Here is a 114,377-nt window from a genome sequence, read left to right on the forward strand (position 1 = left end):
TAACTGAGGGACTGGATGGGTTTTCCCACCATTAAACCACTCTTCTCCTAATTAGGACTTTGAGCAACTACAATGCAAATGAGGGTTACAGAATTTAATGACCTGAAATCAAAGAAAGATAACAAACAAAAATTTAATAGTTGAGAGGGTGATTGACACAAGAACTATCTACCTTGTCACCAGAGCAGTGATTCCTTGGGTCTATGTATCGATGAAGATAAAAACCTACTCATCAGAAAACTGCACATGCGAGCAAAAGTTTACATCCAATTTCAGGAGATTTACAAATACTCCCAAATCTAAGGACCCTAAGTTAACAACTCTGTAGGAAATTAACTTAATAAGAAGCCTGGCAAGCTTAGTGCCCAGACAGCCACAATTCCTGCTGCTTATCTAAATAAAATCCTAGAATTCCATTTCAATCCAGGGGAGGTATCAAAAGGAATCTCTTTAATATGTCGTCAGCGTGTTCATTAGGACTCTTGGACTACCTTATCTTACACCATGAGATAATTCAATCTTGTTGGGCTTAGTTTCTATGTAAGGATGAGAAACCCAAATAAATTATGTACTAACTACCACATATTCTTAGTTTCTCATAAACGTTAACGTCATAAAGAGAAATGCATTTTTTAAGAGATTACAACAATAAAGCCTTTATTAACAGGCTAAGGAAAATTTCAGTGTTTCCTTCAAAAAGCTGCTTTATTGACTTCAGTGACAAATTTTTTAAAAAGTTAACACGTCTTGATCTTCAAAATTATGATTTCCGTTAACATAATGACAATGGCATGTGTATAGTTAATATTGCACTCATACTGTACACCAATAAAAGTTATTAGTCTAAGTTCTTCTAAGTTCTAAGATTAAAAACCACAATGCCTTGAACTGAATAGCATGATTACAAACAGGTATTACTTAAAAACAGCAAATGTATATGCTTTGTAACACCTCCCCTTCTCTCTCCATTCCAAACCTCATTTACTTCATTAACAATTTATTTATACTTTTAAAAATACATTTATAATTTTTACAGTTAATTGATTTAAAATGAATGCTTAGATTTTAAAAAAATTTTTAGCAGTGAATTAAAGATCAATATAAGTGTATTTAATACTGATCAATGTTTGAAATGTCAAAAAGCAAAACAAAACAATCCTCTTAAATATGTGTATAAATATTTAAATATAGAAAACCTCCATTAATAGTTGAAACAAAGTATATTTAATGGCTGTACTGGAAAGGAGAAAAGGGCGATTCATGCAAGGGGAAGATTTAAAAATGAGACTTTTTAAGCAAACACTGCCTACGGGAAAGCCTCATATTTTGATAATTTAAACCTAATTTTACTTAGATATATAAAGAACTATTTTTAAAAAAACACACCCACAAGTAAAAAAATTGGTAATTTGTTTACAAAGTGCAATACTTCAATACAGCAAATTCATCTCAAAGAAACAGAGCACGTGTGGCTCCTTAGCCTTTAAAATTCCCCTGGTTTCCATTTAGGTGTCTGAACGTTTAGTCGTGATGCATAACACAAGGAGCTTGTGTAATGAAGCCTGGGCTCCGTAACACCTGCTATTAATTAATTCCAACATAAGCGAATATGAGACCTGGAAAGTAAATTGTTAACATCTGATTGATGAGGTACAGATTATCTGAATAAAATTTATGACTTGGTATCAGTTAGTAATCCCAACACAAATTACTGCTTTGTAATGAACTCTGTATGGTTTGCATGTCCTTCAGTAACTGAAGATTTTTCCTGCTTTTTTCTCCAGGTCTTGGTTTGGCACAGTCCTTCTTATTTGTGGTCCCTGTGAATCCTGAAGAACGGCTGCTACTGTTTCCTTCTTCATGAAGAGTCTTTTTGGTGGTTCTTAATTCTCTCTTCTGCTTTTCTATCTTCTGTTTCTCCAGCTATACCAAATAACCAAGGCAGGGAAGAAAGGAGAATTTAATGAAAACACTCTCTTCTGACAACCAGTACTTTTAACTCTCCTACTAACTAAAATGTAAATGATATATTCTGGGTTTACTTTTTTTAAAGTCTTCATAAACCTACTGTACTAGTGATTAAAATATATAGCACCATACAAACAAGGATACAAGAGGAAACACATCAAGTGTGGTGCTGTATCAGAATAAGGCAGTGTTGCCAAAGTGCAGAATAGGGTGAGTGAGAAGAAATGAGGTTTGGGGGAAGGTCTCATGAAGGAGGCAAAACATCTGACACAGAAAATGAAAGAAAGGAGGATTTTAATAGATGGAGGAGAAAGGCACTCTAGAAACTAGTCCAAGCAGGCAAAGCAGGAGGTTCCAGAGGGATGAAGAGAGAGAGTGATAACGTATAAATACTATGAAAAAGATTTTTAATTTTTTTAATTTTATTCATTATTAGAATAATATCTATTAGAATAGATATTATTCACTATTAGAATAATGTAATTTAAAATAGGGGAACTTTATTTTTTAGCTGCTGGCTAAAATAAATTGCTGCTGGCACATTAATGTTCCATTAGAATAAAGTTAGTATAATGTACAAGAAACAAATTAGACCATTACTCCCACAGGAATCACTTGCTTGTATTTCTTCTTTTTTTAAACGTGAACTTTAGAAAAAGTGGTTAAAAGCCCAGTTTTGGAATTGAAAAGACCCAAGTTTGCACTCAGCTCTGCCATTTACCATTAAGCTATATGTCTTTGGACAAGTTTCTTAATTTCACTTGAGGATATGCTTACCTCCCAGGAAACTTAGTCCGAGTTTCCTCATCTATAAAATATACCCAATTCATAAGCCTTCCATGAAAATTAAAGAAGATGACATACTCAAAGCACCAAGTACCTATTACTAGCAACCAATTAACAAATGTCAGCCAAATCTGTTCTGCTCCCAGTCCTCTCCATTTCATCAGTGGCACCACTATCCCCCCATCCAAGTGATAGCCAGCAGCAAGCAGCCCTGATATTTCTACTTCCAAAACATGTCACAAATCCGTCTACTTCTCAGCTACAATCATGATGACCTCTGATAGAGATAAGCGTAAATGGCCTGGCTGGTCTCTCAGCCTCTCTGCCCCGTCACACGCCCCTGTCAGCAGTCACGGTAATCTCTTAAATATATGAATCACATTATTTCTCTCCAGATGAAAACCCTGGAGTGTGACTTCCCACTGTACTTAGTAGATATTAAATAAATGGTTGTTTTATTAATTTAATATAATTAGTAATACAAATAAAACAAATTTTTTTCACATATTTGTATCTGACATTCTTTTACAAACTAAGAATTTCTGGGTGCTTTTAAAAAGACCTGGGTAAACTCAGAACCATTTAAATTCATCACGGAAGTTAAAGTTTGTTCATATGAAGATAAGAATATTAAATATATTCAGTATCTGACAGATGTATCTTAGATGACAAAATCCAAGAGACTACAAGACAGTGTCTTTTTTCCTAGCCCACTTAACTCCAATTCTTCATAATCAAGGAACTCAATTAGTAACTGTCTAGAGTAAAGAGATACTTCCTGTAGCTCCATATCTATGATACATTTACATTGTCATTAATTAATGTATTTGAAGAAAAGGGTTTTGTTCCTGTTTTTTAATAATTAGAACCAAGTAAAGGAAACTTGAGTTACCTGGGCTTGATATTTTCGAACTTTAGTTATTTGATTGGCTTTTGCCTCCATCCTTCCCACTAACGCCTCCAGTTCGCACTCTAAGTTGTCTTTCAGTTCAGCAGTTGGTGATTCTTGGATAAGTTTTGCAAGCTGCTGGTGATCACTATATATACAAAGTAAAAGCAGGGCCTGGTTAAGTTTCCTATGTTTCACGGTTAGGTACACTACATCTCACTCACCATGGGACTGCTGCTCTGTGCATTAAAAAATGACTCAACTTATTAAACAGAGCAACAAATTTCCAAATTATCAGTGATAGTTTAAAAGTTCAAAAAAGGCACTGGAAACAAATGCAAAAGAGTTCTTAATTTCAAAGAGCTAATTATTTATATGTCTACCTGCCCCACAAGAGTATTTTACACATGTAGAAGGAAAGTCTAGAGAAGGATGCTGTTCTTCACTCACACCCTAACTATGAGGTAAGTTTACCTAAATTCAATGTACATCAAGCTCCCAAACAGGGAAATAAAACTTAAAATGTAAACCTTGGTCTTTAAAACACTGAACACTATTACCAAAGTGAGAGATTTCACCCAGAGCAGCTGTATTTGTTAAAGTTCTAGGAACTTGCTCAGTGATTGGTGCAAGGATTGTGCTCAACAAATACTTGTTGAGCGAATGAAAGACAGGATTAATAAAATCACCAAGAAGTTAAAATGAGGTTTTAGAACTAGTTGTAATTAAAAAAACAAAAATTAAAACTCACAAGCTCATTTGCCCAAATTCATCTTGTAAAGTCTGTAAGACTTCTGACAACTCTTCATTAATGCTGCTAGAGGAGGGAGGCGTTACCGACAACTTCTTACTTTTACTACTTCGTGGAGATACTTGCTTTGCCAAAGGAACGCTGTTGACTACTCGATCATTGCACAAGGCCTTACTGTGTTGCTTCATCAGATGCAAGACATGCTGAACATTGGCTACCACGGCATGGCTGGGACTGGTGGACTAAAGAAAAACGAAGAGAAGTAATTGAAGCCATATTCTCTAAATCTGTTTTCTTTTTACTCCCTAACATGGGAAAAAGACTCCCCCCAAAAGCCCATGATATAAATCTTATAGCCTAGAGTAAGTCAATTACTAAGTCCTATGGATTTAACCTCTGAAGTATCTCCAATCCACCTCTTACTCTCCACCCTGTTGTCATTCACTTGGTTTATGCACCCATCTCTATTAGCTAACATAAGGCCCTACATCACTGAGCTGCAATTTATACTCCCTGGCTGCATGCCCCACCATATCTCCTTATTTTTCTCCACTATTTGAATAAAACCTATTTGTACATGGCATTTCTTTTGTATGGCAACTTTTATACCATTCTTTAAAACCCAGTTCAAATATATAATTTTTAAAGACTTCCTTAAACCCTTCAGGTAATTAATTGGTCCATTCTCAGATCACCTATAGCATTTTTCTCTACCAGAGCATTTATCGCAATATATTGTAATTGTGTTTGCATATCTATTTCACTTATTAAATAGTGTATGTACTTCCAGGTGACAGGGACTGTTATTGTATTCATTTCTCTACCCAAATAGCAGAAAGCACGAAGTTCATTTCTGTCACATAAACAACAGGAAAAATCTAGTAGCTTTCTCAAATCTTTATTTTTGTTTTGAACTAAACATTAATCTCAACGAGCTATTTCAATTTACAAACAGATGGCTGGGCTAACTTGGCTCCATAAGCAACATCTAGACAGCTTGTTTAAAATGCAGATTCCTAGGCAGCACTCCAAACTCAATCAGTGTGGGGTCAGGGCTTGGAAATGTGTACTGTTAAGTCTGCCAGTTGATTCTGATCAGCCAGGTTTGGAAACCACTGGGCTAACCTAAACAGATGCTCTTTTTATCCTAGTTTCTATTCTTAGGTAGCAAACTGAATCCAGCAATATATACAAAGAAGTATACATTACATCCAAGTGGGGTTTATTCCAGGAATAAAGGCTTGTTCAATATTTGAAAACCAATCAATGTAATCCAGCATATCAACAGGGTAGAAAAGAAAAATCACATAACCATATCACTTGATGAAGAAAAGCACTTGAAAAAAATCCAATATTCATTCAGGGTATAAACTCTCAGGAAAGTAGGAAGAGTGAAATTTCTTCAAGCTGATGAAGAGTTTTGACAAAAAACCTATAGCTAATTTCATACTCATTGGTGAAAGACTGAATGCTTTCCCCTTAAGAGCAGAAAAAAAGCAAGGATGTCCACTCTTACCACTCTTACTTAACATAATACTGGAAATCCTAGCCAGTGCAGTAAGGCAAGAAAGGAAATGAAAGGCATACAAATTAAAAAGGAAGAAATAAAACTGTCCCTATTTACAGATGACATGACTCTCTACATAGAAAATCTTAATCAAAAAAATAATTCCTAGGACTAATAAGTGAATTCAGCAAGGTCACAGGATCAAGATCAACATACAAAAACCAAATATACCAGCAATATCATGTAGAAACCGAAATTAAAACTAAATATAGGGGTCGGCCTGGTGGCACAGCAGTTAAGTTCGCACGTTCTGCTTCTCGGTGGCCCGGGGTTCACCAGTTCAGATCCCGGGTGCAGACACGGCACTGCTTGGCATGCCATGCTGTGGTAGGCGGCCCACATATAAAGGAGAGGAAGATGTGCATGTATGTTAGCTCAGGGCCAGTCTTCCTCAGTGAAAAGAGGAGGATTGGCGGCAGTTAGTTCAGGGCTAATCTTCCCCAAAAAGAAAAAAAAAAACAACAAAACTAAATACAACTTAATTGTTGAAAAAAATATTTGGGTATAAGTCTAATAAAACAGGTATGGGACCAATATGCTGAAAACCACAAAACACTGATGAAGGATCTAAATAAATAAGAGCTACACCATACTCATGAGCAGGAAGATGCAACATAACAAGGATATCAATTCTCTCCAAATTGATCTATAGGTTTAATACAATTCCTATCAAAATTCCAGCAAGACTTTCTTTTTTCTACAGAGACAAATTTATTCTAAAATTCATATGAAAAAGGAACAAGAAGAGCTAAAACAAGTTTGGAAAGGAAGAATAAAAAGTAGGCGAAATCACTCTCCCTGACGTTAAGACTCACCATATAAAGCTACAGGAATAAAGGCGGTGTGGTATTTGCAAAGAGGTCAGCACATGTATCAATGGAACAGAACCAAAAATGCACTTTGACCTAATAAGCTTCATGTTGTATCCAAAAATTATTTCAAGTGGACCATAGATTTAAATATAAAGTATACAACTATAAAACATGGATGAAAACATAAGTGAAAATCTACAGGACGTAGGTCTAGGCAGAGTTCTTAGACACGATACCATAAGCATGATCCATAAAAGCAAATAAATCAATAACTGGATTTCCTCAAAATGAAAAGCTTCTGCTCTGTGAAGGAGTTTGTTAAGAGGATGAAAAGAGAAGCTACAGAGTGGACAAACATATTTGCAAGCCACTTATCTGATACATGACTTGTATCTAAAATATATACACTTGCAAAACCCAACAGTAAAACAAAAAAAATCCCATTAAAAAAAGGGCAAGAAATATAAATAGACATTTCAGTAGAGGATATATGGATGGCAAATAAACACATGAAAAGAAGTTCAAATAGGATTAGTCATTAGGGTAATATAAATTAAAACCACAGTGAGATATCACAATATACCCATCAGAATAGTTAAAATAAAAAGAAACAATATTAAATGCTGGTGAGGATGTGGAAAAACTGCATCTCTCATACACTGCTATGGGGAATGTAAAACAGTACAGGCACTTGAAAATAGTTGGGCAGTTTCTTTAAAAAACTAAACCTACATTTACCATACAACCCAGCAATCCACACTTCCGGACATTTATCCCAGAGAAAAGCAAATTTATGTCCACACAAGAACCTGTACACGAATGTTCATACTGGTTTTATCTATAAATGCCAAAAAGTGGAAACAATCTAAAGGTCCCTCAATGGGTGAATGGTTAAATAAACTGCTGTACATTCACACCATGTAGTGCTACTCAGCAATAGAAAGGAAAGAACTATGGATACACACAACAATTTGATGGATATCAAGGGAATTATGCTGACTGAAAAATCCAATCTCAAAAAGGTCACATACAGCAATGATTCCATTTATGTAACAGTCTTGAAATGGCAAAATTATATATATAGTGTGTTGGTGGTTACACAAATATACATGTGATATAATTGCACTGACCTATACAAATGTGCAAGCACATGCATGCATGCATACAGACACACAGGAGTACATGTAAAACTAGAGAAATCTGAATACGGTCTGTGGAATGTACCAATGTGAATCTCCTTGTTTTGCTACAGTACTATAGTTACGTAATATGTGACTACTGGGGTAAACTGGCGGAAGAGTACATGGGGCCTTTCTGTACTATTTTTGTAATTCCTATGAATCTATAATCATTTCAAAATAAAAAAGTTAATCTTAACATGTTTTTATGAAGACAATTTAAATTCAACCATAATCAAACAGTTCAGATATACACTCTCCTTTCCAAGTATGCTGTCATCAATACAACCTTGGTTACCAAGACACAAATTAATTTGTCTCATTAACAACCTTAAATGCAAATATACATATTTAAGTGTAAAAATGTGTTGAATATGGGGAATCACTATTTTGCTCATAACTTGTAATATGTATTCACTGTACTAATTACCTATAAACATACTTTCAATAAGCATACAGTTTTCTGAAATTCTTTTTCTTGTTATTTTTCCGATTATATTTATTAATATAGTTTTATGTCTGTTGAATCTAATAATAAAAAAACTGGAACTTGTATGTCTTTTAAATTTCATTTTTCTAGTAATTCATTTTTATTATATTTTAAAAATATTTTATCTACGACAATGTATAATTAAAAATAAAAACTGGCCCTTCACAATATATAGTTTGCGAAACCCTCAGCTAGGTGACAGCACGTTCTTAGATGTTTGAATAATATTTCACAAAGAGTACAAATAACTTCAAAAGGAGAGCTCAGGTTGAAAAGCCCTGTCTTTGAACCTGTCCTGTTCAACCTTTGTATTAATGACTTTAGTAAGAATTACCAAAGACAGGCAACTAATTTGGGGATTAATAGGCAGTTAATTTAGGGATAACATGACTATAATGGAAGACTAAACTAGATACTAAACTAACATGGGCCAGGGTGAATCTACTCCTATAGAATTTCATGTGATTAAAAATTCTGTTAAAAAAATCAACTCCACAAGTAAAGGACCCACGGAGGCTGCTGCAAAGACTCCAGAAAAGACCTGTTACTTCAGTTGACTCTAGAATTAATGATTGAAAGGGATGATGTAGCTTCTCCTGTAACATTAATGTGACGCTAGGCTGAGTTAACAGACTATCTAGAACATGACAAAGACTCTTATTTTCTGCTAGTCATAGCACACTTGGAGGGCTGTATTCAATTCAGGAAGGAAGAGAGTGATGAGATGTTAAAGAAACTCATAAAGCACATCCTATGATTAATAGCTGAAGAACAAAGGCAAGTATTTATCTATAACCTAGAATAGAGTAAGGAGATGAGAATAAAGATAAAGCTATCTTCAGAAGTTTTAAAATTTTCCAATAATCAAGGGTTCATTTGTTCTACGTGGATCCCTGAGAGCAGAAAAATACCAATGAGTAGAATTTATACAGTAACAGATTTCAATTCACTTAAGAATTTTCAAATAAAGCTGTCTAGAAACGTAATGGGCTGTTTGAGGTATAATGAGGTCTCATCAATAGATGTATTTGAACAGAGTACACACCATTATTGTGGAGTTTATATAATGAACACACTGGACAGGGAACTGTACTAAGTGGGTCCCGAATCTAACTAAACATTAGACTGGTACTAGGGAACAGTTAAAAATACTTTCTAGAATCCATACCCAGAAAATTCTGATTTAACAGGATTCTGGTGGGGCTTTGTAATCTGCTTTTCTAAATGCAGAGTCAGTGATTCTGATGCAGTTGGTCATCCCCTGAGAATCTCTGTTTCCAACCCAATTCAAAGATTCTATGGTGAAGCCAAAAAAGCTTGGTAGGAGTAAGAGATAAAGGAAGTAACACAGGTCAAAAGACGGTCTGCAATCCAACACGACATTAAATTTAGGTTTAAGGACAGCAAAGAGCCAATGGCAATACTTTTTTTAAAAAGTGATTTGTGCTTCATACATTTACAAAGGGCAAGTGGAAAAGCTAGGATCACTGAGGATTTACTATGGGGTTAAAATAAATAAATAAACAAATAAGCCTCTCGAACTCACAATCCAGTTGGATATTTAAGGCATCTATACATGAAACAACCAGCAACAAAAACAGTTAATGAAAAAGTGGTATAAACTAACACAGTGTTAAGCATTTATTAGAAATCACTCAGTACTTGCTGGTACTTGAGAGAATTATCATCTCTCCATTTAAGCACTAAAGGAAGATGAGATTCAAGTCTATGTATCACTGCTGCTTGGATAACGAGTCCTGTAAGTATTATGGATCTACGGACAAATAGGATGTGATTTCTGTTTATTTAAATATCTTATCTATATCTAAATATAAATCAACAAGGTTGATACTGAAAAATCTAATACTACAAATATACTATTTCCTATTTCCTTGCCCCCTATCTGCAACCATACCTTCTCCAAATGAGAGTCTCTGCTTTTGTCCATAACTTCCCTTCCACATCTACTTTATATCTGCTTTAAAGCATCCCCTGGTCTCCTCCCTGCTCCCCCAATCCCATGAACCCTTCTTCCATTTAATTCTCATACCACTATGATCCACACTGGTTAAGGGAGCAGAAAAACGTTTCCACCATTTATAGGCATACAGGCAAACATGTAAATTTAATTCAAAGATCTAAGATGTACAAAAAAATCCAGAGCTTGACCTACTCACCTTTCCAGCTACAAATGGCATATCACCCAAGCATAATCTATAATGTGGTTGTGCAGCAAAATAGTTCCTAGAACCTTTCTGAATGCAAAGGAAAGAAAAACAGTTTTACTCACATGACAATAAAAGCTGACCATACATCAGGAACCTCAAACTCCAGCTTACTGCTGGGCTACTCCTTGCCTTATCTATATTAGCATTAGGGTCTTGAGCTCCTAATAATACTTGTCAACATGCATTCTAGCCTAGGAAAGGCTAGGAAGAAAAACTGGTACCTGACAAGACAGCAATTACAGCCTAAGTAGAGAAATAGTTTGTGTGTGTGTATACACATAAAAACATTTTAAGAGCAAAAGGTGATTAATGTAATACTGAATAACAACAACTAATATTTGTGCAGTGTTTTGTAGTTCTAAAATGCTTTCATATATATTATCTCACTGTCAGGGTAAAAAGTTAGAAGTAAATATTACTTTTCCCCATCTTCCCAATAAAGAAACTGAGAGCAAGAGATTCACTCCTCCAAGGTCAGTACCACAGGGTTTACAAGTGTTTTTGCATAAATTACACCAAGTAATAATCAGCACTTTGGCTTACTGGTTTTGCTTTCATACCTTTTCTGGTGGTTTTGACTTCTTTTTTTTAATTCTTCTTGCACTGGGAGCACATGGAGTTGCCTTATCTTCAAAGATAAGTCTATTTGCTTCTAGACCAGTCTGCAACTGGGAAAAATATGAGTCTAAAGTTATGCTGTAGAAATAAAAGCTATGATTCAAATGTGAGATGTGCCACGTAAAGGCCTGTAAAAGTCTGCAGTAGTAGCTGACTGAAAAACACATCACAGCTGTGTAACTGTCTTCAACTAATCTGTCAACACTTGTCAAATATTTTAGATCAAAACCAGTCTCTTGTTTTATCTTGAAGTGCCGTGTTATAATTTCTCCTTTCTTTAGCCTGGAACCCGAAAGAGCTCCATTATTTGTAGTTCCTCCATAAATTACATCTAATGAGTTAAATGCATTATATCTAACTCCAAACTGATGCTTCAATATTTCCTTCTTTTCACATGTGGCCATCTACAACAGTGCCAGACACAAAGCAGCTGGAGAGCAAAATACATTTCTTTCTCTTTTATAAACTCATACACTTATGATGTTGAGAAAAAGGATTTGGAAATTTATTTCCAAAAGAACTGGAAGGTATGTGAGCAAATGTTATTAAGCCCTTTTCTCTAGAAGCTTAGTAAATCCATTAACTTAAAAATAATTTCCTATCCACATGGCAGAAATTCCACAAGCAATTACTAAGGATTTCAAAAAAGGACTACTGTTTTCCCTAAACCAACTTACAACTTTGCTTAAAACACACACACACACACACACACACACACGTTTATGTGTATTTGTCTAGAAGAGTAGCTTTCAAACCTGCCTATGTATCAAAATTGTCTGGAGTTTAAGAGAAAAACTCAGATTGTCAGGCTCCTCTCCACACCTCATGATTTTGAAACTTACAGGTTGGGGAAATTTGTATTTTAAAAGTATTTTAAAGTTCCCCAGTAAATTATGATGGAGCTGAATAAACACTCAGAACCAATGGATTAGTTAAAAGAAAAATGGAGATCATTACCAATACTTCCCACAATGACCGCATTCTTTGGGGACAGAATCTCTTCAGGGACAAAGGAATATAGGGGTCTCTACCCTCAGGAACATTTACACTCCCACACATCTATCAATGCTTTATCCACACTAAACTGAACAGATATAATTCAGTGAACAGGAAATTACTAATCTGGAAGACTTATAAAGCCAATGAGTATCAACAGTATACAGAAGAACAATTTCTTGAATATTTTAACTTACAGCTTATTTAGTTCTTCCCAGTACTTGTGATATATTTGTGTAGCAGAGTTTTAACATTTTAAAGTACTTTCATTATCCTTCCCTTGTTTGATCCCTCCAACACTAAGAAGATATGAAATGAAGACCACTTTATCACTGGTAAATCCAAGCTCTAACTGGTTAAACATCTTGCCCAAGGCTACACAAATTAGGGCTAGCTAGACTTGGAACCACATATCATCCATAGCCATCGTTCTTCCACTAAAATAGTCTTCAGTATCAGAACCCAAAACCTTTCCTGATACTATATTATCAGTAATAATTGATTTGGGTCCTATTTTTTACCTGCTAAATAAAAAAGCAAAAACAATAAAAAATAATTTTTTAAATTCATAAAATAATGAACTTGTTTAATTTTGTATTTCATGTATAATAGAACTCACTTCTACAATGTGTATAAAGCACAACCCATAGTTTGCATGTTACCAGTGAGTGAATGGAGACATGGTTAAGTGGCCTACCCTAAAGTGGAATGAGAAGCCAAGTAATTTCAAAATTTGTTGGTGGTCAAAAATAAAGCCATATAACTATATAACTCAGAAAGTACACTGAGGAAAAAAATATACAAATTAATAATAAGGTAAATATTTGAGAAAGAAAATATATCAGGTTTAAAAGAGAAATGTTAAGTCACTGAATTCCGGGAAGCAGTGGAAGAAACAGACAAGATAACAAAGATGGGATACTAGAATTTTATAGTCTTGCGAGCACCCGTATGATGTGATACTGTGGGCATCTGGCCACAGCCTGAACTGCAGTGCCTCCACGCCTAATTATTTTGGAATCAGGACCTGCTTATGTTAATATTATAATGAAAAATGATACATGCAAATGTTATAAAACTTAAAGACTTTGGAAGGGGGAGGGCAACATATGGGAGGTATTTGAATAAATAAGCTCATAAAGGGAGAGTCTTCAGTTCTAAACAGAAGTATTTTACTGAGCCTATATGTAAGACTTATTGGGTACATGTGTAGCTACATCTTCCACAAATGCAGTTCTGGTTGGTACACATAAACTCAATGTTTGTATGAATTCAGAGTGCCTCATCTATTCTACCTGGTGGCCAGTGCAAGGAATAAAATCCAAGACTAGGATAGAAGTGAATAGAGCTTCTGTGAATTAGTATCAGCTATTGGGGCAGCCCACTACACTACCTCAACTTCAGTCCTGGTAGCTTGAGGCCACCAAGGATAAGGAAGCACCTATAAGGAGGATATTGAATGATAGCTTTCAAACATCTCTGACAGTAACCCTGTGAGAATCTTTACATGATTATGCATTAGCTTATTTTGTATAGTCAATTTTTTAGTTTACTGATTTTTTTTATACGCTGATTAAAACCCCACAAATTGAAAAACTCTAAAGTACTCAGCTTTTACTCTCTGCCTATAAAAATACATGTTTATAATTTTCCATATTAAGGTACATCTAAGAATTTATATATTGGACCTTCCAAAATATAAGTAGTCTAAGAAGCTCACATTTAATCATCTATTCATATATAAAGAGTAATATGAGGGGACAGCCCTGTGGTTTAGTGGTTAAGTTCAGCGCACTCCAACTAGGTGGCCCAGGTTTGGTTCCCGGGCGTGGACTTACACCACTTGTCGGTGGCCATGCTGTAGTGGCTGCTCACATACAAAACAGAGGAAGATTGGCACAGATGTTAGCTCAGGACAAATATTTCTCACCAAAAAAAATAAAGAGTAATATGAAATATGAAGAGTCTACCTGCTCACATTCAACTTACCTCGGCTGCCTTAGCTTGCATACGTTTCCTTTCCTGTTCTTCTTCACGGAGTTTTGCTTCCAACTCTTGCATTTTTTTCTAGTGAAAAGAATATTAAAAGTGGTAACAGTGAAAAAAGTCTTAGGGTCCACTTGTAAAATTTTAATATAGCAACATAGGAACGTGTTGTAAAATTTTAACATAGTAAATATAAGCCTCTTAGTTTACTCTAGTAATGGCTCTGGGCTTGTCAGTATCCATGACATTCTCCTTTGTGAATCAGTATCAGTCATTTGTGAGGTAGCTTTAAGGTAGTTGAACAGAATTATAGGTAAAATCTATGGCCAAAGAACACAGTTCTGTATGAAGGCATATACATGCCGCATGGAAGCTGAATCTGGAACTTAAGTCTCAGCGGTATTAAACACTTCCCAAGTGAATCAATTAAAACTAAATTTAGTACAGAGAACAACTTAAGTTAACCAAGTGATACAAGCCTTAGGAATACTCAAAACCATACGCTCCTTCAATATTTCCAAAAAGAACTTCTTCCTCATGTCCATCAAGATTGTAAACTGAACATCCTCTCCAAATTTACATTTCTTCCTTTTAAAAATTCCTATATATTTCTTTGCTATAAGATCACTTTTCTTCCTATAAATATCCAACATTATAAAATCATTTTACAAGCAAAACAGTATTATGTATTGATCAGTAAAAGAGACATTCACTGACTTCTGCAAGGGCCTGCATCGTGGTCAGTTTGTTATACTCCTGTTCAAGTAGATCCAATTTCTCAAGTTGGCTCTGAACGTGTGTTTGATCATGTTGTCGTTCTCTTTCTAGGGAAACCTGGGAAACAATATTAAATACACCATAACAATTTGACAAAAAACCAAAAACAACTGAGTGTAATTTATGAATACACTGTACGCTATTTATCTGACCTTTCACAAAACTACTTAGATACTGCAGAGGTAGTCTAGGAAAACAATATTAAGATGAAACCACAGGAACATCAATCAATACACACAGAATCCTATTCTTACTATATACTATTGTAACATGTGGTTCTATATAGTGCAACTATCATTATACTCCGGGATTACAGGGATTTACTAGATATATAGGCTACACACACACATACACACAAATACTTTCAATTGGTCTTATTCTCTTAACCAGTTAATCTCTTAATTAAGGTAATAATTATGCTTTTAGTATCCATCATTTACACTTCCTCTGAATTCTACGCAGAACATCCATTATTATTACTTTTTTAGCGTTAGGGTCAAGGATTTAAAAAGACTGCCTCCTATTAGCTGTAAGTAATGATAGTCACATGGGAAACCATTAAACCAGAATAAGAAGTGGAAATATGCTAAAATGTGGTCTACTGGTAAAAAACCAAAACAGTAAGTACTTGAACTTGTAAACAGTATATCTTTATACACAAGTCTTTAGCAATAGGTATCATTGTTGTTAGTGCCACTGAGTTGATCCCAAACCCTAACGACTCTGTGTACAGCAGAGTGGAACCCTGCCCAGTCTTTTTGCACCATCCTCTCACCTTCCAGTGCTGTATCAGATAATGCTCCCTTGCTATTCATCGTGTTTTCATGGTCAATTTTTTCAGAAGTGGGCAGCCAGTTCCTTCTTTCTAGTCTGTCTTAGTCTGGAAGTTCCACTGAAACCTATCCACCACGGGTGACCCTGGTGGTATTTGAAATACCAGTGGCATAGCTTTCAGCATCAGAGCAACACACAGCCATAACAGTATGACAACTGACACATACTGGTGTGGTTCCCTGACTGGGAAATGACCCCAGGCCACCTCAGTGAGAGCGCTGAATCTTAACCACTAGACCATCAGGGCTGGTAACAGATATCATACTAATAGAAATTTGAATAGGAAAAAGTAATAGAAAACAATTTTCTCAGAAATTTGCGTGAACTACTAACTCCCTCCTATTCACTGTAGTGGACAGTTATTGCTCTTAAAGAATACAGTAAGTTAAAAATTGGTACAAATCATATTTTATTTCCAGTTACTGAAACTATTCTTATTAAACAGGCTATTTAAAATTTCCCAATGAAACAGGGCTGTAATTCAAAGACATTTAGTATATATGTCTAATAGATATATTAGTCAAGACATCTTACTATTGTCTTACAGATGCTTTCTAACCTGAGAAGTGGGATATCCCAATGAAGAGAATTACTTTATTACTGTATATAATGTTTGCCATTTCCAATCATGTGGCAAATTGAACTGATCACCCCCCTTCCCCACCCCATCTATCACATAACAGTGTTAGACAATACAGCAATAATAATAAATTATTACATAGCAAGTTTCAAAGCAAGAAAGGGAAATCTGTAGATGCAAAAAAGATAAAGGAACTCAAAAGCAAGTGAAGGGACACTGAAGCCAAATATCACAAGAGGCAGTTTTGGAGGCTTGGTGAATAAGATATACTGGGAAGATGACATAAAATCTCAGGCTATATACCATCTGCATGATGCAAGAATCTTAACCTATTAACATAAATCTGGATCAGAAACAGTGAAACCCATCAAGCCTCAGGAAAGGCAAATCCACAACTGCCTCATAAGGCTACACACACAACTTAGGAAGTATGGAATTCCCAGGGCAAACAACTCTAAAGAGTATGTGTTCACCATAAAATATATATAGTTCTCATAAGGGAAAAAAAACCCAACCATAAAGGAGAATCAGCAGACGTAACAAATGAGAAGACTGATACTCTGAAAACATCAGATAATTTAAAAGAAATTGAGAATTGTTTATAGTGTTCAAAGAGATAAAGGGAAGGAATAAAAACCAAAGTAATAGCACATTCAAATAAAAAAAGTAGGTGGACTGAAGAAGACTCAATTAGAAACAAAAAGATATGGCCACTGAAATAAACTCAATAGCATAGTAAAGGGACACATGGGAATTAATTACTGAAATATTTTCTCAAGTATTGTCATGCATTTATTCAAATATTTCTTTTAAGTCTAATATCTCCAAGTTTGACCAAAAGCAGACTGAATACAGAAAGTACATAATTTCCCTTTCACACTGCTGAGCATCTAACAAAACGTTAAGCATACAGACCTCCAAATTTTGCATAATAAAGTCACGATGCCCTGAAATTGTGGTCCTCATGGTGAATTCAAATTCCAGATTCATAACAGGAAAAAGAGGTATGTTTTAAAAAATCTATTTGAGACTGATGTTGCAGATGTCCTCTCACAAACAGGGCAGTTACTTCAGTAAAAATACCTCTAGTGTGACACAGTAAAATATTTTTGTTATGCAATTCTAAAGAGTTGTTCAATGTATAAAGAACTGTGAATCTGCTACCTCACTTGAGCCTTTAAACAAATTCAAGAGGTAGAGTGGTACATATGATTATTTCTATTTTTTATAATGTAGACTCAAAGAAGTTAACAGGACTTGGAAAAAGACCACACAATTAACTGTATAGTATTTTTCCAATTTAAGTAAAACTACCAAATACAGCAATAACAAGAAGGCCAATCAAACTTTCAGACACCATAAATGACGCTGAGTAATTTCAGTCCTACACTGTTATACGTTCAAAAGCAGAAGCTACCAAAGCTGTGTGCAGAGGACGGGGCAGTATGTGTGTGACGGTTACCCAAAAAGGAAACCTCTCTTGAAAGCTATGCTGAAAACAAAAATCACATTTTTCTCAAAGCTTACCCTGGTAGTTATTCAAAGTGAACTGCTGGTACTATTACCAGTGGTTACTTTAAGATAAAAGGAGAAATGATTATTATAACAGCACCATTAGTCCTCACTAAGCAAAAAGGTCTTTTTATCAGTTTAATTTTCCCCATAACTAACTGTTCTCGAGAATGAATCTGTGAGGTACTATACCTGTTTCTCTAAGACAGACGTCCTTTCCATTTCTGCATGCTTTATCATAGTACGCATGTATTCCAATTGCTTTTCTAAAATATTACATTTATTTTCTGCAGCTAACAACTGAGATGTCAATTCTAAAAAGAATACATAAGAAAAGCAGAAATTAGATCACTCATAGAACAGTTTTAACAAGCTGTTTAACAGGAATTGAATCTACTGTGAAGACAATAAATACTTTCCAGTAGCCCTATAACAGCTGACCTAAGTCATTCTCTTTCTATTTGCTAGTACAATCTGCCTCGAATTCAGTCAGTAAATAGAACACGACATCAGTACTTGCTCCTCAAAATGCACCAAATATATGCAATTTTGTAGTGCCTGAAGACAGTGACCACTAGAAAACATTAACATGGAATTTCTTTTACAGTAATTTTACAATATTTAGTTTGACAGTGTTTTGTTTCTTCCATAATTAGACAAACCTCGATTGTGCTTTGATTCCTCATTCTTTGAATTCTCCCTTTCTTGTATCTGTTCATCCAATACTTTCTTATACTCAATTGTTTCTCTTGACAAGGTTTTCACACTTTCTTCTGCTTGAATCCTTTCAAGTTCTAAGCGTCGAATTTTATCTTGAAGATTCTTCAGAGCAGAAAATATGGCTGCCGAACACAAACATGGATAAAGTAAGATAACAATAAATATGGAGAAAGTTCACTGAAAAATAAACTCATCTAAATAAAATTTAAATAGATGGGTGGGTCCAGTGGAGGATCACGCTTCGGGAACAATAAAATGCCAATTATTATGTCATTAATTGTTTTTTAAAAAAATCTATTTAAAGACATCTTTTGAGTCTCTGAAATATGCTAGGTTCTCAAGTAAAGAACAAATTACCATGGTAAAAATATTTAGCTAATTATACAAAATTTATATAGCTGACCCAAAGTACATTATTAACTATCAATCTTTTTCTGTTTTATTAATAGAATCATATGTAGAATCCAATTGTAGAGTTAAAAATAGTCAAGCACAAAAAGCACTAGCACTCTTTAAACTGTCCCCCCAAATTTCTGATTATAAAAGTAAGACATATTCCCTGTAGAAAGCACAGGAAAATACAACGAAGAGAACAACAACTGATAATCCTACAACCTACCAAGAGATATTGATTCTCATTTTTGGTTATTGCTTTCAATCATTTTCTATATGTGTAAAATAAATTGAGATCAAAATTAATTTTTGTTTTTCACGTTAGCATTATGAAACTATGAGCATTCCCTCATGCAATGAGGTAGTCTTAAAAGATTTCCTTATGATCAATAATTAAAAACTGAAAAATTAAGTTACTAGGTCAAAGAATATTCATATTTTAAAGGCTCTTGAACCAGAGTAAAGTACCTCCAAAAAGAGTTACATCAATTTACACTTTCATCAGAAGTATACGGCTTTGCCAACACAGACCAATATTAATCACAGTATCTCCACCATTCAATTCAAGAAACACATGCTACTTCTGGTTATTTTATTTTGCATTTCTATTAAAGTATTTTTATATATATAATTGATGAATTTTTCTATCTTTTATGAATTTCTTTGCCCATTTTTCTCTAAGAAAAAGTTTCCTCCTTCCACTCTACTTGTCTTTAATTTCAGTCTTGATGTTGTTAATTTGATGTACAGATGTTCTGACTTTTCATTTAGTTATATCTAACAATTTTTCCCACCAAGCTCTTTGTTTATATATGGAGAACATTATTCTGTAACCTCAAGATTAGATAAACTTTGTATTTTTCTTTATTATACATACAGTTTCATACATTTTTACATTTAATTGTTTAAGTCAAATAAAAGGTAATTATGTATCGAAGGAAGAACTTTAAACGGCAACTTTATCATATACCAAATTCACACATGCACCTATATATATATATATATACAGATATAATTATTACTTACACATATATACCTAAGACAGCTTCAGGACTTACTTTTATTCTGGTTTCATTAATATTATGCCAGTATTTTAATTATTAAAATTATCAATACTGCCAGTTCCCCATATTATATAAATCTTTAAAACATTTCAAAATTATTCTTACTCAGTATTCAGAACCATTTTGTCTAAACAATGATTTAAATGAAACTTCATGTAAACCATACAATAGGTAGGAGGAACTGCTTTTAAGTCAAGCCTCTCACTCAAAACAAGGTGCACTTTTCCTTTATTAACGCAATTCATTCACTCACCGATTTTTCAACGCCTAGGATGTGACAGACCTAAAATAGGAATTGATACATTTTATAACATAATCAGCTTTGTTTTTCTTTTTTAATTCAGGTATAATTGACATACAACATTATATTACCCTCAGGTGTACAACACGACTTGATATTTGCATATATTGTGAAATGATCACCATAATAAGTCTAGCTAACATCCATCACCATACAGTTACAGAATATTTTTTTCTTGTGATGAGAACTTTTAAGATTTATTCTCTTAACAAGTTTAAAACATGAACACACTATTACTAACTATAGTTGCCATGCTACACATTAGATCCCCATAACTTATTTATTTTATAACTGGAAGTTTGTACCTTTTTGACTCCCTTTACTCATGGTGCCCATCCCCCACCCCCACCTCCTATTCTCTGTATCTATGAGCTTCTTTTTCTTAGAAACCATATATAAGTGAGATTATATGGTATCTGTCTTTCTCTGTCTGAATTATTTCACTCAGCATTATGCCCTTAAGGTCCATCCATGTTGTCACAAATGGCAAGATTTCACTCTTTTTTTTATAGCTGAATAATATTCCATTGTGTCATATATACACCACGATTTCTTTTTCCATTTATCCATCAATGGATACTTAGGTTGTTTCCATATCTTGGCTACCGTAAATGCTGCAATGAACACGAGGAGGGGGTATGTATCTTTTCAACTTAGTATTTTCATTTCCTTTGAATAAATAGTCAGATATGGAATTGATGGATCACATGGTAGTTCTATTTTTAACTTTTTGAGGAACCTCCATTCCATTTTTCTTGTGGCTGGACCAATTTACATTCCCACCAACAGTACACAATGGTTCTCTTTTCTCCACGTCCTCAACAATACTTGTTATTTCTTGTCTTTTTCATAACTGCCATTCTAATAGGTGTGAGGTGATATCTCATTGTGGTTTTGATTTGCATTTCCATAATGATTAGTGATGTTGAGCATTTTTCATACATCTGTTGGCCATCTGATGTTTTCTTTGGAAAAATGTCTATTCAGATCTTCTGCCCATTTTTCAATCAGATTGTTTACTTTTTGTTATTGAGCTATGAGTTCTTTACATATTTTGGATAACAACCCTTTATCAGATATATGAATTGCAAATATTTTCTCCCATTCAGAAGGCTGCCTTTTCATTTTGTTGATGATTTCCTTCTCTCTGCAGAAGCTTTTTAGTTTGATGCAGTTCCAGTTGTTGATCTTTGCTCTTGTTGCTTTTGCTTTTGATGTCAAATCTAGAAAATCATTACCAAGACTGGTGTCAAGAAGCTTCACTGCCTAAGTTTTCTTTTAAGAGTTTTATGGTTTCAGGTTTTACATTCAAGTCTTTAATCCATTTTGAGTTAATTTTTGTGTATGGTATAAGATAGCGGTCCAGTTTCATTCTTTTGCAAGCAGCTGTCCAGTTTTCCCAACACAATTTACTAAAGAGACTGTCCTTTCCTCATTGTATATTCTTGGCTCCTTTGTTCTAAGTTAACTGACCCTATAAGTGTGGGTTTATTTCTGGGTTCTTTACTCTTTTCCATTGATCTATGTGTCTGTTTTCAGCCAGCTTATTCTTGTTAGTATGCAACAAGACTAAAATAGAAAGACTTCATACATGAAACACATCTAGAAACCTAAAAAAAATCAACTGAAATGACAGGTAATAAAAGTAATAGGAAGAGAAAATTAATAAATGCCTTTTAATATCACTTGAGTGTTTTTTTAATCTCTTTAAACCACTGAAGAGTATTTATTAAAATAAAACTTTGTAACAGCAAACATTTCTTGCATTCATTATCATAGGTGATAGTGTATGATTTTGCTAGTATTTTATTTTTACATTAGCAGTTATTATTGCAATTGGCTGGAACACTCCATTTTTGTTCTACATGTCAGCAACTCTGTATCACAGGGATTAACAAAAAGACTCAGGGTGGGATATACACTTTCCTTTTGTGTATTCTAGAATGGCTTGTATACCTTGGAGATTATTTATTTAATCATTTCTCAAAACGGATTCCCTAAAAGTATTTGGGACTAGAGCCTTACTGCAGCCTTGACAACTTAAAAAAAAATCTCTTTTCCAGTCATTTCCCCCACCTTTTCTATGTTTAAAAAAATTTATTAGGAGACCCAAATTTATTAATAGAGAACTGAAAAGTCTCTATGATCATCTACTGTATTCTCCTTATTTCTAATTTTTTGAATAACAGATTCATGTTCTTTCCTTAAAATCTTAGTATTTTGTTAAAATCTTTCTAATAAGTTTCTTAGAATATTTAGCATTTGTATTCAAAACAGAAGCCAAACATTACTTTCTCCCATTTTCCTCAGTCCTACTGGTTGTTTAACAAACGTGAATTAATGCTTAAGTATTTTCATTTTTTTCTTGCTGAATAATAAAAGTATTTAAGATTATATTACATTAATTTCCTTCCAAGTACTGTAATCCATAAGTTTAAATATGTAATGTTTCACTGTTTTCCTCTGCAAAAAATCACTGAATAAATGCAAATTAAGCAGAATTTAGAAAAAACAGGAATGAAAAGGAAAAACATGACACTCATAATCCTACCATCTTGCTACAATAATTATAAACATTTTGTTGAAATCCTTTTGGATTTTTGTATACTTTTATATGTTAATAGGATTACCTTTACTATTTCATATCACACTTATTCATATACAATCATGTACCACATAGCAACATTTTGGTCAATGACGGACTACATATACAATGGTGGTTCCACAAGATTAGTACCATACAGCATATAGTACCCAGGAAAACGAGTAACTTGCCAAAATGTTCAAAGTCACACCTTAAATACCATCCTCAGCTAAAGAGAAAAGAAGATGTTGGGGGTGGGGAGAGTAAGGGACTTGAAAGGGAAAGAAGGGAATTGACAGGTGAAAAGGAGCAAACATTTGGAAAACAAGTGTTTGGCCACACAGAAACAGAAGAACACAGAGGGGAGTCCAACAAACAGGCTTTTCTAGGTTCCTCCCTAGAGGAGGAGTAGGTCCACAGTAGGACCACGTTATACTAGTTCCTGTTATGCTAAGATGACAGCTCACTTCCTGAGACAGGTTTATTTACCTGAATTCTTTTAGGCAGTTAAAGGGGAAGGTAACAAGGAAAACTTCTGAGTTTTTTGTTTCTTAAAAATAATCAGCCCCAAATGATCCTCATGTTAAAGAGACACATTTTAGGGTGGCAAATTTTGTTCCGCTTCAGTATACTCTGATGTTCACATGACAACAAAATTGCCTAAGAACGTATTTCTCAGAATGTATCTCCATCGTTAAGAGACGCATGACCATATGAGTATTTCTCCACGCCAAGAGAGACATTTCCAGAATTTCATCCTTATAGTGGATTCTTATATATACCTGCATCTCCAAACTTTCTGTTATGCTAAAGTCTAGTTCTGTACCAGTTCTACTTCCTATTTTTATAGCTCTATGATCTGTTATTAGCTGACAGGATGTGGCCATCCTTTATATAAGTGAACCCTTCTAGTAAAAGAAAAAATGCAGTTCTCACATATCACTCTTTAAACGCAATTCACAGCAGTAAGAGTTTCCACTGAGTAACACTATAGAGCTCTCTCATTTAAGACTTGGTATACACACCTCAGTGAGCACACAGAACAGGCCCTAGGTTGATCAGAGGTGAATTTTCTATTAACAGCCTCTTGCCCAGGCCAGGGGTCTGAGTTGTTCCAGTTCCCTTTCTTCAATTAGTGTCATCATTCAGTTTTCCAAAGGAAGCATTATTCCAGAAGCTACCTCACATAGGCCAAAACTTTGTTCTCCAGTCGGTACCTAGATTTAAAATCCCAGCTTCTCCCCTACTGTACCCCAATACCTAAGGCTTATATCTAATACCAAGACTCCTAATAGTGCCCCTGAGGCTTCTGGCTTTAGTCCCCTCCTTAGTGCTTTGGCTTTAAATTAATTTTATTTCTGGCACTGGGTATTTCCCTTTCTAGCTTTTAAGCTATGTATTATTTGTTGCTATTATTATATGAAATTGATATTTGTTTCTGATACTATTGTGTCTGATAGAAACATTGCCATCCATCCTTTATACACTACGTTCCTAATGTCTTTGCCAACCTTTTACTTTTAACCTGTCATTCTGTTTTAGGTCTGGCTTAAAAAGCATTTATTGATTTCTCTTTTGAGTTAACACGATTACATTTGTCATCATACCTGATAAATGTCATCCTACTTTTCTCATTGTATTTCGTTTCCTTTTTGCTTTTTCATATTATACTACACGAAGTATAGCACATATCTTTGAAGCTGTTTGCCTGCCTTATACACCTCCTTTCCCAGGCATTCCCCCTTATCTCAACATGGCTACACTATACTTAATGTGTCACTTTAGTGCCCTCTCACAAATCTGGCCACAGCTGGCTGACCCAAGGAACACTCAGCTAAAGCACAGACAACAGCTCTCTTCTTGGGATTTTTGGACTTCTGTCCAAAAAGTTGAAGCCAGAATTAGTTCAACTTAAAACTCAAGCTATCAGTAGTCAGGGTTCCTGATATGTGGAAAAAATTTGACTGTGGCTAGAGAAAATGAGCTAGCTAGGAGGAGGAAAAAAAGAGATGGGGAGAAAGTGCTGGTCATGTTCAAATTCCTGGTTCCTAATGCTCTTGAAGTGCATCTGTATAACTGCCTTCCTGTTCTTGGTCGTTCAATCCTCCCTTGCATGTCTGTGGACCAAAAAGATTCCTCTTTGCCAAAGCTAGTTCAGATTGGAAGTTTCTATCACTTAAGTTTTTATTAACTGCATGTTGTTTTTTAAGTTTTATCATAAAGATATGATTTTATTCTACCAATGGCTAACTATTCAAACATATATGAACACATAATGTACACATGCACACATACATTTCTATGTCAAAAATGAAATTTTATATAAAAGTTCATAAAAGAAATATGGCAAACTTCATTTTATTTTCTAGTTTTGTAATTGAAGATTTTTGGATCCAGATGATTAAATAATTTATATTATATATCTTCATTTCAAGTTATATTTGGCATAGTTTTTCAGTTTTATAAATATTCAGTTTTCATACAAACATGTCTGCTTTCTTGAGTTAAAAAACATTCTAGGTGACCAAGTGATGGATCTTAACCTTTTTTTCCCTTTGGTAAAGTACGTGAGTGAGCCCCTGCTTTTTCTCTTCTTTTCTATTGCCCTTACATCTATGAGGTCATGCATCAGTGCCATTTATGTTCAAGTTACCACATTACTTAGAAAGACCCTTGAGTGTAAATCACTATGTGGAAATGAACAATGGAAGATTTGGAGATTTTTAACTTCATATATTGGAGAAAGATACAGTGGGAAATATGAAGCAAACTAAAATTTGAAAGAAAAAAGTGCCATATTGAAACACAATACTGTATGTATTCATTTTTCAAAGCATAGACGAGATTTTTTTTATTTTTTTTTGGTGAGGAGGATTGGCCCTGCGCTAACATCTGTACCAATCTTCCTCTATTTTCTATGTGGGACACTGCCACAGCATGGCTTGATGAGTAGTGTGTAGGTCCATGCCCGGGATCCAGACACGTGAAATGAGGGTCACCAAGCAGAGCGCGTGAACTTAACCACTACACCACTAAGCCAGCCCCTAGATTTAAAAATTTTTTTTTTTAAAGATTTTACTTTTTTCCTTTTTCCTTTTTCTCCCCAAAGCCCCCCAGTACACAGTTGTATATTCTTCGTTGTGGGTCCTTCTAGTTGTGGTATGTGGGATGCCGCCTCAGCGTGGTTTGATGAGCAGTGCCATGACCGCGCCCAGGATTCGAACCAACGAAACACTGGGCCACCAGCAGCAGAGTGCGCAAACCCAACCACTCGGCCATGGGGCCAGCCCCCTAGATTTAAAATTTTTAATCCTTCATATTACCCACAATGTTCCTGAGCATACACAATCAAAATTAAATACATTTTGGTTAGTTGATTATCGGAGTGTAAAATGTCTCTGGTAAACGTAGAGTCAAAAGGAGACAATGAGTCTTCCTTAAACTTTACTTTCATCCCTGAAATATGAGCTCCTGGTGGGGAAGAGACAACCTATTACTCATAATTGAAACTCCAATGCTAAGCACTACGTGTGGCACATAGTTGGCACTCAGATGTCTGACTAAACATATACCTAAGAAAGTCTCCATGAGTATTAAGTTAAAACATCAATTAGAAGACAACTGGCAGACAATTCTCTTTTCCTAGCAAAATTAAACTTCATCTTACTAATTAATCCTCTGCGTAACAGTCAGTGGTTCCCTAACTTTACCGCGTTTCTGTACTACATGGGGAGATTTCAAAAGTCCCAATGCCCAGGGAACATCCCATGCCAAAAAAGTAAAAATCAAAAAATCAAAAACAATATTTGGAATGAAAGGCAGGGAAAAAAAATCCAAGAAGATCCTGAGGTGATTCTAATCTGCAAAGTTTGGAAACTTTCTAGTGACATCGAGAAGCACTACAAGAATGGAAGACTCCCCATGTAGTTCTCAAACCCAGTCTGTCATTCATTCAAAAGATGTACTTGGGATAAAGTAAGCCTAGGAGATCTCCATACTAACTCATTAATAACAAAGTTGGGTCTATTTGTTGTTTGGAATATTTCTGTCATTAAAATATCAGCACAGGCTTGTGGCAGATTAAGGAAGAAAAAAAACAGATCACTAGTAAACATCTTCAATTTTGCGAGTATTGTTTTATCTTGGTCATTCCTTACCCTTCTGAATAACCATTCATACTTTTTTAGCTCAGTGGTATTTTCCAGAACTCTTTTCTCCCTCTATTGTCTCTGGAGAAGCCCCTCCACACTCATAGAGCATCACCCACTACTGCATCCCTGATGATCCTGAGTTCACTATTGCAGAGTTCTCTTTTACATTTCACTTTTATCTTCATTTGCTTACAATTAATCTCTACTTAACTCATCATCTCAAATACAATATAGTCAAAATTACATTAATCATCTTTCCTGGAAATGCCCTATTTTCCCTGTAATCTATCTTAATCACACCATCATTCATCCACACTAGAAACCCTGGATTCAAAGATTTCTCCATCTTCTTCTTTGCTCACATCAAAATATGAATAAATCTCTCTTTAACCAGTCTACTGTTCTCTGTTCCATCCGGCACTGCTTCAGTTTAGACTAATTTCTGACCTAAACTTCAGTCCAACAAACATTTATAGAACACATACGATTTGTAAGGCACTCTGCAAGGTGAAGGTGGGAATATAAAGATAATTAAGACAGTCCTTGGCCTCAAGGAGCTATCATCTAGATTCTAAAACAGAAGCTACTATCCACTCTCTTCCTACACTTGGTGAAAAATATTTACATGAACAAGACACTACTCTAGATGTATTCATATCCTTTATTACACTGGTTCTCAAAGTGTGGGGCATGAGCCCATGGGAAGACAGGGTTCATGAGACCTTTCCCAGGGTCTGAGATCAATACTATTTTCATACTACTATGAAGACTTTATTTGCTCTTTTCACTCCATTGATATGTGCGATGACAATGTAAAAGAAATGTTGGGTAAAACTGCTAATTTTAGCACAAATCAAGGCAGTGGTGCTAAACTATAACTTTCGGCATTGTACTCTTCACTGCCATAACACTCCCAGTAAGGAAACACAAAGCCACTTGATTGTTGTCCTTGATGAAGCCGTAAAAATCATTAAATCTCAAACCTTGAGTTCACATCTATTTAACATCGTGTGACATAATGGGAAGGACACATCCATAAAGTACATACCAAAAGGCAATGGTCTTGATGAAAAGCACTTCTACAAATGTTTAAATTGTGAGCTGAACTATTTCCTTCAAAGAAACATCATCTTTTTGGAAAGAATTTTTGATAATCCGTGGCCACTGAGACCGAGGTATTTAGCAGTCATTTTCTTGAAAATGAATGATGTAAGTCGGTCACTTCAAAGATATGATGGTAGTTGTTGCCAATGATAATATTCAAGTGAAGACCAGAATTCTAAAAAAATGTTAATCTGTGCTGTGAGCTTTATAGCTTTTCTTCTACTGAGATCAGTGATAACAAATGGAATTTTTAAATATTGTATTATGAAATATGTCAAATTTTGAAAGCATGTATAAGTCAATACAATAAAAATCATGCATGGGTAAAAGCCATTCAAAGTTCAAACAGACAAGTGGATTTCAATGTAACAGTATGCAAAAGAAAAGTTTACACAGCAGGCCTGAACCTTGGCTAACCCCTGAAAACTTGGCTTTTGGGATATTCCCTTTGTTGTTACTAATTGATAAGGTTGTTTTGTATGCCTAGGGCACAGAATCCTGCTACACAAGTCTGCCTAGATTGTTTGTGTAAAAAATGTGTTTTATGGTGAATACTGTGACTTGTTCTGCAGGCACAAAGTGTTTGTGTGGGCAGCTATGAATAAAATCCCTAGACTCTGAGTTTTAACTGGGCTTTCCTGGACAGAAACACTGCATATATGGAGGAAGCAGTGTGTTTCTGTGTGACCTCTATGAGGGAGAACTTTGGAAGCCTGTATCTGGATTTCTCCATATTCCACTGTAATAAACTATAGGGGTAACTGCAACTGCTTCTGAATCTTGAGAGTCCTAGTTAATCTCCAACCATGTAGGTGGTCTTGAGGTCTCTGGGTATGAAAAATTCACTGATGTTTGCAGATTCCACGTTGTGACTAAATTTTAAGAAATTACCATTTGCCAGGTTTTAGTGTAGTATCTAAGAAGAATATCCACAAATTGTTGAAAAGGCTATTAAAATACTTCTTTTCCAATTACCTATCTGTGTAGGCCCAGATTTTTTTCACAAACTTCAGTCAAAACAACTTATCACCACAAACAGAATGCAAAAGTAGATATGAGAATCATGCTATCTTCTATTAAGCCAGATATAACATATTTACAAAGCGTAAAACAATGTCAGTCTCTGTAGTATCTTTTTTTAGTTTGGAAAAGAATTATTCTTCATTAAAATATTTATGTAAACATGTAATGGGGTTTTTATGATTTCCTCGACCAAAACATTTCAGAACCAATGCTTCAGAAGACCAGATGGGCAGTAAATTGTTATCAATACCTAACACAATAGCAATAACTTGACTCCTTCTCCCACTAGTCACAATAATGCTGAGCTTCCCAACAGGTGTGCCACAAATTTGTAAAAGATATGCCAAGACGTTTTCTCTCTCAGCTCTTAGGAGGGCCAAGAGCGGCCTGGGACAGTAAAAGACCATAGACGAGTAGCTACCAATCCCATCAGTTTATCTCAGTGTGCTGTACATATACCATTTCATTTTCCATACATATATGATATGGGAAAGGTTAGAAAGCACTGGCCCAGTAGAACCGCCTTATTGTTAGTTATTTTTCTTCAAATGTCCAAGCCATTCTTGACATTACCATCACTTGAAATGTACTGAACAATGACATGAGCAATGGGTTATACTGAAGGTCTTTCAAACAATATTAGTTATCATTTTTTTAAAGCGTTCTAAAGACAATACATTTTTTGAAGGAAGCAATAATTTCAAATTTCTTGCTCACTTTTCTAACTAAAGTTCAAAATGAATATGAAAATGAGAATTAAAGAGATACAGTTTAATTATCTCTTTCTTTGGAATTAATTAAACTATATTTTCAAGGTGATTATCAGATAGCAAAGTGCAACGGTAATCTCTCAATGAAAATATATTAAACTATAACTGAACTAAAGAAGAATAGCAAGACTTTTTTCCCCCTAAAGTAATTGTGAGAAGAAAGCATTTACTATGTGTAAAAAGAAAAAAAATCATATCATATCATAGGGAGCAACTATTCAAAATAAGACTTCATTCATCCAATAAATATTTGAGGGTCCACTGAACAAATAAGGGGAAAAGTGGAAAGAGAAAACATTTTGATATTGAATATGTTAAAGCAATCATCTTTGAGATGTTTATTCATCTGTAAATTTTGAATATACCTACCTTATACAATTTTTCTGTGAAGACTAAATTAAATGTATCTGCTTTATCTGGAATGCTACTGCACTTCATTCTTCTTTTTAGCTGTAGATACTAGTATCTACTACTAATCACTACTATTACGGTAATTATATTTACTAACAATACTCTAGATAAAAGAAGTCATATTTTAGCCACATTTAGGTTAAACATACATTTGTAAATGAGGTTAGGAATCTTTTTGTTTCAACTTGGAAATGCACTGCAAAAATCTTAAAAATTAATCTCAGAATGACACTGTTTTATAAATTGTGGACTGATTATACAGTAAAATACTAAATAGATAATAATATCCTATTGTAAGTTACCAATGTAAATGCTAGCCAAGGGGGCTTCAAAGTGTTTGCTGAAATAAATATAACCAAAAGTCTGGTTACTCAACTTGCTAACTAGAAACCTCTTATTTATAAGACACTGTGTCTCAAGGATGATTATGGTAAAGAAAATGCTAATTAATTTAATAGTTAATAAAAATAAGTAATAAAGTGCTACTCATCAGAATCAGTAGTTAAAGACTTCAGCAATTTAGAAAAATAAAAGTTGCATAACATTCAAATAACATACGTTAAAAAAAGCACAAAATAACTGAAGCCCCCAGTGGAGTAAAAATCAGTTAAGTTTCAGTAATAATTCCTTTGTATTAAAAAAGTAAGCACAAAATAAAATAATCATGCAACAGAGTTCTAGTAGGAACCAATGTCTAAGAATTAGATACCAATCCTTCCACTACAATATTATGTCTTGTTCTAATGTTTACATCTACATAAAGAAACTGAAAAGCAAATTATTAAAGAAGAAAAATTAAATGGAGCAGATTTATTCACAAAGCAGAGAGTCAGCAAATGTTTAGCCCAGCGTGTTAGCAATAAAGCTAAATTCTGCATGTGTGTCACTAGTGGCTTTAAGGAATATGAGAGAAGGGAAATAAAAAGACAGAGGAAAAGTCAACAAGAGAAAAAATAATATGTAAGACAGTAAATAAACTTATTTTATCCCTTCAGAGCATGGTGTTGTGAACTGTATAAGCAATGCCTCAGCATAACCATTATGATCCATTATACTTTTCAAGTGTTTTTTGGTCTCAATCCAGTGATATTCACCTTCAGTATGGTATAGATAGACACAGAAACCAGCCCCCCCCCACCTTTCTCTGACAAAAAAATTGAAGGCTATGAGGTACGAATAAAGGATCAAGAGATTTCAGAGATGACATCTGAGGGGATAAGGGAGGGGTATGCCTTGGGGAAGCCGCTAGAGAGAAAGACTTCTCAGAAGAAATAATATGTAACCTGGGCTTTAAAAAAAGGAGTACAATTCTACAACAGAAAAATTTCAACAAGAGGGCACAGCATGAGGAAACCTTGTAAAGGACATGTCTGGTATAGAAAGCAGAATGGATGCCTCAAGATGCCTAATGTCCCAATCCCAGACCTCTGAATACCTATGTTATGTGGTAAAAAGGACTTTCAGAGATGTGATTAAAGTTATGGACCTTAAGATAAGGAGATTACTCCTGATTATCTGAGTGGGCCCAATCTAAGTAATCCCCTGAGTCCTTAAAAGCAGATAATTTTCTCCAGCTGTGGTTAGAAAGATGCAGCAGGAGAAGTCAGAGGGATGTGAAGCATAAGAGAGACCTGACCCACCATGGCTGTAAGGGACTAGGGAATGCAGCCAGAGACTAAAGAGGAGAAGGAATGCAGACAGACAGCCTTTAAGAAAAAAGACTGGACCTGACTGACAATCAGCAAGACAATGGAACCTCAGTTCTACAACCACAAGGAACTAATCTGGTGGAGAATGGGAACAAGTTCTCAGCAGATACTTTCCCAGACTCTCCAGTAAGGAACACAGCCCACTCAATACCTTGATTTCAGCCTTGTAGGACCCTAAATCGAGGACCCTGCTGAACCAACCCAGATTTCTGACCTACAGAAATTGTGAGATAACGTATTTGTGTTACTTAAAGCTGCTAAGTTTGTGGTGCGAGCCTGTAGTTTAGTGGTCAAGACTCGGCGCTCTCACCACCGTGGCCCAGGTTTGTTTCCAGACAGGGAACCACATCCCCTGTCTGTCAGTTGTCATATCTCGGCAGCTGCGTATTGCTGTGATGCTAAAAGCTATGCCATCGGTACTTCAAATACCAGCAGGGTCACCCACAGTGGACAGGTTTCAGCAGAACTTCCAACTAAGACACATTAGGAAGAAGAACCCAGCCACCCACTTCTGAAAAACTGGCCATGAAAATCCTAAGAACAGCAGTGGAGCAGTCTGATAGAGCACTGAAAGATGAGACAATGGTGCAAAAAGACTGGGCAGGGTTCCGCTCTACACAGGGTCACTAGGAGTTGGAATCGACTCGATGACACTAACAACAAAAGTTTGTGGTAGTTTATTAAGGCAGCAAGAAAACTAATATAGATGGCAAGTTCCAGGAACAAATTTATTTCAAAGTATAAAAAGTAAAGAATGTGTGCATAAGAAAGAATCGGAGAGAGGTTAGGGATGAAGCTGGAGGGGAGGGAGAGTGCAGGTTATGAAAAATCTGAGACTTTTGTTATGTAAGCCATGGAGAGGTACTGAAACTTTTTTAAAGCAGGAAAGATGACTGATAACAGCAAATGGGAAAAATGTTGTTAAATGGGGATGAGAGGGAAACCAGAGGCAGGGAGGTTGGTTAGCAGTGTATTACAATTATCTGTGTAATAGATGACAAGAGCCTGAATGAAAGCAATGAGAATGAAGAGACAGAAAAAGTAACTTTTTGGGATATTTCAGAAGCAAAAACACAAGTCTTGGTTCCTGACTGATACTGGAGATGAGAGAACAGATGACTCCAAGTATTATAGCCATTATAATTTGGTGGATGATGATGTTTAACAATCAAAGAACACAAGAAAGGCATTATATTTTGACGAAGTTAAAAAAAAGGAAGGGGGAAGTACTCTCCTGCTCTAATTTTAAAATAAATGGAAGACACAATTAAGAGTTTTTAGGCAGTGAGTAAACACAAAGAGCACCTATTTTGTTAGGCTCTGTTACCTCTGCTGTTGCTTTCCGGATAGGCAAGTGTCGGCTTATTTGGGGAGCGTCGTAGATCACTATTAAGGAAAGGCTTGTCAGGTGGATATACTACATATGAAGATGAGGAATGGCGAACCATACTTCCATTAGACCTTGATGGGTCAGCTAAGATGTTCTGAAAAACAATAATACAGAAATTACCTTTCAAAAGTTAAACTGCAAATAGCATGGAAATAGATACATGAATGTTCACGATCAAGGACTAGACTGTCCACAAGTTGCACTGATAAGAGACAACAGAAAAAATAGACTCCACTGACCATACACAACAGAATTCAATCATTACTTTAAAATCATAAAACTTTTAAAGTGCTTCGTATTTGTCCAAACACAGCCATATGCCAGACAATATAAAAAAGAAGTAATGTTCTCACAACATGAATACAAATGTTGCAAAAAATACTCAAATATGGTACTCACAATGAATATACTGTATTTTAAAAATATGTACTGTAAAATATACATTTAGGAAAGTAAATACAGTCTTTTTACAGTATCAGAAACTGCTATAAAATGACTGAATTAATCTATCCCCAATCAACTAAATGCTTCCTGAATATTTATCAAGTCTCCAAAACTCCGTGGTAGACAGAAAAACAGGCACAGTCCTTGCCTCAAAGAATTTACACTTAGGGGGAGAAAAAGGGAAACAGAAAACATTAAAGCTTATTAAACACATAAATATAAAACTTTATTTCCACACATATGCCATTCTGTCATGAATGGGATTTAGTACAATTTGAGATTATGTTCCACACGATAATTTTCAGCGCAGGGGACTATTCATTCTATGAGGCAACTGTGATACCAAAATTGGATAAGAACAATATAAGAAAGAAATATTACAGGCCATTATTTCTTCATAAACAAATTTTAAAAATTCTAAACCAAAAATTTAGCAAACCATACTCAACTATATAGAAAAGAGAAAAGAGTATGATCAAGGTAGGGTCATTCCAGGAATGTAAGACTAGGTGAACACCAGAATAGCTTGTAATGCAATCCATTCCATTAAAGTGAAAATCCTTATGATCATCAACTAATGAAAAACAACCATTCAATAAAATTCAGTATCTAGCCACTATTTTCTGTGGGCTGGCCCCATGGCCGAGTGGTTAAGTTCACGCGCTCTGCTTCAGCGGCCTGGGGTTTTGCTGGTTCAGATCCTGGATGGGGACATGGCACTGCTCATCAGGCCACACTGAGGTGGTGTCACACATGCTACAACTAGAAAGACCCACAACTAAAAAGACCCACAACTAAAATATACAACTATGTACTGGGGGGATTTGGGGAGAAAAAGCAGAAAAAGAAAAAAAGACTTGGCAACAGTTGTTAGCTTAGGTGCCAATCTTTAAAACAAAAAAACAACACAAAACTATTAAGATAATGAAAAGAAATAACAGATGTTAAGCTAGAAAGGAATCCAAACTTCACAGATTATGATCATCTAAGTAGAAAAAAAACAAAGAATCTTCAATTAATTGGAGTTTAGGATGGTTGCTGAGTAACATTAATACGCAAGAATCAATAATAATTCTATATTCCAGTTAGAAAATGCAATTTACAAAAACATAACAAGTAACTAAAAATAAATTTTACAAATAACATACAAGATCTGAAATTATAAAACTTTACTGAAAAATGTTAAAGTTCCAAAACACTGAAGTAACATAAGTTATTCATATAGAAGGCTAAATATCCTAAAGGCATCAGTTATTCCCAAATTGAACTTGAAATTTCAATCAAAATTCCAATAGCAGATTCTAGAATTTCTACTGAAGAACAGCAAAGGACCAAGAATAGCTAACATTTCTCTCGAGGAACAAGGAAGATAGTTGCCCTCTTAGAGAAATAAAAGGGAGAATCATTAAGACAGTGAATATAGACACACGGAGAGATGAATACAACAATGCAACAGAGGCCCACCCATCACATATAGAGATAAACATATGGACAGAGCTAGAATTACAAACCATTAGGGAAAGGGTGAGTTTTAGCATAATGCTGGAACAATTGTGGATCTTAAGTAAAAATATTAAACTGGATCCCTACCTCATAGCACACAAATTAATTCCAAGCAAGATAAGGACTTGCAAGGCCCCAACTTTAAAATTTGTAGAGAAAAATATAGAAGAACACCATTAAAGCCTCAGCTATATGGAAGAATTTCTCTTTTTTTTGGTGAGGAAGATTGGCCCTGAGCTAACATCTGCTATCAATCTTCCTTTTTTTTTCCCTCCCCAAAGCCCCAGTACATATCCTTGTATATCCTAGTTCTAAGTCATTCTAGTTCTTCCATGTGGGATGCTGCCAAAGCACGGCTTGATGAGCAGTGCGTAGGTCCGTGCCCAGGATCCAAACCAGCAAACCCTGGGCTGCCAAAGTGGAGTGTGTGAACTTAACTACTCGGCCATGGGGCTGGCCCCAGGAAGAATTTCTTAACCAAAAAGCACTAATTACAAAAACGCAAGATTAATACATTTTACTACATTAAAATCAAGAACTCCTATTAGTCAAAAGATGATACAGAAAGACAAGCCAGTGAGTATTTAGAATACTCCTAAAAGATGAGGATTAACATCCGGAATACATAAAGACAGACTATATATCAATCGGAAAAGACAAACCAGTTGAAAACAGGCAAAAGACACAAATAGGCATTTCACAGAAGAAGAAAAACACAAAAGGCTAAAGTTTGGGGGGAAAAAAAGCTGCATCTTCACCAATGATCAGGGGACCACAAATGAGAACAAGAGCAGGATAAGGATACCATTTCACACTTGTCTCTAAGCAAAAATTTGAAAGTGAGACAATATCACCTGGTAGAGAGCAAATGGATTAAAGGGGACTGTTGGTGGGAACGCACATTGGTACAATCGCTTTCAAAAACAATTCAGCATTACCAAGTAAAGCCAAAGATGCATGTAACTCGATAACCCAGCAACTTCACTCTCAGGTAGATTCGCCAAACTATTTTCTCTCTCTCCTCTTTTTTGAAAAAATGATGTGTCCCAAGTCACTAAATATAGACCATAACCCACCACTGAGTTGTAACCCACAGCTGAGCCTGCTCTTTGAAACATCACTGCTCAAGAACTGCTCCTCTCAAACTTTTTGGTCTTGGGACCCCTTTACACTCTTAAAAATTATGGAAGCGCCCCAAAGAGTTTCTACTTACATGGATTGTATCTACTGATGTTTATCATATTAAAAATTAAAACTGAGGAAATTTAAAGATATTTACTAATTTGAAAATAATAAACCCAAGATGGTGCTATAAATATCATTTCTGAGTGAAAAAGAACTGTATCATCCAAAAAAATTAGTGAAAAGAGTGACATTCTCTTAGGTTTTTGCAAATCTCTTTAATTCTTGGCTTAAAAAAAGGGTGCTGGATTCTTGTACTTGCTTCTGCACTCACTCTGTTGGACGTGATGTATATGAAGAAAATCCGGTCTCCCACAAAGCAGTTGGGTAAGGAAGGACATTGTGGAGCCCCTGGGAGGGTCTCAGGGACCCCTAAGGTCTTCAGACCACTCTTTGAGAACTGCTGCTCTAGAGGACTTTTTGCAATGTGGAACACATAGGTATGATCCCAACAGGATTGTTTATAAAAGCTGGCAACAAACTAATGAACAAACCCTAAAGCCCATCAAGATACTTACTACACAGAAATACAAGAGGCTCTGCTATTTCCGAGTTGTGCAACCTTGAATCTTTCTGTGCTTCACTTTGTTCATTTGAAAATGGAAATACTGATGCCAATCTCTTAAGATTATTGTGAGGATTAAACAAATTAATATAAGAAAAGTATTTAAAACAATGACTGCCAGATAGTACTATAAGAGTTATCTATTATTATAATCTCAAAATGTATGATGCTGTGTGTCTGTGTGTGTGTGAGAGAAGTAGGAAGATGCAAAAAGGGGCATGAAGGTATCCATTTTTATTATTCCCCAAAATAAATCTCTTCTACATTTAATGTTATAAAATCTATGATATATTCATATATTTTTTTTTTCCTGAGGAAGATTCACCCTGAGCCAACATCTGTTGCCAGTCATCCTCTTTTTTTTGCTTGAGGAAGACCACCCTGAGTAACAACATCTGTGCCACTCTTCCTCTGTTTTGTATGTGGGACACCTCCACAGCATAGCTAGTGAGAGCAGTAGGTCTGCACCCAGGATCCGAACCAGGAACCCCGGGCCACCAAAGCAGAGCATGCAGAACTCTAACCACTCAGCTATGGGGCCGGGCCCCATAAAACATTTTTAAGAGAAATATGGAGCAGGTTGGTTAAAGGGCCTGGCTAAAAAGCAGGGAGAACAATTATGAGATCAGCTTATTAATTAAGTCCAAAGTGACATAAGAGTGTTGACCATGGTTACTGGGAAAATAAAAAAGAACTGACAGGAAAGACATTCTTCTCTTTTAACACTGTGCTGCCTGTACTCCTCTTTGATATCATTATGCCCAATCACTCGTGTTTCCCTGCTGCTTTCCACTGGTGAACCGACACACAGCAATCACTCAATAAATGTTACCTGCTGTTGTTACTCTTCTTGTTGCTGTTTCAGAGAAACAGTTAAAAGAACAACCAAATATATCACCTACTTCCATGTTGTTCACATTTGAGATTTGCATGGTGTTCTTTCCTCAAGACTGTGTTATTTGTGAATCTACCTGTTAAAAAATCCTTGCCTGGTAAAAGCATCTTTATGTACCACAGCTGGCTCCAGGCTGGCTTTATCAATGTTGAAGGCATATTAATTGTTAATGTTCACAACCCTGAAATCTGAATATGATAGCCTCCTGAGCTCATGCTGTAGATTTTAAAGGGTCTTTTTGTCTCGTGTTATTTTACGATCAGCTGTTTGTTAAACTAAGGTGCTTTTTTTAATTCTGCTGGAAATGCCAGCCTAATTCTGACAGGACAGTTAAAGTGTCTAAGCAGGGCCGCTTCTCATACACTGATAAGCAAAACTGAGTCATTTTTTTGTTTTGAGACATAATGACTTCCAAATTAGATATTCTGATGTAGCAGGTCAAGTTAATTAAGGCTGTTATACTTTGATTTGTAAAGGGTCCTAGATATTCTCAGTGTAGCCTTGATACTTAGAATCCACTTAAAGCTGTGTTTAGCATAGAAAAATATATGCTTTCTTATTAAACACTCCACTGAATTTCTGTGCAGGCTACCTCAAGGACTAAGGGTTGACCACATCTCATTACCGCTGCTCAGCTGGAGGGGGGAGAGTGCAACTCATTCAACATCTATGAGCATTCCTTGATCAGTCTCCGAGTGCTACATTTTGAGCACAGTGAAAAGCCCTCTTCTCTCAATTAAGTTAAATTAATGACAACTCCTATGTAGATAATCTCATCCATCTACTTACTGATCCTTCTTCCTAACAGTCTAACAGTGCCTCTTTTATCTTCCCTTTTACTGACCTAATTCCTAAACGAACTCCAATTGCTTCATTCCTTCCCTGTCCTTAATCTTCCCCGACCTCTCTGCAAGCCTGTTACCCTCCTCATTCTGCCCAAACCCTGAAGGTTACTTCTGGCCTCATTATCATAAATCCTGACAAAGTCACCAAAAGCTGAAACTGAGGAAAAGTGTGTCTTCCCCAAGGTGACGCTGCTGGCTTAGTGTTCCCTAAATTTTCTCCCCGTTAGCTTCTATACATAACTTGACCCTGATATTCTCCTCTTCTCTCACTCTCCCTCTTTGTTCATGTTTTTACCTACTTTTACAATTCATCTAGCCCAATGCTACTTCCACGATACCTCTGCTCATTCCAAATTATTTCAAGTTTCCTAAAACCACCTATTATTTAGGCACATACCCCAAAATGGCTGTGGTATCTTTTTCTCCTTCCTTTTCTGTTCTTGCCAGAAGCATTTACAATTCCTATGCCACCCAGCTAGCTCCCTTCTCCCTTCCGGGAAACTGTCTCTAGCCTACCCAAGCACTGCTAATCACTCCCGCCTAGGCTATTCCAGTATGCTACCGTTTATCAAACCATACTGTGTAATAATCTAATTACGTGTAGTTTCTCTTGGGTGCTTTGCTCCTTCCAAGCAGGGATCCTATCCTATTCATCTGAGTAATCTTAGAGCCTAAAAGTATGCCAGCCACTCAGCACCTTCGAAATGAACAGATGATGGCTCTAACTTGAGCCTCTTCACGTTTATTGCCGATCTATTCCTAATACGGCGGTTCCCAAAATGCTAAGCGTTCGATACTCCAATTCGACAACTGTTAGTGACTGAAGTGGCTGGTGGCCCTCGTGGAGGTGACAACAATATTTAAGATCAGCTCCCCCTGTCGTCTCTCGAAAGGGCACTTACACGCTGCAGTTACAGGAATCTGGGGGGGAGGTGGGCAGCGCGCGCTCTGGGTCGGATATGCACCAAACACACTTACTGGGAGGACGGGAGGGGGAGGCGCTGCAGGCAAAGGGATCAGCATAAGCAACGACTAGGATGCACTTGAGACTGCCGACTCTCCCACAGCCACCCAGGAAGCCGACGAGCGCGCCGACCTGGTCTCGGCGACTTTCCAAGACAGGCCGTTACGCCCACGTGACCAAAGGAGCAATGTTTTCGCAAGCTGGCGTGTGGGTACAGTCATCCCAGCGAGCCCAGGCAATGTTCGGCAACCTGGGCTGCCAGGCCGAAAGGTGAAGGTAGTCCCGGGGCTGGAGCCGGACCAGGCCTGTTTCAATGGGAGCCTCGACAGAGGAGCAGTGGACGCCAGGGTAGCACGGGGCGACCTCGGGGAACGGCGTTCCCAGGATGGGGTGAGGTGCCGGACCAAGAGCGCTCCGCAGAGGGAGGAAAAGCAGAGAGGCGCCACGGCCGACCTGGGGCCTATTCGAACGTCAACCGCTTCTTACCGAGAACTGAGAACCAGAAGTCGTAGAGACCGACGCTGTCGCCATCTTCCCGCCTGCCCAGCCGACCTCCGCAGCCCCGGAGCGGTCCGAGTTCTCGGGCTTTTCTTCAAGATTCGAGAGTCGCCCGCCAGGGGCGACCCTAAGCTGAACCCCTGATGGAAGGGGCTAAGGGGCTAGTGCCAGGGCTGGAAACCCCAGCCACACACCCCCACAGGGACACCCACGCTCCGAGCGCACACAGAAAGGGCAACACGTCCTAAAGGACGTCTTGAACAGCCAATCAAAAAAGCGGACGTCTTCCGGGAGTAGGAGAGAACCCGCCTCTTCCCTCGGTGACGTCACAAGGTAGCGCGCAGCCGAGTCTGCGGGGCGGGTCACGCTGCGGGCTACTAGATGGTTCTGAGGGGATTCTACAAAGGGGCGGGCCTTCCCGAGGAGGAAACGGGGGCGAGGGGTTGAGTTGTCTCCGGTGGCAATTGGATCGAATGACTGAAATAGGATAAAAGCGAATGCGAAGTTCAAACACTCCATCGGTTTCCTTGGACTAAACGCCGGAGAGAGCGTGAGCTCGACTCCGGGACGCCTCTCCAGGTGAAGTACTTACCTTTTGACCAATAACAAACAGAATTAGGAGGGGCTTAATGATTTGGTCCAATAGAAGTCAGGGGAAACAGAGTAGAGGCAGAAGGTAAACCTTCGCGAACATTTGCCCAATTAGGTTGGGGCGCTGTCACCCAAACCTGGGACTGGCTGTTAGAAATAGCCGCGACCGGGACCTTTGGGCGGGGCTCGTTTAAAGCGGATTTCGCGCGCTGACAGCGACGGTCTGTTATTGGTCAGCGACTTCCTCCCTTTGTGGGAGCGCCCTGCGTAGCCGGGGTTAGGGGTTGGGAGGAGCGACCGAGTGACGCAGTAGCCCCCCCAGCCAATCAGGGTTAGGGAAGGGAGCCGAGAAGGAAGCGGATCCGCTGCCGCGCAGCTAAACCGCAAAAAGCTATCCGCTTCGTCTCCCTCCGCCGCTATCGGGGCCTAAGCGGGAGCGGCTGGGACGGCGTCACTGGGTGGGCTGGGGCGGAAGTGGAGGCGGAGGGAGACGGCGTCGGTCGCAGAGCCTTGGGATCTCGCGGCGAGGCCCTGGTGGGCGCGAGGCAGGGGGAGGGGGAGGAGGGGGAGGAGGAGGAGCCCGCGGCCCGGGTGGCGGCGGCGGCGGCGGCGGCGCCGGAGTTCTCCGTAGGGCCCCGCCTCGCAGCGGGCGGCGGTGGAGGAGGAGACTGAGGAGCAGGATGGCGGCCTCGGCCCTGTACGCCTGCACCAAGTGTACCCAGCGCTATCCCTTCGAGGAGCTCTCCCAGGGCCAGCAGCTTTGCAAGGTCTGTGGGCGCTGGGCGGCGGGCGGGCGGGGTTTCCTCGGCCGTGGCCCGCGGGAGCTGGGTGCCACTGCGCTGCAGCGCTGATCTCTTCGCCCGCGCCTTGGGGGTTTGGGAGCCCTCGCCTCCCACCCCGGACCCCTTTATCCGAGCACTTGGGCATCAGCTGGGAGGAAGACAGAATCCTGCTTTCTTCCAGGCAGCCCAGGAGGGTCCCGGTCCCCAACAACGTTCAGGGGTCTCAGGGGTGGGGCTGAGTGAGGCAGCCACCTGTCTATGCCGCAGAGACCCTGGGGTGGAGATGTTTTCATCTCGTTTTTCTGCCTGGTCTATCCTGTCCTTCCACCGGGAGGCAGGGGACGGTTTTTGCACTTTCTTGCTAGGAACCTGAAGCCGCAAAGCTGATGGCATCCTTCTTCCCTGTCCAGGAAAGCGAAGCGACTGGCTTGGGAACAGAATGCTCTATGATTTGGAGCTCCTCCCATCCCGTTAAAGCCGGGATGCTGTCTGTGAGCAACGGTGCAAAATAATAAGTAGTTTCACATTTAACCAGTCCTTGAAATCGGGCATGACAGCTTGGTTAATTTATCTGTAGCATATCCCCCCCATCTAATAAAGACAAAGACACCTATGCCTTCCCTAAGGAATTGTGTGTAATTGGCCACTTACGTGATAAGTCACTCAATTATCTACGTTGGGGGACAGATTTATTGATGTTTTAGACGTTTGGCTAGGTTGGATAATAGTTTTCTACCAGAAAAGTGAAATTTGGGACTTTGAGATAGATACTGACTAATATATTCTCTTATTACAGGAATGTCGGATTGCACATCCTATTGTAAAATGTACTTACTGCAGATCAGAGTTTCAACAAGAGAGGTTTGTATACTGTACAGTTTTTGATTGTTAAGAGCAAAGTGTCTGTAAGGAATACTTGGGGGTTGTAATCTCATATTTGTATTAAAGTTTTTTAAAAAAATGATTTAGTTTCTTAAATTTTAAGTTGTAAACCTTTTATACAAGATGGGAGAGAGAATGTGGACAAAAATCTAGTGGTTATTTTACAGCTAGAGTTCAGTTTACACATGAAGAAATAAAGAATGTTATTGCATGAGAAACGTACAGCCTTGCTAATGAAAAATGCAAATATAAACAGTTGCCGTTAAGCTGGGGCTGGCCCAGTGGCGTAGTGGTTAGGTTCACGCACTCTGCTTTGGTGACCTGGGGTTTACATGTTTGGATCTTGGGCGCAGACCTAGCACCACTCATTTAACCACACTGTGGTAGCATCCCACCTAAAATAGAGGAAGATTGGCATAGATGTTAGCTCAGTGACAATCTTCGTCAAACAAAAAGGGAAAGATCGGCAACAGATGTTAGCTCAGGGCCAGTCTTCCTCACAAAGAATTTTTAAAAAGCCAAAACATTAGTACTGACATGGACCTGAGGAGAGATCTTTAGTGTTGCCAACTACCTTCCACGGGTAAAATCTAGTAACTTGTTACCAGTGGAAGAATAGCACATGCTTTTTAACAGGGTGATTCTTGTTAGACAATCAGGGCTCATAGAAGAGAATAGCCTAAGAGAACAACAAATGGTTTCTTCATAAGGAGTATGGGCATCATATAGTGGAGAAGGCCCAGTAGAAGGTTAGGTAGGCACTGGTATGTAATGCTGTATAGAAATAGTGGCAAGTGTGAAGATTTTGGAACTAGATAGGAAACATTAGTATTTTTTGTTTTGTTTCCTTTCCCAAAAAGCATACAATAAAAATGCATAAAGATATTGGTCTTAATGAAATAGGAGTAAATTTGGATAATATACAACCCTGAAAAGATCCTTATATTTGTATTTTTTAAGAAATCCTTGGTCTATATTAGAGTGAGTTTTAAGTACTACTAAAGCAAATAGTCAAAGAGAACTACTTGCTTTAGTTCAACATTGTGCTAATTATCATGAAAGCTACCTCATTTTGATCATCTGTGTACAATTTCTTTTCCAGCAAAACTAATACAATTTGTAAGAAGTGTGCTCAAAATGTGAAGCAATTTGGCACGGTAAGGATGTCTTATATTTTCATTTCATATTGTTACGGTCAGTTAATCTTTTTCACAAAGATGCACCTTTTAAAACATAAGTATTGCTCCGTTCTTAAATATTTCAACATGTCAAGTATTTCAGGAAAGAAATTTTCTATAGGCAGTCTGGGAAAATGACAACTAAAAGCAATCATGTTATGTGCACGTTTTATACCTACTGAATTTTGGTGTAAAATTTATGATTTTATTCTTTAATAACAACAAATGGTTTCTTCATAAGGAGAAACAAATATAGCAAACAAACTGCTGGTGGTGGAGAACCTCCTTATCCACAGAGTTTGCATAATCATACTTTTCCTGCCCTCTTCAGAACCTCCAACAGTTTTTATGTAGCAACACAGTTCAGGCATTTATTCGCAAAAGTAATGACATTATCTTAGTACTGGCGTACCTCGTTTTATTGTGCTTTGCTTAATGTGATTTGCAGGTAGTGCGTTTTTACAAGACCCTCTACCAGCAAAAAGATAATGACTCACTGAAGGCTCAGATGATGGTTAGCATATTTTAGCACTGAAGTATTGTTTTAAGTATGTACGTTTTTTCACACATAATGCTATTACACACTTAATAGACTATAGTATAGTGTATACATAACTTTTATGTACACTGGGAACAAAAAATTCTTGGGACTTGCTTTATTGTGATATTTGCTTTATCGCAGTGGTCTAGAATCAAGCCTGCTCTTACCTCCGAGGTATGCCTGTATGATTATTTTCTTAGATGTATATTACAATCATTATTGGTATATTGTAGTAATGATTATTCAAATTGCTGGCCTTAAGGCTCTATAAAATCCTGAATTGTCTTTTGGATATCAAAGAAAATTAAGGTGTGTTTGTTATAGTTTATGTTGAATATGCTTGTGCCAATTTTTTTTAAGTTGAAAACTCACCTATAGTACATGCTCCTGGAATCATCTGTACCTGTATACGATGAAAAGTTGTTAAAGGTTTTTTGAATAAATTATATAGTTCTTAAGCTAACCAGAATATTAAATTAGTAAATACTGGATACATGAAACTTTTCTGTAAGTGCGTACCTTTATTTTCATTTTTTGAGACTTTTATCACATGTAGCTTTTGTATTGTATAACATGTTATGCAGATCATAAATCATGTTTCTCATCATTATTTAACTATTCAGTAGAATAAGAAAAGTTTCATAACTTTAGAAATAAATGTTAGTAAATGAATAGAAATATGATAAATGTCATTGAATATGATAGGGCAACACACTTGGCAGAAAAATCTTTTACTTACTAGTTTCTGTAATCCAGAAATGTGTTTGTACACTGGGTATATTTTATGAAGCTAATTTTTAATGTTTTTAAATGTCTCAATTAATGGAAATGCTTATCTGTTTTTCAGCCTAAGCCTTGTCAGTACTGTAACATAATTGCAGCATTTATTGGTACAAAGTGTCAGCGTTGCACAAATTCAGAAAAAAAATATGGCCCACCTCAGACCTGTGAACAGTGCAAACAACAGTGTGCTTTTGATCGGAAGGAGGAAGGAAGAAGAAAGGTATGTTTTATTTATCTTATGACATCTTCTGGAAATTAAATAAAACACCAAACAAGTTGGGAGTTGTTATAGTTAATACACTACTAAGACTTGATGGATTCTTTGGGTCCTCAAAAGGAGGTAGGTAGATGAAAATTTAGGAATAGTGCACCATATGTAGATTCATGTTGATCAGTTGAGATTACTGTGCTTCAAAAAATATTCTCTGATGGCTATTTAGTAGTATTTGGTTATCCAACATTTGGTTCAGGAGAATTACTAACTGCTTTTAAATCCTTTCATCTATTTACCCTTTTGCTGGTTACTTGAAGTTGCTGGTGTAAAAAAAATACCTGATGTCACATTAACATGAATAATTCAAAGTTACTCTTAGGCCTTTGATTTGGGGCTCACATTTAAACCATTGTTTGTTTTTCTCTACCTACAGTGACTTAAAAAGTATGTGTATATATATGACGTTCTTCTGATTAGCATTCACACAGGCCTCCTATTGTCTGTCAGTCTCAGTTGATTTGGAGGATGACTGTCTCTTCAAGGGGCTGCCTCGGGTCACCCCACAGCAATATATGTACCCTAGTTGTAAGACATGTCCCTCCAGCGCTTCTTGTGTAAAAAATAAAAACTTAATTTTATTTGTATAGGTTTAGTCTTGATTTTGAAAGGAAGTTTCTTTTCCTCTCCCTTGGCAAATGTACGCTTGATTCTCCTTATTCATGGTAGTTAATTTCTATAAAGTTACTGCAACCACTGAATTGGCGAATACTGAACTATTGCTCCTAAGGGCAATAGAGAATTGGATTCCTTCTTCTGGTCACAGCATGGTGATGAGTTGATCAATACATAATCCTGTTTTGTGTATGTTTCTGTTTAAAAACACTTTAATATATATTGTTGATTGATTAGACTGAACTCATGGCACACAGCACTATGACAATGCCTGAACACAGCTTAGGTTGGGTGTTAGGTTAACACGTGTGTTCTTTACATAAGGTACGTCGCAGCCTTCTTGCATTTAGGAACACTATACATCACTTTAGACTACACTTGGGGACCGTTTTAAACAGTGAAATCACCAATAAAAAGCACAAAATGCAAAAAACATGGCACTAACTAGACCATGAAAAGGACACTTGTTTACACTGTAAGAGCTGAAAGAAGAAAGCAGCAGAGCGTCACCTTGTTCCACCTTAGCTGGGAACATTTGCTGTCTGGCTACACAAATTTTTTGCTGCTCTGTGCATATGCTTGAATGACCACAAAAGCGCTGTAAGTTGATTTCAGGGTTACGGATAAATTTTAGCAAGTAGGTGGTGAATTTGCAAATATGAGACCTGCAAATAATGAGAATCTACTGTATGTGTCGTTCATTCTCTCCTTTTTTTGTATAAATTAACAGTTTTTACTGTAGTGGGAACTGTCAGTTTAATAATCATATAGTGATTTAAGAATTCAGGCTAGTGTTTAGATAGTATTTCTTTGAAGTATATTATGAGTTTATGCTTATTTTCCAATAATAAAGGTCTTTCTCTCCAAATTAAAAAATTCCTCAGAAGCAATGGAAGTCCATGTATCATCCTCACCATTTTTATGATTCTCCAAACAAGCATTTTCCCAAGTTTTCGGAAAATCTAATTTTACTTCCATTTTGCAACAATCTGTGTGTGCATGTGTGAAATAAAGCTAGAGGTTGAGCAGTTTATCTTACCTGGTTTCACTTACAGCCAGTTTACAGGTGCGTTTAATCTAATACAGATATTTGTCTTAAAAAAGGTTGATGGAAAGTTGTTGTGCTGGCTCTGTACTTTATCATACAAGAGAGTTTTACAGAAGACAAAAGAACAAAGGAAGAGCCTGGGATCTTCACATTCAAATTCATCTTCTTCATCTCTTACTGAGAAAGACCAGCATCATTCAAAACATCATCACCATCATCATCATCATCACCATCGTCACAGCAGTAGCCATCACAAGTAAGTACTTGAAATCATGTTTTCTAAAATCTTCCTTGGCATTTTAATGCTGTGTTGGCATTTAACATTTTGCGTATACTAGCTTTGTGCCAGTCTAGTTTCCATTGTACATGGTAAGCTTCTTGGGTGCCTAGGGCTGTTTTCCCACTTTATTCCATATATAAAATTACCTGCATGGATTGTGTTTAGCTTCTTACTGTAACGGTAAAGATAAGACATTTAGGGAATTACTATATAAAATTATGATCATACCGTAAGTCAAAATACGAGTACATCAGAGTTAATACTTGATTTACGTTATCAAAAGCCTCAGTATTCTTTTTTTGTTTAATTGTTAGGATTTTACTTGTAAAAATTATATTTACCTCAGTTATCATTAATTTGTTTTAGTTAAAACATTTAAACCAGTGACTAGGAAATATATGTTCTTTATTTTTGGAGAACAGATTTTAACACTATCATTTGTGACCATGATAAAAGCATTCTAAATCTTGAAGATTCCCAAAGTGTGAGAAATAATTTTTTTTAACTAGTTTGTTGTTTTTTAAAAAACATGTAGGCAGAATTCTATTCAAATATAAACAACTAGTTGATTTTTAAAGTGCTTTGGTGGGGAAGTTATTCATTAGTGGTATCTTAACCCTTTATGTGTGTAGTATGAGAGTTTTTTTTTAGTGTAGTTGTAGTCTTCATGGAAAAATCAAGAATATTAAACACAAATTAAAATGGAGAAAACAGGGACATGATGATGTACCGATTTTCAGAAGAATTCGTTATTTTTTCTCAAATTTGTCTGAGTCTTTAAAGTTCTAGATAGATAAAACACTTTGATTTACAAAAAACTGATGCCTACCATGTTTAGGAATACATAATGGTATTTTTGGAATATAATATAGTTCTTTCTAATAAAGAAGATTTGATTCTAAATTATAGGCAAGCACATATTAGATTATGAGGCTTTATTGAGGCACTGATGTTTCCTTCAGTAGCAATTTTTCTACTTGCCTTATGGTGTTGTACTGCTTCCTCTCTATAACGGTGGTAGACGGCCTAGTGACTTCTAATCTGGCTATTTTGAAGAAATCTTGTGGTTTTTATATCAGAGTATCCCAAGGAGCAAAAGAACATAAATCTTCCTTGTTTTTGCTTCTTGCTTTAAGAAAAAATATGATAAAATAACTGCCATAATGGTATCTCTCAGACTTACTCCTAAGACTCAGCTAAAATGTCCCTTTCTTCTGTCCTTTACAGATAAATTTGTCTTAGTATGATGTCAAAGGGCACACTCAGAGTATGTTTATAAAGTGAAATTTTGTGACTAACTTAATCTTTTGAAAGACAGGTTTCAAAAGTAAAGCAAAAGAGGATTGTATTGACCTTTAGTTTTTTTTCTTTTCATTATTTAAGAAATAGAAATGCTATTTTGTATTTGATGGATATAGACCATTTGATGAGTAGGCAGTTGGTGTAGTCCTATCCCAAGTTCAGTTTATCAGAACGATTATGAGGAGCATACATATTGTGATATACAGTGATGGAGTGAGGGAGAGGAGGGAAGAAATTCAGGTCCATCTGGATCCAGGAATGGCCCACCTCAGAAAACAAAGATGAGAATTCCAAGCATATTTGTTAAATTATTACTACTGTGATTGTTCTCCCTTTGACATATGGATAGTGCTGTTAATTTATGTGTGATTATATGGCTTGCTAATGCTTATAATGAAATTTGTGAAAGAAAGAAAATGGCGACTGAATTCCATAGCAGAGTTGCCGTTCCTTGCCGCAAGTAAAAAAAAGAACTCAGGTTCATACAATTACAGAATCATTTCCCCAACTTGGTATTTATTTACACATGATTCTTACAACATGGTCTATTTTTCACTTTTGCTTAAAAAATTTCTACAGCTAAAACAATAGTAAATTTTATACACACACATCTGTACATAATTTTTATTTATTGTGTGTATGTTAGCACTGTACTAAGTACTTTTATATACATAACTTGTTTTATCCCCATCTCCCTATAACATATGTATTAAACCTATTTCATAGATGAGGGAACTGAGGCTCAGGGATTTTAAGTAATGAGCAAAAGGTCACACAGCTCAGATCTTCTAACATCTCTTGTAGTGTGCAAATACATGGTGTCTGGTACATAGGAGATGCTCTATACATCTTGAGTCAGTAAACTAGGGGTTAATGAAGGATTGGCTAACCTGCAAGTACAGGAGAAAAGTGTGTAGGATTCATACTGAATTATAAAGTGGTTATTAGTATTATGGCATAATGGAAAAAAAGTACTATTATAGTATTAATTATGAATAAAAGTAAAATCAGTTGTGAATATGAAATTTCCCAATATTTTCAGCATGACTTCTCTAGAGTACTGATTAAAGAAAGATTGAGACTTTTGAGAGGGTCCTTAGGAAAACTAGGAAAGAAACAGAGAAATTAAGATATTTCCTGAGCCAGCCCTGATGACCTAGTGGTTAAGGTTCGGTGCGCTCTACTTTGGTCGCCTGGGTTCAGTTCCCAGGTGTGGAACCATACTACTTGTCTGTCAGTAACCATGCTGTGGCCGTTGCTCACATAGAAGAACCAAAAAAACTACCAACTATACACAGCTATGTTCTGGGGCTTTGGCAGTGGGGCAGGAGGGGATTGGAAGAAAAAAGGAGGTAGATGGGTGACACATGTTAGCTTAGGGTGAATCTTCCCCTGCAAAAAACAAAAAAAAGAAAAATTTGGTTCAACTTGATGTACTATTCTGAGCAACTTGAGTTACTCCAAAGGAAGACTCTCCATGTAGGATTATGAGGCTTTAACTTTAAAGATATTACATCTTCTGTCTGAAATAGTAAGGGCAGCCTAAGTATGGTGATTCTCAGACTTTATAATTATAGAACCCTGTTGTGATTTTCATGGTCATATACCCTAATCCTTCGTATGATGTTCAACTGAATTGTAGGAGTCCTGATTAAAAAGAAAATTCAGTTTCTGTCATCATACCTTTCTTAAAGAACTTAAGATGGCTGGTAGTCATTTGATTAGAATTTATCTCATTAGAATGTGATTTATTCAATATATATTAGTCTGAAAACTTAATTGAATATGCCTTTCTCTGGACAAAAGATTATAAACATAATTTGATTCCATTGGGAAGAATGTCGTTAAATGTAGATGTATTAAATGTGTTGTTACTAGATGTCATTTATATATTTTTCAGAATCAGCAATCTAAGTCCAGAACAAGAGCAGGGACTGTGGAAACAGAGGTAAATATGTTAACATATTTTTTGAGATGTGTTGAAATAGAATTTTTAAAATGAGACATCTATTTAACTTTGTTACTTAGGCTTTTAAAATATCAATGATATTCGATAATATTTTAGGGGAAGAAGAACTTATCACTTGATGCCTCTGCCCTTTTTACTCTAATTATTCTTATTAATGTTTGGTTTCAGCCATAAATCCTCTGCAGCAATTCAGAATGAAACTCCAAAGAAAAAGCCCAAATTGGAATCTAAGCCATCTAATGGAGATAGGTAAAAATGAATTCCTTTAGTGCTGTGAAATTTCAACTTAGTTGAACAGTTATGGTCGATTTCCAGTTATTACTAGGTAAAAGAATAGAAAATCTTCTACATTGACTTCTTTGAGTCACCTAGAAGAGTAAACATAATCAGTTAAACATTTTTAACTTAATTTTGGTGATAAGAAAGTGGCACTGAACTATGTTGTTCTATTTGGGGAATAAATTTGGGTTTTGAAAAAAGGAAAACAAATCTGAATAGAGAACATTCTCTTTATCTTAATTATTCTTCAATGAAACACAAATCTAATTGTGATATTTTAAATTGACCTGCTTGGAAAATGTTTTTAGATTTAAAGTATTATGAGCGTGACTTTGTTTTAGTTCATTAGCCAAAAGTTTGCTGATGTTACTGTACAAATTGGCTGCCTATTGCTTTACACTAGAAGTATTGACCCCCTAAAAGCTAATACTGAATTATATTTCTGCAGGTGTATGTAATGTGTGCCATTAGTAAGGTAATTTGCCAGTTGCATCCATTTCTGTCAGGTACATATTTTTTTGCATTAGCCTTAAGGATGTTTGTGGAATTGTCTAATTTATGCAATTTGAACACCTGCTAATTTTCCTTCTACTTCATTTAACTGTATTTTATTTTTTTCTTTTTAGTAGCTCTATAAATCAGTCAGCAGATAGTGGGGGAACAGACAATTTTGTCCTTATAAGTCAACTGAAAGAAGAGGTGATGTCACTTAAACGTCTCTTACAGCAGAGAGACCAGACCATTTTAGAAAAAGATAAAAAGGTAAGAACATGTTTTACTGAAACCTGGTAAGATTTACATCTTGACTCTTGCTTGATAATTGCAAATTTTATTGGAATTCCTTTAATAATTTCGTAATGTTTGTTGTGCATGATTCTTGTAAGACTTACAAAAGCCCAAACAAACCTAAGCCATCTAATGAAGGTAGGTAGAAATGGGCTTTGAGAATTTCAGTTCTGAGAATTGAGAGCTAATTAGAATTCTAATAATTTCTGAACGTTAGTTTTCAGTAAGCTTGTAATTTAAAAATAGGTCTGTCTTAATTTGAAAATGAAATGGAAATGGAATATTATATGAATTCTTATGATTTAAGAAAGTAATTGAATATAGTCTTTGATATACCAGTCATGTATGTATTTCAATCCAGATCTAATAACTGGTGAAAAGTAGTGCTATGGAAATTCTCTGTGTGGTAGTCAGTAGTTTAACAATAGGTGTCTAAGATCGTTTTGTAGGAGGTAAGTGTATTGGAACTTGGTTTGTCAGTTAGATCAAAGGGAATGTCAAATATATTGTCTGTTTAGTGAAAAGTTCTGACACTTTCTCTGTGAACTTGAGGAGAATCTTTCACTTCTTTGGGACTTAGTTTTCTCATTTTAAAAATGAGAGTATTGATACCATCTCATGGGATGGTTGTTTTGATTAAATGAAAATATAAAGTACTTGCTACAGCTTTTGGCATGTGTAAGTGCTTATGACTGATCATTACTGATGTTTGGTTATCTTTGAGGGCAGAACCTACTTTGTACTTGTTTTACGGTCCTAGACTATCTAGTTTGACCTATTTCAAACTTCTTATCCATAGGAAAACATGAAAGACATTCTTTTTAAAATGATGAACAAGACATGGTTACAAATAGGTATATGAATTATCTATCCCTGAGTATACATAGTAGTGCTTGAGTCTGAGCTGGCTTTCACCCCTGGCATTCAACAACTTTTATGTTACATTTTCCCACACCTTGTTGGTTAGTGGATTTAAATTAATTTGAAAATATTTGTATCTTAATTTAAGCAAATTCAGTATATGAAATTTAGGATTGATGTAACATAAACAGGATAGTTATGAGTGTCTTTTTTTTATGGTTCTTTTTGATTAACAGCAGGATTTTTTAACTAATGAGCTTTTATGGAAATTTGTTTTAAGCACAAAATTTTAGAGACATTTCTATTGCACAAAGACAGGAAGATCTGTATTAACCTAGATAAAAATTGAATAAAATGTTGTTTACTGTAGAGTAGCAATGATTCCAAAAACAAGTAGTGATGAATTATGGAATTTTGACTTTCTTAGATTTTTTTTTCTTTTCATAGCATGACTATTCTCTATTAGTGTAGTCAATTGAAAGTTTTCTGCTCTTGTTAGTGTTCCTTTTTTTTAGAAGAAACACTAATAGGGATGGCAATTAGCAGTGTTATGAGAAATATAATAATATAAGCCTGAAATATCTACATATTTGCAGTTTTTTCTTATCATGTAAATCTAAGGCAGCCCAAGTTATTTTCTTAAATTTCTTTCACTTTACTCAGTGACTTCTAGAGCCAGCCACATACTAGATCATGATATAAAGATGAATAAATAAATAAAAGACAGGATCCTTATCTTCCAGAAATTCTTAGTCTGGAGGCAACTTACAGGGTAGTGACAAGAATAATTATCTTAGCTGATCTGATGTGAATTGGCATTTCAGAACAGGAATTCCTTTGTAATATAGAAAACAGAGAGAGAATTCACTTAGTCTTTCAATTTGACAAAAGCGCAAGGGCTTTTATTCAGAAAATAAGAATATAGGACACCATGATTTCCTTTCTCTGTTTTTGCTGTTGTACATCTTTCAGTTTACAAGTTACTGGGTAATTACCAAAAAATAACATACAAACCTTTAAAGTTTACATAATGAAAGCCATTTAAAAATAATCAGAAGTTTTATTTTGCATGGTTCTGATTATGAAATTATATGCTAACTTATTTTTTAGTTTGAAGTCATGAAATTTTGTATTTTTGTGTCATTGATATTGATGAAAAAAATTATCATGTAGCCTTCTTTGCTTTCTCAAACCTCTGACTTTTTTTTTTTGTCTGTCTAAATTAGCCCAAATTTTAAAGTAACCCCCTTTCCTTTCTCATTCCATATTAGTTGTATTTCTATACTTTGTTCTTTGTTTTTACTTCAAATCTTAGGTGGTATTGGATACCTAATTCTGGGCATAAATTTAAAAATGAAAGCAATGTAGCTCTTGGTTGATAATTTCTCTTTGTACTTCCCTAGTGTGAAAGCTTTTTCTTTTATCACTGAAAGATTATTTTAACCTGAAACCAGTTTTAATATTCACCTTGTTTATACATAATGTGAAGTACATGTTAATTGAAGCATTTTCTAAGGTATTAGCCAGTAAGCTTTCCTGTTGGCATACAAGTTGCCAAACTCTGTTCAGTGAAGCCACCTTTAGGTAGATCCAGCCAGACTCGTCAAAGAAAGGCAACTTCTCAAAAGTTTTACTGATGGTTCAATGTTATCTTAACATTAAAATTATAGTATAGTAGATAGAATTCATTATTTCAGAAAACAGAAATTCTATCTTTAAGTTATAAAACTCAGGAAACTGCTAACATCTTTCACTTTTATAGCAAGTTCTGAGTTTATTGTGAAGAATATTTAAAGTGATGTGTTTGTGTATGTGCATATATATATAAACACATATACACATATATATGTATTTTCTTAAATTTCTCAGTTAACTGAACTAAAGGCAGACTTTCAGTACCAAGAGTCAAACCTGAGAACAAAGATGAACAGTATGGAGAAAGCTCACAAAGAAACTGTGGAACAACTTCAGGTAAATGACAATATTTATGTAAATTGTTAGGCAAGGAGAGCTGAACTTGGTTAATAGTATTCATTGTATTAGACTGGTATTGGTATCCCTGTTTTATGCATATTTGGTGCATTTTCAGGTTTGATTTTGACTTTATAATTGTTTTTTTATCCTGTTCCCGTTAAAAGTTATTGCTTGCAATCACTTGATAGGAGATTCAGTATATTAATTCTGAAAACTTTTGCCTAAACTTCAGATAGGGTTTTCAGAGGGGCCTATTACTGGAATATGTTCAATTGATCATCAGATGAAAAGCAAAAAATTAAAAATTAGATTCATGAAACTAGGGTGAAAATAAGCTCTTGAGTACATTGTACAATTAATCTTCCTCTTTCCTCCCAAATAATGGGAAGGGAGGTGAGTGTACAAAACCAATTCTCAGGGACCTCAAGTGGAGAAAATTTATACTTCAAGCAGTGATGCAAGGCAAAAGAGAGCTTTAAGCTTGGTACTGTGATTTTCAGGGTGCCAAATAGAGTTCTGCTGTGTGCCACAACAGGGAGCCTCCAGTGATCTAGGTCATCCGCTGAGTACTGCGAAATGTACTCAGTAGGGTTTCAGTATACAGGAAAGTGAATGGTGAAACCAAGGGTCATCACAGTGACACAGAGAGGAGTATCTGATATCTAGCATGCAGAGATGGAGAGCATCCAGAGGGGTACAGATTAGTCCCTTACTCAAGCCTTTTCTCACCTAGGTTTTATAAACTTAGAAATCAGTCCGCGCTAAATTGATTACACTTTCTATTGATTTATGCATTCTGACGTTTGTAGAATCAATCTTTAGGTAATGAGATTTTTTAAAGTTCAGAAGTTTTAAGTCTTAGAAGCACAGAAGGTGCCAGCATATAGACTTGAGACTCTTGGCGGAGAGTTTAGCTTGGGAAGCAAGGAATAATACTGCCCTGTTGTTATTGTTTTTTTTTTTAACATTGTAACACCAAGGGATATTTTCTATTCCTATCTTTTGTTTTTTGTATTCTTCATACTTCGTTGAAGATAGCTTAAATTGAGTAAAATTGTAAAGTGGATTTAGGAACCTGTTGAAATTCTAGGTATTGGTTAGCTAGGCTTAATGCTAATCTTATTATTACAGAGAATTTTGAAGAGAAACCTTGTATAGAACCTGGCACATAGCAGGTATTCAAATAATGTGTTGAGTGAATGGTGACTGACTGGTGGAAATGCCCATCTGCCCTCTCTCCTGAGAGATTGCCCACATCATATATTGGGCTTCTTGTACCTTACTGTTTATCGTCTACCAGCAAGTATTAGTTTTGTGACGTTCTTATTTTCCTCATTCAGTTATTAATGCTGAGTGATTACCTGGCAACAAAATCTTCTGTATGAGGATCTCTGATTTAATGTGTTGTAACCAAATCTCTGGAGTAAATCCAGAATGAGGTAACAGAAGAACTGTGAGCAGTACTTAAAGATGACAAAACTTAGTACTCCTCACTGTTCAAGAGAGCATTTTGTTGTTTTATTTTGTAGCTCTAAGACGGGGAACCTCTCTGACGTCTTAGCTTGATTGGTATCTTAAGTGTACCTCCTCTTGGTTGGTAGCTGAAGTTTCATATAATAGGATAGTAACTAATATTTGTATAGAAGTATGACATTTTCAACACGATATTACACAGGCTGTCTTATTTGCTCCTTACAATAACTTTGAGTTATGTGGTATTCCCATTTTACAGATGAAACTGTGCTTACATAATTAATCAGAAGTGACATAGAAACCTGCATCTTCTGACTCAGATTTAACTATGCTTTCCTCCTGTTCTACACTGCCTCCCACCACCTCAGCTTACTCAGGCTTTTTATTTCATCCTTGTTATCAGACCACTTCCCTGTATCTTTTGTGTTATTGCTGGAGACATTCCGTCACAGTTAAGTACCCTGTTTTAACCCCACTCCCTTTAGCAACCATGTGCTAGTAGAGTTCTCTACCTAGATGAATAAACATAGTTAACTGTTTTTCTTTTTGTGATAATAAGAAACTGAACCCTGTAGCAGAAAATTTACCTTGCTCTAATAGTTCTCAAACATTTTAAACTGTCAAACCTGGGAAATAAGCACTGAGCATCAGAAGAAAAAATTGTGCAAAATACCCCCCCAGGAAACCCCAAAACAACCCTAATTATCTAAAATGTCAAGAATACCAAATGAAAAATCTACCTTTTGTTTAGGAGATAAGTTGATAAAAGGGGAAAGAGAACTAACATTTGAGTGCCTACTGTGTAGCAGCCACTGTGTTTTCTATCAGTTTATCAGGCTGTGTTTTATATAGTTTATTAGTTCTCTCAACTGTTAAAATGGGTGGTGAAGTTTCTGTTTTACATATGGAAAATAGACTCCAGCTTACGTAACAGATAAAGTGGCAGAGCCAGGATTCAAAGTAGGATCTGTGTGATTCTTAATCCAGATATTCTTTCCTTTAGACCAGTATTTCTAGACATTTTTAACTTAACTTGCCTAAGAGTTTTTAATTTAATTGATTCTTGCAGGGTGGATAATAAAGAAGTAATATTAGGATAAAAAAATTTAAACTTGTATATATTTAAATGTTACATTTAAAATATATTTTTAATCTAAATTAGAATAAGACAAATTTGGACTCATGTCCAGTTAACAACTGTTGCATTGTTTATTTTTTCTTAATGACTTTTCCCTCACATAAGTTATCAGCAAATAAAGTTATTAGTGATGTGGTTAGGAGACTGAAATAGAAATGCAGATGAAAAATTAGCTGCTAAAGAATTAAGAGGAAAAACTGCTTTCAGTACCTAATACTTGAATTCTTATATTTCATACTTAGAATATGAAAATTATAAACTCATTTCTTAATGATGATTGAGAAAAGATAACTTGAAGATTAAGGTTTTAGTGGTTTGGTGTGCCAGTATAAACGCTTTTGTATAAATGTAACATACAGGTCTGATGGAGATCTCTTTGAGGCAAATTTGCAGACTTAACCTTTCTTTATACCCTTCATCAATTTGTATTTTAAAATTTGTTTCTTGAAATTCCTCTTTTAGCCAGTGAGTCTGTTATAGTTAGAAACTAAATAATAAGTAGCTAACAATGAAAAGAAAAACAATTTAAAACTACAACATCGACTAGGGCAGCTCAGCTGAGTAATAAATCAGTTGATCATGAGTGTGCTTACCTGACTTTCGCTAAATGCCAGGCATTCTCATTGATTTCTTCTCTGAGTTTCTCAAACCATTTAGTTTTGAAGAGAAAATAAAAGTCCTTTAAAATTCTTGATGGTTTTCTAAATTTGAAATTGAAATTTAAACTCTTAATTACCGCCGTAATTATTTAATAACCGTTGAATAGAGAAACGCCATTAATCATGCAGTTGAACATAAAGTGATTTGATTTGCAAATATAAGACAGCTCTAAGAACATTTGCATTTTGGAGGTCATAGGTATTAATTAGGGGGAGTTGGATTGGACAAGGGTCTGGGAGTGGAAGAACAAAGCCTGGAAGAGGTTTCTATTTCATGTAACTGCTTTAAGAGAATATACAGAGGAGGCAGGCTGTTATCTTGCCATACAAAGGCTAAAGAGTAGAAGATGAAGCACTGAGGTTAAAAAAAGTCTGTAGATAAAAATCTTAAGACCTGTGAAGGAAAATGGTTTACATTTGGTGGTTTACAGAGGATGTCTGTTAAAATTTTGTTTTTAGAGCAGTGCTCAGATTCCAAACTCTTGTCAATGCTCTCCCCATTTTGGCTCAAAAGTGCCAAAGTGTTTGATCATTAATGTGTTTGTATATATGAAAAGTTCTTATTATCTACGTTTGCACAGTTAAGAGATTGCATAGGGAGACAAAGGTGGTCAAAATGTGAAAATATTCACTGAAAGTCCCTGTTGACACATTCCTTCTCAACAAACACTAGTGATTGTCCTAGTGCATTGGCTCAAGGACACTGTCTTTGTCAGTGGTGGATGGAACATTTCAGTGAGTCCAAAATCAGCTCAGATTGATAGCAAAGTGAAATTTTGAATCTTTGAAAATAAATTTCAAGCTTTCATGAAACTGAAAAGAGTGATGATGTGTAACTGCTCAATTTACATCAAAGCCAGTACCGAATGACTGTTTTGGTAATTAAAGGAACAAAAGTAAGATCAGAAAGGGTGGTTCTGATGGGTGCTTCAAAAAAAAAAACATCATTTGAGTATCATTAAGAGAGCTCCTTTGGCAAAGTGATAAAGTGAATATTTTTGCAAAAAGGACCTCTTATGCTTGTTCTATAAATACATAGACATCAAATGCAAGACTTTGTACAGATTGTTGGAAATATCCTCCCAAACCATCACTTGAGTCATTTGATCTTATTAATTATAAAATAAAACCTATTTTCATAAAATAAAACTTCCTGATGAAAAGTTTTCATTTCATGTTTTTAAGATAAAGAGCCAAACTTTCCCGTTTTGAAATTTTCATTCTCTTTTAAGTAGATTCATTTTAAGTTGCTTTTTTTGTAATTGATTATATCTTTGGACAACAATTATGTTAATATTGACATTTACAAAGGGGGCTGATAAACCAATCTAGAATTTTCCTTCTTATGTATCCAACGTTAAAGAGATGAACCTAAGTGTACCAACTCTTTCATTTATTCTCTTAGTGTTTCAGTGAAATCTTGTTCTGTAAGTGAAAAGAACAGCATTAAATAAGTAATATTCTTCAGCGTGACTTAATAATATTTCAAACATTTTTAATGTTAAATGTTTTTGTCTCCCACAGGCCAAAAACAGAGAACTACTCAAACAGGTTGCAGCATTGTCAAAGGGTAAAAAGTTTGACAAAAGTGGAAGCATACTAACGTCCCCTTGAAAAAGTAGTTATTCATGTAGTGTTTCTGCTGAAAATGTACATTTGAGAAAAGTTGTGTGAAGCCCTTACATTCTGTGTAGTGGAAAACTATTTTTGCACACCAAATGAATTGGCGTGTTTCCTATTCACTTTTGTAACTGATATACAGCATTTTTTTAAGTTGTAAAACATTCAAATAAGACTTCAACTGGTTTGAAGTAACTTTTTAATTATTTGATATCCAGGAACTTTTTTGCCAGCAATAGTATTAAACAGTTGTAAAGGAGTGCATGAGTCGTGCTCTTTATAAAATGCAACATGCAATAATAGAGTAGGTATGGTTTTATGAAATCAGAGCAGCAGGGTTTGGGGTTTGTTTTGTTTTTTGTTTTCCACTATGCTAATTTCAGAATTAACTTCAGATTAACAGTTTTCAATTTAGAAATATGAAAACTTTTAAACAAGGAAAATGGTGAACACTGGTTTTTTGGTAATTGTGTTTTTACTTTGCATCAACATGAATTTAGAGAATCATGGTGCTTTTGTTAAATGAACTTCAGAGTATATGTAAATATGTTTTTTAAAAAGTTACATCATTAACATTAGTAAACTAGTATTTCGTTATTGGTATAGGAATTAATGTTTATTGTACAGTATCCAAGGTAAAGTGTTTTGTTTTGTAAAAACTACTGTAGATTTTTACTTACAAGTGCCTTTTTGCCACCTAATGTTTTTATTTATAGGAATGCAGATCTTTTGTACATACAGTTTGTTTTAAAATCATGTTTAATAAATGTTTGTATATAAATGTATATGTACAGAAGCCTATTTCAAAAGGAAATCAAAGTTGCTAGTAAAATGTTTGCGGTTGCATTAAGAACTGATAATGCAATAGACTTTAGATGATTTTTTGGTTTGTTTCTCTGTGGTGTGGGAAGCTGTTGGTCATTGAATCATTGAATTATGTCAAAATACTTCCCCAAAGATTTAATTCTAAATCACTTCTGATAGAGTAATTTTATTTTTTATGTCATATGGCTTCATGTTCATATTTTGTGAGTTACATGTTTTGCTTTATTTTTCTTTTATAAAAATTTAAAATTTATAATTTTTCTGCAGTGATCCATATATCTGCTTTCCCTATAATATGTGGTTATCTAAGTTAATATTTATGTACACCATACTTAATTTGTAAGTTTAAAGCAAATCTGGAAAAAATTAAATAACTTTTAAATCAATCTGTGATTATCTTTGAATAGATTGGAATCTACTGTAAGATTCAGGCACTATTTATAAGAAAATTATATCAGAGTCTTTAAAATTGTCTATAAAAGGTTAGGATAGGGTGGGATAGGTTATGTGAAGTTATTGTCTAATTATATTCTGATCTAGTGGTTTTCAGCCTGTAATGGAATTCATCTCCTACTTAATAAATGCCAGTTCAGACTTTTATTTCAATTTTAAAGCTTCAGACATTGCTAGATGTACTGTACAGAGTGGAAGAGTTCCTTCTCATAGGAGTTTATGGGAAAGGATAAATTTCTTTCAAGTAAACTGTTAATAAATTTATCATTTTCAAGATTTTGTTTTTAAACAAGCATTGATTATGAATGTCATATCAAAGATTGTCTTTCCTCAGAACACAGGATGATTGTAATAATTGTTTTTAATGTGACTCATGCTTTGTTAGCTTATTCCTACAGTTATTCATTATAAAGTGATATCAATAATTCTTTGTCCAGTTTGAAAACATAATCTAGGGTAATTTTCAAGTGATAACAAACAGTGGAATCTGTCAGACTTGGAAAAATTAAACCAGTTTATTTTTATGAGATCTTCATGCAATCTTCCTAAATTTAGTACTCTCAGCAATGATAGATAATGCCTTCTTAACACAGATTTTAATGTTTGCAGGATTTGCTAAATTCATAAGATAGTCATTACCTTTCTTTAAAATTTGTAACGTTTTATATTCTGGTTTCATAGCCATTTGTCAATCCACAGTGGTCATTTTTGTTTTAAAATAAGTTATGTAATAGTTCTTATACCATGTTGGAGCTGCTACACAAGAAAGGTGCCGCCCTCCCCCTTTGTTAGGTAACAGATTAAAAATTGAAACTCAGTCTAAATACTTAAGCTTTGTAAATTCCAAGGCTGAAATCTTTTAGGGGCTTCACAGTATTTAGTCCTAATTAAATACCCTCTCTTTATTTTATAACTTAATTCTTTTGCAATTGTATAAACTAGTAATGGAGTCGCAGTCCTGGATCTGTAGTGTATTGACATAAATTGCTGATATTCTTTAAATGTGGACCTGTAAGGAGATACTATGGTGTGCCGTATTGTGCTTTTTAGCCTGTTTTCAGCTATTAATTAGCATTACCAGTGAGGGTCATTTTGGCTCAAGTTATTTATGTATTAATAGCTTGTGAATATTGCAGTCCTTTTTAGATTGTATTGGTCTAAATATGCATTCTGCGGTGAACCTGTTAAACCGTTCACATGTATAGACTATTGAAATACTGTACTTGTACACATCTGACTGTTGACATTTTGTACTTTTTTCTAAATCCAATATTTCACAATAAAAACTTGTCAAAAGCTTTGTGTTAGTTTCGTCTTGCTGCTATAACAAATTACCACAGCCTTGGTGGCTTAAAACAGCACAGATTAATTCTCTTATGGCTCTGGAGGCCAGAAGTCCAAAATCGGTTTCCCTGGGCTAAGGTCAAGTAGGTGTTGGCAGGGCTGGTTCCTTTTGGAGGCTCTGGGAGAGAATAATTTCCTTGCCTTTTCTACCTTTTGGAGCGACATTCTTTGCAATCTGTGGCTCTTTGCCCCTTCTTCTATCTTCAAAGCCAGAAGTGTAACATCTTCAAGTCTCTATCTCTGTCGTAATAAAGTCTCTCTCTTTGGTGGTTGTATCTCCCTCTGCTCCCTCATTGGGCTTCACCCGGATGAGCGGGGTAGTATCCTCACAAATCCTTAGTCACATCCGCACCCTCCCCGTTGGCCTATGAGGTAACATCCCCGAGCTCCGGGGATTCGGCCCGGGACATCTCGGGAGACCATTATTGAGCCTACTCTGAGCTTCATCTGCATTTTCCCAGTCTGAGGCCCTAAAATACAGATTCGAGAGAATCGGCTCAGGCCCAACAGAAACTTTATTTTCCTATACATTTATTCTAACTGCTTAGAATAGTTATTTTCCTGAGGAAAAAAACTTTATTCTGCTATTTCAAAGCAATGATAAATCAAGCTATATATATAATTTTTACAAACTTTGGAACGTGGCTATGACTAGAACCATGCTAGGTTGTGTCATAGGATAAAAGTTGAAGAGGCGATTGTGTATAGTCTAGTTGGGGAGACAATGTACGTGAAAACTCTAGAATTTAACTTTGGTGTTATAAATTGCATTACAAAGCTAATAGCCTTTAGCAAGGGAGTTCCTAGGTCTGGGATGGGGCCCAAGAATTTGTGTTTCTAAGCCCCCAGGTAAGATGCTTCTGTCTCTGATCCCACACTTTGAGAACCAGGAGTATATTTACAAAAAAAAAAAAAAAAAACCGTGAGAAGGTTTCAGGGATAGTGAATGGAAGACATGGGGAAGAATTGGGAGGTGAACGTGGAAAAGTTATTCGAAGCCCCATTTTAAAAGGCGGTTTGGATAGTCTCTAAATTTTTGGAAAGGAAGAGATGTTAGACTAGATAATTTTACACTTTAAGAAGACTAGGAAATGAAGGAATTATTTTCTCCAACTGCTTTATTTTATAGCAAAGGAAACAGAGCAGGAAGGGTTAAATGATTTAAGTTAACTTTATCGAAGGCCTGCCATCTTCCAAAAAAAATTGAGGGTAGTTTGGTTTAGGTGACTTGTCCTAGCCAGTTTGCCACACAAATGAAAATCAGTTTTAAGAGGTAGGTCATATCAGCCATAGCCGAGAGTTTGAGGATAATGAGAAAAGTCAATTGGACATGACAAGCTTATGGGCAGAGAAAAATCTCAATTCTCAACAATGCTTTGACATACAAGGTGCAGAATTTGGCTTTTGATGGACAAGGAGGTGGTAGATGACTCAAGCCCAGAGCTTTTCCTCTCATGTTTAGCGCTGATATGACTGCATTGGGAATAGGTAGTGCTAGTCACTACTTCTCAAGAAAAATACAGTCTGAGAAGTTATATGCTTAGAGGGTTGGACTGTATTTTGTATTTTGACTAAAAAAGATCGACTTGTTTCTAAAATATAGAAGAGAAAGACCAACAACTGTGGAAAACTGGGCCAGAGAAGTAATAGAAAGTTCATAGGAAAAATGTAAGTGGTTCTTAACCATATGAAAAGATGCTCAACTTCACTCATAAGAAAACTGAAAAAAGTATACAGAGTCACCATTTTTCACTTATTGATTTCAAATCTGACAACATAACTTTGTTGACAAGATTCTGGGGAAGCAGATACTCGCATATATTCATGATGGTCATTGCAAAATAGTCCCTACGGAGGTAAATTTTGTTAATAACTGGCAAAATTACATATGCATTTATGCTTTGATCTAGCAATCCCAATTTCTAGGAATCTATCCCAAACACTAATTAAAAAAGGAAAAGACATATGCACAATGTTATTGCAAAATTATTTGTAGTAGCAAAAATCAGAAAATGGTTAAAAAAGTATAGTCCGTCTGTACAATGGATACTATGTAGCTGTAAAAAATTGCTAAAATTTGTTAGTATTTAGTAAAATAAAATTACTAAAAATTGTTAATTGAGAAAAGTAAACTAAAGAAAAGTGTGTTCTAGCATGTTACTGTTTAAGAAGGGCAGGGCTGCACACTCACATGCACACCCCTACACAGATGCATTTGCTTAAGTTTTTTAAAATGGAAGGTTGAATCATAATTGAAAAAAAAATGGTTACCAGTAAGGGGCAAGGGGCTGGGAAATAGGTTGGAGGGGACAATGTTAGAAGATAGAGTTCTTTGAATATACCATATTTTGTTGATTTGACTTTGGAGTCATTTAGATATTTTTCCAAAATTATAAAATAAAACAATCTTTAAAAAAAATGAAACAAGTGTCCCTAAATATATATCCAGTTGGTACCATAACCACACAGAGGAGAACTATTCTTATTGCTATAAAATGCAGTCATTTGTACCTTCCTAATGGGATATACCCTAAAGTAAAAATTGCAAAAATCATCTTGCACTGTTGACAATAATCATATTATTGGTGGCAACGTTAGTATTGTTATTCTGGATTGTTGTGTGGGATAAAAAACTGTGGGAGAAGTAAGTGTATAATAATGTGATATTCTAATTCTATCATTCCATTTGTTGCTTAGGACTGAGATTCTTAGCTAAAGAGAAAGGAGATATATATTTAGTAAAATCTGTGTAGTCCTGTTTGTAATTAGAATTATCAGTAAAAACTCCAGATATTTTATCTAAGAAAAAACAGACATTCAGCAGGAAAAGTATGAGAGGAGCCTGCAACATATTGTCATGCCAGATAGCAAGGAAGCTATCAAGGACTATTTACAATGCTCTCGAAAGGACTATGCTACAATATGAAGATGGCACAATTTGAACATCAATATAGAAAATAGCTGCAATGGGTTGAAACATTGAATATATTTAAATACGTGAATTCAAAATGATACTAAATAAACACACCATGCAAAAACCAAAAGCACTAACTACTCACTATTGGAGGATGCTAATGAGTTAACTCATTATTTTGAAAACTGGTAAATAAGCAGAAAAGAATTCAATATTTCCTACAGTTCCCATACAAACACTACCTCTGGGTAGGGAAGTAGTAGATGAGTAATAGTTTCTCCTTAAAAAAGCATTCCAGTTAATAACTGAAAAAGGAATGATGGAATTGCAGTATCACTATTTTGCAACTTCTAACGAATTTATAGAGAGAAAAAAGTATTGGTCATGCTATCAGTTAGCTGCTAAAAGTACCCAGAGACACATTCTTAACATCATATGCTTTCTGATGGAGGAACACACTGCTACCCACAGAGCAATTTTGCCAAAAAGAAACCTAAATCTGATCAAGCATCTACCAATTTACAGGAAATAGGGAGAACAGAAGATCATCTTGAATGACACCAAAGGGATGCAATTGACATGATTGTTTCTTCAATAAGTTGCAAGGAAAAAAAAAGTGATGGAGGGGGAACCTATAGAGTGAGCCATACTGAGGGGATATCAACCAATCACAGTGTGTGGACCTGATTTGGATCTTGAATCAAAGAAACTTAAGGGTTAAAAAAAAAATTGATAACTTATGACACACCAGAAATTTGAATACTGACTAGTTATTTAACATTAAGAAATTATTGTTGACTTTTTAGGTGTGATAATGGTGTTATAACAGCTATGTTTAATTTTTTTATTGAGATATATTTGACATATAACATGTTAGTTTCAAGTGTACAAGATGCTTCAATATTTGTATATATTGCAAATATGTTTAATTTTTTAAAGCAGTCCTTCTAAAGATTGTACTAAAATACTTAAAATGAAATGGCATAATATTTGGTATTTGCTTCAAAATAATATAGGGAGAGAGGTGGAACAGGATTGTCTGTGAGTTGTTAATTATTGGAACTGAGTAATTGGTATATGACAGTTCATTGTACTATTCGGTTCAACTTTGTGTGAGCTTAAATATTTTTCATAATAAAAAGTAACACCGTCACCACCACCACCATCACCCCTGCCAAATTATAGTTCACCTTAAATAGCACATACTCACTGAAAAAAATATAGGGACAATTGAAAAAAGTAGCAATAAGGGGGAAAAAATACCACCCACAAATCTATCACTTAGGGACATTCATGTTTCTATTTTGTACATTTTCTTCCAGCATTATAGGTAAGTAATGGCTGTGATCGTGTCACAATGTAATTTTGATTCCTGTTTCCAATCCTTTCTTTCCCCACCTCCATAACAAAAGCAACTACCCCACCTTATAAAAGACTATTTATAGTAACTTCATAGCCATCCATATTAGGCACTAGAGCTGCTACTGGAAACCACTATCTTTGGAGTCAAACCTGATTTCAGATCCAGCTCTGCCATTTGCTAGCTGGGTGTTTTGGGGGTTACATTTATTAATATCTCTGAGTCTCAGTTTCCTCATCTGTGTCACTAATAATTTATAGAGTTGTTAATGACTGTTAAGTAAGATGAAGTACTAATGTATAAAGTACTTTACATACTCTCTGGCACGTAGCAGATTTACAAATGATTAGGCAGTTATTTCATTTATTTAATCAAGTAAAAATCTTTAATAACATGAAGGCTAACTGCCTTTTCAGCTTTCAAGCGTGTCTCTTGATGGGTCTGTCAACAACAGAATATTAGGGTTGGTTAATGTCTTCATTGTTATTAGCCATGGAACTAATTTTCTTTTATCAAATAAAATCTTATCAGGAGTTCCAACACAGAAAACAAAATCTGAGACACTTTGGTTGAAGTCAAGGCAAAGATGGTACCCTTTTCATAGTAGGATGCAACAGAGCGGATATTGGTGGCTTAAAGTCCTTGATAATGCCACATAATTTAAACGTCTCAGTGATTTGAATTATGTCCGAGTTATTGCTAATTTTGAATTAATTGGAAACCTCGGTGAGTGTTATCTTATTGTACTAGTATTTTTATTTCAGAACGGTGAATTTCCTATTGAATTTCAGTATCAACTGGACATCTATTATGTAATATGTGCCAGTTACCACGCTAGTTGCTACAAAGATGCAAAGATAGATCTTTATTCTCCGTAGCTCACAATCTAGAAGAGACAGTCGGGTAAATTATAGCAGAAAGTATAATAAACCACAGACAGTCACAAATGATAACATGAAACAGGAGGTACTAAGATGAAACCATTTGGTGTAAGGAGAAAAACTACATGCAAAGGCTCCTGACTTCCAGAACATCACACCTGTGTGTTTCCCGCCGACTCTTCTTGTTGCTTCTCAGTTTCTTTTGCTAGTTCCTTCTCATATCCCTACATCAAATAGTTGGAGTTGCTCAAGGCTCAGTTCTTGTATCTCTATGTCTGTCTGTCTGTCTATCTATCTATCTATCCATCTATCTATCTGTCTATCAGCTAGATAAGCTCACTAAATGCTATCTATAAGATAAGGACTCCCAAATTTATAGCAATAGCCTGGAATTCTCTCCTAATTTCCAGACTATATATCCGGTGCAACTTGATATCTCCATTTCTTGATATCTCCATTTGAGTTTCTTTTTAGAAAGCTTCTCAAATGTAACATGTCCACAATTGTGCTCCTATCCTACACCCCCAAGTTCAAACAAAGCTGGAGCCAGCTCCTCTTGCTGTCTTCCCATCTCAGTTAATGGCCACTCAGTTCTAGCTGCTCAGGCTAAAATTCTTGGTGTCATCCTTGACTCTTCTCTCACTCTCTCATTCCATATACTTTCAAAATTTCTCTCAGCTCTAACGTCAAAATATATCCAGAATTTGACCACTTTTCATCATTTCCACTCCTAACTGGTATCTCTGCCACCTGTAGGCCATTCTCAGCAGAGAAGTAGAGTGGTCCCATTAAAACATGTGGCATCATGCCATTCGTCTATTCCAGTGGTTCTCAACTAGGTGTTGTGTTGCTCCCCTGGGGACATTTGGCAATGTCTGGAGACGTTTTTGCTCATCACGACTGGTGGTGGTAGTGGGGAGGGGTTTGCTACCGACAACTAGGTAGAGGGCAGGGGTGCTACTAAACATCCTCCCATGCACAGAACAACCCCCCGTAACAAAGAATTGTCTACCCTAAAAAGTCAGTAGTGCCAGGGTTGAGAAACTCTGCTCCACTCAAAACCCTGAAATGGGTTAACAGCTCAACCCTTACAATGGCCTAACAAGCCTTGACTTTAACACAAGTCTTTCTACCACACTACATCTTAAATGGCTCATCAGTGAAGCAGCTATTACTCTTCTTTTCTTCTTTAATTCCATGATGTAACTGTTAAAGTGGAAATAAATTGTATTTGATACTTTTTTGTTTAAATTCCCGCCTACACCCACTAGGGGGAGCACTTCACCACTAAATAGTACCATACAGTATTTTCATTTGCTGAGCCGCCACAGGAATCGCTGTAGTAAGAGCGAGCATTCTCATACCCACTCTTTGTAACAGAGTTTTATCTACATCATAACCCATTTTCAGAAGCAGTTGTTTTTTCACAATTCCAGTATACAATTTTTTTAATTCAGTCAAATGATTAGCTGACAAAAAAGGAGTTTTAAAATATGTTTGTCTTTGTAGGGATTGCTTTTGAATTCAGAAGTGCTATTTTAAAAAGAGTTGCTTTAAAGATTTCTGTCTTGAATTTCTGTGCACATTTCTTTCTCTCTAAAGCCAGTGCTCCTGATGCACCCAGTACAACATCTGTTTGGTCCTTCCTCCTTCTACCTGTGAGGGACTTCCTGCGCCCAGTGCACTCAGGGGCAACATAATGGGTCAGGGAACCAGCAGTCGGAAGTCAGAAGCGCAGCATCTCCAACTAAGCTATGACTCCCAGAGAGGCTGGACCCGGACACTGCATTGCTGAACTTGTCTGTGTCAGCAGCACCCCTGGAGTCCTGTGGTTGTATCATACACAGGCTGTGCAGCCATGAACGATGGCGGGAAACTTGGAGTCCCCACTGGGCTCGAATGGTATGCTCTGAGTCAGGGTACTGCATGTACTGATCATTTCTTTGTGATTTTGCTCATTTCATGTGACGTGGGTTTTTAAAACTTTGTGAGGGTTATTAAGGCCTCCCTTAGTCATTGGTAAAGGGACAGATCTGCCAGGATATCAGGAACTCAGATGGATTGGACCATTCAGCTTCTATTGAAAACCCCTCTTTTTATATTCTTAGTTGTCAATGAAGCTACAAAAATCATTTCTCTCTTTCCCATATAACAACCGCCCCAACTGCTAGCTACTTCTAGCCAAGACAAGGCTTGTGAATTTTCTTCGCTTGATAAAATCACTAACTTTTTTTTTTGAGTGAGTGGCCAACATTATTAAGGCACAAGGCCAAATATGTTATGTGCATTAGCATTCTAAATAATAACCCTGGCATGTTGCAACTTATTTCAGGATATGGTTTAGGAAACTCCCTGAAAATTAATGAACAAAACTGAAAATAATGATGGAGTGGAGTAGGTGTGAGGAGGTAACCTGAGAAGGCCAGAGTGTAGCTGGAAGGAAAGTGGGGCATTAGGAAAAGTGGGGTTCATGTAGAAGTCAACAAACGCCAAAGGCTAGCATAGTTACTGCAACCAGGTTTTTTGTTCATATTGAAATGACTTTACACAAGTCTGACTTAGTCTGGGGTTACGACACAACCATCCTTCAGCTGGGTCCCTTTATAGTCAAACTAATAGCCAAAACTAATAATCGGTAAAACAAAAAAAATGTATACATACATCATAATAATTTATTATATATCTAATTGAATCTGCATTCTCATTTACATATAAATTGTCTTAAGTTCTTTTCTAATATAAATTTTATTAATACAAGCTGAAGTTTTAAAAAAGGCTGCAAGAATTCAGATACTTCTTTTAGAAATCATTCCCAAGGACCTCTCAAAAGGAATGAAAAGCATTTTCTATAATGTTTTCTTTACATCACCTGTGGTTTCCTTCAACGTAGCAGCACTGAGCAAACAGAAGCCACAGTGCAGGCTTCTGATGTCATTGGCTGCCTGCTCCTATGGTTACCAAGATGGGCCCATGATTCCTGATCCTCTCTGTCAGTACAGTGGCCTGGTGCCCAGATTATAAATATCTGTGTGGCTGTACAGAGTAGAGGGAGAAAAGGGCATTTGTCAGTATTTAGTCTCTCCTTTGGGTAAAGAAATATGATGTTGTGATGTAAATTACTTTTTAAAACATAAAGCACTATACATTTTATACGTTTTCTGTGTTCTCTAAATAACTGTTCTCAATCCATCTGTCTTAAAGCACCAGTGTAAGAAAACCTTTTGGGAGCATTTGAAAAGGAGTGCAAACCAAACACTTGAATTAGGAATAGGGCTATGAATTCAGCTTGTGCATACAGATCACTTGTAGTAGGATATGAGATTGAAAACCATGATTGAGACACCAAGATCCAATAGAGAGTAGATACCCAGGAGAGAATGGCCACTCTTGGGGACTTATGAAAAAGAGGTAACTGAAAACCCAAGACTTAATTCGTAAACCCCTCACCAACACTGAGTGTCTAAAAAGGTTGAGAGAGGGACCAAGGTGAAGATTTGTTTGGAGAGAGCTGAGCTGCAAGCCCTTCCTCGCCACCTAAGGAGATAGGGTTGGGGTGTTCACCCTGTGAAAAGAGAGGATCTTCAATAAATTTACTTGAAGAGCTTGCTTTGTTCTCTGCCGTTGGAGTGGACAACAGACTGGTGTCTGACTTCTCCTTGGAAAACCTAAAATCTGGTAGGAATGGCTGGCTTGGCTAGCTTCTCTGGCGTACCAACAGAGGAAATATGGCTGCCTCAAGATTGATTTTCATGCTCAGAGATTATTAGGTCAAGGATGTGTGAGCGGTGTTTACGGTTGTGGGAAATGTGATTCAGCCAGCTTGAAGTTGTTTCAAATGTTGCCCAAGAGGATTGCTTTGGGTGGGGAGGAGACGAACAGTGAGGGGATTCCAGCTGAGTCTTTAGTGAATAGTCAACAGAAAAACCTGAGCTTTAAGGAGGAGCGGTGAGTCACAGGGAAGTATCTTGCCCATGTGGTGAAAAGTAAATAAAAAGTTCCCAGTGGCATGGAGGGAGATCTCAAAAGAACTTATGAAAGGGGGCTGGCCCCGTGGCCGAGTGGTTAAGTTCGCGCGCTCCGCTGTTCGAATCCTGGGCGCGGACGTGGCACTGCTCATCAGACCATGCTGAGGCAGCGTCCTACATGCCACAACTAGAAGAACCCACAACGAAGAATACACAACTATGTACCGGGGGGCTTTGGGGAGAAAAAGGAAAAAATAAAATCTTTAAAAAAAAAAAAGAACTTATGAAAGCACCAACGCTGCCACAGCCACTTGTCCCATCACGAGAGAAGGAGTCAGCTCTATACATTTGCTAAATCCAGAGAGTGAAGCCTTCTTATGATAACATCATTAAAGTGAAAACTCCCACTCTGCTTACTGCTCTTGCATCTCCCTGCTTTGATACCAGCTGGGTCAGAAACACCTGCAAGCTGGTGGAAGAGGACAGATGCTAAGTGAGGGAAGACAAGGATCATGACCTCTCCACCCACGGCAAGTGGCTGGTTCACAGCAGACCTCAGCTGGAGAAGAGAAACATCTTAACTTTAAAGCTTTAAAGTTTTATTAATACATGGATGTGATAACTATCTCCAAAAATTAGTGCGTGAATTATGCCTTCTAGTATTCATACCCTTGTGTAGTCCCCTCCTACCTTGAATCTGGGATGGCCCGCTGTCTCCCTTTAACCAATAAAATCCAACGGAAGTGATGCCATGCCAGCTCTGGGCCTAAGCCATACGAAGGTCTAGGGACTTCCAATTTTATGCTCTTGGGGAGTCCTTCACATAAGAAAGCCAGCTATGCTGCCAAAGAGACCGAATTCAACGGCCACATGGAGAGGAAAAGTCAGAGATTACATGGAAAAGGAAAGGAGGCCAGCTGTCCCACACAGGCTCAAGGCAAATCTTATTTCCTCTATATGTATACCCAATTTCCCCCAATCATCTTGAAGCAAATCCTACTCATCATATAATTTCCCTCACAAATACTTCAGTATGTATCTCTAAAAGAAAAAGATTCTTTCTAAACGCATAACCCTTTATTCTGTTATCTTATTTAAAAATTCTAATTTCTTAATATTATGGATTATCAGTATTCAAATTTTTTAAATAGATCAGTTTTTGTTTGTTAAAATTAAGATCTATATGAGATCCCTACGTTGTGCTTATTGTGTCTCTTCAATCTCTTTGATTTCTAACTTCGTCTATTTCCCCCCCCACACCCCACACCTCAGGGATAAGAATCTTAGAGCAGTAGATTCTGAGAAGAGCTTGTGTGGTGGGACCGCCTCATTGCTAAAATGGAGGTCAATTACATGGTTGTTGTCAAGTTTAAATAAAGCATCTAAGAAGCTGATCCCATTGCCTGGCACATAGTACATGCTCAGTAAATGGGCTTTTATTATTCCCTGAAAGGCAAATACAGGACTGAATAGGATAGAACACTGGAAACTGCTCACTTGGAAAGGTTCTTGATATCCACTCGCTTATTAATTAGTTGTCTCTTTTAAATAGAGAAGGGATATCTGCTATTGCATGACTTACAGGGCTGAGTTTCTATTAAATTAATTACTGAATCAAAGTCTGTGGTGACGGATAGAAAGAAATGTGAGATGGGGAGTCAGGAGACCTTGAGAAAATAACTTCATCTTTTTTGCATCTTAGTTTCCTCACTTTTAAACTGTCATAATGATACCACTATTAACTATCAATTCCCAGGGCTGTGAGGATCAAAGATCATGATTTTAAAAATTCCTATCTTCTTCTTTTTTTTTTTGGTGAGGAAGATTGGCCCTGAGCTAACATCTTTGCCAATCTTCCACTATTTTGTATGTGCGATACCCCTACAGCACGGCTTGATGAGGGGTGCGTAGGTCTGCACCTGAGATCTGAACTCACAAACCCTGGGCCACTGAAGCAGACCGTGCAAACTTAATTGCTAGCAGGCTGGCCCTGAATATTGTCACTACAGACCAGGTAGCAAATGCTTCCTTGGCAGCTGGACTGAGCTGAGCCCCCTGAGGTGCCTTAAACATGGCACAGTCTGAATTCTGCCATGTGCTATGGAGATGCCAGAGGGAACAAGGCAGATGCCCTTTCACTGAATGGCCCTCTAGACTACAAGTTCTCAGTAAGGCCCAGAGATTTCTAAAAGGGCTGCCTGCCCTTGTGTCACAGAGTCCTTCTGGTGCCCTTCATATAACCGATTTAGGCACTATACCCTCCAGGGCTGCTGCTTGCTGCCCAGTGTCAGTGTCAAAGTCAGCTCCATCTCGAATCTGCTGTCTGTGTTCTTTGACCTCCAGCGTTTTTTACCCTCTGACTGTTCTTTTTTGGTCTTTCAATTTTCTCCTTTTCTTGTTCTTTCACCCTAGTATTTTTTGTTTTGATACTTTTGCTTTCGTACATTTGCTTTGTTTTGTTTTAATTTTCCTACGCTGATAAGTAGCTTGACTTTCCTGGCCATCAGAAACCAACGAAAGAAAGTTAATTTCCCTACCAGCCAGCCAACAGATCCAACCCAATCAAGGTAGCATTGTGAGACAAGATGACATGACTGAAAAATCCAGATTTGGGAAAATCTACTATGTGCCAAATTATTTTGCTGAGGCCATGGACCACAGGACACCGCGTGGTGGGGAAGGGATTTCCCCTAAAGGAAATGGATGTTCCGACTGTCATCGTCTGAGGATGAGTGGTGGACCAAGGTCTGGGGGAAGGAGGGCTTTGTCTCCTCTCTGGGGCTCTGAGTTGGCTGGATGTGGTCTCTGGGGAGTGGGGAGGCCTGGAGCAGCCCAAGGAGTAGGATTGAGCTGCACCAGCAAGAGCAACAGATAAAGAGAGATGAATGCAGACAAATGATTGCTCTCCGGCGGCAAAGGCCAGGGCAGCAGCAGCAGCATCAGTGCCGAGGCTCCTGCCTCCGGGGCAGCAGAGAGAGCCTTCGAGTCTGCAGGGCTCCTGTTTGGGTTCGGCTCAGCCAAAACAACAAGAGATAACTCAACAGATTTAAGAAAACCTCTCCAGAAAAACTAGATTTCTCACTAATCTGATCGAGTGGAGCTCGGTTTTTGATACCTTGCAGATGGGGACATGTTTGCCCGTCAAGCTGGTCAAGCCCTTCCTTCCTGTTGCAGACTCCTCGGCAGCTTCAGACTAGAAGTTTCCAGGCTGTGTGTGCCACAGAAGCTGCAGGAGGCGGCAAACGTAAGAAAAAGTCATTTAAAACATTTCAAAAACTAGTCGAAAGTAAGAAGCCCACTCAGTACTCATAATAAATTTTAACCCTGGGAGGTCCTATAAATTAGGATTATGATTTCGAGGAATAGAACCCAATCCTGACTAGCTAAAGCCAAAATCGACAATTTTATTTGACGGACTCAGGACTTTGTCACAGACCAAGGGCTGGAATGCAGCCAGGTCTCAGGAAGGAACTGAAACCGGGTACCAAAGGTCAACAGGACTCTGTTTCTCGTCTCTCCTTGCTTCTCCATTCTTTTCTCTGAAGACCTGCTTTCTATGCTCCTCAGGCCTTGTGGCCAAAAATATCACCATGACACACCTCCTGGGTCTGACTATATCTCCAGAGATGGACTCAAATTTCTACACCAATTCCAAATGCTTAGGAGAGAAAATTCAATTAGCCAACTTGAGCCAGGTATTAACTGCAGATCCCATCAACCGTGGCCGAGGGCACAGAACCCTGCAGTATAATAGGCTGCCGGGAGCCTCTTCCTGTGCGTCAGGGCATCTGTGTGTGCTGGCGCTGGGGTCGCTCTAAGACGTCTACTACAGGGACCGCAAGTTATGTGTTGACTTGTGATACCTAGTTTAACTTGCTTTTGTGCAAACTTTGGGATAAAATCTTTCTGACAGTTTTTGTATTTGTACTTTAAAAACATGTGTCATATAGGAGATTCGTAGGCCTATTCCAGTGCTTTTTGAATTCAGCTTGCCGCATGTGCCCCCTCATAAAGTTGTATAAGCAAGTAGATTACAGCAACCCACGTATGCGGAGCTCCATTAAATGGTGGGCAATACTTCAATGCTGCCACTGGATGCATGGCATTTTCAAGGAGAAACAGCCAGTTTTAAGAAATATGTGAATGAGTAACATGTTGTGATGCAATTATGTTACAGATGGTTTTAGCATTTGTGAGTTTGTGGTGCTTTCTGACTTTTAATAAGCTGAATAAGCTCAATTTTACAATGCAGTGTTCCAGTATTTTCCAGCTTACAAATGCAAATAAAATATCCACAATAAAAGTGAACTTTAAAGTTTGAGTTCAGCAAAACACAACGAATATGGCCATTTGAAAACAGCCTCGGTGTGGCAAGGCAGTCACAAGATTCTGGAGTTAAATTGCCCAAGTTCCACTTGTAACTTTCCTGCTTACTAGCTGAGGAACCTCAGGGATATTACTTAACTTTTCTCTGCCTCAGTTTCTTTCTCTGTGAAATGGATATGGTATCAACTTGATAAGGTCATTCTGAGGATTAAATGGCACAATATCTAGTACGGTGCTTAAAACATTGTTGGCATGGAGTAAGCGCTCATTAACAGTCGGTTACAATAATCATCGACTCCTGACCTGGTGGGTATTTCTATTAAAGTTGACCACCCCTCTGCCTTGGCCATGTTGGGACATGCTCAGTGCTAGAGCCCCATCTGCTCTTGCTCACCCACTGGTATTGCATCATCTAGTTTCTGTCTTATGGAAATTTACCAATGACCTTTCTACATTGATGTCCCCCTTCCCATTCTCAGCTCTTGTATGAATTTCTCCTATTCTTTGTTTATTGTCATTTCAATGGGTTTTCAGAAAGAAGGGGAGGAAAGTGTGTGTTCTATTTACCGTCTTGAACAGAAGTCTTTCTGAGATTTTGAAAGACATTGTTGGATATCTCATCATTTTCCAAATTATGTGCTTTTAAAAAAATTGTCCCACCAACTCCTCCAACCTCAATACTTATCACTGACAAAATGTGAACAACTTTAGATATTGTTAGTGAGTCAACTTTGAACAAAAGTTTTCTTACGATTCCTCTTTAAAGCTTTTGGATCAGTTATATTGAAGAGTACAGGAGACTGCTGGGCAATCTGTTAAAAACATTATTATGGGGCCGGCCTGGTGGCGGAGCGGTTAATGCGCATGTTCTGCTTCGGAAGCATGGGGTTCGCCTGTTCACATCCCGGGTGTGGACATGGCACCACTTGGCAAGCCATGCTGTGGTAGGCGTCCCACGTATAATGTATAACGTAGAGGAAGATGGGCATAGATGTTAGCTCAGGGCCAGTCTTCCTCAGCAAAAAGAGGAGGACTGGCAGTAGTTAGCTCAGGGCTAATTGTCCTAAAAACAAAACAAAACCAAAAAACCTATTATCATTTGCAACTACTTTTTCCTATGAAATACGAATTTCTCAATGTTCTGCAACCCAATAAAAACAAAGAAGTAAATTAGATGCTGAGGGTGATATAACAGCAACTGCTATCCATAATTTCCATCTAAGCAAAAGCTTCATTATTCATTGGTGACTTTCTAAGTAAAATTGGCAATTTTAAATTTATCAAACTTGGTGTGGTGACAACATAGGTTTATATCCTCTTCCTTCTAAGACCTTATTAAAAACTAAAGAAACTTAAAAGGTATAGACCCAGGAAGAAAATGGTAATTCAGCAGATGCAGGAGTTTGATACATTTTTGGGAGACAGAAAGTGGATGGAGAAGGGATGACTGACTTAGCAGAGTCGAGTCTGCACAGGGGAAACAGAGTTGTGAGCTGGTCTACCCCCCAGAGACCTTCCAAGGCTCAGAACTTGGAGGTGTCAGATACTGTGGAAGTTGGGAATGAGGCACAGAGTTGAAAATAAGAAGATTCTTTGAAAGTCTGCAACAAACGAAAGAAAGCTTGCACTCAGAACTCAGCAGTATGGGACCTCATGTATGGCTAGGGAGAGAGGGAGGCCAGAAAACAGGGAGTGAGTGACAGTCCACGTTCAGAAAACAAGACCAGCCCTCCAGCCACTTTCCCAGTTCTGAGTTTAGGAGATCAGAAACCTGAGTATGAATAAAACAAGATACAAATACACAAGAATAGAGAAAAGGGAATGGGAAACCACAGCAGATATGATATGCCAACAAATAGTGCAGAAGAATAAAAGCTGGTGGCTTCCAACTTAGCTGAGTGGAAACAGGTGAAATGTAAGTGCTTACAAAGTCCAAACAAGGAGGCTTTACTCTGAAGGACCCAGGAAAGACTGGGATTCAGAAGTTGGGTGAGGATGGGCTTAATGAGGAAGACTGATGGAAATTTAGACTAGTTGAACCCTTCTCCCACCCCCATAAACCCAGGCATCTGGAAATTTAATTTATTCTTCTGAAAAATTGAACCAAGACACTCTGGACTTAGTGATGACAGATACAGCCTGGGGTCAGAGTGAGTCATTTTACTAGAAACGGGGATTACATTAAATCCTGCATAATGAATGGTAAGATCTCTCAGTCCATTTCTTTAGCTGGTCTCCCAGACCCTGGACACTCAGTATATTGCACTGAGGCAGGATTTCGGAGGGATTTAACCTTCTAAGGACACAGGTGTGACAAGAACTAGAGTGGTTATTAATGTCATATATATCAAACCACCACAAAACTTAGGGGCATAAAATATAAGCAACTTTATTATGTTAATAGATTCTGTAGGTCAGGATTTCAGACAGAGAACTCTAATAAAACTTAAGTGGGGATGGCTAGTCTCTGCTTTATAATACCTCGTCTCAAATCAGAAGGCTCAAACATTTGGAGTGACTCAAATGACTAGGGACTGGAATCATCTAGAAACTTCTTTAACCAAAGGTATGGTGCCTGGTAGGGTTGTGTAAAACTAGGCTCAACCAGGATTGTCAACTGGAACACCCACATGTGGCCTCTCTCTGTGTTTTGAGCTTCCTCGCAGCATGGTAGACTGGTCCAGTACAAAAGATAGAAGCTCCCTGGACACTTATAACCCAGCCTTTAAGTCTGAGTGTATCACTTCCGCTGTGCTCTGTTGGTCAAAGCAGTCAATACTCATCCAGATTCAAGTAGGGCATAGACGTCATTTCTCAATAGAAGGGGTGACAAAGAATTTGTAGCAAGGTTTTAAAACCACCACAGATAGTCATGAAAGCAGTGGTCAAATGGTCAGAAGCTCATCAGGGAAATCAAAGCAAAACCCCAAGGAAAATCAGACTGAGCCCTAGTTGATAAGGGCAATGGCAACAAAAATAATTTCCCAGTCCACCTGCTGATGGCTGAAGCTACTGCTATAATCCCTGGCCTGATCAGCCCTGGCTCAGGAGCTGAAGGGGAAGGGCCTCTGGGGCCCTGGCTAGGAGGATCTGGGAAGGTCGGTATGGAGTGAACCTCTGGAGCCCTATCAACCAAAGGCTCAGTGTGGACCTTGTGTGGACCCTGACTCAAGAAGACGACTGGGGAAATTTGAACACTGATGATACTGAGGATTTACTGTAACTTTGGGATGTGATAATGATATGCTAAAAATGGTAATGTCATTTTGTTTTTAAACAAAGAGTACTTATTTTTTAAGAAACATGCTAAAGTATATACAGATAAAATAATGTGATGTATTGAATTTATCACAAACTAATCCAGTGAGGGAAGGAGGAGGAGGTAGGACGTGGAGGTATAATTATGGAAACCAGTACATGGGGGTTTGCTACACTATTTTCTCTCCTTTTGTGTGTGTTTGAAAACTTTCACACTGAAAAATTTTAAAAAGTTTACACACACACTTAGATGTATGGATAGCAATTAGCCTCTAGAGTGGATTTCCCATATTTAAAAGAGCAACGAGGAACTTCTAACAAATTAAATTTGCATTTACTTAATTTAATTTTTATTTTGTAGATAATAATAGTGTAACATTTTATATTTTATGGAACACTTTGACTTCCACAACAATTCCACAAGGTAGGCAGATGACGGATTTAGGCATAGAGGGACAAATGTACATGTTCGAGGTCACACAGCTAGTATATGGAGGACCCAAGTCTCAAATTTGAGTCTTTTGTCTTCATAACTTGTTGTTATTACGTGATAATTTACTACACAGCAGTGGTTCTTAACATTTAGGGCCTATGTGATACTTTGACAATCTGCTGAAAGCTAAGGAACCTCTTCCCAGAAAAATGCCTATGTGCACACATCCAAGAACATAATGACAATTCCAGGGATGGGGCGGTTCATTGTCCCCAGACATCTGAAGCCCAGTCATGGACCTCAGTTAGGCACTATTGCTCTTTGAAGAACGAGCTTGTTAATTATATTTTTCCTTCTTTTGCTATCATTACTCGGCCTTTTAACAGAGTTTTGGCTTCCTCCTTGATCCAATTAACTACAACAGACCTACTCTCTTGCTGTCTCTCCTTCTCTCTGATAATGATCTGAGCACTGAGCACCAGGATATCCTCACTCAGCCTTAAGTCAGCAGTTCCTTGCAGCCCCCACAGATAGCTATTTTGTTTTGTAGTCTTCAGTATACCATTCCCTGTATCTCTTACAATGTCTCTAGTTCCAAACTGTCTCAATTCTGAGATGCGCAGATATATTGACCACAATCCACTACTGAAATGGTATCTGCTCTGGGTAGCTTTTCCCATGGCATGGGAGTTACTCCCTCTTCTGTCCTCCTGTAGCTCTTTAAGCACGTCTCTATCAAATGACTTCACTATATTATAATGATTCAGTTACACATCTTGCTCCTTCAGGAGGCTGTGAGCTCCTTGGGAAAAGCATCATATCCAGTCATCACTAGGGAATGACTAGCACAGGGCATGACACACACAGTAAGAAGGAAATAAATGTTTCTGAATTAATAAATAAATGACTCCAAATAGACCATTTAACAAATTATTTAAAATAGTGAAAAATGAAACAAAGAAAACCCAACCTGTAAATACTTGCCAGGTATAACCGTATCATCCCTTGGAAGTCAATTAAGTAGAAATTTTTTTTAATGCTTCCTTCTGTTGCTCTTCTGGAGACTGGAAGGAGAGAAATATATTTTGGTTAAATGCTATTAAAAGTTCTCCAGTTTTATTAACTACCTGCCTAGAAACTTATTTAAAGACCTGATCTAATTAAAATGTTCACGCCCAACGACTAGTCAAGAGGCCTTTGTTGCTACCTGGATTGATTAGATGCACTCTTTTGGGTTGAACAACAAAAGCAGAAGTGTTGTCTCCAGGAGGTGTCTGCCAAAAAGAACAGATGTTACCTTGGTCAAAGGCAATAAACCCTGAGCTAGTCTCCCACCACCACTGAAGTGTGGCCCACAAAAATAGTCCCTGAATAGGGAGTTGGACACTGAACAGATGGATAATTAGGCAGGAAATTCTGTTGAGAGACATTTAAAAATAAAGTGGGGAGCATCGTGTGCTACGTGGGGAATCCAGGACCAAGAATGCAGACAGGGAAGCGTGGTGAGGCCCAGAGGACTGTTGTAAGTGGAAAGGGCGCATAGCCTTTTTGATGGAGATCCTGCCTACATAACCAGCTTAGGATTGCTTTGACCATTTATTATTTGTTTTTCCTCAAATTTGTTCAATGATGGAAAGGGATTACTGTGGTCTTTGAAGGGGAAGCTTAAGTCTTTTGTAGGTTAATGTGAATTTTACTTAAGTCAGAAAACCATTTTACTTAAAGTATAACGGCAATCAAAACACAGTGTTGGACTTTCACTTCCAGATATGACGAAGTAACTAAGATTGCACTTGCTCTCTCACCAAAAACGAGAAAATTGGACAAAAACACAGTAAACAACTGTCTTCAGACTTTGGACAACAGGCTTTGCAGGACTGTAATCCTTGAGAGGTGGTAAAAAAGCAATGTGGGGTCATTCTTTCGGTGACCCCAGCTTTCTATATGTTATGGATGCCAGGTCAATGAGGGAAGCCTAACCGGAACTCAATGGTCTTGTTGTGTTAAGGTCACAGAAATCAGAGGTTGAGAAGGCCGAGGTAGCTAGAGTTTGTAGGTCGGGGAATTGGAGAGTAAGGAGCACCAGAAACCTCTACAGAGGTCCACTTGAGTGTGTTGCTGAGTACAAAGCCATGCATGCAGAGGATGAAAGCTCCTCAAAGCCAAGCAAGGAACCACCAGGGAGCTGTAAAATAGGCAATTTCCAGGCATCATACTTGACTGAAAGCTATTTGAGTCCCAACTAGCCAAAGTAGTGAGACCTCATTGAACATTAAATAGGGGCTCCAGAAGGTTCACACTTTAGCAGTAGATCTAGACTAACCCCATAGTAAAGGCTACTCTACAAATTCCTAAAAACTTAAAAACAAATCTCTAAAAAAGATCAAGCTGATCCACGAGTAATTTAATTGCCTGTCAAAACAAACTTAAACATGTTTTAATGGAAGACAACAAAATCTAGTCATTCCAACTGTAACAATCACAATTCCCAGCATCCAATAAAAGTGACCAGACGTGTAAAGAAGTAGGAAAATGTGACCCATAACCAGAAAAAAGTCAGTAACAAACTTAGGAATGACAGAGAAGATAGAATTAACATACTAAACCATATAGCTTTAAAATTGCAATGACAAATATGTTTAAGGAAACAGCTATAATGAGGAAAAAAAAAAACTTTTAAAAGAAGCAACCAGAACTTCTAGGATGAAAAATAAATATCTAAAATGAACATGTTAAAGGAGAACATAACATAAAATTAGTATAGAAGAAAAGATCCGTGAAGTTGAAGACGTTGGAATACAAGCCATCCAAATGCAAGTAGAGAAAGAAAAAAGACTTAAATAAATGAGTAGGGCCTCAGCAACCTTTGCGACAATTTCAAGTCCTCTACATACATATAATTGGAATCCAGGAAGAAAGGAAGGAGGTAGAAAACGTAATGAAATAAAGGAAAAAATATTTCCAAATTTGATAAAAACCATAAAATTATAAATCTAAGAAGCTCAACAATTCCCAACCAAAATCAATCGACAGTCACAGAAACAAAAACCAAAAAACCCACCAAGGCATATCTTAATCAAACTGTTGAAAATCAGTGACAGAGAGAAGATTCTAAGACAGCCAGAGGAAAAGAGAATATTATATTATATAAATAAGAACGATGTCAGACATCTTGTCAGAAACAATACAAGCCAATACATAATGAAACAACAGATTTAAAGCACTGAAAAAAAGAAAAAAACCATTAACCTAGAGTTATATGGTAAGAAAAAAATATCCTTCAGAAATGAAGGTGAGAAAAAAGACTTAAACAAATATAAACAGCACATAGCAATACTGTGGATTTAAACCCAATGATATCAATAATTCATGAAATATAAATGGTCTAAAGGCCCTAATAAAAGACAGAGATTGCCAAATTGGATAAAAAGCAATACCCAACTCTATGACACCTGCAAGAAATCTACCTTAAGTATCAAAACTTACATTAAAAGTAAAAGAATGAAAAAAATACCAAGAGAGATCTAATCAAAAGAAAGATAAAATGGCTGTATTAATATTAGGTACAGTAGACTCAGAACAGGGAATAATACTATCAGGATAAAGAAGGACATATGATCTAGGCTTCTGCTTTAAGAAGATGAGTATTGTAGGCTATAGAACAAATAAAACCTAAAGTAGATGGAAGGAAGGGAATAATAAAAACAAGAACAGAAAAGAATTAAATAGATTTTGGACTAACAGAGAAAATCAATAAAATTAAAAGCTGACTCTTTGAAAAGATCACAAAAATTGATAAGTTTCTGGCCAGGTCTATCAGAATAAAAAAGAAGATACAACTTGCCAATATCAAGAATAAAAGAGGATTTATCACTCTAGATGCTGCAGCATTTAAAGAAAAATAAGGAAATATTATGACCAACTTTATGCCAAAAAATTGACAACTTAGACAAGTATTTCTCACAAAGTGCAATTTACCAAAACTAGTATAGGTTAAAATAAAGTATCTGAATAGCCCTATATCTATAGAAGATATTGCATCCAAATTTAAAAGATTTCTCACAAAGAAAACTACAGATTTGCTAGATTGTTTTATTGGTGAATTGCATAACACATTTGTAGAAGAAATAATACAAATCTACACAAACTTCTTTTGGAAAACAGTAGAGGAGGAAATATTTCTTAACTTGTTTCATGAGACCAGCCTTATTTGAACAAAACCAGACTAAGATGTTACAGAAAAACCATTGATACATGTCCCTCATGAGCAGTGATGCAAAATTACTTTACGAATTCTCAGCAAATGGAATCCAGCGATACATTAAAGAAATAATACAAAATAAACAAGTAAGATTTATCCTAGGAATGCAAAGTTGGTTTACATTAAAAAATCAATTAATGTCATTCACTATGTCAACAGAGTAAAGAAGAAAAACAATGTGAGCATGATTAAATGCAGAAACAGCACCGGACAAAATCCAACATATATTCATGGTAAAATATCTCAGCAAACTAGGAGTAGAGGGAAACTTTTCAATCTGATAAAGGGCATCTATAAAAATACAAAAGCAAAAAAACACACAGCTAACATGATACTTAATGATGAAAGACTTAGTGTAAGACTGGGAGTAACACAAGGATGTCTGGTTTTACCACGTCTATTCAACACTGCACTGGTCCGAGTACATGGTCCTGGTTCATGCAATAAAGCCAGATATATATAATCTATTTACTCCTCATTACAATTCTCATTATCATCCCTATCTGATAGTTTAGTAACTAAGACACAGAGAGGTCAACTAACTTGCCCAAAGTCATGCAGCTGCTAAGAAGCAGATCCAAGATTTAAACCCATGTAGGATGATGCAGAATCTGTACTTCCAAATGTTATATTAGGTTATTTAGTTGTACTCTGAAGTTATCAGCACTTCAGAACTACTCCTCACAGGTAGAATCAAGCAAAGAGTGCCCTTACCTCTACCTTCAGATTGAGAGGTGTAAAAATAATGCCTTTCTTATCTCTCCCTCTCTGCAGAGGGGGAACTGCCTATCACTTACTTCATCTTTTGTTTAACAAATACATGTTGAGTGACCTGTATATGCCTAACATTATGCCCATAATGGGGGATTTGGAAATAAATAAGACATAATCCTTGCTTCCAAAGGACTGGCCATTCCTCCAAGATGACATGGTGAAAGGCATACAGTGCACATGAGGGTTTGGAACACCTGCCACACCTGAAAACCAGGTGTCGAGGCCGCACCACTTGCATCCCTGTTATCAGGAGACTGTCTGCACTTGACTAACTGAAGGTCACACCTGGGCATCCCTGGGGGTCCTCTCAGCTTTACCATTAAGCAATCTGAAGCCATAAAATGATTAGGGTTGGCACGCTTTTAGAGGATTAATGTTCTAACAAATTGGGTGATTTTGCCCAGCTTGGCTATTGAGGATAACATATTGTGAATTTACTGAGCTCATCTGTGACCAGATTCCTCTGCAGGGTAATTGAAAGTGAATGAAAATGGTTATTTATGCATTCTCAGCCATTAGATATTGCTTTCATCTCTGATTTCGCTGGATAATGAGTCAAAATATATACCGAGATCCTTGCCTGCGGGTGGCACTTTGCATGTTCAATTAACCAAGGCCTGTGCATAGTGCTGGTCGTGAAAGGCAGATGGTGAAGGGAAGCTGTACTGTTAGACTTCAGAAATGACTCACAGCCAAATGGGGGTATATTTTTGAATTGCGTCTCCTTTGTTAGGGTTTGATGGCCACTAGGGGTGTGTCTGGCCCTCAGCTCTATTTACAATCCTATGGCAGTGTTGCCTTAAGTTTTTGCATGGATGTTAAGAATAATTTTGAAACCCACAAAAAAGAGTGCACAGTGAAGTACATTTAGGAAGTCCTTTATTGAACAGAGTTCAATGCCTTCCTTTGGTTCAGGGAATTTCAGATCCCTGAGAACGCTTATGTGCCTTGTGAATCTCCAAGAGAGGGAGTAATAAAATTATCAAACATGTATAAGGAAGCCAGCATTTATTAAGCGCCTATGTACTATTCATGACATTAAATATTTTACACAGATGACTTCATTATCCATACAATTATTCTATGACATACCTTTAATTTTTGGAATGATGGCCCTGAGGCCTGGAGTACTTAAATTACTTTGCCAAGGTCATGATGAACAAGCGGCTTTGCTGGGATCTGAACCCAAGCAGTTTGTCTGCAGAGCCTGTACTCTTGACCACAATGCTCTATTTTCTTCCTTTTTTTATTTTTCGCTTTTCCAAAGAATATCTTGTTCAAGCAGAATCCCACAGATCACACTTTGAGAAGGACATTTCTAGCATAAAGATATCAGGTATTGCTGGGATGTGCCCCAGCTCAGGGTCAGCACATTAATGGTACAGTGGAAATGAGGAAACATAGAGCCAAGGTATGACATTTTCCAACTCACCCTAGCCTGATCCCATTCCCTAAAGTACCAAATAAATGAATGACTCCTGGACTTCTGAATAAGAGCTGACTCCCCATTTTCCTGAGCATTGGAATCGCCTGTGCTTATCTAGGTCATTCTTCACATTTCCATTCAAGCATCACAAGGACCCTTACAATATTATTTTATTAAGCTCACTCATTTTTGAGGGCATATCATGAGCTAGGCCTTGTGCTAGCTGTGCCATTCAGAGCTGATTCAGGCGTAGATGCAGGAATCTAACAGAGATGTAACACTGGCTTTGTTGGTAAGGCTAATGAGACACTGTGGTTTAGAAATTCATCCCCAATGGACCACCTAAGACTTTACACCTGAGTTAGGCTGACTTACTCACCCAGGCCCTGGAGGAGCAGTACAACCCCCTAACTCTCCAGCCTATCCCATACACTTACCCCACAGCGGTGACAAAGACTCCAGCCATCCTGAGGGCAGGCCAGGTCCAAAAGGGGAGGTAATGGGGCTGAGTGGAGCATGTGTGATTTCTCCTCCCACATTTCCCAGTGAAGTCAGCAGCCCAGAGAGGAGTGAGAGAGGGCTTGGAGAGACATTAGAAGTTCCTCCCATGTTTTTCTCTTCTGAGGAGGAGAATAGACATTCCTCCTCCTCTCTGGGTGGAAACAAGTAGTGGGGAAATACATATTCTCCCATCCTGGGGTGTTAGCAACAGGAGGTAAAACAGCTGAACACATCTAGCCTTGCAAGGAACTCAGAGTTTGGTGGAAGAGACAGACAAACAGACAAATGAAACTGTGAAATAGAAGTATGCATAAGGAGGGGATAAAGCAGAAAGTTATAGGAGAGATATGGTCCAAATTTCAACCGCTTTAACAAAATTCACATGGTTTCTTTCTCTCTGTCTGGATTACATTTGCATGTATTAATGTTTATCATTCATTCATTCATCATACATATATTGAGTACTAACATGTATGGAGCTCTGGAGACACAATGCTGAATAAGATGAAGCCAGAGCAACCACTTGCCCCCTTTGAAAAAATTCACTTTACTTGGATTAAGTAACTGTGTGTGAATTAATGTTTTGCCAACCATTGGTTTACCAGTTGTGTGGAAAGTCCTCAAGGTAATGACACACAGGGGTTAAGCTTTCGGTGGGGGACATGTGTAGTGCAGGGCAGGGCCACCGTCAGCGCTACACATTGCAAGGGAGGAGAAGAAGGAAAGCACAGTAATAAATGGGTTAATAGTCTCAAATGAGTTGTGGAGGGGCTCCCCCCCGCCCCCCCCACCACCCCCCCGCAGCCTTCCCTTGCTTCACAATTTTGCCTGGGGTCAGTATGTCTTTTATTAAGATAGTCTTGTACTCATGGAAGTTCAAATGAGGTCCAGGGAATCAAATGAAATTCTTAGAATTGAATTGGTGAAACACTGAGCATGGCTGGTCTATTCTGACGTCAAAGGACGAGAACTGGTAATTATTCTATTTGTGAAGGGGAGATGGAAAGATTGAGGACTTGGCGATAGAGAAGCCAAATTAGCTCTAATAAAATATAATGGATATAGAAACCAGGGTTTCCTAATATGTCGTTCCACACAGTCAGACCTGGAAATTCCAAGAGTAAAAACGATTATGTAAAATTCCATTACTTACTTGAATGGGAAGGGAACAAAGCTATTACTTGCCAGTATGAACCCTTGTTCCAGAGGAAAGGATGTGTGTCTTTACAGAACCCTCACTCTTGAATGCTGACTGTTGAGAGGGCAGGGGAGAATTTTCTACCCCTCTCCCCAAACCCAACTCAGTAGTCATCATCCAGCTGACTCCGCTCTACAGTTCATTTTTTAATGCATAACAATTATCACTTAACACATTATATAATTTACCTCTTTATTATATTTCTTATTTATTGCCCCACCTGCTAGAATATAAGCTCACAAGGACACAGAACTTTGTTTATTTCTTAATGTATCCCAAGTACCTAGAAAAGTATATGGCAACTGTGAGTCTTATCAATACTTGTTGCATGATGAATTCTTTGCCAAATTCCTCTAAGGGACCAAAATGGGGGTAGCTTTATGAAAAAAAGAAAAAGGAGTTTATGAAAAAAAGGGTCCTTTGAAAAGAAGATTGGATTGTAATAGATCACCCTCAGGTTCTGAATTAGAGAGGAAGACAAAGCCATAGAGCTGAAACCAGAACTCGGTGATGTGGTTAGACAGACTCTTCCCAGAAGGGATTTAAACAAGAAAACTGCTGCCAGAAACTTGGACTTACAATACTAATTTTTTCCCATCCCCTCTGTCAGTTATTTTAAGATAAAAATGTCCAGGTGATCTTTGTTTTTTCTTCTTATTATTTGGTCCTCTGTTTTTTTGGAAAATCATTGGTTAGCTTGCTTAATGGCTTCCCGGACCCAGGTGAGCCCAACACATCTGGAATATTTAGAGCCCTAAAGATTCAGTAACACAGCTGGATACCATAAGTGGGTTTGATGGGTCTTCATTCGGCTGCTGCAACTGAGAAGGCATTGAAAATTGTCTATGTTGTTCCTTCTCTAACCCTGTAATTGTTTTCTCTTCTGAAGACTGAGTTAATTACACAGTGGCTATTTTAGGTTGCTTCTGACTACATAATGTTTATGTTCCATGTCTTTTCATGCGATAAAAAGGAGGCTCATTCTTGGGTCCCCGATATAAAAAGGAAAACAACTATAGCCAGCATTTGTGCAGTAACGGGCAATAACTTTATTTCATGAAATCATCACAATGACCCTGTGAAACGGTGCCGTGACTGCCACTATTTTATTTCAAATGACCTGAGGCTCAGAATCGTCAAGTTGTTTGTCTAAAGATACATAGCTAGGAAGGTACTCCAGGTGGTGCTCAGACCCATGTCTTGGAACTCAATCCTGGACACTCTCTCCTGCTGGTAAGTTATCATAGTCCTTCTGCAACAATGGCCTAATTGTTAGTTTTGTCATAACATTCTGCCTAGTAAATTATAGACTTCAGAAGTATATGAAGCATATGAACCCTTGACCTTTAGCAGCACAATCTTTTTTCAGACTAATTTTTTTATTGTTGAAATAACTTGAAAAAGAAACTTTATCTTCCAATTTTATTTACTAGTTTCATTTCTCTAAAATATACAAACCTTTGAGATTAATAGCAAGAAAAGATCTGAACCATTACTGTTAGTCTTCTTTTTTTTCTATGCTGCAACTGGAGTAGTGAGAAATAACATGGACTCTTCTAACCTCCTTTTTTCCACCTCACTGCTACCAATCTCTATGCCATAAGAGGCCAAGAGAAGAGGATTATTGTGTGATGGAGTCCAACAAGACCCCCTTTTCCAAGCTCTGCCTGAGTGTTGATCTATTCTAATAATGTTTTACCATTAGGTAGCCTTTCTTTCTTTTTTTTGAAACTAAGAGGGCATAAGCCATTTACCCTTGCCTATGTTAATACGTGAATTTTGAAACGTTCTGAAATAGAACCATACAGAGAATTATCTACTCTGATAGAAATTATTGAATGTTCTGCAAATTTTGCAGCTTCAGCACAGTGCTGACTGCTGCTCTCAGACCTATTCCTCTCTCTTCCCCTCCTTCAGCAGGCTGATCCCTTCCGGCTGTTTCCCAGGTTCTTGCGTCAGCTGGCCTCTGGCTCCGTGTGGCCAGTGAGAAGCCCTGCAGGAGATTGGGGGGTGAGAGAAACGAAGATGCTAGGATATTTCTCTTTGTTCTTCTTTTTCTTGTGGGTACCTCTGGCTGGGCCCTATGTTTTCCATGGCACTGGTTCCTGTCTGACAGGCCCACCACGAAACCAGCTTCTGCTAAGTGACCCTGGTGCCCAGATTCTGGTAACTTTGCTTCCTCCCTTTGTCTTTCAGCCCAGGGATAGTAGCGGTTCCCTGACACTGCTAATTTCTGGATTCCCTCTTGCCATTCCATTTGGCTTCTCAGTTCCTTCATCACCTGCGTAAGCAACTTCCTGCATTGTGTATCCTCTGTTGTAAATATTTCAAGTAAATTGTGTTTTCTTGGTTATACCCTGAAAAAAACAGGCACTGATAATCACTTCAAGATTTCTGAGACAAGCAGCTTTGTTAAACTGTAATATAATAAACATTGACTGACTTAATGAGAAAATTTGCTTACATTCTGAATGAGTTCAAATTCACTTTACCGGGCCGGTAGGAAAATAAATGGGCAGTATTTCTGCATAAATTCACTGTTATTTGTAAGACAGAGTCATCACTTCTTTTTTTTAAATTAATAAGCTGTATTTTGGGTGGAAGTTTTCGGTTCACAGCAAAATTGAGTGGAATGTACAGAGCATTCCCATATATCCCATCTCCACACATGCCCGTCATTTCTTTTTTATTTTCTCAAAAGACAAAGGCTTAATAAATAAATAGCAACTAGGATTGTTGTTCTATTCCTGTCGTCCTCTTTTTGATGGTTTATACAGAGAGGGCGAAAGAAATGTAGTTTTTTAGAACTTTCTGCCAGGTAATATAATAAATAATAACTACTTCTATGTGGGGAATGCTGTGAAGAGAAACACAAGCTGCGAATCTATTCAGCTGAAGGAATTCTGGAAATGAGTGCCTTCCGGGTTGGAGAAAATGGCGGCGAGGGTGGAAATAAGATTAGGTGCTGCTTATGGGAGACGGGAGGGAAGTCTGAGACTCTCCTCACAATTGGGTAGCGTGTGCTGGGGGGTGAAGGATGAGGGGGGACCTGCGTAGATACATCCAGACACACCAAAGCAGAAGCCAAGCAGGTTAACTCCTAGTGGGTGAAACATTTTAGTAACTCAGTCTTAAGACACAGAGGCTTTTTGCACAAGAAAACAGCTTGCATGTACTGAAGAGAAAAGGGCTGGGAAGTCCATGGATAGCACAGATGGGACAGGAGTGAGTGCTGAAATTCGCTGGGAACAATTGTGCACTGCCACAGCATCTTGGGAGACCTGAGAAGTCACATAGAGTAGAGATGACCTGGCATTTTGACAGACACCTCAGAGATTGTCCCCTTGCTTCTGAAATCATCCTTCCTTCCTGCGTCCCTTTGTTCCTTCCTTCTATTTAACAATTATTTATGAGTGTCCACTTAAGTGTCAGGCACTGTTCTAGGCAATAGTGATAGATTAATAAATAAAATAGACAAGATACTGTTGCCTTCAAAAGAAAACTGTCAATAAATATAAAGTTATTATTACGTAGCACGCTAGAGAGTGAAGAGTACTGTGGGAAAATCTAGAGCTAGTGAGAATGCTGGGGGAGTGTAGAGGATGGGGTGGGATTGGTTAGAAGGTGACTTTTGGCAAAGGTTGAGGAAAAGAAGCAGTGAGTCATTAGATACCTAGAGGAAGAGCATTCCAGGTAAAGGGAACCGCAAGAGCAAAGGCCAGAAGGCAAGAGTTGCCTTATAAAGTCAAACATACATCTAGCCAACGATCCAGGAATCTCACTCCTAGTATTTACCTAAAAGAAATGAAAACGTATGTCCACACAAAGACTGCCCACTAATGTTCATGTCAACTTTGTTCATATTAGCCCAAAACAGAAAACATCCCCAATATCCATCAACAGGAAAAATAGGTAAATAAATTGTGGTACATTCATACAATGGATACATGGGATCTACTCATTAATTAAAAAGAAAGAACTGTGAACACATGCTACACAGGAATGAATCTCAAAACCAAAAACATTGTGTTGAGTCAAGGAAGCCAGACACGAAAGAATATATATCGTTTGACTCTGTTTACATTAAGTCTAAGACCAGATAAAACTACTCTACGGGGACAGGAATTAAAGCAGTGGTTGCCTTTGGGGATGGGTAGGGATCGACTGGAAAAGGCTCTGAGGAAACTTTCTGAGGAGATAGAGATGTTCTAGATCTTGATTTGGGGGGTGCTTACATGGGTGGAGTATATAATTGTTAAAATCCTATGAACTGGACACAAGATTTACACATTTTATTGTATGTAAACTATATTTCAATTTTTAAAAAATGTGCCTGGAATCTTAGTTGAGGACAAACAGGAAATCAGGGTATTTGGTGTGGAGTGAATGAGAAGGAATACAACTGGAGATGAGGCCAAAGATACACTAGGGGATGAAGTGAAACATGAAAGGCCTGGCAGGCTATTGCAAGGCCACTGACTTTTATTCTGGACAAAATGGGGACACTTTGCAGGATTTTGAGCAGAGTTGTGAAATGATCTGATAAAGGTTTTTATTTTGAGGAAGATTAGCCCTGAGCTAACATCTACCACCAAGCCTCCTCTTTTTTTGCTGAGGCAGACTGGCCCTGAACTAACATCTGTGCCCATCTTCCTCTACTTTATATGTAGGATGCCTGCTACAGCATGGCTTGACAAGCATTGCATAGTCCTTACCTGGGAGCTGAACCAGCAAACCCTGGGCCACCAAAGCAGAACGTGTGAACTTAACCACTGTGCCACCGGGCTGACCCCCTGATATAGGTTTTAATAGGATCACTCTGATTGCTGTGTTGAGAAAGACTGTGGGAAGCAAGGCAGATCCATTAGGAGACCTTTGCAATAATCTGTGTTAGAGCTAATGATGGCTTGGATAGGGTGGCAGCAGCGGAGGTGGTAGAGTTTGGATTCTGGATATAATTTTGAAGGTAAAGATGATGGAATTTGTAGAAAGATTGGCTGTGGGCTAAGAAAGGAAGAAAGAATAAAAGTAACTTCAAATTTTGGCTTGAGCAACTGGAAATATGGAGTTGCCATTTGCTGAGATGGGAGAGACTGCAGGTGGAGCGGGCTTTGTGGACATGTTAAGTTTGAGATGCCTACTGGACATCCAAGTAGAGACGAGGATTATGAAGTTGGACATTGGGAGTTTCAAACATATAGAAGTTATTAAAAGCTGCCACACTGGGTGAGATCACCAAGGAATCAAGCATGAGTAGAAAAAGGAGAGGTCCAAGCATATGGATGTCAGCCATACTAAAGGGATTACTAACCCACCCCTGTAAGGCAGGAAAGGAGAAGCCACCAGCACAAAGAAGATGGAAACCTCGTCATAGGCAGGTATAGAATAGGAGATACAGTCTCATCTCCTTTTCTCTCCTCCCTGATTCAACATCAGAAGAAGGTAGGAAGCAAGTTGGAGAAGGGTGAAGGGGAGAGAAATCAACAACTTTGTTCTCCTCATCCTCCTCCCAAGCTTCTAGAGTCCTGAGTTTGTCCTGTGCCAGGGCAAATAGAAAGGGGACATTGGGTCAAATTCGAGACTGAAGCTAAATAAACAACACTCAGTTTTAAAGATCCACAATGTTACTGTTTTAATAAATGAAAGTGGCCACAAAGTCATGGAGCCAGAATGAGACACCTTAAGGGAGCCTCCTACCCAGCCTAGGAAACTGTGTGAGCTGAAAAATGGTGTGGGTGAGAGCACAGCTAGTATCAGCTACTGGGTGAAAAAAGCTTTTAATGTTCATAACCTGTGAGTCGAGATTACTCTCAAAACTGGTCATGTCAGTGTCTGATAAATCTGAGATCTGTAAGAGAGACAGCTCTGGGTTTTAGTTTGCTCACCTATAGAATCATTAGGTTGGGCAATATGATATCTACAAGGTCATTTCCAAATCTCAAATTGCATCATTTGATTTGAAGCACTTGAGACCAGTGGAGCACATTGGCTCGTGCTAAGCCAACATTTTGGTAACCAGTGATTTTTTTCTTTGAAACTGTATTTGTGGTAATAGGATCTGACCATCTGAGTTGCAGTGAAACTAAAGAGCTTTTTAAATCTAGTTATTAAAATACTTTTAAGATTCTGCTTTTAAGGCAAGCATCACTAATAATAAGGAGCAACGTAATTTCTATCTATATGCAGAGCAAGCATATCAATAAAATTTCAGTTTATGCAGACACCTGCTTTATGGGTTTAATGAGAATCTAAAAATAAGAACTAATGTCCTATGTGGAGATAAACACAGATTTGTTTGACACAATGAGTTCCCAACATTGAGGAACATATCCTTCCAACTCTTGTTTTGGCCTCTTTTAGCCCTCAAACAGCTATCTTCCAGCAAACTTAATGACGGATGTGTTCCAGAAATGATTCCTGTAATTCTTCCACATTAGTGTAGAAATCAGCTAAGGTCGCAGAATGCAAATCAGTGATTTTACCATACAAAATTTATTCTAATTTTCCTCTTGGGAAAAACCTTGCAATTGAAACCCATTGGTTTTGAGCATATTTGAGGCCCATTTTGCAACTTCAAAAATACAAATATTGAACCTTAAGCAGCAACTAATGGTCATGGCATCTGTGCAATGATGTTCGTCCTGAAAGAAGAAAAGTCATTTAAAATTGGCTCTTGGAATTCACAGCTATTTTGAGCGAACTTTTTTCTAAAATTTAAAGAATCAATAAAATTATAAAAAATAAGATTTCTGGGAAGCTGGGTGTGTTATTCCAGTGGAAAAAAAGGCACTTAGTAAGATCTTATCTGATATGCTCACTACAGGCCTGTGCCCTTGGCAGGTACTGACTGCTCAGTTGACTGGGGTTTTCATAGAGATGGATGGATCAAATATGGAAAAGGTGCATCTCATTCATTTAGCGTTTCATTTAGTAAAAACTGAGGTGAAACTGCCAACTTTACCTGAGTAGTAATAAAATAGTAGCTAAGATGCTAATTTCCGTGAAATTAAAAAGTATAAATTTAATAGTTCTTATCCAGACTAGTGAGGAGTCATGATGGTTTGCCTGACTGTTGTTGCATATTTTTTAAAACTTTTTTTATATGTACATCCTTTAAAAATTCTAGAAATGCTATTTTCTTTGGAAACAAAGAAATGCGGGTATGTATCATATATATCTTACATATGTATAAATTTATCTTTTTTGTGTGAATATATATATATGTATAGAGAGAGGCATAAACATAAAACATGCCATATATGCATATATGAGAATCTACTACGTACAAGTTTTTTACGTAGAGTATGTTGTGAGATCAGTAATGGCCCTACTTTACAGATGAGAAAACTGAGGCTCAACAAATCTAAGAGCCTGTTAAGGTCACACAGTCAGTTAGTGACAGATATAGACTGATTCCCAATCTACTTGATTTTAAACCCACACTCTTTTCACTCTGTATTCTCTCCTCTTTCTGCAAACCTACTAAAGAAGGAATACAAATCTACAAAAGAAAGGAATGAGAGATGATTATTCCCTTTACAAATGAGTTCACGCCAGAATTTTTTTCAATAATCAGTGTTTAAAATACCATTTGCCTTTGTATGCAGTTCATCATAGCCTATAGACTTTTCAGAAATGTAAGTACTACATAATACAAGACACATCTTTTAAAGTGAGTGTAATTGATGTGTTTGGACTTCAAAAGATCTTTGTTGCTATATTCCATATGTATTACTTCCTCACATCTTGACTAATATCATGGGTAGAATCCTTTACCAAGAATAGAAATGACACTGAAAGGATCCTATGTATGTGAAACATCAGGATCGTCACAAACGGCAGATGTTTACTGAGTTCCCACAGTGTGTCAGAAAGTGTTTTGGAAAGGCAGACAAATGTACAAAGCAACTTCTCTCCCATCAAGTACCATAAGATAGTGTGGCTCAGAGGCAACAATCAGAGAACTTTACAGATGTAGAGATAGAGAGATACATTCACATACTTCTCATGTTTCCCAAGCCACACTAAGTAAGAGGTAAAAATAAGAGGGTCAGAAGAGCAGGACAAATATAGTATGTTTTTTGGCTCTGGCTCATTCACTCCAAATGCCTTAAAATCTTTACTGATTACTTGTGAGTTATCCTTAGATAGTATTTCACCATAACGCATACACACAAACACCATCATTTTACTTCCAGCCCCAGCTTTGCTGCCTAGGCTAAGATCTGCTGCCGAATTGCCCAGTGCCAAAGAGCAGATGCTGCTGCCCAGGGCGCTTGTCTTGGCTCTCCCCTACCTCCTGCCCCCTGCTTTCCTCAGTCCTAAAGCTATTTCATTGTGCCAGAGGCGCTGATGGGGGCAGCTTCGGCGCAGAAATCTCATGCTGTGATCTCCACTGGTCTGTGGAGAATCCCTCTCTCCCTCTTTTGTATCACACTCCTAGTATGTGTGTAACTCACGTCCTCAGACTTCTCCAGTCTGTGGGTAGAAATGAAGTCACATTAGCATAATGCCCAGAATTTGCTGACTCCTTTGCCTTCACTTATTAAATTGCAGTAACTTACCAGTCCCCACCCCTGCCTGAGTCTCTCTACTTAAGTGTGGGAATCCTTCAAGAGCATCTTTATGCATGCAGAAACAGCCCTGTTCAGATTTTTCTACCCACTGAGTTCTCCACAGAGTTGTCTTTTCTATACTCCATCTCTTCCCTCCATGCAAAGAATGCTTAAAAATAGAGCCTTTGGGATCGTGAGCCCCAGACACATCATCTTGGATTCTGAGGCAGCATGGTGTCCTTGTAACAAATTTCCACATTTCGCTTAAGCAGGCCTAAGTTAGTGTCTGTCACTTACAATGAAAAGAATCTTGATTGATACGAGTGTAGGAAGAAGGGGTGGTCTATTCATCTCTGAACAGTTACTTTTTCTGTTCTGAATCATTCCATTTCTTCAGAATTCCCAAGATTACCCAAAAACTAGTTATATTCTACAAAAGCAGCCTCTCTCAGATTAATTAATATTGAGGCTCAACTTGTCCTGATGTGACGTATTGTCAGCATCAATTAAATGAAAAGATTTTTGGGTAATTTCATTTTCTTCCGATATTGCAAAGTTTAACTTTCTCAGTCTCATTAATTAATTTATTTGTTTATATTTATTTATTTATGAACAGTTACCCTGAAAATGTTCTTTCGATAAACAACTCTCACTGCAGCTATATTGCAAATAGTATGAACTTTACTTCCAGGAGACCCACAACTTGGTCCTGGGTCCCTCGCTTATTTACTGTGTGACTTTACTTCAAACCCTTAATATCTTTGAAATTATTTCATCACCTATAAAACAGGCTAATGACATAATGTTATGAAAAGGCTTTGGAAAGTATGAAGGCTATAAAATGTAGGGTATTAATAATAAAAATACTAAACAAAAGGACATCGAAAGTTTTATCTCAGTTTCTCTATAGTAGATAAGTATGCAACATTTTCGTGTTTGAACCTTTTCATAATGCTTTTGGAAATGCTATTCATAAAAATATTTCAAATAGTATTCAAGCTAAAATTGGTAGAGAAACAATGATGATGTATTTGAAGGAATAAAGATTTTTGGTGGGATAAAATATGTATTTAGGAATTTATAAGAATGAGATAAAAGTATGTATTTCCATCAGAATCTTTGTAGTCTGTTTAGGGTTTGATACAGGTGATATCTTCTTTTCTAGATATACCACCATCAACCTAGCTAAAATAGTCATTAACTCAGCCAGGTTTTAGAATGGGGAGAGGAGAGGCAGGGATAATGTTTAATCTCATGTTTGCTTCACGGCTGGTGAAGATGTTAAGGTACCCATTTCTTCAATGGTTATTACACATCATCACTGGAATTAGATTAAAATGAAAATTAACCAGACAATGGATTTGGGACTTAAGCATATTTTTATGACTTCTGATGACTGTTCACCCAAGGATATCCTCTTGTTTGAAGTTCCAGTTATTACTTTCTTCTTTCATTCCTATCCTAATAACATCGTTTCCAGCATTATTTTTCAGCCAGCTATCTGCGTGTTTGTAGAACCCTTGGGTTCAGTTACAGCAGCCTTGGTAACACTAATACAATACAATATCACATATCCAGAATAGTTGTGACTAAATCATCCAGTACACAAGAAAAATCTAAAAAACTATGCTCCTATACATTTAATATGATTCAACATGGATTTGTTTTTATCAAGTCAACTAATGTAAATAGAATATACCACTAAATATATTACACTCTAGCTGCCAGCTTTTGTTTTTATTCCATAGAACCACTTGCAATCTGCCTGAATTGTCAAAAATTCTGAATTAGTGATCTACAAATTAATGAGATAGTGTCTCCTAGATTTTAAGTTCAAATATACTCTCTAGTTTTTATCTCTCTGTAGCACATTCCCTGCTTCCAGAAATAAACTGGATGAAGCTTCCTTTTGCCCTCTGCAAGATAAATTGAGTTTCCTTGTGTGAAAGCTAAGCAACTAGAAAAATAATTTTTTCCATCCTGGGCGGCTCTGTGGAGTTATAGCATCCTTGCACGGCAGGCTTTTACAGATAAAGAAGTCAGGTGTGGAGAGGCAAGAGTTCTCAAGAAGAGAGAGGCATTTTGGGGGAAAAAGGAGGAAATATACCTAGCAAGCCTGTGGTTCATGATCTCTCTGATGTTTCGTGATCTCCCTGAGACAAGGGAAGACAGCATGTTGGAGTAGAACATGGCCTGGACTAAGGGAGCAGATTTGTGTGGCGTTCCAGCTAACCACTGAAAGTAGACATCAAATGTGCTTATACAATCACATTTAATCTTCAGACTAACTCTGAACTGTAGGTATTATTATCTAAATTTTACTAGTGAACAAACTGTAGCTCAGAGAATTGAAATGACTAGCAAGAGACAGAATGTGGAATTTGATCCCAGGTTCTTCTGATTCTAATAGATCCATTCATGTCCTGCCCACCCCCACCTACCATAGAGTCCCCTTTGTCATCAGTGAAGTGTTTACTGGCTGGGTGAAAAGTCAGCCTGTGGCTGAGAGGCCCAGAGTGAAGAATGTGATGCTTCTCCCTTTGGGACTAATCTCAGGACATCTCTACGGCCTCTGCAACCACTAGACTTTATATAATGCTCACAACGTAGGCTGTCTCTCTCTATTTGTGTATTTGCTGAATGTGATTGCTTCAGATCAGACCAGAAGCCCCCTTAGGGCATGCACCAGGTTTCCTTTGCTCTCTGATTTATATGCAGTGCAGCCCAGTACAATGCAACAGCATAGCACTATGTGCTTAATGTAGAATGGATAATTTTTAAAATAAACTTTCTTTTTAGAACAGCTTAAGATTTACAGGATTCTTGTGAAGATGGTAGTTGCCCATATACCCCCCATCCCATTTCCCCTATTATTAATATCTTACATTAGTATGGAACATTTGTCACAATTAATGAACCAATATTGTTACATTATTATCAAGAAAACTCCATACTTTATTCAGATTTCCTGTGAAATCTTTATTTTTTTACCTAATGTCCTTTTTCTGTTCCAGAATCTCGTCTAAGAGACAATGTTATGTTTAGCAGTCATGTCTCTGTTGGCTGTGACCATTTCTTAGACTTTCTCTGTTTTGAGGATCCTGACAGTTTTGTGGAGCACTAGTCAGATATTTTGTAGAATGCCCCTCAGTTGGGATTTGTCTGCTTTTAATCTCATGGTTAGACTGGGTAATGTGCTTTTGGGAGGATGACCACAGAGGTAAAATGCCATTCTCATTACATCACATGCGTTTGTTAGGTTTCTCCACCGTAAAGTTACTCTTATTTTCTCCCTTTCCAGTGTCCCCTTTGGAAGGAAGTCACTGTGTGCAGCTCACACTTAAGAAGTGGGGCATTATGCTCTATCTGCTTTAGGGTAGAGTATCTACATAAATTATTCTGCACAAGAGATTTGTTTCTGCTCCTTCATTTACTTATTCAATGACTTGTATCAGTGTGAACTTGTGGATGTTTACTTGATGCTTTGAGTTTGAATCCAATGCTGCATTATTTTGTTTGCTCAAATTATTCCAACTTTGGCTATTGGGAGCTCTTTCAGCTGACTCCTGCATGCGTTTGACATACTCCCAATCAGTGTGGGATTTTGTTTGTTTTGCGTTGAGTACTTTCTTGGTTTCTGGCACTACAAGATGTTTCAGACTCACCTTGTATATTTTCTGCTCAAGTCCTCAAATCAACAGTTTCTCCAAGGAGTCCTCATTTCTTTTCTTGGAGAGTGATATTAGAAACCAAGATCTGGGCACTAGGTGTGCTCATTGCTACTGAGGTGTCATTGCTTCTAAGCCCTCTGAGATGACAGGGTGGGGAGAAACATGTGTGTATTTTTACTGGTGTTATAACATATCTATAAATATGTCCATATGTAATCATCTGTACCTGTATTAAGCTAAATAGTAGTTTGTACTGCTGCCTTTATGTCTAACTCATTGCCACATGTATGGTTCTAGGCTCCTCTCATTGTTTATCTGTAACCTCCCACTCCAGTAGTGAAAAATTTGGCTTTCACCATCCACCATCCTGTTACTTCATCGTTCAGTTCCAGAATCCATGTACAGTGGCTTCAGAATTGTTAACCCATACTTTGTGGGAAACAACTTTATCAACTAGAGTACATGTAGAGTCACTTTTGCCTTTAGACTTACAGATTCCACTGATTTCCAAAGTTATTCAGGTTAGCCCCCAATACTCCACCTCATTTGGTGAGGTCGTTTCACATGTTTATAATATATGTAGATCTTTTCTTGTCACATTCTGCATTTAATCCTGGGATCTCCTCACCTCCAAAATGATTTTTTAGACATTTGCATACATTAAGGTCGTACTTTGTGTTGTAATGTTCTGTAGGCTTTGACAAATGTGTGGTGTCAATCACCCTCCATTACAATATCATATAGAATAGCTTCATCACCCTAAGAATCCCCTGCACTTCACCTGTTCAACTCTAGCCACCCTACCCCCCACCTGAACATCTGGCAATCACTAAACTAGATACCATATCTATAGTTTTGGCTTTTCCAGAATGTCATATAATTGGAATTATACAGTATATAGCTTTTTTGGATTGGCTGTTTACATTTAGCGATATGCTTTTAAGATTCATTCATATCTTTTTTGTGGCTGGAGAGCTCATTCCTTTGTACTGCTGAATAATGTACCATTGTATGGTTGTAGCAAGGTTTATTTATTCATTTACTTATTAAAGTGTGTCTTGGTTGCTTCCAGTTTTGGGCAGTGATAAATAAAGCTATTACAGTATATTCATGTGCAAGTTTTTGTGTGGATATATGTTTTCAAATCAGTTGGGTAAATACCTATGAGCACAATTGTTGGTGAGACTGTATTCATTTTATAAGAAAGTGCCAAACTGTCTTCCAAAGTGGCTGTACCACTTTGCATTCCCACCAGCAATAAATGAGAGCCCTTGTAGCTGCACTTACTATTGTCAGTGTTTTGAGTTTTAGGCATTCTAATAGTTGCATTGTGGTTGTTGTTAAATGGATGTGTTTTTCATAGAAAAGGGTACCATTTACTCACATTTCCTGTAACTGTACAAGTTACAGATCATCTTCTGAGCCAAACTCTTGTTTTTCAATCAACAAATTGAGGACCAAAAACTTGGCAAACTCCCTGTGGAGTTTGGCAAAACAAGAAATCACACTGAGGCCATCAATGTAACCCTTGCCTTTTTTTTAAAACCATTATTCTTTTACAATAATAGAGCTAGCTTTGTTGGTTAGAATTTGAAGAACTCACAATGGCAAGAGATGTTTTAAAAAAATTTATAAAACTTTAGAAACAGAGGCAGGAACTATGGGGATGAGTAGATCTTTGGGGCCAGGCATGATGGGTGATATGAGCTCAGGTGATATGAGGCCATGTTTACGAGGCTAAGTGCAAAGTTATTCTGCGTCCTGTCTTGTCAGCTTTGTACTAAGGACAACTCTACTTCCTGACTCTGAGATTGCCTCTTTTTAAAAATCTGCAAGGATTGGAGAAAATCTATGGGACACTGGAGGGGGAAATCTCATCCCAGTAAAGAAATCTTTATATAACAATATCTGGAGGAATTCTTCATCTTAGATTTTATTAGAAAAATAAAACAATTAGTGGATGGTTAGCATATCTATATTATAAAATGAAAATCATATAAACTTTACTATGTACTTAGTATGAGCACAATAACAATATATAATAAACTAAAAATCCTTCTCTGGTAGTGATTCTGGTTCCTGCATCCCAAGAACTGGTGAAAACTCTCAGTCAGATATGACCAAAGAAAAAAATTTCTGTTTTGGTTCTTTATCCAGAGCCTGACTTATTATTCTGCTGCTCTTAGCACTGCTTACACCCTAGACTCTCTGTGCAGGTAGATTACTTTCTTCAAGGGTTTTACGTCTTATTCGTACAATTTTCTGTATTTCTATTTGCGATTGCCCAAAGTTCAGATGCAACGTTTTGAGTGCAAAGATGTTTATTATCGCTAGCCACGTTTTTCATGAAAGGACTCAACCAAAGCTCTACAAGATACTGGATTCACTCTCTATATCTCTCTGCACCATGCGTGTTCTGATCTATGCTGCCATGATGGCCGGGGTATGGATTTTTGCTTTGTGAAGGGAAGAGAGCTGCTGTCCAAGTAGGTATGACCTGAAAACATTCCCCAAGGCACAGAATTTGTGGATTCTTTAGATTGACCAAGTGTACATTAGCTATTTCCTGGTGTGGCAGTTTGGATGGGTGCTCCCAGTGTCGTTTCTTCCTGCCTAGTGGCTGCCAATCTCCTCTTAAGGGCAATACATTCTAAAGGCAAAGTACGCCAACTCTGCTGAATCGCTTTGGGATCTGTAATCTCTGTCTACTTGTCTGACCTGAAGACACCAGATAGATCTCAGAAGCTTGGCTACACGATCTTCTGATTTTATTCTATTCCCTTTCTACAAATCGGGGCCTGGAGTGGTAGCAGTGTCAAGCGAGTCTCCTCCAAAGACCTCACTCTCCCTGAAGGTTCTCAGGTCCTTTCTCTCCAGCAGGAATTTCTGCCCCTTCTGCCTTAGTCAGGACTGTCCCTTGTTGTGGGGGTTCTTTTCATCCAGTTTTCAGTTTTCTATCCAGGGTGATTTTTCCAAAAATAGTTGTAAACTGGTTGTGTCTGTGGGAGGAGATGAGTTCAGAGTCTACTTACGCCGTCATCTTGACGAGATCCCGGGTCCTTTCTCTTCAGCTTCCTTTTCTGTGTTATTCCCCTAAAGATCCTCAGACCCAGGCAATTTAGAGTCCCACTGATAATGCTTCATGCCAGCAGTGGCATGAGAGCTAGAAGTAGGGTCAGCACAGAGGGCCAGGAAGAAAGTTGCTGGAGGAGGAGGAAGCTCTTACTGCTAAGGTATGGTTTAAGAGGCTCTAGAAAACCCTTTGACACACACACAAAATATATATATATAAAATATATATATATATAATTTATTTATAATTACATATTTACATTTATACATACATTTATATATATAAACCCTTTGACTCATTTACCCAAGCATTTGCCTTTCTGATTCTGCCAAAATGCTTGGACTTTCCCAAAGTTATCTAATCCCTTGGGTGGATTTAGGCACAAAAGTCATTTATAAAGTGCAGGTGCTGTTTAGGTGCAGGAGCCATGAAAAACAGAACTCAGGTTAATTTATCAGTTAAGTCACAGTAATTCAGCAGGGGAATGGGAATGTTCCCAAGGGAATAGAGTGTGGGACAGGTAAGATTTGATGTGGGAAGAGCAGTATTCTTACCTTTGGTGGTTATGGACTCTTAGAGAATATTTCAAAAACTATGGAATTTCTCCCCAGAAAAGTGTGCATACAGTGGAAGTGAATTTTATAGCTAGGCAGGTTCAAAAGTCAAAACTAGATAAAAATTGTGTAGAAACAAAATTTTGCTTGAAGAGCCCTTAAGTAACCTATGAAATATAGTCTAAGTGGTTTTAAGGTGTTTACTATTCTGTAATTCTTAAGCATATTGAAATTTGATTACTGTTGATCTAGACCAAAGATGGAAGAAAGAAAATGTAAAAATTCAGACATCTGGCTTTTCACAACATTCTGCCTTTGAAGCACCTTTTAAATCTCTGGAGGAGAATGGGGGATAGGTATAAATTCTAAAGCTTGCCTGCAGGGTGTATTTCCTTCTGGTTTTTACTATTAAGCCACTATAACCTTAATATGTGCTAATAGATTTGTTTGTGGTTGAAGATTAAAAAGCATTAGTTGCAAGCCTAGATTCTAAAGTGAGAATATGAGATAAACTTGCACAAAATGAGGCTCCACTGTACACAAAACTGACTCCCGATTTGGAGCACTTGTTGTTTCAGGTGGCGGAGGGGGTGGGGAGCCGAGCAGCTGGGAAGGGGTGGGGACCTGAAGGCCATGAGAACATTTTGGAGAATAGAAAGAGAGAGATGGAGAAGATTGTCTCAAAGCCCCTTTAGTGACCTTCGATTTTCTCTGGACCGGCCCCAGCTGGAGACCTTTCTCCTTTTGAAAATTCCCTTTGTTCCCTCTTCTGTTTGCTCCTCCACACCCTCCTTTCTCTCTCCTGCTTGTCCCAACTTCTCCCCTGGCCTCTGCATGCAAGTGAGGCCCAAAGGAAATTCCCAGTTGGTTAAAGGAAAAAGTGTAAAGCAGCCTTATCACCACTTCCCTGATTCCTCTGGGTCTTATATTATTAGTTTTCTTATGCAGTGTTTCTGTGAGACAGCTGTATTTTCAGCTGGAGAAGTGTGTGACCTTAAGGACAGAAAAAAAAAATGATGCCGTTAAGAAAGGGAGTGGGGAATTTTAAAAATCAGAATTTCTTTAAGTAGCATCAACCGTAGTCAGCTCTCATCTTTTCTACAAAATCTTGCCTGACTGAATAGAAGGTAGATGGCCATTCTCTCTGGTCTGATGATTACTCATTTCTTTTTTGGCACAGGGTCATGAACAACAAACTTTCCTGGTATCCAGTGAGAACATTCATTTGTTCACTCTTTAAACAAGTCCATAAGTCTGTTAGTTAGCAAGTTAATTGGTGATTTAGGAGCTCTGGCCATTGCAGAAGCTATAATCTCTCTATTGGTAGGTAAAGGCACATCTCTACCTCTGCACCTATTTCCTCATTTGACAGGAAATAAAAGAGAAGCTATTGTTGAGATTAAATGAGATAATACATGTGAAAACGCCAATCATAACTTAGCACATACAAGCATACAGCCCCATCCATGCCAGTTTCACTTTCCTTCTGTAGATGAATACCCCACATTCCACATGTTTCTATACCTACGAGAACCTAGTGCCCATGACTCAGCACGCTGATAGGTGGCAAAAAACAACAGGACACTTGTATTCGTGCTAAAGCTATTGGTGAGCTTCCAATGTCACACATGCGGTAGTACACAGCTAGCTTTGACATCCATTACAATAGACTTCTACATGTTTAAGTTACATTTCTCTATAAATTTCTACTGGTTTATGGAGATACATCGCCACTTGATTAGGATAGAAAACTTGCGAGATCTTTAGCAATGTTATATAATCTGCAAACTGAATGATCTTGTAGTCAGCTGGATTTTTAAATTTCTTTTTCAAATGTAGGAAATATAGTTATGCTGAGCAAGCTGAGCAGTTTGAGGATGAGGATTTGGTCTCTTTTTGTTCTTTTCATTGTAGAATCTCAATCACTCGGAGCAGCACCTGACACATGGTATAAACCCAAACACGTGTTGAATAAATGAAAGAATGAATGAATGATCTTGTCCAAGCAGCCTAATGGAAGAGCCAATCTAGGCTCTGCCTCTCTAGAATATCTGGGAATATCTAAGGATAGTCTCAGGAGTGCTAATAAAAGGACTGTTAAGAGCCTACTACGTATCTTGTATTGTTTTGAGCCTCAGGATTTTTCTGGTTAACAAGGCAGTCATATTCCCTGCTATGAAATGAGCATACAGTTTAGCAGAAAGGAGAGATATTATATTAAAAGGTGAATACTAAAGGGATAGTTTTTATGAGAAAGAAGGTACAGAGTGTTATGGGAGCACTGCAGGGAGCCACAGCATGCGAACAAAGGCAATATTCCTAACGCAAGTGTTATAAAACTTGAAAACTAAAAAAAGTATTTCAAATGGAAGGTGTTATTAGCAAAGGCCTTGTGATTAATTAGCCAGCTCTTTCCCGGTGTGCAATCTCTCTCTTGGGATACAGAAGGAGGAGCATAGCTGTCACAGTTGTTCCGATGTGTATATGACCCTGAGATGCAGCTAAAGAACCAAGCCTGAATAGGACAGCAAGCAACTTGTTCTAAAATTCTTTTGAGGAAACATCTGTCTCTTTTTCAGGATGCCAGCCGTCACATGAGTCTTCCAGCACTAGCATATTTTTCAGCCATCTGCGATGTTTGCGTCCCCCACGCACTGGATTAGTCACCACACACAAACACACACCTTTGCCCAAACTTCAGAACCAGGCTTCACTATGAAAGACTCTGCAAAATCAGCTCAGAACCATCTTAAAGCTTCTTAGTCCACACATATTTTTCCAAGGGTGCTATATAACTATTTTATTTGTAATATGGAATAATTTATTTTCATATTACATCTTTCTTTATAAGAAAGAGATTGTTGATGTAGATCTTTTTGTTTTTTGGTTGTTACTGTCTTCCCTTAGAGTCACAGGATAGAAGAAAGCCTGAGATGTCATTTGGCTTCACTTCCTACTACTTCCAATCTTCTCTCATTTTTGTCATCTAAGGAGGGTGAAATTCTGTAGGTTCCTTTGGTAAACTATTCCAGAGTTAATAAACCTTTTTTCCAAAAATTCCTTTTATATTTATCTAAAGCATCCCCCCTTGCCTCTGAGGTTAAGTGTTAAGTTTCAGTTGTAGCATAGCTTCTGATGTAGTGAAGAGCTAAGATCTTGGAATCCGGCAGATCTGGGTTCAAATCTGACCTCTGCTTCCGATGAATTGTATGACTTGAGACAACCACATGACCGTTTTGTATCCTAGTTTCCCATCTGTAAGCCGAGGGAAATAACACTCGTATCAAGAGGATGGTGTCTGTGACCCTGACATTGACTAGTTTCTCTCACATTATGGATATTTAATATAGTGATTATCATTTTTGCTCTGCATAAAGTATCTAATAACAATGTCTTTGGAAGCAAGAACCATGACTTGTCTGGGTTTATATCCTTCATAGTCCTTAATTAGCATTGTAGACATGATAGGTCTTCAAGAATTGTGTAGAAGTGATTAAGAAAAAGTAAGATGGTGTGTCTAGGAAACAACTCTCTCTTCTATATACTAGGTCCATGACAGGGCAAATCGTTTGAGTTTCCTGAATCTCAGTTTCTTCACTTGTAAAATGGTTATTTTATAACTGACCTTTTGCAACTGAGTATTTATGATGAGTATTTATTCTGCTCTATCAAACTCCGCAGAGGGCCATTCTTAAGGCAAAATTTCTGGGCCTAAGGATGAGTTCTTAATAATAATCTCATTTTTAAAACTCTCAGACATTTTATTTAGCTATATTTTAAAACATCTTTCAGGGGAAGTATTAGAAACTTTGTCATGTTTTCTTGACTAGATTCTAATGGAAAGGGGTAAATGTTGAGTTCTATGGACTGCACAGGACCAGTGTTTAATACTTACCAAAGTGAAAGCAGAGGTGGGGGAAGGAAGTGAAGGAGCGAACTCTAGGACAATTCCATCTTATTTGTTGTTCCAGTGACTAATGGCTTCAGCTTTCTCCCTGGAGTGTTTCCAAAGCTCTTTGCTGGATGTTCACCTTAACTCTGCCCAATATTTGCAACCTCAGCGAAACGAAACTACCATTTATGACAGCATAGCAGCTGAAGAGGCTCAGCTTATGAAGCCTGGGCACAATTCTATTTAGAGAGACGGTGATAAACTCACACTTACATTCATTTAACTCTATTGATTTTTTTTCTCAGAACTTTGAGTGGATCAAGGCATAGAGGTATGTGGTGGGGACAATGAGGAAAATTCCTTGGGGTGGTGGTGGGGGGTCTTACATACCCTTTGGAGTTTCTTTCTACACCTGACTCTTTCCTGGGGTTCTGAAAGTTCCAACATGAATATTGATTATAACACAAAATTCTAAGGAAATGAACTATTTTGTCAGTTTCACCAATGGCCACTTTGGATTCCCAAAGACCACAATAACCTGCAGTTGGGTGAATCAACCATTAGGTGGGGAAAGAAGTGTGTCAATCTCAGCATAATCTTCTCATCCGATGCACCAAACTGTACGTCTTATGGAGTCCCCAGTATATATACCAATGTTAACTGTGATACATATTAGTAATACATAAAAATTAGTGATGCATAAATAGAGTAAAGAAGACTATATCTCTAAGTGAGTAGACTTACAGAAGCCTAGTTTTGTGGTGTATTCTACAATGGAATTATTCCATATTCCTCTCATTTTTTAATGGGTAGGTGGCATTCCTAAGACTTTTGGATAGACTAACTTATAATGTGGGAAAATTATTTGTTCAATTCCAAGTTAATTGGTATCATCAATGAGAATAAAATTCAGGTTAGTATAGTTGCACAGCTTTGCTCTATTAATGCTGGATTCATATATTTATATCCAGCAGTTTTACTTTGTGCCGATGATATCAACAAAAATAAATCCAAACCTAAAGGAAATTTCCACGTTGAATCAAATAATTGTAAGCAAGTTATTTTTTCTTAACTTTCTAAATCCTACTCCAATGATTCCATCAGATATAGAGCAAAGAGTCTTTCCTTTGAGAACTTCCTTTCCCACAAACTGATTAAAAATATACAATCCAGGAAATCCTTTTAGTACAAACCAGGGCAAATTGATGTAAATTAAAACAAGGTAAAATGAAAATAGTGGGTAGACTCTGCCATATTTATTTGATAAAATATCATAGGTAGTTGTGAATGGCACAACCTAATTCACATTCCACTAATATATCTGTAATATCATTATCACATATATTATCTTATTTAATGTTTACATTGAACTTGTAAGGTAGCTCTTACTATCCCCTCTTTTTTTGAAGACAAAGAAATGGATACATAGAGAAATTAAATAATGGCCCCAAACAAGTTCTTAGTATGTGTGGGAACTCAAATTAAATTCTCATTTCATCCGACTGTAGGCCAGTGCTTTTTCTCATTTCGCTGGTGACTTTCAACTTTTTTCACTCAATTTACCTGTTGGTTCCTGTCCATCAGTAGCACTGTTCTCTCTGGGGTGGGAAGGTGGGAGTTTTCCCGTGGGGGCATGTAGGAACCTATGTCTGGGTATAGTTTGGAAAAGATGCCAAGATAATTCTACCTCCCTACCACCCACCCCAACTGACATTCTCTGTGTTATCTCCCACTCTGTACCGTTTTTATTTGATTTTGGTCTATTGACTTTGGAATAGAACTCCTTCCAGCTTTCCTGTTTAATATCCCTGTATTAGGTTTGCTTTTTGCACAAATTTACCAGGTAATAGTTTCATGGAATATTTCTGGGAAAGCATATTTTCTTCTCCCACAAGTAAATCTTGGAATTTTGGGGCAATGAACCCTTACCACACAATTATATTAAGGTTTAATCAGGAAAAAACATCAATTCAGAGGGTACTATATCAAGCTGGAAATCTGTCCTCTGTTATACCTTCATATTTCTCACTAGTGAGAGGCTTTGACCTTTCCTATGATGCTTAATGTAACAGGAATCGTTCCACTTGAGCTCACTCTGATAGCCACAGCTCAAATCCTCCCTAACATGCTTCCAGGAGGGGAATTGAATTCCTTTCATATCTCCTACCCACAGGGCTCTTGCTTTCTTGGCCACAGTTGACTCCAGTCTCCTTTGAGGTTCTCTACCCCAGCCATGCTCAGCATTGCCCATAATCACCTCCCCTCCTCTCTGGAACTCTGGTATCTTGGCCAAGTTACATCCATACTTAATATCCTGTGTGCTTTTTACTCGTTGGTTTGGTGTTCTTTCACAGTATCCTCTAAGGTATAACTTGTTTTTCTTATTAGCACAATGAATTGGTGAGTTTTGTGGTAATGAATTGGGCAGAGGGACAAGACAACATTTGAATGTTAGGGCTGTGGAGATCACTGGATTTAGGTGCCCTGAACCTTCTGGAAATAATATCAAGCATGCTGAATTATGTAGCTTTACTTCCAGTCTTCATGACTCATACTGCCTGTTAAAAGGGACATTTTTGCTTTTTCTCTGTGTTGATGGTTTCAATATCAAAATCATCTTCTTCCAAAATCATTGGCCAATTTGGATTTCACAGAGAGCACAGCATTTTCAGGTTTTACCTGAGGGAAAGGAGCTGTTACTTTTCATACGAAAGCTGCTGTCTGTTAGAAGTCAAACCAACAGAGGATTTTTCACAGCTGGCCTTGATTGTTCTAAAACTTCTTGGAGCAGCTGAAAGCCAATGACTCTGGTTCTAACCTCAGAAATCAAGTGTAAGAAGAGAGCTGCGTATTTTACATATTCATCTCCATCTTTCTATTGCTTGCTGTCTGCTCTGTCTGGGCCTAACATTAGTGGACAACAGAGTAAGTGAGCCTACAAATGATGTAATTTCAGGAAAAGATGTAATTTTCAAGCTTTGTCAAGATATCTGAAATCTTACCCTGAGAGATTCATTCTTTTGGCACTCTCTTCCAGAACCCCATATAAAAGGTAGATACCATTGCGAGGTATTATATTTTAAGCCTATACTTTTTTGCCTTAAAACACCTTAAGTCAATGTCAGTCTACACTAACTGAAAGCAAAATAATAGGAAAAACGGTGAATCTCAGAAATGGTTTGCCAGGGAGTGGTGCTAAAAGAAACCAAGGATAAACTCCGACAAGTTCATACCTTTCTGGTCCTCCACATGTGTATGATAATCATCCTGTTGCAAGAGGTTTTGGCATGTCACACTTGCAGGACATATATTTCTAGGTTGTGTTAAAAATTAACAATAGTAAACATTAGTCTCTAACAGTGACAGGCTAATGTACAGTGTTAAAATGTAGAATACTTTATTTTCCCAACCAGTGAAAATATGATCACAAAATTGAACATGCATTCATTGTTAAATGGATGACTGATATTTTCACTTTTGCTGGCTGCTCATTTGGATAATTGTGCCCATCCCCCTCCCTTGGTGCGATCACAAGGGATTCGTTGGACAGGATGGGAAGCAGAAACAACCGTTACTCAGAGTAAAGTGTGTGCAGACCCTGTCTATGGCTGCTCAACTGGGTCTAAGAGCACATGTGTCAGACTACAGGGAGACGTCCCACTGGGACATCAATACGGAAGGGACCAGAAGTGGAAACTGAGAGAAGAGATCAGAGAGTCAGAGAAGATGAAAGCTGGAAGAGCAGATTGTCATAAATGAACTGTTTGGATAAGTATGGGGCATTAAGGACTGGGGCCTAGAGCCGGAACTTTACGTATTCCCACCACCCAATGCTTGGCCAGGCTAGATCTGCTCATAGGTCTGGGATGGGACAGATATATTCTTGTCTATTCTATTTTACTTTAACGTGTGTGTGTGTTTGAGTATGTCCTGTGGGCCAGACTCCCTGCTACGCCTTGCAAGTATAAATACCACCACCAATAATGCTGACTATTAGGCATTGTGATAAGTGCTTTACACAGATTCCTCATTTAATCCTCACAAAAACCCCATTACCTTTATTTTGCATCTGAGGACAGAAGTTCAATGATGTCAAGAAAGGTGCCCAAGGTTACATGGGATATAAATGATCAAGTTGGAAATTGAACTCAGTTTTTTCTCTTTCTCTAAAATTTATGCTCTTAGCCCCTATGCTTTATAGCTGGCTATGTCTATTAACCTGTTGTTAAATATTAATGAAAGCAAGGAATTAAAGAATTTCCATAGCATGGCTACGTAATTAAAATTAAGCTCGTTGGATTATTGGGTGGTGAGGAACTTCTAGATTCAAAGAGAAAACAATTTGCTCTTCAGCTTGGCCAGTACGCCTTTCCAGTTTTGTCCATACTCACCCCACCCTCCTGTCCACTGCATTATGAGGACAAGGGAGTACAGAGTAAATGCTTAAAAACTGAAAGCAGAGCTCTCTTACAAGATAAGCTCCAATGAGGAATTGCACAGAACACAGTGAAAGAAATGATGAGATAAAAAAAAGTGCCTGTCAGGTCCAAGGCCTTGCTCTTGGTGCTGTGTGATTTGAATAAACAGCTCATGTCTTTGTTGCTCTCTAGGAGCTTAAAAACCTACAGGGGTTGTTATCCCCAAAACACACAACTAATTTGAGAATTAAGCAAGAATTAAATAATAAAGCTTACAAGAGATGTCACTAGGCAATTTAATTGATAAATAAGTGGTATTGACCATGTGTGGTATGAAAAACTATAAATACTGGAAAGGGAGCTTGCATGAATAGAGAAAAACATTCTTAATTAGCCCTTAAAAGATACAGAGATTTTGGCTAAGTGGTGAGGCTGAGGCAATGGGAATGGCAGGAACAGAACCATGAGAAACAATATAGGAGATGGTGAGGAATCCCGTTTGGTGCAGACTTGATACGGAGGACAGGTGGCAGATAAGGCCAAGAAAGTGGGCTGGAGTGGAGTGTGTCAAACCAGGCATCCGGGTGGTAAGAAGAAATCTAACATCCTCCTTCCAAATCTCCAATATGCGCCTCCTTTGAAGCTTCAAAGCTGGCCCTTCTTTCCTTTCTTCTTGATCCCACAGTCCAGGACACATTTGCCCAATTGATGTTTATAAGTATCAGAGTTGGCCCTGGGCTTTCAAAGCCTTGGGCATTTGGGATGCGTGCGACAAAGGGACTGCAGTGAGGAGTCATTGGGCAGATCCAGTAGGTGGCGCTCTCCAACCAAGGCAGGAAGAGCCAGCACCATCTGATTAGGCAAGGTCAGACTTCCGCTCTACCCTTCCCTAAGTCTGCAGTGAGGAGCTTCCCAATGTAATAAAATGCCTTGGTTGGTGTATCTCTTAACCACTTAATTTTTAGCTATTTAGCTCTTTCATGATATTTTGAGGGGTGGGGGCTGGGAAATTTATTTCTTAAAGACATTATTAAAGCTCATTTTAGCAAATGGAATGGAAAGCTGCATTAAGAGCTCTTGATATCCTGCCCAGATGTCAGGTCGATGACGGTCTTTTAAACCAGAACAACTTGCGCGCTCACTGAAGGTCTATTTTATTTCCTTCCTAATGCTCAGTTTTTACGTGCTATTGCTGTACTTTCATGGCAATAAATAAATAAATAATCAATAATTACAGCCCTTTCTCAGAAGTGTGAAGAAAAGTCTATTTCTGTTTGAGATGAACCTTGGGAATATTTAGCATAAAAGGCTCAGTATAAGTGGGGCATGAGGTGTTTTCACTGGTGTGTTGCTATGGTAACGTACTCTACAGCCTGGTCTTTGGCCCATTGGGAGGAGGGTGCTGGGCTTGGGGCTTGGCACAGAGTGGGGACTCAGGAAATAGTGAATGGAGCACCCACTCTATGCATATCTTGTGTTCAAGAAAGTGGAGTATTTTTCTTTGTCCACATTTCTTTTACCTATTTTTTCCTGAAGACTCCGGCAAAAATATTGAAGGCTAAATGAGGGCCACCTAGGGCAGCCTTGTGACATTTTGTTTTTCAGAACCAGCTATCTTCCTAGCTTCCCATTCCTCTTGGGAATGCTCAGAGGAAGGAGATGCTCTCTGGCACTGATGGCCCCACACTCTTCCCTTCCTCCTGGATCTGTTGCCCCATCCTCCTCTTCCTCCCTGTTTCGTGCCTGCAATCACTTAATATCTCAGCCCTTCCAGTACTGTTATGATTTCACATTTTTTTTAAAGGTTATAATTACATTTTTACTTGTGTAACCATTTGACCCAATTTTAGACTTGTAAAACATGTTCACTGTATTCAAGACTTCTTGCTAGTCAGTCTGAAGAAATAACTTTGTGTCTGAGTAGACGCTAAGGGCAAAAGTCTTAATCAGCCCCTTCCTTCAATTGTGTTTTAACATTACGCTTGCTTTAACAAAGGGAGTGAAGAATTTCAGGCACATGTCAGGCTGATGAAAGAGATGACTTGGGGGTAGGCAAGTCATTTAGTTCTGTCAAATCACACCCTCTGTCAGGAGAGCTATATATCACATCAAAATCTCTTGGGGCACTTCTTCTGCAGCCCTGTGTCCTGCCAGTATGTGGTGTGTCATAGCCAGATGGGAATAATCCTGCTGAAGCAACATTCTAGAAGGGTTGTTGCTCACGGTAATGTTGTTTGCTTATTCTAATCACCAGAATCTTGGTTGTGATTGTCCATTGGGCACATCCAATCCATATCATTATTCATCATGATATTTGTTGGGGAGTTTTACATTGGATGTTATAATGGCCTAAAAAAGGCTTAACTGAAAATCATTAAACCCATCCCAAGGAATGTACTAGGTCCAAGTTACTAAGTAGTTAACAGGAAAATATACACACAAGTACATGCACATGTGAAAGTACAAATAATTTCTACTCAAAAATTAAAGATTTCCTACCTCAGCTCATTAGAGAACTGGTAAAAGATTTAGCCAGGAATGCCTAAGGGAAACGTCTATGCCTGATCCGTGTGTATGTCTTCACTTCTCCTCCCTTTTCATCTAATTCTAGGACGTGATTTTATCATCTTCTATGTGACATGCTGTTCCATGTCCCTCATAGGTCTGTGTTGGAATGGTTACTTCTTGAATCAGAGCTCTTAAATTGCTTGAGAATTCTCAGGCTCTCTGTCTGCAACTGCTCAGAGTTCACACTTTAAGATGAGTTTCTATCAG

General features: G+C 37.5%; 2 protein-coding genes across 3 annotated transcripts; one reads left to right on the forward strand and one right to left on the reverse strand.

The window, feature by feature from the left end:
• Nucleotides 1-686: 686 nt before the first annotated feature.
• CEP57 (centrosomal protein 57) lies at nucleotides 687-40,766 on the reverse strand. The gene is made up of 11 exons (XM_014835389.3): nucleotides 40,477-40,766; nucleotides 33,530-33,686; nucleotides 18,635-18,814; nucleotides 18,165-18,286; nucleotides 14,987-15,103; nucleotides 14,273-14,350; nucleotides 11,230-11,337; nucleotides 10,619-10,696; nucleotides 4,395-4,636; nucleotides 3,647-3,791; nucleotides 687-1,923 (listed from the first exon to the last, which is right to left on the reverse strand). Exons 1-11 carry the CDS (start codon nucleotides 40,519-40,521, stop codon nucleotides 1,690-1,692), a joined length of 1,506 nt encoding a protein of 501 aa, XP_014690875.3. The 5' UTR covers nucleotides 40,522-40,766; the 3' UTR covers nucleotides 687-1,689.
• Nucleotides 40,767-41,461: 695 nt separating this feature from the next.
• Nucleotides 41,462-62,094, forward strand: FAM76B (family with sequence similarity 76 member B). 2 transcript variants are annotated; one of them, XM_014835391.3, is made up of 10 exons: nucleotides 41,462-41,846; nucleotides 42,658-42,722; nucleotides 43,846-43,900; nucleotides 45,310-45,465; nucleotides 47,236-47,435; nucleotides 50,662-50,709; nucleotides 50,899-50,979; nucleotides 51,636-51,771; nucleotides 54,526-54,627; nucleotides 59,425-62,094. In XM_014835391.3, exons 1-10 carry the CDS (start codon nucleotides 41,760-41,762, stop codon nucleotides 59,512-59,514), a joined length of 1,020 nt encoding a protein of 339 aa, XP_014690877.1. In that variant the 5' UTR covers nucleotides 41,462-41,759; the 3' UTR covers nucleotides 59,515-62,094. The 2 variants fall into 2 exon arrangements, with proteins under 2 accessions (XP_014690877.1, XP_014690878.1); XM_014835392.3 differs by having other exon boundaries at nucleotides 41,549-41,846; nucleotides 51,639-51,771.
• The last annotated feature ends 52,283 nt before the right edge of the window (nucleotides 62,095-114,377 follow it).

This window comes from Equus asinus, chromosome 20 (assembly GCF_041296235.1).
Source record: "Equus asinus isolate D_3611 breed Donkey chromosome 20, EquAss-T2T_v2, whole genome shotgun sequence".
NCBI classification, from domain to species: domain Eukaryota; kingdom Metazoa; phylum Chordata; class Mammalia; order Perissodactyla; family Equidae; genus Equus; species Equus asinus.

Bases quoted from the DNA above. Each gene is read 5' to 3' on its own strand.
- CEP57 (XM_014835389.3), bottom strand. From the start codon at position 40,521: ATGGCGACAGCGTCGGTCTCTACGACTTCTGGTTCTCAGTTCTCG. The intron at 10,697-11,229 runs GTATGAAAGCAA...CTTTGCATTCAG, and splicing joins AGTCAAAACCACCAGAAAAG to AAAGGTTCTAGGAACTATTT. The intron at 3,792-4,394 runs GTGAGTTTTAAT...TTGTATATATAG, and splicing joins GAATTTGGGCAAATGAGCTT to TGATCACCAGCAGCTTGCAA.
- FAM76B (XM_014835391.3), top strand. From the start codon at position 41,760: ATGGCGGCCTCGGCCCTGTACGCCTGCACCAAGTGTACCCAGCGCTAT. The intron at 42,723-43,845 runs GTTTGTATACTG...TTTCTTTTCCAG, and splicing joins TCAGAGTTTCAACAAGAGAG to CAAAACTAATACAATTTGTA. The intron at 54,628-59,424 runs GTAAATGACAAT...TGTCTCCCACAG, and splicing joins AAACTGTGGAACAACTTCAG to GCCAAAAACAGAGAACTACT.